The 138,172-nt window shown below is 34.6% G+C and overlaps 14 protein-coding genes and 2 long non-coding RNA genes across 21 annotated transcripts; 11 read left to right on the top strand and 5 right to left on the bottom strand.

Annotated features, from left to right (window-relative positions):
- The first annotated feature begins 3,197 nt into the window (after positions 1-3,197).
- On the top strand, positions 3,198-10,170 carry LOC145642491 (homeobox protein HD1-like). 2 transcript variants are annotated; one of them, XM_081693700.1, is made up of 6 exons: positions 3,198-4,037; positions 8,181-8,301; positions 8,750-8,943; positions 9,029-9,160; positions 9,572-9,708; positions 9,828-10,170. In XM_081693700.1, exons 1-6 carry the CDS (start codon positions 3,441-3,443, stop codon positions 9,829-9,831), a joined length of 1,185 nt encoding a protein of 394 aa, XP_081549826.1. In that variant the 5' UTR covers positions 3,198-3,440; the 3' UTR covers positions 9,832-10,170. The 2 variants fall into 2 exon arrangements, with proteins under 2 accessions (XP_081549826.1, XP_081549825.1); XM_081693699.1 differs by having other exon boundaries at positions 3,199-4,037; positions 9,800-10,170.
- A 4,019-nt stretch (positions 10,171-14,189) lies between these two features.
- LOC145556820 (uncharacterized) lies at positions 14,190-15,086 on the top strand. Its single transcript, XR_014091926.1, has 2 exons — positions 14,190-14,592; positions 14,746-15,086. It is a non-coding gene; the product is annotated as an uncharacterized LOC145556820 (long non-coding RNA).
- A 2,702-nt stretch (positions 15,087-17,788) lies between these two features.
- On the top strand, positions 17,789-21,360 carry LOC145556819 (uncharacterized). Its single transcript, XR_014091925.1, has 4 exons — positions 17,789-18,111; positions 18,377-18,447; positions 21,028-21,080; positions 21,164-21,360. It is a non-coding gene; the product is annotated as an uncharacterized LOC145556819 (long non-coding RNA).
- Positions 21,361-28,887: 7,527 nt separating this feature from the next.
- Positions 28,888-29,277, bottom strand: LOC145555538 (uncharacterized). Its single transcript, XM_081617272.1, has one exon. The coding sequence runs from the start codon at positions 29,275-29,277 to the stop codon at positions 28,888-28,890; it is 390 nt and encodes a 129-aa protein (XP_081473398.1).
- A 13,196-nt stretch (positions 29,278-42,473) lies between these two features.
- On the top strand, positions 42,474-47,579 carry LOC145556818 (hydroxyproline O-arabinosyltransferase 1-like). The gene is made up of 8 exons (XM_081618466.1): positions 42,474-42,969; positions 44,469-44,536; positions 44,736-44,937; positions 45,033-45,130; positions 45,221-45,290; positions 46,103-46,174; positions 46,311-46,424; positions 47,205-47,579. The coding sequence occupies exons 1-8, from the start codon at positions 42,571-42,573 to the stop codon at positions 47,256-47,258; spliced, it is 1,077 nt and encodes a 358-aa protein (XP_081474592.1). The 5' UTR covers positions 42,474-42,570; the 3' UTR covers positions 47,259-47,579.
- Positions 47,580-47,709: 130 nt separating this feature from the next.
- LOC145642490 (uncharacterized) lies at positions 47,710-62,303 on the bottom strand. Of its 4 annotated transcripts, XM_081693697.1 has the most exons (21): positions 62,161-62,303; positions 60,563-61,160; positions 60,385-60,473; positions 60,170-60,268; positions 58,776-59,340; positions 57,584-58,657; positions 57,355-57,463; positions 56,749-56,885; positions 55,201-56,565; positions 54,427-54,565; positions 54,169-54,292; positions 54,001-54,084; positions 52,295-52,436; positions 51,968-52,197; positions 51,685-51,780; positions 50,676-50,846; positions 50,417-50,596; positions 49,992-50,105; positions 49,548-49,730; positions 49,285-49,329; positions 47,710-48,945 (listed from the first exon to the last, which is right to left on the bottom strand). In XM_081693697.1, the coding sequence occupies exons 1-21, from the start codon at positions 62,278-62,280 to the stop codon at positions 48,811-48,813; spliced, it is 5,799 nt and encodes a 1,932-aa protein (XP_081549823.1). In that variant the 5' UTR covers positions 62,281-62,303; the 3' UTR covers positions 47,710-48,810. The 4 variants fall into 4 exon arrangements, with proteins under 4 accessions (XP_081549823.1, XP_081549821.1, XP_081549822.1 ...); XM_081693695.1 differs by having other exon boundaries at positions 55,201-56,885; XM_081693696.1 differs by having other exon boundaries at positions 55,201-56,885; positions 60,563-61,207; positions 62,161-62,300.
- Positions 62,304-70,219: 7,916 nt separating this feature from the next.
- Positions 70,220-72,746, bottom strand: LOC145555537 (uncharacterized). The gene is made up of 3 exons (XM_081617271.1): positions 72,203-72,746; positions 70,958-71,983; positions 70,220-70,842 (listed from the first exon to the last, which is right to left on the bottom strand). Exons 1-3 carry the CDS (start codon positions 72,744-72,746, stop codon positions 70,220-70,222), a joined length of 2,193 nt encoding a protein of 730 aa, XP_081473397.1.
- Positions 72,747-79,531: 6,785 nt separating this feature from the next.
- LOC145556817 (flotillin-like protein 3) lies at positions 79,532-81,817 on the bottom strand. The gene is made up of 3 exons (XM_081618465.1): positions 81,147-81,817; positions 80,474-80,875; positions 79,532-80,206 (listed from the first exon to the last, which is right to left on the bottom strand). The coding sequence occupies exons 1-3, from the start codon at positions 81,672-81,674 to the stop codon at positions 79,688-79,690; spliced, it is 1,449 nt and encodes a 482-aa protein (XP_081474591.1). The 5' UTR covers positions 81,675-81,817; the 3' UTR covers positions 79,532-79,687.
- Positions 81,818-82,944: 1,127 nt separating this feature from the next.
- LOC145556815 (flotillin-like protein 3) lies at positions 82,945-85,170 on the top strand. Its single transcript, XM_081618464.1, has 3 exons — positions 82,945-83,642; positions 83,836-84,237; positions 84,633-85,170. The coding sequence occupies exons 1-3, from the start codon at positions 83,115-83,117 to the stop codon at positions 85,149-85,151; spliced, it is 1,449 nt and encodes a 482-aa protein (XP_081474590.1). The 5' UTR covers positions 82,945-83,114; the 3' UTR covers positions 85,152-85,170.
- Positions 85,171-85,716: 546 nt separating this feature from the next.
- LOC145642489 (small ribosomal subunit protein uS17-like) lies at positions 85,717-87,844 on the bottom strand. Its single transcript, XM_081693694.1, has 6 exons — positions 87,722-87,844; positions 87,596-87,636; positions 87,378-87,478; positions 86,267-86,411; positions 86,102-86,191; positions 85,717-85,976 (listed from the first exon to the last, which is right to left on the bottom strand). Exons 1-6 carry the CDS (start codon positions 87,731-87,733, stop codon positions 85,886-85,888), a joined length of 480 nt encoding a protein of 159 aa, XP_081549820.1. The 5' UTR covers positions 87,734-87,844; the 3' UTR covers positions 85,717-85,885.
- Positions 87,845-88,763: 919 nt separating this feature from the next.
- On the top strand, positions 88,764-92,858 carry LOC145556814 (uncharacterized). Its single transcript, XM_081618463.1, has 9 exons — positions 88,764-89,033; positions 89,203-89,429; positions 90,836-91,017; positions 91,110-91,394; positions 91,471-91,529; positions 91,631-91,667; positions 91,791-91,862; positions 91,996-92,320; positions 92,418-92,858. The coding sequence occupies exons 1-9, from the start codon at positions 88,886-88,888 to the stop codon at positions 92,778-92,780; spliced, it is 1,698 nt and encodes a 565-aa protein (XP_081474589.1). The 5' UTR covers positions 88,764-88,885; the 3' UTR covers positions 92,781-92,858.
- Positions 92,859-97,358: 4,500 nt separating this feature from the next.
- On the top strand, positions 97,359-98,027 carry LOC145555536 (uncharacterized). Its single transcript, XM_081617270.1, has one exon. The coding sequence runs from the start codon at positions 97,359-97,361 to the stop codon at positions 98,025-98,027; it is 669 nt and encodes a 222-aa protein (XP_081473396.1).
- A 7,176-nt stretch (positions 98,028-105,203) lies between these two features.
- On the top strand, positions 105,204-112,414 carry LOC145642488 (calcium uptake protein, mitochondrial-like). Its single transcript, XM_081693692.1, has 7 exons — positions 105,204-105,794; positions 109,132-109,199; positions 109,743-109,966; positions 110,123-110,206; positions 110,393-110,606; positions 110,695-110,991; positions 111,728-112,414. Exons 1-7 carry the CDS (start codon positions 105,368-105,370, stop codon positions 111,941-111,943), a joined length of 1,530 nt encoding a protein of 509 aa, XP_081549818.1. The 5' UTR covers positions 105,204-105,367; the 3' UTR covers positions 111,944-112,414.
- Positions 112,415-115,512: 3,098 nt separating this feature from the next.
- Positions 115,513-119,305, top strand: LOC145642487 (protein PHOX4-like). Of its 2 annotated transcripts, XM_081693691.1 has the most exons (4): positions 115,514-115,678; positions 116,003-118,090; positions 118,239-118,476; positions 118,860-119,305. In XM_081693691.1, exons 2-3 carry the CDS (start codon positions 116,005-116,007, stop codon positions 118,385-118,387), a joined length of 2,235 nt encoding a protein of 744 aa, XP_081549817.1. In that variant the 5' UTR covers positions 115,514-115,678; positions 116,003-116,004; the 3' UTR covers positions 118,388-118,476; positions 118,860-119,305. The 2 variants fall into 2 exon arrangements, with proteins under 2 accessions (XP_081549816.1, XP_081549817.1); XM_081693690.1 differs by having other exon boundaries at positions 115,513-118,090.
- Positions 119,306-120,304: 999 nt separating this feature from the next.
- LOC145556813 (uncharacterized) lies at positions 120,305-124,311 on the top strand. Its single transcript, XM_081618462.1, has 8 exons — positions 120,305-120,502; positions 121,739-121,823; positions 121,917-121,985; positions 122,218-122,330; positions 123,111-123,222; positions 123,307-123,450; positions 123,571-123,745; positions 123,943-124,311. Exons 1-8 carry the CDS (start codon positions 120,451-120,453, stop codon positions 124,066-124,068), a joined length of 876 nt encoding a protein of 291 aa, XP_081474588.1. The 5' UTR covers positions 120,305-120,450; the 3' UTR covers positions 124,069-124,311.
- A 5,333-nt stretch (positions 124,312-129,644) lies between these two features.
- On the top strand, positions 129,645-133,925 carry LOC145642485 (uncharacterized). The gene is made up of 3 exons (XM_081693689.1): positions 129,645-129,873; positions 133,197-133,255; positions 133,343-133,925. Exons 1-3 carry the CDS (start codon positions 129,772-129,774, stop codon positions 133,716-133,718), a joined length of 537 nt encoding a protein of 178 aa, XP_081549815.1. The 5' UTR covers positions 129,645-129,771; the 3' UTR covers positions 133,719-133,925.
- The last annotated feature ends 4,247 nt before the right edge of the window (positions 133,926-138,172 follow it).

Genomic DNA, 138,172 nt, shown 5'->3' with positions numbered 1-138,172 from the left:
TCCTGCATTTGAGTTATGACCGACGGTACGTATTGGCTGGAAGAACCCGATCCTCGTCCCCTAGATGTGCCGTAGTACAAGTCAGCACCAACATCAAGACCTCTAACACGACCCTTCTTATTACGACCACCAGCCGCCTCAAAGAAAATTTCATTTTCAGACAGTTGGGAACCCTGGGTTCTTGATTCCTCCTGTCTGTGTTGGTACGCCTCCTGTAACAAACAAAGGATATACAATGCAGAAATAAAAATAAAGAATGAGAACCAATAGTTTGAGGCTTGATATAGTTCATAAGTGGCAATATAGGTTCACTAGGTCCTAAAACTAGGAAAATTGGGTGAAAATGGGGCGTTTTTGGTTCTAACTTGTCTATTTCTCACATTTGTTATCTAATGAACCTATTTTTGACCTTAATACACCTAACTAACATAGTTACTTGAGTTTGAGGCTTGAAATTGTTTATAAGTGGCAATATAGGTTCACTAGGTCCTAAAACTAGAAAAAATGGGCGAAAATGGGGCGTTTTTGGTTCTAACTTGCCTATTTCTCACATTTGTTATCAAATGAGCTTATTTTTGACCATAATACACCTAAATAACATAGTTACTTGAGTTCGAGGCTTGAAATAGTTCATAAGTGGCAATATAGGTTCACTAGGTCCTAAAACTAGGAAAATTGGGTGAAAATGGGGCGTTTTTGGTTCTAACTTGCCTATTTCTCACATTTGTTATCTAATGAACCTATTTTTGACCTTAATACATCTAACCTACATGAGGTTTTAGATGACATATATCCAGGGGTCCTTACCACTCCAACCTAACCCATCCTTGGACATCTTATCTCACTAGTGAATGTATGCCTACTTTTCAATTCTATAGAAAATCCGACAGCATATCCCTACAGTTCTCCAAGTACACGATGTAGGTAATTAAACACACCAACATATGTACCCAGAAAACATTGTAGAGAAATGAGACGCCAAGATATTCCATAGAATCAAAAACATTGCATACATTCACCACCTAAAGTGAGATTAAACGTCAAAGGACAGTCCCAACCGGGGACTATTCAAGACATACTCCTAATGTGTATGTCTTGAACGGGTATCTAGGAATAAGAAGATGCAAATGCTTTCAAATCTTAGTGAACATATATAATTAACATACATACCATAATTGTTTAATTTAAACAAGTTTAAAGCAAGTGATGAAACACATATAATTAACACACAATTACCCACATTCAAATAAACATACATACACTAACATGTATTTTTAAATTAACATATATTTTAAACTAATCTAACATATATTTTAAACTAATCTAACATATATTTTAAACTAAACTAACATACATTATAAACTAACTAACATATATTTTAAACTAAAATAACATACATTATAAACTAATCTAACATATATTTTAAACTAAACTAACATACATTAAACTAATTCTAACATTGCAATATATCTTAAAAATTAAACTAATTCTAACATTGCAATATAAATTAAACTACACTACACTAAACACAAGTAATTAAATAATAAAATTTAGTTACAAATTAAATTAAAAAACATAATTAGAAAAAGTTAGGGTTTACATTAAAATTAAATTGAAAACAAAAACAAAGGGGGATAGTGGAATACTCACCGGGATTTGAGGGTGTTGTGGCGGAAATCCGGCTGCCGGAAGGAGGGTGGTGTGGTGGCTGCACACCGCCGGCGAACGGAGGGGCGTGAGTGGGCTTGAACGGAGGGGGTGGCGTGGGTGGGCGTGAGTGCGCGTGAGTGGGAGTGAACAGAGGGGGTGGGCGTTAGTAGGTGTGAGTGGCCGGATTCCGGTCGTTCCGGTGGCGACAGCGGCGGTGAAGTGGCCGGATTTTCTTTCTCTCTCTACGCTTTCCTCTATCTCTCTCTACGCTTTCCTCTTTCTGTTCTTCGTTTTCTTTTTCTCTCTCCTTCAGCGAAACTTCAGTTTTTTTTAAAAAAATTTAAAAACTTTTTGCGACGGAATTTCCGTCGCAGAATCCGTCGCAAAATGTTTTTTTTTTATTTTTTTTTTAATATTGTTTTGCGACGATTATTTCCGTCGCAAACAAACTTTTGCGAGGGAATAAATTCCGTCGCAAACTTTGCGACGGAATTTCCGTCGCAAAAGTTTGTTTCCGTCGCAAAGTTGCGACGGAATTTATTCCCTCGCAAATTAACCCTTTTTGCGACGGAATTGTAGTCCGTTGCAAGGTTTCCGTCGCAAAATGACCTATTTCTTGTAGTGGTATTATGTAACTAATTTATCATTTACAAGAATCCAATTAAGGTATTCAAGAGAAAAATAGTGTTGCTCTCACGTAGTCACATACATGTATAAGTATCAGTGACCAAATTTAAATTTGACTAAGAAAATATAAACCACATACATATAATTAATCAAGTAACTTGAAATCAGAAAAGGGAAACTTACAATGATGTGAAATGGATCTTAACTTCATATAATTTGATATTTTAGCAAGTGCCAAATAATTTTTAGTCACAGTGGACAGTGACTTACTTACTAGATATAACTTGTGCATGGACAATGATGTTATAAATTTCCCAATACCACCATATAGTATATATTAAGCTATTGAAAATGCCATGCATGATTATATTCCAAGGTAAGCAAATTCCCCTTATCTTGGTCACTCATTTGAGTTTATTCAAAGTTTCAAACAAACGCGCTTTCTTTAAGTTGTTTATCCGCTATTAACTTTCGTAATACATTTAGTAATCTAAGCATAAATACTCCAGTACAGTGATTATAAATAATTTCAACCAAAGAAATTACGTTAAATGATTAGTCCGTACAAATTATTTACCGAACACACTAACAATAGTTGAGATTATTTATGGGCAATAGTAGAATATTATCCCCCAGGCCCCTACCATTGAAGTAGTAGTAGACTAGTAGTAGTCCTACTACTTGTAGTGCAATAAATAAAAAACCTGTGCCTAAAAAGAAAATTACAAATATGTCAAAAACGACACGGAAACGACAATATATCCACGTTGTCTCTCATCTTACCTTTCGATCAAATTAAATAAAATCAACGACCCAGTATTTTCCAAATTAAAATGGTCCCCCCAAATAATAATAAAATTAAATATTTCCATTATAATTTAATTTCGGCGGCTTTCTTTTTCCTTTTTATAATTAAAAAAAAAAAAAAAAAAAGTTCTCTCATTATCACCTTCTCTTCTCCCACCATTTTCCCGACCAATTTTTCTCTCTCCTCTCTCTGAAACTCCCTCCTTCTTCCTCACCTTATATTATACGATTACTATAGTTTTTATATTACATACTCCTATTATATTAATATATTAATGGACCGTCTCTTATAAATATACTCTTTCCCTCCATTTTTTATTTTATTTTCAATTTTACCTTTTTCTGAAATTCAAAAAATGGCGTATCATCACAACCACCACCTCTCTCAGTCGGAAATGGCGGCACAATTCGCCGGACAACAAAACATGTCGGCGCACCACCAACAACAACAACACCACCACCATCAACGACAACAACAGCAGCTTCACCAACCAAACTGGCTAACCTCGGCAATCCTCGGCTCATCAGGCGGCGGCGGTTCCGGCGGCGGAGCAAGTAAATTCTTAAACCTCCACTCAGTAGATGACTCAGCAGGGATGTCGGCGATTCCAACACAACCAGGTGAGTTGACTCACAATGAGGAGACAGGGAAACCGGAGATCGGAGACGGCGAGGTTTCTGTCGGCGCCGGAAACAGCGGCGGAGGTGGAGGAGATAGAGGTGAGCAAGTGAATTGGCAGAATGCGAAGTTTAAGGCGGAGATATTAGGGCATCCGCTTTACGAGCAGTTGTTAGCGGCGCATGTTGCGTGTTTGAGGATCGCAACTCCGGTGGACCAGATACCGAGGATTGGTGCGCAGCTTGATCAGTCGCAGAACGTCGTGGCCAAGTATTCTGCTCTCGGAAGTGGTCATACTATGGCTGGGGATGATAAGGAATTGGACCAATTCATGGTATATAATTTTTAATTTCTTTTATATTATTATTATTATTATCAATTTGTTGTTGTTGCTTAATTTTTGGTTAATTATGGTATGAATTGAATTATTCCGGAGTTAGATTGAGGAGTAATCCGTTTTAGATTACATTACATAATGATTTTCGTAATGATTTTAGGAAATACATGGATTATGGAGTATAATTTGATATGTTGGAGTGGTGTTTAATTGATTGTTAGGTTTTATTTGATAAATTAAAATGGGGTCATGCTTGACTTGATAGGTTGTTGAATTTTTTGTTTTGGGTTTTGTATGATTTCAAGTTTTCAACGTGTTGAAATTCTTAAGAAAAAAATAGCTAGTTTTTTGATAGAATTAAATGTATTTTTTTTTTCTTAGTGGTGTTGATTTGAGTAGCAAAGGCATATCAGGAGGTTTATGAAAAGCTTGATTCCAAGGAGGGAGAAAGGATCATTTATAAGATGGCAAAGAGAAGACAAGAGGCAAGGAAGGATATTGGCATGGTGAAGTGTGTCAAAGATAAGAACCAAATGGTCCTAGTGCAAGAGGAGGGCATCAAGGACAGGTGGAAGGGGTACTTCGATGAATTATTTAATGGAAGTAATGGAGTTGTGATAGGAGATACCTCTATGAGTGATGAAGAAATCAACATGGAGTATGTGCGAAGGATTAGGAGAGTAGAGGTGGAGATTGCACTGAGGAAGATGAAACCTAAGAAGGCGGTTGGCCCTGATGGGGTACCGATAGAGGTGTGGAGGTGTTTGGGTAAGATTGGTATTGATTGGTTAACAAACCTTTTCAACAAGATATGGACGGCTACAAGGATCCCACAAGATTGGAGGAAGAGCACCTTGGTCCCGGTTTATAAAAACAAAGGAGACGCTCAAGATTGTTCTAACTATCGAGGAATTAAGCTTATGAGCCATACTATGAAGTTGTGGGAAAGGGTGATTGAACAAAGGTTGAGGGCATGCACAAGCATTTCAGATAACCAATTTGGTTTTATGCCTGGGAGATCTACTATGGAGGCAATCCATTTGATAAGACAAATGATGGAGTTTTATAGGGTAAAGAAGAAAGATCTTCATATGGTCTTTATTGATTTAGAGAAGGCATATGACAAGGTGCCAAGAGAGATACTTTGGTGGGCAATGTTGAAGAAAGGTATCCCACGAAGGTATGTAGACCTAGTTAAGGATATGTATCGGGATGTGTCAACAAATGTGAGGACATGCGGAGGGTTGACAAAAGATTTCCCTATTACAATCGGATTGCATCAAGGGTCTGCATTAAGCCCTTTTCTTTTTGCAACGGTTCTAGACGAATTAACTAGACCAATTCAAGATGAGGTTCCATGGTGTATGCTGTTCGCAGATGATATCGTTTTGGTGGATGAGACTAAGGATGGGGTTAATGTCAAGTTGGAGCAATGGAGGCAAAGGTTGGAATCTAGAGGGTTTAAGCTAAGTCGGAGTAAGACTGAATATTTGGTATGTCGTTTTGGCACTCAGAGGGGGACAAGCAATGAAGTGGTGAGTTTGGATGGAAAGGATTTGACCATGAGTGAATGTTTTAAGTACCTAGGGTCGATCATCCAGAAGAATGGTGACATTGATCAAGACGTGACCCACAGGATTAAGTCAGGGTGGCTTAAATGGAGAGCGGCCACGGGAGTGCTATGCGACCGCAGCATTCCCTTAAAGTTGAAGGGAAAATTCTACAGGACTGCCATAAGACCAGTGTTGCTCTATGGTACAGAATGTTGGGCTTCTAAGAAAGAGCATATTAAAAAGATGGAGGTTACGGAAATGCGCATGTTAAGGTGGATGTGTGGAAACACTTTAAGAGATAGAATCAGAAATGAGGTTATTCGCAAGAAAGTAGGTGTGGCGGGCATTGTAGATAAATTAAGGGAAAATCGTCTGCGTTGGTTTGGACATGTAAGACGGAGACCCGAGGGTGCACCGGTGCGAAGAGTGGAAGAGTGGGACCATGGAGGGATTAAACGAGGAAGAGGGAGACCAAAGATGACTTGGTTGGAAGGAGTGAGGAAGGATATGAAGTGCATGGATTTACGTGAGGATGAAGTTTTGGATCGTAAGGGATGGAGGAGAAAGATTTATGTTGATGACTACACGGAATAATCAAATTTGGTTCATGTTAGCCGACCCCACTTTTGGGATTAAGGCTTTGATTGATTGATTGATTGATTGATTGTTGATTTGAGTAGGATAAGATTGCGGACATCTGGACCTTTGTAATGAAGAGTGGTGACGGATTTTTGTTGGATGTGAATTTTCCTCTATGTGGGTCCAGGAAAATGTAAAGATGTGTTCAACATTCATAACCGAGGGGGATTCGAACTTGGGACCTAAACACCTAGTACTCGTTGAGTCGTAGTAAGTATGGCATTAGGAGTCATAAAGACTTTGTAAGATATGTAGGAAGAGGAGTTTTTGGTGACATTTTTTTTTTTGGGAGAAGGTGCCGTGTTGATTGAATTGAAACAAGCTTGAAAAATTCAAAAAAGGGTTTTGGGAGGGTGGGTTTATGGAATTCAATATTAGGAAAGAAGAAGGTGGGTTGCTTTTTGGCATTTAGCAATCTTAGCTATCGTTATGCATTTGTTTTTTACCTCATCCCAATGGAAATTCTGCTGTTTCAGCCTTTTGGAAGGAAGATAGATACAAAGATTCTTCTAATGTCAACTTTTCTATGGGGGGAATAAGCAATTTGGTTTTCTTATTTTTTATTTAAGTCCTCAAATTGCATGTATTACTCAAACTTGTACAGTTGTATGTTGGTTTTGCATTATTCTAATTTGTACTTTGTATGTCTTTGATAAAAAAACTTCTTAATAGTTTATACCATCCAAAATTCCATGTCTCAAATCACATTGGTTCTAATGTTTTTTAATTTTCCAGAATCCCGGTAAAGTTTGTGGCATCTTATTAGTATGCAGTGATAAATTACCTTTTTTCTAGGGTAAAAAAGAACTTGTGTGCAAAGATGATTCTTCTCATGAAATATTTGGTTTTCCTCGAACATTGCCAACCTTAGTGAAAGAGATGGAGGGGATAGTCCTAATTCTTAATAGCAATGTTCTAATGTGTACCAGTTGAGACGGATTGCCAATTCTCAATGTCAATGATTATTTTACTTGTTTATAACACTTTAAAGATGGTACTGACATATTTAAGTGTGTGAGTACTTAGTAGTTTAATCATTTTATCAAGCTGAAGGTATGAGTGTGACATTTTGTGGGGGTGTGGTTTATAAATCTTCAATATTCATTATTATGTTGAGGGATAGTTTGAGTGAAATTTATTAAGGATGGATGCAATGCTACTACTGGTAACATGGACAAAATTTTCACTTAACTGTTTAATGAATAAGGCTTTGATCATGATGATGCTGAGGAAAAATGTGAAAGTGGTATACTACTTTTTATTTGGGTGGGAAACATGTTATGGTGGCATGGAACTTTTTTTCATGTCAGAATTCTTTGGTTAAACTAGTAAGTATAATAAACTGGTCAAATGGATGTTCATCATATGTGAGTTTGTGATTTGAAAAATACTGTAGTATTGTAATATTTCAATCACCCGCAAGATGTTACAGCATATTTACTTGGGGTTTTTTTTTTACCCTCGATTTGGAAAAGGCAAGATATGAATAGTATAGGAACTAATTGTGCTGGCAGTAACACATCGTTACACCAGTTATAGAATTGTTTTCTACTTAATGTATTTTCTTTCCTCAGTGGATCGGATCAATCTTGAGTTTCTTGACAAATTATAATTACACTTCTTACTGCATTAGTAGCTGTGATGGCACCTCCTAATGCTTTAGTACAGTTGAGATGCAGACACTCATCATGATACAAAATCTAGTTTCTCATGGTGTGATTATTTTTGAACAGTATGTAATTTCCAACAACTTCTTGTGCTACCCATATTTGAATATTTTCCCACATGGTTTTCCTGGCTGTAATTACCGATTTTTGCAACTACTTCTCCCCCTTAACTATGAAAACACAACCTGAGATTGCTTTGGTGATGGAACAAGTTATGTACTAGAGGGAGGTTATTTATTATATCTTACGTTTATGTTGTTTCATCTTGGTTGACACTGTAGACACAGTATGTTCTGTTGCTGTGTTCCTTTAAAGAGCAACTACAACAACATGTTCGTGTCCATGCAATGGAAGCTGTGATGGCATGCTGGGAAATTGAGCAATCTCTTCAAAGCTTGACAGGTGCATATACCTTTCCCATTAACCTTAAAACCCCTCTGCATTGGTGTGAGCAAGTACTTGATTCTAGCTTGAAAATGATCACAGGACCACTTCCCACTGTCATGTTTGTATTAGTCTGGTCTGGTCTGGATCTCCGTTTTTACAATTCTTGCAATTGCTGGACTTTGAAAGTAACCAAGTGAAATTGAAAATTGTTTCAAAAATGACATTCTGAAAGATGTTTTACCTTCTTCTTTACCATCTTCTGAGGGCATCTTAGGGTGAAGTTATTCTGTTACTGCTTTCGAAGAAGGTGATGCATAGCAAAAAAATTAGGAACTTATCTTTTGGGTCATGAAATATATGCCTCAACTTTCTGTCCAAGTGATAGGAGGAAAAGGTATTGGTTCAGTTTGTTGAAGCCAGGATAGCATACTGATGTTGGTAATTTGTGCTCTCCTGTGTGCAGGAGTCTCTCCCGGTGAAGGCACAGGGGCTACTATGTCTGATGATGAAGATGATCCCATAGAAAGTGATAGTAACTTGTTCGATGGAGGTTTGGACGGTGCAGACACCATGGGGTTCGGACCCCTCATCCCAACTGAGAGTGAACGATCACTGATGGAGCGTGTGAGGCAAGAGCTGAAGCATGAGCTAAAACAGGCAAGCCACATTGTTGCACATAAGGGCATAAACTTGGCTATTTCTTGTGCAAGTCACTAATATGTTTGTTCTTCTTTTCTAAAAGGGCTACAAGGACAAGATTGTGGATATAAGAGAAGAAATCTTGCGCAAAAGAAGAGCAGGAAAACTCCCTGGTGACACCACCTCTGTCTTAAAGGCTTGGTGGCAATCACATTCTAAGTGGCCATACCCAACGGTAAGCTATTTGGGATTGAAAACGTTTTTACCATCATGGGAGCTGTAGTTTCTTGTATGCTATACTAGGCATTTGGACTTGATTAAAATGTTTTAATACTTTGGGAACTTTTAGAATCATGTCATGCATCACTTTTGCTTAATGGTAAAATCTCATTTCATTGATTAGTTTCATTGTGGCTTGTGAGTAGAGAGATTTTACTAATGTAAATGTATATGTAGCTTATATACGCATATCTAGACAGTAAGAGTATAATCTCTATGTATGTATACAGAAAGATGCTTTGTAATTGTGTTGCTGCAGTCTGCATGATATGCTGGGGTGTATTTGGCCACTGTTACAAAAATGCTGTTCTTCCATTCAACTTCTGTCATATAAGGAACGAAATGCTGATCTAAATAATATATGCAGGAGGAAGACAAGGCGAGGTTGGTACAGGAGACAGGTCTGCAGCTAAAGCAGATCAACAATTGGTTCATTAATCAAAGAAAGAGGAACTGGCATAGTAATCCTTCAAGCTCTAGTGCATTGAAGAGTAAACGCAAAAGGTATTACAATTTATTTTCTAATCCCTCTGTACATTATAAATAACCTCCTTCTCAAGCTTTGAACCTAACAGGATAAATGTAATTAATATAGGTAAAACTGTGGCAATTGTTTCATATAGATGAAGAACAATGGTGGCAAGCATCTGTATTTTGTACCTCTTTAACATAATTCTACGACACTGGCATTGAACGTGGGATAGTTTTCTGTGATATGAGAGGAAGTGGAGAAACCCTGCTAATGAAAGTGGCAAAGAATCCTTCAATTTCGAGAGGTGCATATGAGCAGAAGATGAATGGTCCTGTATACTGAATTATCCACAAGGATATATCCTTATCAGTAGGAAGATTTGCTGAATTATAGGAAAATGTATATCTCAGATAAAATTGCAGAAGAGTCGCCATTTCTGGCGATTCTATATTTTTGTAACCTTTATATAGTAATTTGAATCAAACGCTTGTGAAGTTGTGGATGTACAGATTAAGTAGTTTGTTTCCTATTTCACTCCATATAATGCAATTATGAAATCATTTTTAAAATTTTTTGAATGAAAGTTCCCAAGGAGGAACTCGAACATCATTACTTGACTGCGAATCGTTTAGCAAAAGATTACACACATCAATGCTGAATGAATCAGAAATAAGTAATTAGTGGTTGAGATTTATTATTTATCTGAATGAATGAGAATCATATTACAACAGGGAAGAGGTATTTATACTAAGCTCAATTCATTACAGAAAGCAATGCTTACATAACCAACTACTTGGTATATAACTTACAACTAACAGAAGTTGATCCCTTGCTGATCCTGATCATAAGGAGGAGGAAGCACAAAATCCTTTCACCCTGTTGGGTTTGCCAGCATCAACTTAACAAGTGGGCTGCTTCATTTAATTTAAATAAAGTTTTAATTCTTAAATATTCTTTATTAGAAATTTTTACACTAGTCCCCTGTGTAAATGATTATTCTTGAGGCTAGAATATCATCTATAGACTATACTAGTATCTAAATTAGAGAAGAAAGTGACTCCTTTGCACAGTCGTTTGATGAGGATTTCATTGTTAGCTTTGATTATGAATTTATGATCTTCGTCAGGCTGAAGTGATTAGCGAGTCTAATACCCCAAGCAACAGTCTTTCCCTCAGCTATATGATTGGTGGCCAATAGGCTCCATAACGGCGGGTAGCAGCGAACAACACTACACCTTCACAATTTCTGACAATCACTCCTAAACTAACCCATCTATCTTCGCCTGAGGGAAGTATCACAATTGATTTTGATAATCCCTTCTAGAGGTGCTTTCCAAGACTTCAGACTTCTGCAAGCGTGCTTCTTAACAACCCCATAAATCTTCTTTGGTGTTGATATAGAAAAAGTTCATAAAAACAAGTCTCATTTTATTTCCCTTTTGTTCAAAATAATCCCAACTGTAGATTATTTTTTTAAAATAATTTGAACTTTAAAGGTCATTAACTTTTATGGATTTTGTCAAAAAAAAAAAAAAAAAAAAAAAAAAAAAAACTTTTATGGGTTTTAACTTTCAAGTGAGTGATAAGTGGTAACTTGATTATTGGTAACTACGCAATAGATTGAAAAACATTAATTAAAAAAATAATAAACAAAAAAAAAATATTAACAACCCATCACCAACTTTCCGATACCCCCTTCTCCTACAAATACCCCGGGGTGCGTTGACACTTGTGCCATTGTGCGGGGAGGTTGATTTTTTTTTAAAAAAATAAAAATAAAATTGAGGGTTAATGTGGGATGAAGGATGATGATATTGACAGGGGGTCGGCGATGGGGTGGGCTTTGCAATAATGGGGTTTAGGGTTGTCACCGGTGGTGGTTGGGTTAGGGTTTACAAATTTTTCCCTACACCCTACTATAGGGAATACTACCTACACCCCCATTCCTTCTTTTCCCATTCCTCCACACCTTCTTCTTTTTTTCCATGCCAAATAAAAATAATTGGGTTTGGGACACTAATTAACTATTTAACTCCATCATCTTTTACCTCACTAACTTTAATTAAATTACAGAGTATAATAAAATAGATTTAGGGGTGTCTGGAATCCGGACTCCAGTCCAAAATCCATTCCAATCCAATCCAAATAAGTTATTCGCATTAATTCGTAAGACCTACACCCTAGAGTAGGTACTTCTACCTACACCCCCTCCCTCTTCTTCCCACGTGTACTTATAACTGGAAGCTTGGAACAACAAACTCCATTTTCCTGCTTTTTCTCTCTCCTCTTTCAAAATCAATTTCTTCATTATTTTACGGAAAATTTGCAAATTGCAACCATTTAAAGTTCGTATTTTGCAAATTGCAGCCATTTAAAAAAAAATTGCAAATTGCAGCCGAAAAGTTCATATAAATTGTAAATTGCAGCCTGATTCAATTTTTTCATCGGTTTACAAGTTGAAAAATCTTCGATTAAGATTTTAGGGGCCATTTTAGCTCTTAGGGGTCCGAATTGAGCTCGGAATTAGCAAAAAAATAACGCAGGTTTCTCGTTTTGCGTAACAATAGTGTATCGATTTGTGGGAAACTGTAAATATGAGACACTTACATTATTTTTTTGCTAATTCCGAGCTCAATTCGGGTCCTTAAGGGCTAAAATGACCCCTAAAACCTTAACCGAAGATTTTTCAACATGTAAACCGATGAAAAAATTGAATCGGGCTGCAATTTACAATTTATACGAACTTTTGGGCTGCAATTTGCAAAATACGAACTTTAAATGGCTGCACTTTGCAAATTTTCCTTATTTTACCCACATTTTTTCTCTTTCCTCGTAGTTTTACCACTTTCTCTCTCCTACATTACCAAAATTTCCCTAATTTCTCTTGAAAAATATTCAAATTCTTTTATTTCTCTACTAATATTTTAAATAGAAGAGACAAAATTGCAAAATAAAAATAAGTTCTACAAAAGAATGATCAACAATCAAAATGTAACTTGATTTTTTGTTTATTTTTCGTATAAAAATACAAACAATAAATTTTTATTTGCCTTATTATTCTTCAATTATTTCCTTTAGATGAATGAAATTTTAGTATTAGTTCATGATTTGTTATAATTTTTATCATAAAAGTGATTTCATATGGTTATAGTAGAATGATGTTTTGTTTACACTATATTAGGTTGCATTAATTTGTGGTGTGTTATTAGCTTATAAAATTACAGGAAAAAAGAGTTTAATTGCCCTAATTTTCTGGATAATTTGATCTATTTTGTAGGATTATTGAACATAGTCATACATAGATTATATTCGTAGTGGAACTATTTATTTATTTATTTTATTTTATGAATGTTCATTTTTATTTTGGTAAATGTTCATTTATATTTTATACGGTCAGCCATTCATGTATTAAAAGATTATCATTAGAATTTTGATAAAAGTCCTTAATACTATTTTCTATATATTTTCTACAGATTTTGTGAAATCTCATAGGCTTTAATAAAAATGATTTTTATACTAATAATCTAAGTATGTTATAAGAATTTTCCATAATTATAACATAATTTAATTAAAACTACTATTTGGTGAATTTCGACTAGAATGTATTGTAATTGTTCATTTCAGATAGACTTTATGTTCATTTGTAGAAAGATTCATAGTTAAAATATAATAACTAAAATTGTAGACAAATTTATCAATTTGATTTATGGAATTGAAGAATCAATTATTATTACTTATTTTGTTACTAAAAATTGATATTTGACGAATTTTGGCATATAAATTTAATCTATCGTAATTGTTCATTTTAGATGAAACAATGATCATTTTAGATGAAATCCATGTTCATTTATAATCATTTTCATTTAAATTTTGATACATGTTCATTCTTTTACATTATTATATGTTCATTCTTATATTGAAAGATGTTCATTTGTCATTCAATACAATATTTATTCTCATATTTAAACAAGTTCATTCAGCTTTATATATACATGTTCATTCTCACATTAAAAGGCATTTGTTTCAATTTTAATATTTGTTTGTTATTATATTGAAAAATGCTCAATTAAATTTTGATATTTAATTTGTTCAATCTTGTATTGAAAGATGTTTATTTGACTTTTAGTACTTGTTCATTTTTATGTTGAAAGATGTTCAATGACTTTTAGTATTTGTTTATTTTTTGAAGTGAAAATACATACATTTTAATGAATGTTAATTTTCAATTACATAAATGTTCATTTATACACTACATCTAGTTCGCATTACATGCAACTTTGGTGTATTATTTGTAATATATATAAAATTTTCAAAGTTGCATATAATACGAACTGGTGGCAGTAAATACTTGTTCATTCTCGTACTGAAATTTTTCGTTTGAATTTTTATAATACTTGTTCATTTTGATATTGAAAGATGTTCGTTTATATTTCAATACTTGTTCATTCTCAAATTAAACTATATATATATAATTTTTAAAATCTTACAACTCATTTTCCGTAATACCATACTCAAATATTTGCTAAAATTAAAACACACTTTCCTTCCTTTCTCTCTCCTCATTCTTCCCTCCTCTGTAACAAACTCTTCTCCCTCCCTTTGCAACTTACTCACCCATCAACACCCATTTTCACACTCCTCCAGAACTTTCTTTCTCTCTCTCTGAAACTCCATTTTTACAATTCTAAAAAAATCTCTGCTCCAAGCTCTCAACAATGGCGATTTCCCCCTGAAATTCTCTCTCCTCTTCCTCCTAATCACCATCACTTCCTTCTCTCTCACCACCTCCCAACTTGTTACAGTCCACCCATCTTCTGCCACCCCAGAGCACATCGCCGCCACTGTCAACCTCCATAAAATCTCGTCCTCACCATAATTTTAATCATTGCCATTTTTATGGCGGTTACCACAAATGCGTAAGATTTCTATAGTTACCTTTCATTTTTTTCATTAATTTTAATTTATTTTATTTATACTTTCTGATTTTTGGCAATATATTTTTGGCAATTTTAATTTTATGCTATTCCTATATCTTGATTTAATGGATCCTATATCTTCTCTTGATTTAGGGGCGGGGAAGGTGGAACATCGAGATATAGATGCTCCAAATGCAATGAGATAGAAGATGCAACAATAATTGCGGCTCGAGGGAAAACCCGTAAGTCGGGTAAAGTAAATCACAAGGTACTTTTGTCTACCATAGTTGTAATTTCGTCTGCTGTGGTCTCTTTTAATTTTTTGGATATGGACAACATTTGGTTTGCATATTATGTTATGAAGGACCGAGTTTGAGCCTTGCATTAGAATTTTTTCATTAATTTTAATTTATTTTATTTATATTTTCTGATTTTTGGCAATTTTAATTTTATGCTATTCCTTTTCTTAATTGAAATGTACAATACGTACTCTACCCTAGTTTTGATATTATTTGAGAATTTATGATCCACACATTCCTATGACACAAATATACATACAGTTTTACGTAAATTATTAATTTATGAATAATTTATATATAATTTGTTAATATGTCTTATTCCTCTTATATGTTGCTTGATTACTCATGATTTATTATTATTGTTTGATTACGCTTTTTCCTGCAACTTAACATATACATCATGATTATTCATGGTTTAGGATGAGATATCTTTTGGTTATCAAGTGGTATTAAATTTGAAATAATTATTCAAATGCTCCTTTATGAGATGCTTTTTCATGTCAACGGGTTTTAGCATCGTGAAATACTTTGGTTTTTCAAAATCTTGGTACTTTTTGTGGTGATGTGCCTTTGCGTGTTCAAGAATAGTATCTATTGTTACAATTGAAATCACAGTTGATATCCGAACAACAGATACCCTGTGAGTTTGCAAGTTCATAAGAGTAAAGTTATACCAGTATAGCATTTGGAGCAGAATCATGTTCAAGTTTGTCAACACAAACTAGGCAAATTAATTTATTGTCTTGTAAGAACATCTCCTCTTTAATATATTTCTCATTGCAAATTTCACACAGAGTAGTCATTTACACAATTCAAAAAAGAAAAACCTAAATTATTTACTGACAATTCAAAAAAGAAGAACCTAAACTTATTATGCTAAGAACGATAAACCCAAATTCTGAAATTAATATGCTTATTACGAAATAACATCTAAATTAGAATCGTAGTCTCAGTAATTAGAAATCGAACCCTAAACACTATCAATTAAATAACATTAGATCAAAGATAAACCCTAGATTGCGAAAAAAATTGATAAGAAGATTCAAAGATAAACCCTAAATTAACATAACGATTGCAAGGAAACACACTTTTTGCTTCATTTTCTTATTCTGCGATTTCTTGTGCTCCAATTCCGTAGAGTTTGCTTCGTCTTGAAACTTTGGAGTTTGGATTGTCATCAAGAGAGAGATGGAGGAGAAGAATTGAGGAAAAACTTGTTAATGGGTAATTGATGGCCAATGGGCCGGGTTGGGATAAGGAATGACGATGACAATATCCAATGTACAAATTTTTACCTACACCCCACGGCATGGAACACTACCTGCATCCCCATACCCTCCGTGTGTGTTCTCTGCCCCCGCCCTTTTTCATTTACGAATTTTCTGCAAATGTTTATAAAATGTTCATTAATGTATTGGTAAATGTTCATTTGTGTATCATAAACTGTTCATTTTTATTACTAGGAGTTTTTTGTTCAAATTAATATATATTTTGAATTGAATTCTAAGAATTTTTTATAAATAAAAATGAGAACAAATTTATTTATAAGGATTACTGCATTCAAATCATTTTATTATAAGAAATATTGCATCATTCAATGTTCATTTTTGTTTATCCGTGTTACAACAGATGTTCATTTTTGTATAACCAAATATTCATTTCAAGAGTTATGTGTAAGTTTCATAGTTTGATGTATGCCAATACATACGTCTTAGATATCTATTTATTTAAATAAAACGTTGTTAACAAATAATTTTCAATATAAAATAAATTTTTTAATTACAGTGATAACGCATTTCTATACATCTATGCTATTAAATGTAATTGTTCCATAAACATGAAATTGAACCAAAAAATGTACATATAATATGTGTCTTGCTAAATGAACATTATTTGTTATATTTAATATAATAAAGTGTGTGTGTGTATACATCCTCCTTGTTGCAAATCTAATCATATCATTGTGTGTTTTTAATGAAAATTACAATTTGAGCACAATATATATGTTGCCTTCAACATCCTTACTTGATTATCCTGTACAGTGAAAGATCGATCAAGTTTTTTTAAAAAAAAAATAATAAAAATGCAAAACAATCATTTATTTTTATAGTTGTGTTGTGATCAATTTATAATGCTAAATGATCCTTCATAATACTTTTAGATCAATTTTATTACTTTTAAATGAAAATTTTTAATCGATAAATGTTCAGTTTTATTCATGCTAAATGAATATTCATAAAGCAAAATGATAATGATAAATGAACAATTTTATGATGCTACATGTTCGTTAATAATGTTAAGTTATTCATTTTAATAATTATGATCAAATACGTAATGATAAATGATCATTTATGATGATAGATATATATTGAACATGTATGTCAATGTTTTATATTTGATCATTTTGTATTATATTAATGAACATTTTTTTAAAAAAAATGTTCAAGGTGTTCAAATTATTGTAACAAATAATCAACTTCCTCCAAGTGATCTAAGAAACACTAGTGGAAAAAATCTTATTTGTAACAAGCTATTCGTAACGGACATATGATTTTCCGTTACAATTAAGTCATTCGTAACGGGCAAATTCAATGTCCGTTACAAAAAAGTTGTGAAATGGGCAGGAAAAGGGTTATTCGTAACGGACAAATTGGTGCCCGTTACGAAAAAGTTGTTATTCGTAACGGACATATTGGTGCCCGTTACGAATAAGTTGTTATTTGTAACAGGCATTATTCTGCCCGTTACGATTAAGTAACTAATCGTAACCAACAAATATTGCCCGTTACAAATAGAAAAGTCAACAGAATTTTGACCTTGTTATTTGTAACTAACATAGGGCGTCCGTTACGAATAAAGTTTTAAAGTAAGCCCTAAATTTTCACTTTCCCCTTTCTCACTCCCTCTGTTAAAAAAATTCCTCTTTCTCTCTCCAATATTGAAGCAGCTCCCGCGCGTTTTGCTCCTCTCATTCTCACTCTTCTCCTCCATTGAAGCGCACTTTGAGTTCTCCATTATTGAAGCGCACTCCGAGTTCTCCATTATTGAAGCGCACTCCGAGTTCTCCATTGAAGCACACTCCGAGTTCTCCATTGAAGCGCACTCCGAGTTCTCCATTAGTGAAGCGCACTCCGAGTTCTCCATTGAAGCGCTGTATGAGTTCTCCATTGAAGCGCTGTCTGAGTTCTCCATTGAAGCGCTCATAGTTCTCCATTAAAGCGTACTCTTTCTCTGTCCTCCCCCAATTTCGTAACCCTTGTTTCAGTTTGCTTAATTGCAATTACTGAATTATAGGTTTTATTTTTTTTTTCCCCCAAATTAATTGATTGATTTTACTATTTTCCATTTGTTTTGGGTTTTATTATGTTTTAGTTTAAAAGCCTTTGAATTTTGAGCTAAGTATGAATTAATTGATTGATTTTTTTCCCCAAATTATTACTATCTTTCTGGATCCCCCCTTACATCGTGAATCCGTTTATTTGCAGTTGCCCTGCGCATGATAAGCTTTGGATGTGATTACCACTGGGCACAAAAAGATTCTCGCTTTGATCAAGAGGTAGTTGTATATTTTGTGGTCTAATTAAATTGCGGCCTTGGTCTCTCTCTGCAATTGTATAGCGTGATTGCTTGCTGTTCCTATTTCTCATTGTTAGTTCATTACATTTTCCTCACTGTTATCCCTTGCTTGTAATGGCTGCAAGAATTTGTGAGCAGATGAGCACAACTTGTGGATTCACTTTAGTGTGGATACGCTATGATTGCCTTTCACAGATTAGTGATCTTATTTTCTTTCTCAGATTTTATTTTCCGCTTCAACTTTAAGTGATACTTGCATGTAGTATATTGGATAATACGTATGTTTTTGTGCATTCGGCATGTCGGCCTTTTATAAGCTGTGTGCTGAAAACTATTGTATATTTAGCTTGTTTTCTAGGTTAAGTGTTCAGTTGTTTTAGCTCTAAATTATAGTTTTTGTATATTTAGCAATCAGATTGTCTGACTTGTTTTTGGAGAAAGTTACCTGCTATCTGAGAATATATGCTGTAATGCTACATTTTCTATGATAAATTCAGTTTACATGAAAAATTATATAGTGGAAATTGCAACCAAGTCAAGGATGAGGCTGCCTACTATATTGATTCAACAATTATTGAGGTGCACAAGTGGAAAGGAAGTTTTGAAAAAAAATAAATAATAATAAAAGATATTTCCTTCAATGGTGTGCTTATTAGATCATATTTCTCTGTAACTGTAATGAGGCTGTGTGGATTATTAGATATATAAAAAATATTGGGGAATAATGCCAGCCTTTGTAGTGCTTATGAGTATGTGTGTGTTTTTACAGGAAGGAACTTATGTGTTTGAACTAATTGTTACTTGGATCAATATGTTGCATCTTTAGGATTTCGGAATTGAATTGACATTGCTTAGACATATCGTGATGGAAACACTTTTATTGCATTATGTGACTGCAAGACCTTGTTTTGTACAATCATAGAGTTGGCAAAAAATCGCTTTATTGAGCTAGGTGCTGAGCTATGGCATTGTTGTCACCAATTTTTCCCTTGTGTTTTATCCTCAAATTAAAATGGTGTTAAGTTGCTGAAATATCTGTGTTTGCTTCTTGCCGACTAACTGTTATGTCTTATATAGCACTTTGTGCATTCCTGCCCTTTCCTACTGACCTTTATCATTGATGTGTCAGGGCAAGCATGCATTTGAAGATATAAATGACTAGGCCAAAAACTCCAAAAACAAGTCAGACAATCAGATTATAGATATGTTTTGTTCAGGAGTGAGTTAACTTTTTGCTCACTAGAATTTTGTAGTATGATTTTTTTTTTCCCTCCCCCATAATTATAGATATGTTTTGTTCAGTATAATTTCAGTTCTGATCAGTTCCGATCACTGAAATTTCAGTTCCGATCAGTTCTGAAATTTCAGTTCCAATCAGTTCTGAAATTTCAGTTCCGATCAATTCCGACCAGTTCTGAAATTTCAGTTCCGATGACTTTCACTTCCGATCAGTTCTGAAATTTCAGTTCCGATGACTTTCGATCAGTTCTGAAATTTCAGTTCCGATCAGTTCTGAAATTTCAGTTCCGATCACTGAAATTTCAGTTCCGATCAGTTCTGAAATTTCAGTTCTGATCACTTCCGATCAGTTCTGAAATTTCAGTTCCGATGACTTTCGATCAGTTCTGAAATTTCAGTTCCGATCAGTTCTGGAATTTCAGTTCTGATCAGTTCCGATCACTGAAATTTCAGTTCCGATCAGTTCTGAAATTTCATTTCTGATCAATTCCGATCAGTTCTGAAATTTCAGTTCCGATGACTTTCGATCAGTTCTGAAATTTCAGTTCCGATCAGTTCTGAAATTTCAGTTCCGATCAGTTCTGAAATTTCATTTCTGATCAGTTCTAAAATTTCAGTTCCGATCAATTTCGATCAGTTCTGAAATTTCAGTTCCGGTCAGTTCTGAAATTTCAGTTCTGATCAGTTCTGAAATTTCAGTTTCATCCTATATTAGGTGTGTTTTGATTTTGGTTGATACATTCAACCTACTGTTGCAATCAAAATTTTGGATTAGGAGCTTATTGCATTCTTTAATCACACAAGAATGATTATATATGTTTTTATATATGTTGTAGGCTACAAGTCTATTTATGGATATCATTTTTTTTCAATTCAGGTTCTTGTTCTGCCATATCTTATATATGTTTTTATTTTTAATAGTTGGAAAACTTGCAAAAGAATGATGAAGGAAACAATTCAAGTGATGTTATTGGTATGGATGCCCTCGACAAGGCTTTAGGAAAAAGGGATCACCGCGGGCATGTAAAAGCACTAGGAAGGTGTGGGGTTGGAGTTAGTCATTCACAAGTATTTGGGAAGGGATACAAAAAGGGTAAATCATCCGGCCAAGGTGGATGCTCATTAGAAGAGTTAGAATCAATGAAAGCTACCCTAACTCAAGAATTTGAGGCGAGGCTAGAAGAAAAGGTTGAAGAGAAGCTTCAAGAGAGGATCGAAGAGAGGATCGAAGAGAGGTTGGAACAACGGGTGGCAATGGAGGTGAAAGCTTATCTCGCCAATTTACTACCACAGATGACCGGTGACGTGGAGGCATTTCAAGGAATGCAAGTGATGACGAACATGGAGGCAACACAAAGCCCTCGTGTAATAGAGGTATATGTCTTTAACTAATACTAAAGATATGACTTTACATGGTTAACATGTATAATATTGATCGAGTTTTTTGTAATATGTAGGTAGCCACTAAATGTCGCCTAGCATTGAAAGATGAGTACAATCAAAATTTAGTGGTTGTGGCAGATGGAACGGTATATCCTGTTACCGGTGATGTTACGCACAACCTGAAGATGTTACCTGATCATTACAGGGTTAGTGTGGACAACCCTTATCCCGACTGTGCCCTCCTCGATATACCGGTACCATCTCCCGATGGTGTGACTAAGTTGGGAAAAGCCAAGTCTTCCTTTGTACTATGGCCCATAGACATGGTTTTTTTTGAAGAAGAGGTATATTCTCCTACTATTAACATTAAATCTCATCATTTTTGTATACTTTATCTAGACTAATATTCACCTATTTGTAAAGGTTTCACCATCGCCCAAAAAGAAGCATAGATCTCGCCAAAGCAAAGAAGGGGACGATACTTTTGGCGAGGGGTGTGAGTTGTTGTATTGGTTAATGAATTCTGATGATGCAAAGTATGATACAATATCGGTACTTTTAAAGGCCTCAATGTTTAATTTTGATAGCGACAAACAGATTTGGGTAACCGCTACCGATGTACGTGAATTTCTAAGAGGATCGTGGGCTAATGTTTCATTGATTCATGTTTATATCATGTAGGTTACTTAATCTTCCTTTACTTTGGTTCTTATATTCACTATAGTAATATTTTTAATGCTATAATGCTGAATTTTTTGTTTTCTATGTCTTTATCATGTAGGTATTTAGTAGACAACTTCATCGACCTTTTCAACAGGACTGAGATCACATTCTTTTGTCCTCAACTCATTTCTGAATCTTCAATTGAGAATGATTACCTTGAAACTTATACATATGTGAAGAATACATTTTTGCATGAAGTAAGAAAGACGGGTAAACGTTGCAAATTCATCGTGGCTCCATATGTCGCAAGGTTTGAAATATGTTTTTTATATTGTCACTAAACTTAATCATATAAATGATATGTTTTTCACCAATTTTTCAATACTCTAACTTGTGTTTTTCTCTTAAATGATGTAGTGGTCATTGGGTTCTTGTGGTGGTCGATCTAGGTTTAGCTTATGAGTTTGACTCTATAAAGCTACCTAAAGAAAATCCCCGAAAATTGAAAATTGCCGAGATTATGATGACGTGAGCCACAACCTTGAAATTATGCCCTAGTTTCTATATCATTTTTGTATGTGGTGTTGTAGATTATTTTGTTCTAAGTGTTAGAATATATATTATTTTTGTAGGGCTTATAAAGTATATCGGGCGAATCTCACAGGGAGTGAATTGAAATCACAAAGGCAAAAATTGCAATTCATACAAATGGAGGTAAATACATTACTCACCCCATATTGTTATACATTGTTCACTTTGAAAACAAAATTTTTAACTATTTGTTATATATACTAGTGTGCTCAACAACAAGGAGGCGTTGAATGTGGCTACTACATTATGAGATACATGTATGAGATTGTTACTTCTCACTTGGAGTGCAAAGGTGTCTTAGAAGAGGTTAGTAGTTTTTTTTTGCAAATTTTGAAACCTTTTTAGCTCTATACGCTCCCAAGAGTAAGATAATGGTCAATTGTTATTGATTTCAATTTATAAAAACCAAAATATAAGGTAATTAAGGATGTTTAGTATTATATTGTGTTAATTTGAACCAATACATGAAAGATGGGAAAGGTAGAAGTCCCTTAGACAATTTTGAAGCCTTTTTGGCTCTATACGCTCCTAGAAGTGAGTAAATGGTTACTTTTCATTGATTTCAATTCATAAAAACCAAAATATAAGGTAATTAAGGATGTTTAGTATTATATTGTTTTAATTTGAACCAATACATGAAAGATGGGAAAGGTAGATTTCCCTTAGGCAATTTTGAAGCCTTTTTGGCTCTATACGCTCCTAGAAGTGAGTAAATGGTTACTTATCATTGATTTCAATTCATAGAAACCAAAATATAAGGTAATTAAGGATGTTTAGTATTATATTGTGTTAATTTGAACAAATACTTGAAAGATGGGAAAGGTAGAAGGCCCTTAGGCAATTTTGAAGCGTTTTTGGCTCTATACGCTCCCAAGAGTGAGATAGTGGTCAATTTTCATTGATTTCAATTCATAGAAACCAAAAAATAAGATAATTAAGGATGTTATGTGTTATATTGTGTTAATTTGAACAAATACTTGAAAGATGGGAAAGGTAGAAGTCCCTTAGACAATTTTGAAGCGTTTTTGGCTCTATAAGCTCCCAAGAGTGAGATAATGGTCAATTTTCATTGATTTCAATTCATAAAAACCAAAATATAAGGTAATTAAGGATGTTTAGTATTATATTGTGTTAATTTGAACCAATACATGAAAGATGGGAAAGATAGAAGTCCCTTAGGCAATTTTGAAGCCTTTTTGGCTCTATACGCTCCTAGAAGTGAGTAAATGGTTACTTTTCATTGATTTCAATTCATAAAAACCAAAATATAAGGTAATTAAGGATGTTTAGTATTATATTGTGTTAATTTGAACAAATACTTGAAAGATGGGAAAGGTAGAAGGCCCTTAGGTAATTTTGAAGCGTTTTTAGCTCTATACGCTCCCAAGAGTGAGATAGTGGTCAATTTTCATTGATTTCAATTCATAGATACCAAAAAATAAGATAATTAAGGATGTTATGTGTTACATTGTGTTAATTTGAACCAATACTTGAAAGATGGGAAAGATAGAAGTCCTTTATTAGCACAATTTTGAAGCCTTTTTGGCTCTGTACGCTCACAAAAGTGAGTAAATGTTAACTTTTTATTGATTTCAACTCATAGAAATCAAAATATAAGTCAATTAAGGATGTTATGTGTTTTGTTTCTATATTATGAGTTTTATTTCTATAATTTGGTTCATCACATTTATTCTAATGATTGTTTTTATTATGGATTGTTTTTATTTTGTAACCTCTTTCATATGTTTTTTTTTTCAATAGGATTTTTGTCCAAGGACCGCCCCGTATGATGTTGACGAGTTGAAGGTGGTTCGAGAACAATGGGCGCAATACTTTAGAAGTAAATATTTATTGAATGCTTAACTATTAGCTTAGGTAGAACAACGTAATATTTTTACTGTTGTTGTATATGTTGGATAAATTTATACAAGTTTTTATTTGTAATGTGTTACTACTTCAGTTTTTATATTACGTCGTATTAATTTTTACGAAAGATTGTTCGGTATAATTGCTTTTTACAGGAACAGGTATATTATTACAGGTTTTAATTAATATATATTAATTATATATAAATACATGTTGTCGAAATTAAATAAAATGAAAATTTAATTTAATAATTATTTGTAACGGGCAGCAAAATGTCAGTTACAAATAACCAGTTATTCGTAACGGGCACTTTTGTTGCCCGTTACAAATAAGTGTTAAATTATATACCATAAAACTCTATTCGTAACGGACATTTAATATGTCAGTTACGAATAATCACTTATTCGTAACGGGCGTTTTATGTGCCCGTTACGAATAAGGACTTATTTTAATACAAATTTTTTTTTATTCGTAACTGACATTTCAGATGTCCGTTACGAATAACCCCTTATTCGTAACCAACATTTAAAATGTCCGTTACGAATAATGGGTTATTCGTAACGGACATCTAAAATGTCAGTTACGAATAATGGGTTATTCGTAACGGACATTTTAAATGTTGGTTACGAATAACCCATTATTCGTAACGGACATTTCAAATGTCCGTTACGAATAACTCATTATTCGTAACGGACAGTGCCCGTTACGAATAACAATGGCCATCCGTAACGGCCGCATACGTAACGGACGCTGCCCGTTACGGATGGCCCCTTTTTGCCCGTTACGGATGAGGATTTTTCCACTAGTGAAAAGTCCAGTTTCTTTAAGTGCTCTAAGAACTGATCAAGTCTCTATGAGTTTGCCAAGATATGTTCAATGTCATCCAAGTGTTCCAAGCAATTTTCAAGTGTTTCAATAGGGTTTCAACATGGCAATTAAGAATAAATTCATGTAAAAATGAACATACAGTATATTATAAATGATCATTTTACTCTGCAATTACAGACATGTCTTTTTTAAAAGCTTTTAAAAGTTGAGGATCAACTACATGAGATTTAATTAACTTAGCGCTCTTTTTGTATTGTATCCACTCTTGATTGAATGAGAATATAATCGTCATCTCTGTTCATACACAAGTGTTTGTTTATTTTAATTTTTTTTTTTAACAAAAAATCAATTAACAACTACATAACTCCATGTCTCCATAATCATCATTTTCGTCATTTTTCGTTGTTGTTTTGCAGATTCTAGCGCAATTTCATCTATCACACATCTATCTATCTATCTATATCTATATATATCTATACTTTAGTATTTAAAAACACAAACCATACATTACTCATATGCCACATGCCACCTTCTTTATCAAAAAATAAAGTTCATGTCTTTATGCACTCTGTAACTTGCAATTTAAGTAAGGAAATTAAGTATTTCACTACGTGAAAATATGAAATTGGCACCGATTCAAATCCGGCCTAAGGCACCGGTTTGAACCGGTGCCAATGTGGGGGGTGCCAAAAGTGGTTTAATAAGGCATCGGTTCAAACCGGTGCCAAAAATGGCCAACAAAAATTATTTTGTTGTTTAACCGGTGCCAAAAATGCCCTTTTTTTTTTTTTGTTTTTTCCAGCAAATTTGCAACATATCAACAAGAATCGAAAATTTGCAATATATCAACAAGAATCGAAAATTTGCAACATATCAACAAGAATCGAAAATTTGCAATATATGATAAAAAAAAATTACAACATATAAAAACTTTGATTACAGCATATAAAAAAAAAAAATTACAATATAAATTAAAAAAAAAATTACAATATAAATAAAAAAAAAAAAAAAACTCATTCATTCTTGCTTGTATCTTGCTTCTTCGATTTCAGATCTAAATAACATACCTGCACCAATTAAAACAAAAAAAAAATCGATTAATATAATTAAACTTCGAAAGAAAAAAGCCCAGAAATTTAATCCCAAAAATTGAAAAAAAAAAATCAAACCCAGAAAAAATTGAAATCGAAAAAACCCAGAAAAAAAAATTTTAAATAAAAAAAACCAATGCAAAAATTAAAATTAGAATAAACCCAGAAATTGGAAAAAATTAAAATAAAAAAAACCAATGCAAAAAAATTAAAATCGAATAAACCTAGAAATTGGAAAAAATTAAAATAAAAAAAAACAATGCAAAAAAAATTAGAAATCGAAAAAAAAATAAAATCGGTGTTCGAAAAACCCAGAAACAAAAAAAAATTGAAATCGAAAAAAAATCCGATTAAAATCTGAAAAAAAAAATCAAAATTGAAATTGATTAAAAATTTGATTAAAAAAAATAGATTAAAAATTCGATTCAATTTAAAATCGATTAAAATTTAAAAAAAAAACCCAAAAATTCGATTGAAATCAAAACAATAACCCAGAAATTTGATTGAAATCGATCTAACCAATAACCCAGAAAAGAAAAAAAAGAATTTAAATCGATTAAAATTTTTAAAAAATCGATTAAAAAATAAATTAAAACAAAAACCCAGAAAATTAAAACAAAACCCATAAATTCGCTCACAAATCGGTGTTGCATGTGGTCTTCAAAAACCCAGAAAATCGAGATGTTGCATGTGTTCTTCGTGATTGTGAGGGAGAAGGAGATCGAAAAATTAAAGAGAATTAGAAGGAGAAGAAGGAGATCGAGAAAGATAAATAGAAATAGAACTATAGAAGGAGGAGAAGGAGATCGAGAATGGAGAAAGAGGAGGAGATGAGAGGAGAGAGAAAGCGGATGAGAGGAGCGAGAAAGAGAAAGAGGATGACAGGAGTAGTTTTAGGGTTGGGGTGGATCCGTGGGTTTAAAAGTACCGGTTTTTTTTTATTATTATTTTTTATTTTTTTTATGGCTCCGGTTCTAAAAGGCACCGGTTCAAACCGGTGGCCTATTTGTTTTTGGCACCGGTTTGAAGTGAACCGGTGCCTTTTACTCTGGTTCAGTTTCCCATCAATTTTGTAGGCCATTTTGGGCACCGGTTTGGACTGAACCGGTGCCAATTAGGGGGTGCCTTTTTGATATTTTCTACTAGTGTTTCAACTACACCAAAATAAAATCGTAGTCTTTTCATCTCCTAAACTTAAAATAAAGTAATAGTAAAAAAATAAAATTTGAGCTAATTAGTTCACGTTATATATATAAAGTACAATAAAACAATGCTGAATCATGTAACACAAGTGAGCAACACATTACAAGGAAAATATTTTAAGTAATAACCCGTGCATGAAACGGGCCAGAAGGCTACTTTTTCTTAATTATTGTACTCAATTTCGATCGTAAAAAATAAGCAAATAGACTTACGATTTTGATTTTGTTGGAGATTTTTCTTTCGCTAGTGCAATTTCATCTCGTAAATCACTCATTGTTGTTGATATTGTAACAAATTTACATGTTCTTCCTGATTGAGTAATTTAAAAGCAAAAATGGAGGGAGAAAATGGCAGATGAAGAAAGAGAAAATGATGATTTTTTTTTATATATATTTTTGTACTGGGGTAGGCAATGGCAATTACTCTTTACTACGAAGTATGTGGTAAATGAGTTTATCTATAAGGGTTATTATAGTAGAGGAAGTATAAATCAAAGGTTGTGAGACAATTGAAAATGTCTCACAACTATTAAAATAATATAAAAGTATAAGGAAGAGAGAGAAAGGAGGAGAGAGATAGGAAGAGTGAAAAAGATAGTGTGAGCCCCACTAAACTTTTCAGACACATATCACTTACAAAAATGAACAAAAAAAATTTTGGGGGACCACTACCATTGAGTTTATATTTTGTTCCACTAAAACTCCAGTGGAGTTTTTTAAAGTATCACTGAGACTATATTTTTGTACCACTGAGAGTGTATTTTGTACCACCGAAACTCCAGTGATATTATTTGATAATTCAATAAGAGTATAAGACAACTTTAAATTGACGCCTGAAATACCTATGTTGCCCTTGTGAGATATGATTTTATTATCTCTCAACCCTCCCTTTATATAACCTCAATAGAGTATGGGTGGAGGGGTGTAGGTATTTTTGCCTAGAGCGGGAGTAGGCATAACCCATTTAATGGCCAAGAGTACACTACACTTTACATCTACAAAACGGTACATTGCTCTTTTTGCTTTTTCCCCACAAAAGATTTAAAGGGCTCCATCAGATTTTGAAGGGCCGTTAAAAGTTAGCAACTTGACTACTTGAGCATCTTTTTTCTGTTTACTAAACCACTCACATACTCAATTACATACAAAGTAGTAGTAGTCATGAATTCCATTATTAATTTAAATTAATTTAAGACATCTTAAAAAGAAAAACGTGGCAATCAACATCTAATTCAAAATAATTAATCCTTAATTTTCACTAAATTGTGTTCAGAAATCATGAATTAAAGAGCAAAATCAACTGCATTTCCAGATAAAAGGCACAAATTGTAACTTCATATTCAAACTCTGCTAAATTTATAATCATATACTAGTATGTACAATCCAGAACACATCTCAATTTACAAATCATTTTCTAATAATGCTAATCTGATCATAAATTTGTAATTTACATACACTAGTCATAAGTAAATTAAGAAAAATAACTCTCAAAATCTACATTGATTTCGCCAATTTCGACAAAAATCAAACCCTAGAAAATAAAATTAATTTCACCAGTCAACTCCAATTGACAGTGTTCGTAGAAACGACGACGTTTTTGTTCGCTTTAACAGGGGAAGGAGGAAGCCTAGAGCAGAAATCACGAAGAGGAAACTCATCGAGGTGCGAATCATCATCTTCAAAATTAAGCGCGTAACTCAACGGATCATACCTGAACTCAGTCGAATTAGAGCGGCGATTTTTCCCAGAAAACACATGAGAACAAACCTCTTTGATTACAGGAAGCTCAGATTTCAACCAAGTAGACAATGTATTCGGCTTCTTCTCGGAATGTTGTAGACTCTTCTGGACGGCGATGTCGTCTTCTTCGGCGTCGCAGCAGGTGGCGCAGACGAAGAGCTTGATCTTCTGCTTGAGTGAAAGCGAGTGTTTCTTGTCGAACTCCATTGAAATTAAGGAGAGAGAAAATGAAGTGAGATTGTTGAATCAATGAAGGAAAATCTGGGTTGATTAGAGATTTGGAGGAGAGAGAAATGGTGGGAAGCTGAGGAAGAGTGTGGAAGAAGAAGGGGAATATATAGAAAATTGGAGAGAGAAAATAAAGAAGAAGGAGGATAAGGTTTACGGATTTAGGGTGGGACCCATGTAAAAGTAGAGTGTGTGTAAGGATGATGTGTAAAAGGTGTGTTTTGCGCGGATTTTGGTTGACGCATACTCACTCCACATGGATGGCGACGATGCGCCCATTGTTTCTAAAGTCTGTTTCTTAATTTGTGGACTAATACAAGTGTTTAGTCTTCAACTCTTGATTTTTAATTGAAGTCGAATTGAATTCAACCAACTCGAGTATAAGGATATAAGAATAATATGATAGTATAAGCTGATTTTTAGTATAAATTATAAGTTAGTTTACGATAGGATTAGTGAAAAACAGAATAAGATAATTTATATGGATCGCGAAGTTGAATTGGGTTTGTAGATTATATTTTTCCTCCGTAATTTATTAGATGCATTAAATTTTTAAATTACCACCCAAAAATGTAACCATTTTCGAACTAACCACCCGTTTAATTTTTTATTTTAAATTATCACCCCTTAAATTAAATAAATGCTCAGATTACCCCCCATTTCAAAAATCCGGTGGATTTTCCGTCTGTAGGCCCCACCTAACACTTATTTAAACCATTTTGACTTATTTTTTCCCAGATTTTTCTCCTTAAAAACGCTCTCTATACTTTAATTCACATTTCCATCCCCAAATTCAACCAAATTTCAAAGAGAAAAAATGTGAATTGGAGTTAGGAGAGTGTTTGAAAGAGAAAAATTGTGGAAAAAAAAAACAGTCAAAAGGGTCAAAATAAGTATTAGGTGGGGCCCACATACGAAAAATCTACCGAATTTTTGAAATGGGAGGTAATCTAAGCATTTATTTAATTTAAGGGGTGGTAATTTAAAATAAAAAATTTAATGGGTGGTTACTTAGAAAATGGTTACATTTTTAGGTGGTAATGTAAAAAATTTTCATTTCTATATATGAAAGTTTCAATAAACTCTCTGTACATCTCTCATATCACATGGACAATCCTCTTTATGTTTTCTCTATATCTCTCTCTACTCTAAAAATTACTTACGAATTCGCAATTTCAAAAGTGATGCACCTAATAAAAAATGGAGAAAATACGAATATTATTATTTAGGTGTTACTTAAGTCGAATCCTATCTTGGATTTGACCATGATAACTTGTTTATTTAGGTCCAATTTGTACCCTTAATTCTCATTATGAAATACCATCCATTGTGATATTGTATCATCTCTAATAAGGTTTGATATGTATTTAGGTTATTTAATATTTCATTATTGCTTTAAATTGCCAAAGATAATAAAAGTTAGTACTCACCAAGTCACCAGTATTATTTTATCAACAGCTAATATTTAAGAATGATTTTGTGAGTTAGGAGTTCAAAACACTCAAAGTAACCGCAAATTATTGACAAAAACACATTCAAAAAAACAGAATCCAAGTCTTCAATTCACCCATAACGAACTTTATTAGTTTGTTTGCGTTTGACGGCAGTAAAACATCCATCCTCCATTAATAGAATGCTAGGTCAAATTCAAAGTAGTGATATTATTTAATTAACTAAATCTAGGTTAATTGAATTTCTAATTCCAAATTGCATCGAGATCTACCATCACTACTACATCACCTCTACCACTGTCAAATTAAAGCATCAATCAAAATTCTCGAAAACACAATTAAGAGACAAATTAATATTTTTTTATTAGGGTAATTCCAACAAAAAAGTAGATTATATGGTTATTAGTGACTTTGCTGACTAAGTGTTACACCTAACAACAGTTTAGCAATAGTTTAAAGCTCTACAGAACATGATAGGGAGTTCCAAAGCACTTAGGAGCTATCTAGCTGATTATATTATTACCTTAATTGTAGCTTAATTAATAGGTGCTTCCACATGATTCTTTGCATTGATTCAAATTTTAAGGTGTACACAAAACACACAATCACCTTTAATTGAGAAGATTGTGGCATCTCGGTTGATGGATTGTAGTTCTAATTAGTAACAATTTTCTTGGATGACAATTTAGCTTACTAAAACTGCCTAATTTGGTTTTGTTATCACATGATGTTAACAACCTCCGTGAATGATTACATTAAGCCATTGATAGATGTATGGATATAAAAAAGCAATTATATTTCATTTTATCAAGGCCCGCTCAGAAGTTAATCAAGAAATCAAGTAAAGTATATAATTATTATACACAGGGTTTGTTCACTTCAATTTATTTTCAATTCAGTCCAGTCCACTCCAGCTCAATTCAGTAAATGTAAATAGACCCATAATCTAGAGACAAGATAAGAAAAACTCGGAGTGGTATTTGATTATAAAACTAACTAAGTAATGAAACACACAATACTCCTTTTTTTTTCCATAGGGGTGATAATGACCACAATCTTCGGTTTCTGAGCTATTTAAACTAGGTAAGTGAGCTAGCCTAAAAATTACAAGACCATGCGAGAAGGATCAAGCTATGATCAATTGATGAATAGACACACATAAAACACATATCACGTATAAGTTGACCTAAAAACGTGTATTATAGCCTTCAATTTTGGACAATTTTAACTTATTTTGACCCGGAAATAAAAATTGTCCAGATGCTTACCATAAATCCTAATACACTCTGGGAGTCCGTTTGGCTGGGTACAACCATCTAATATGTCTTTAAGCGGTCAATTTACCTGTTCGTAACTTATAATGATTTCATAAACTCAAGTCTATAACGAACATTTATGACAACATATAATAGTCATATATATATGCTTCCAAACACCATTATATATATGACATCGAGATGTATCCCCTAGGATCCCGAAATTCCTCAAAAAACGTGGATAATAGCCTTCAATTTTGGAATTATTTTACTTTTTTCGCATGAGAATAAAAATTGCCTAAATGTTTACCATGGTCCCTAATACCCTCCGAGATTCCAATTGGGTGGGTGGAACCATCCAATTTGCCTTTAAACGGCCAATTTACCGGTTTACAACTTGCACCGAATTCATTAACTATAGCCTACCACGAACATTCATCACAATAAATAATGATCATATATAATTCCAAACGCAATATATAACCCCGAGATGTATCCCCAAGAATCTCAAGACTTTTCGACACAGGGCCCCGAAAACTCCAAAATTTCTCAAAAAGCGTGGATATTAGCCTTCCATTTTGGAATTTATTGACTTTTTTTGGCCCAGGAAAAATAAATTGGCGAAATAATTACCATGGTTCATAATACCCTCTGAGAGTCCAATTGGGTGCGTGGAACCATCCAATTTGTCTTTAAACAGCCAATTTACCGGTTTACAACTTGCATCGATTTCATTAACTCAAGCCTACCACGAACATTTATGACAACATATAATGATCATATATGGTTCCAAACGGCATTATATGGCCCCGAGATGTATCCCCTAAATTCTCAAGGCTTTTCGACACCGGGCCCCGAAACCTCCAAAATTTCTCAAAAACCGTGGATATTAGCCTTCAATTTTGGAATTTTTTTTTTATTTTTTTTCGCCCAGAAATAAAAATTGCCGAAATGTTTACCATGGTCCCTAATACCCTTCGTGACCCAATTAGGTGGGTGGAACCATCCAATTTGCCTTTAAGCGACCAATTTACCGGTTTACAACTTGCACCGATTTTATTAACTCAAGCCTACCACGAACATTCATGACAATAAATAATGATCGTATATAATTCCAAACGGCATTATATAACCCCGAGATGTATCACCTAAAATCTCAAGACTTTTCGACACCAGGCCCCGAATCCTTCAAAATTTCTCAAAAAACGTGGATATTAACCTTCAATTTTTTTAATTTTTTGACTTTTTTTCGCCCGAAAATAAAAATTGCCGAAATGTTTACCATGGTACGTAATACCCTCCAAGAGTCCAATTGGGTGGGTGGAACCATCCAATTTGCCTTTAAAAGACCAATTTACCGGTTTACAACTTGTACCGATTTCATTAACTCAAGTCTACCACGAACATTTATGACAACATATAATGATCATATATGGTTCCAAACGACATTATATGACCCCGAGATGTATCCACTAAAATCTCAAAACTTTTCAACATCAGGGCCCGAAACCTAAAAAAATTCTCAAAAAGCGTGGATATTAGCCTTTAATTATGGAATTTTTTGACTTTTTTTTTCTCTCGGAATAAAAATTGCCGAAATGTTTACCATGGTACCTCATTCCCTCCGGGAGTCCAATTGGGTGGGTGTAACCATCCAATTTGCCTTTAAACGACCAATTTACCAGTTTACAACTTGCACCGATTTCATTAACTCAAGCCTATCACGAACATTTATAAAAACATATAATGATCATATAAGGTTTCCAACGACATTATATGACCCTGAGATGTATCCCTTAAAATTTTAAGACTTTTCGACACCGGGACCCGAAATCTAAAAAATTTATCAAAAATCGTGGATATTAGCCTTCAATTTTAGAATTTTTTTACTTTTTTTGGCACGATTATAAAACTTGCTAAAATGTTTACCATGGTCCTTGTTATCCTCCGGAGTCCAATTGGGAGTGTGTAACCATCCAATTTGCCTTTAAAAAGCCAATTTACCGGTTTACAACTTGCACCGATTTCATTAACTCGAGTCTTCCACGGACATTTATGACAACATATATTGATTATATATATAAATATGTTTCCAAACGGCATTATATGACCCTGAGATGTATCCCCTATAATCTCAAGATTTTACGACAGCGGGGCCCTAAACCTACAAAATTTCTAAAAAATCGTGGATATTAGCCTTCAATATTTGATTTTTTTTTTTTGACTTTTTTTAGCCGAAAATAAAAATTGCCGAAATGTTTACCATGGTCCCTAATACCCCCCGTGAGTCCAATTGGGTGGGTGGAACCATCCAATTTGCCTTTAAACGGCCAATTTACAGGTTTACAAGTTGCACCGATTTCATTAATTCGTTTTTATTACGAACATTTATGACAATATATAATGATCATATATGGTTCCAAACTACATTATATGACCCCGAAATGTATCCCCTACAATCTCAAGAATTTTCGACACCGGGCCCCGAAACCTACAAAGTTTTTCAAGAAACGTGGATATTAGCCTTCAATTTTGGAATTTTTGGACTTTATATCCTGGAAATAAAAATTGCCGAAATGTTTACCATTGTCCCTATTTCCCTCTGCGAGTCCAATTGGGTGGGTGTAACAGTCCAATTTGCCTTTAAACGACTAATTTACCGTTTTATAACTTGCACCGATTTAATTAACTCAAGTCTACCACGAACATTTATGACAATATATATGATTATATATGGTTCCAAACGACATTATATGACCCCAAGATGTACCCACTAAAATCTCAAGACTTTTAGACATCGGGCTCCGAAACCTCCAAAATTTCTCAAAAAGCGTGAATATATTAGCCTTCAATTTTTGAATTTTTTGACTTTTTTTCGCCCGGAAATAAAAATTACGGAAATGTTTACCATGGTCTGTAATATCCTCCTGGAGTCCAATTGGGTGGGTGGAACCATCCAATTTGCCTTTAAAAGACCAATTTACCGGTTTACAACTTGCACTGATTTCATTAACTCAAGTTTACCACTAACATTTATGACAACATATAATGATCGTATATGGTTCCAAACGGCATCATATGACCCCGAGATGTATCCCTTAAAATCTCAATACTTTTAGACATCGGGCCTGTAACCTACAAAATATTTCAAAAAGCGTGGATATTAGCCTTCAATTATGCAATTTTTTTTTACTTTTTTTCTCCTATAAATAAAAATTGCAGAAATGTTTACCATGGTCCCTAATTCCCTCCGAGAGTCCAATTGGGTGGGTGTAACCATCCAATTTGCCTTTAAACGGCTAATTTACCGGTTTACAACTTGCACCGATTTCATTAACTCAAGCCTAAGCTACCACGAACATTTATGACAACATTTAATGATTATATAAGGTTTCCAACGACATTATATGACCCCGAGATGTATCTCTTAAAATTTCAAGGCTTTTCGACACGAGGACCTGAAACCTAAAAAAATTCTCAAAAATCGTGAATATTAGCCTTCAATTTTGGAATTTTTTGACTTTTTTTCGCCCAAAAATAAAAATTGTCGAAATGTTTATAATGGTCCTTGACCCCTCCGGGAGTGCAATTGGGAGGGTGGAACCATCCAATTTGACTTTAAACGGCCAATTTACTGGTGTACAACTTGCATTGATTTTCATTAACTCAAGTCAACCACAGACATTTATGACAACATAAAATGATCATATATGGTTCCAAACGGCATTAAATGGACCTGAGATGTATCCCCTAAAATCTCAAGACTTTTTGACACCAGGCCCCGAAACCTACAAAATTTCTAAAAAATCGTGGATATTAGCCTTTAATTTTGGAATTTTTTTACTTTTTTCGCCCGAAAACCGAAAAGTTTAGCATGATCCCTGATACCCTCCGTGAGTCCAATTGGGTGGGTGGAACCATCCAATTTGCCTTTAAACGACCAATTTACAAGTTTACAAGTTGCACCGATTTCTTTAACTCAAGTTTACCACTAACATTTATGACAACATATAATGATCATATATGGTTCCAAACGACATTATATGACCTCGAGATGTATCCCCTAAAATCTCAAGACTTTTCGACACCAGGCCCCGAAACTTGCAAAATTTCTCAAAAACCTGCAAAATTTTGGAATTTTTTTGACTTTTTTTGCCCGAAAGTAAAAATTGCCGAAATGTTTACCATTGTCACTATTTCCCTTCGGGGGTCCAATTGGGTGGGTGTAACCATCTAATTTGCCTTTAAACGGCTAATTTACCGGTTCACAACTTGCACCTATTTTATTAACTCAAACCTACCACGAACATTTATTACAACTTATAATGATCAGATATGGTTCTAAACGACATTATATTACCCCGAGATGTATCCACTAAAATCTCAACACTTTTCGACACCAGGTTCCGAAACCTCCAAAATTTCTCAAAAAGTGTGGATATTAGCCTTCAATTTGGGAATTTTTTAAACTTTTTTCGCCTGGAAATAAAAGTTGGCCAAACGTTTACCAAAGTCTCTAATACCCTCCGAGAGTCCAATTTGGTGGGTGTAACTATCCAATTTGCCTTTAAACAGCCAATTTACCGGTTTACAACTTGCACCGATATCATTAAATCAAGTCAACCACGAACATTTATGACAACATATAATGATCATATATGGTTCCAAACGGCATTATATGAGCGCGAGATGTATCCCCTAAATCTCAAGACTTTTCGACACCGGAACCCGAAACCTACAAAATTTTTCAAAAAGCGTGGATATAAAACCTTCAATTTTGGAATTTTTTGACTTTTTTTTCGTCTGTAAATAAAAATTGCCGATATGTTTAACATTGTCCCTAATATCCTCCGAGAATTTAATTGGGTGGGTGGAACTAGAGGTGATAAAAAATTGGGTCAGGTCTTAACACAATTTCTCGTGCCCAAACCCATAAAAAGTAGCGGGCTTGTCGAGCCAAAATGGGATTTTCGGGCTTTTTCAGGCCGGGTTCGGTCTTTTTAACTAAAAATACGTTTTTATGCTTACCCAAACCCACCCTATTTTCGGAACGGATCGGGCTGGGCTAGTGGGCTAGGCTAATGTTGAACACCTCTAGGTGGAACCATCCAATTTGCCTTTAAACGGCCAATTTACCGGTGTAAACGTTGCACCAATTTCATTAACTCAAGTCTGCCACGAACATTTATGACAACATATAATGATCATATAAGGTTCCAAACGACATTATATGACCCCGAGATGTATCCCTTAAATTTTCAATACTTTTCGACACCAGGCTCCAAAACATTCAAAATTTCTCAAAAAGCGTGGATATTAGCCTTCAATTTTGGAATTTTTTTGACTTTCTTCTTCCGAAAATAAAAATTGGCGAAATGTTTACCACGGTCCCTAATATCCTTTGGGAATCCAATTGGGTGGGAAGAACCATCTAATTTGCCTTTAAACGACCAATTTACCGGTTTACAAGTTGCACCGATTTCATTAACTCAAGCCTACCACGAACATTTATGACAGCAAATAATGATCATAAATGGTTCCAAACAACATTATATGACCCCGAGATGTATCCCCTAAAATTTCAAGACTTTTTGACACCGGGCCCCGTAACCTATAAAATTTTTCTCAAAAAGCGTGGATATTAGCCTTTAATTTTGGATTTTTTTTTTTTACTTTTTTCACCCGAAAATAAAAATTGCCGAAATGTTTACCATGGTCCCTAATATCCTTCGGGATTCCAACTGGGTGGGAAGAACCATCTAATTTGCCTTGAAACGACCAATTTACTGGTTTACAACTTGCACCGATTTCATTAAATCAAGTCTGCCACGGATATTATGACAACATATAATGATCATATTAGGTTCCAAACAACATTATATGACCCCGAGATGTATTCCCTAAAATTTCAAGACTTTTCGACACCTTTTTCCGAAAGCTATAAAATTTCTCAAAAAGCGTGGATATTAGCCTTTAATTTTGTAATTTTTTGACTTTTTTTCGCCCGAAAATAAAAATTGCCGAAATGTTTACCATGGTCCGTAATACTCTTTGGGAGTCCAATTGAGTGGGTGGAACCATCCAATTGGCCTTTAAACGGCCAATTTACCAATTTACAACTTGCACCGATTTCATTAACTCAAGTCTACCACGAACATTTATGACAACAAATAATGATCATATATGGTTTCAAACGGCATTATATGACCCCGAGATGTATCCCCTTGAATTTCAAGACTTTTTGACACCGGGCCACGAAACCTACAAAATTTCTAAAAAAAACGTGGATATTAGTCTTCAATTTTTAAATTTTTTGACTTTATTTCTCCCGGAAATAAAAATTTCCGAGATGTTTACTATGGTTGGTGGAACCCTAATACCCTCTAAGAGTTTAATTGGGTTGGTGGAACCCTCCGATTTGCCTTTAAACGTTCAATTTATCGATTTTTGTACACGCCTCCTAAATTGGCTATAAGTTTTCACGGGGCCTTTACGTGTAACAAAACATACAAACGTAAGAGTACGTGCTTATATATGTACTTCCTGAACACCTTCTTGTAGTGAGTAATTTGAGATGTTCCTTTTTTATGGAACAATTTGCCCAACCAGCATAAGTCTTTTAGCTCAATTCGATCAAAATAAAGTATTTTCGTCTAAACATGCTTAACCGTGCTACGATGAATCATCAAGAAACTATAAGTCTATAAGGCTCATGCCATGCCTCATGCATGTTTCTTTCTTCCTTTTTGGGGGAGACATCAAAACCAAATTTGTGATGTCTTATGTCGAGCAAAAATAGATAAGATGACGATTTTATTTGAAATGAGTAAAACCAAATGCATAAGCACAAGTCATAGAGCTTTTAGAGGTCGGCTCCAAATCGAATCAAGGAGAGTCAAAGTGATTCTACAGCTATATGTAGCCCTATATCATCGTCACCAAATTAAAGCAAATCAAAATTGGTCCAATTTTACTTTTTATATTACAGCTAATATATTTGTGTTACATAAATTATAGTATAAGATAAGGTCATCTTTACTACTTTACACGACATAAATTTCATGAAGAAAGTTAAAGCTTAAAAAGGCCACAGTTAGCCAGCTGAAGTTGACTTGATTGGTGGAATTATCCATATTTCGTGTAAAGTTGATGAACCACACATACATCATCAAATGTAAATGTGAACCTATTTTGCACATATGGTTCATATACATGAAAAGGGAGGTTTTTGTGTCACTTTTGGAAATGTAATTTGATTTTGACTAGAGTCTTACTCTAATTAATATCTATAAGAGATAATTTTAATTAGAATATCATGAATTAAATATCATAACGTGGAATATGACATGAGATTATATGATATATATGAAAATGAAGTATTTTGTGAGAGTAATGGTGGGTAATAGGGCCAAGTTAGGCCAATCTCATTGAGTGGGGCTATCAGTAGCTTGCTAGAGCTGTATAAGACTATAAGGACACCCAGTTTATGTTTCAAAAGAAAATTGATATTTCTAGATTGATAAATTTTTATATACGTAAGTTTTAATTTAGATACATCACTTTCTTTTTGACTAATAAATTCTCTCTACCTCTCTCATATCACACGAGTCCTCTTTTTTCTCTCTCGATCTTTCATCTCCATAAAATTGCGTAGTATGTAGTATGTGAATTCTAAAACGGTGCATCTAAAAAAAAAGGAGGAAGTGCAAAGGATTTTTATTTTATTTATATGATTAGTCTTAAAAACAAATATAAGAAATTTTGACTTTAATAAACAAACATAATAGAGAATCAATGAAAATAATTAGTAAATTAATTTCAGTTTAACAATTCAAAAATCAAGATGAAGTGAGTAGAGCCTAATTGGGATTAGTAGGAGAGAGAACTATAAAATAATAGTGGGTCTTTACCAAATAACTAGTTTGGGGCCCGGACGATGTCCCGAGTTATGTTTAAATACAAAATGAAAAAATTACCTTGAATTTAAATAATATTTTGAAACCAATACCATAAGCTTAAATAATAAAATAAAAATGGTAAAATTAGTTGGGGATACAAAAAGAGTTGCAATAGTATTTGTTTGACAATTAAGCATGAATTACATATAATGCTTAATAAAAAAAGTTACAATACATATATGAATATCAATTAAGTTATAAAGTGACATCGATTGCGGAATAGTGGTAATGAAAAGTTGGGAATTTCAAGGGATGTAATGGTTCAAATCTAATCCAAATAATAATGTGTTGTCATGCCATCATCTATGTGGCGATATGTCATAAATGTTATGATGACAAAATATGACACATGTTATCAACATGTTAATTCCCTGGGTTTTAATAATATAATAGATTAAGTATTGCAATTAATATGAAATGAATGTATAAAAAAAAGTGTTGCGAGTATTACAAAATAGAGGAAGTAGTTTACATGTCACAAATTATTCATTACCCTAATAATGAATTTCAAAGAAAGACTTTATTCGGATGACCTTGTGGTGAAGAGTTCAAAATTTAATAGTAGAACACATAAAAAATATTATAGGGAAAATACACTTTAATAACCCCAACGGCCCAACTATTGGGATTTGCCGATTTAGATATTCATAACCTTTTTCCACGATTTATGATCTCCAATCAAATGAGGAATAAATGAACGGCCTTTATGTTAAGGATTTTATGATTTATTCATGGGCTAAGTGCCGTAATTGGGCTTTTATTAAGAAGTCATTTTTCATAATTTGGCTTTGTTAAGAAATCATTATTCGCATTGGGCCATTTGATTTCTTACGGCACAAATAATACGATATCTACATCATCATTATTATTATTTTTTTTTTTTTTAAATATAAATACAATCTTAAAGGTATAAACTTGTACATGACATTATACTTTCCATTAACAAAAAACAATAAAATATAGTAAAAGAAATTTGATTTTTCATCTAGAGTAACTAGCTCAGAGAAACTATAGTTATGAAAAGAGATTTTTTTTACAAAATATATCATGAGTACCTAACACGCATAAATCATATAAGTGTAATTAGTGTTTATATTTTTATAATTTTTATTAAGATTTCTAAGTATAAATTTAATGTGTATATGTAGTTTTAAGGGCTATGTATATCATTTTTCTTTTTTTAAATGATATTATTCTTAATTTATCAAATTCTAATTTGCTAAGTAGGTTTTTTCATATTATACTGCCAACAAGTATAATTTCGACCGTCTCTCCAATTTCTGTAGACCAATTTCTTTATATCCAAATATAGGCTCACTTTAGAGGTTGAGAGTGAAATTCTTCAAGTACATACAAAAAAATACCAATTTACCATACAACTTACTCGATACTATGCTCGTCCATGTATACATAAATACATATCCAATTAATCCAAGTCTAGATGAAAGAAAGTTAGAGATATATAAATATCGCACACTATAACTTGATTATATTCCGTCAAACTTATAGAAGAAAATACTACACCTTAGTCCATAGTGTGCAATTCCTTTAATTATACTACGTCTTCGTAAAATATATATTGGTGGCTCGAGCTTGCTCCTCATTTGGGAGCTCCCTGGAATAGAAATAAGGCTTTCTACACAAACTAATACACTGCCATCAACATAGCTTGCGATGGCAAGTTCATTCGACTCCACAATTTCATATTTCGGATCATATCAAATAAGACTAGAATATATAACCAAACTAACATAGTTACCATGTTTAGTATCAACTTATTTATTGTTGTAGAAGATTAAAACCCCCGGAGATCTTCTCGAATAAGCAACAGGATCAAATCATGTCATTTTATTAGATACTACATAGAATTTGGAACACGTGATACTTTTGTCCATGATTCTTTGATCCTATATTCTTTCATGCTCCATACATCAATATAACCCTTAGTTTTAAGACATATGCAAAAACGTCCATCTATAAATGTTGAATGAGTATATTAGGTAGGAAGATTAGTATTTGGAAAACTCAAGTCATCCTCCCAATCTTCATCTTAAGAGAGATTAAAATGTTTGATTTGAAAACATACTAGAGAGTTTTTCATTTTCCCATCGAAAAATACAATGTAGCATACTATTTCCATATACAATATTATATTGACATGTTATATGGTTTCTTTTTTGGATAGGTTATTCATGTTTAGAAGGAATATCATAACCAAATTTATTACACCGATTTACTTGTAAATTATCGATAAATTTCCAAATTAATAGTACTAAAAAAGGAAGTTAAGTTGAGTATATCATTACCCATATTAAAATATTCTATTAATTGAACTTTTTTTTTTTTTGAGGGAACTATTTTATTACTAATTGAACTTAAGTAACATTATTCAACGCCTAAAAAAATACTGTACTTGTGTCAAAAAAAAAAAAAAAAAAAAATACTGTACGAAGTATTGAATGCACATATACTTGTAAATAGTACAACTCCGTAATAGAAACGAAGTTTGGAAAAAAAGAGTCATCGTCAACCTCTCTTCTCTCTCCTCTTCCCCAAATTTCATCATTTACAGAGTGAAGAACTCAGAAGAAGAAAAAAATAACAAGAATGGGTTTTGGGGTGTTCTTCAAAACCCTTCTAATTACATTTTCAGCAGCTCTAATCACCTACAATGTCATAATCTCTGCAAATGCACCCTTAAAGCTTGATTTCCCAGGACCCGATAACCCATCTTCACTTGACCCGGTTATCAAACTCCCTATTGATCGCAAATTGAAACTGGGTTCATCTCAAAAAAGGCTCTTTCATACTGCTGTTACTGCCTCGGATTCTGTGTACAATACTTGGCAATGTAGAGTCATGTATTATTGGTTCAAGAAGTTTCAGAATCAACCCAATTCTGAGATGGGTGGGTTTACCCGGATTTTGCATTCGGGTCACCGGGATGAGTATATGGATGAGATCCCTACTTTTGTTGCTCAGCCTCTTCCTTCTGGGGTGGATCAGGTGATTGATTTTTATTTGTTGAGTTTTGAGGAATTAATCTTGATTTTGTTAGGTAGATTTTGAAGTTTATGGTTGATTTTTGATGGATTTTGTTTTGAATTAGAAATGTTGTTGGTTTCATTTTACTGATTTGATGTTGAATTCATAAATTCCATATTAGGTAAATCAAAGTACCATATTTGAAATGTTAAATATACTACGAAATAATGTTGATTTAGCTCATTTTAGAGTGAATTTGGATTCTGTTTTGACAAATCGACGATTGCTTGATCCTTGGTGGGTAGCAAATGTGTATTGGAACTTTGCACAGTTAGGAGAAGGGGTTTTTTTTTTTTTTTTTTTTTTATAGAACCTATGTAAGTTTCTGATTGCAGAGTGGAGTTTGTGATTTAGGTTGCTGAGTTTGAAGTTTGTGGAGTTAATTGGCTACAAGTTTGTGGAGTTAACTGGCTACAAGTAAAAGCAATTTTGATCTTGAATAGTTGAAAAGATAGAAAATTTGGACATCCCATAAAAAAAAATTAGAAAAATTTGGGCATAAGAAAGTCTAGTGGTGGTTGGGGAAGTTGGCAGAAGATGGAATGGTTGTGGTCCTTTGAGAAGTGATGATTGTATGATTTAAATGTACTATATACTTGCTTTCATTTTGTTGAATCATGGATGCGGTGCCTAAACTTGTGGAATATAGACTATATGATAGATTAGTTAGGCTTATCACCTGAGCAGAGTAAACGTCTGTTTGATATTTAAATAAACAATAGATGTGATTGGTAAAAAAATTGTTATAGAATTCCATCAGGGATATATTAACTTGCAAGTTCAAATCTGTAGGATAATGAAGGGCCTTCACCATTATGCATGTGCTGAAACTGTTGATCAGTGTGAGAGTCTGAAGTTATTGAAGTTGAGTTTGTGTAGAAATCGGTATAGTCTACTTGGATGGCTGTGTAGATAGTTGTTCGCCTATTTTTCTGAAGGTTTTTTAGGAAGTCAAAACCTAAGTTGATACTGGTTTAGGCAGTTCATGTCTGTATAAGATGCTACTTTGTATGTGAAAATACTGGAAGATGTGCAATTGTGCATGTAGCTGTATCCCAGTAAATTGTGACTGTAGGCTTGAATAATTATGGTGATGCTATCTAAATGCAGGTGCAGTGAATGCTTCTTATGTTCAATTCAATAAGCTGGTTTGATGTTAGTTTGGAATATGAAAGCACATGCATTCAAGTAACTAGGTAATGGTTGCCTGTGAGAAGTTTGAGCTGAGGAGCCCCATTATTGACATGTAATCGAACTGAATGATAAAAAAGAGGAAGTCATTCTTCTTTATGTGGTGTGAAAGCCCATGCACACCTGCTAAGAACTTTTTTTTTTTTGCTTAATTTGTTTGTCAATCTTGTGTGATGTGTAAAACTGCTCATTTTGTACTTGAAATTCTGGCTTTGGCAGTCTTACCAATCTCATTTGTCCTTGTTTATGTCCTCCTTTTGAACTTGTAGGGCTACATTGTTCTTAACAGACCTTGGGCATTTGTACAATGGCTTGAACAAGCAGACATCAAAGAAGAGTATGAAATCTGATAATTATAAATTCCTCGGTCCTTTCACTTCCCTTGATCTTCCCCTCCCAATGAAGAACAAAAAAGTTTTGTTTTTTAATTTTTTTTCTTTTCTTTTTTTTTTTTTTTTTTTTGGAGGGGGGGGGGGGGGGGAATTCAGTTATCATTTTTTTCTCTAATTAATTAGCAGTTTCTCATTGTAATGCAGTTACATACTAATGGCAGAGCCAGATCACATTATTGTGAAGCCTATACCTAATCTATCTCGTGATGGATATGGAGCTGCATTTCCATTCTTTTATATTGAACCTAAGAAGTATGAGGCTGCACTCCGGAAGTTTTTTCCTGAGAACAAGGGGCCAATAACACAAATTGATCCCATTGGAAATTCTCCTGTAATTATTGCAAAGGTAACTAGCTCTTTTCATTTTGTTACAATAAATATGTGTCTATATAATTGTAATCAGTATCATCCTCTTCTTTTGGCTCTTGCTATTCTTTACAGGAATCTCTAAAGAAGATAGCTCCCACATGGATGAATGTTTCATTGGGAATGAAGAAGGATCCTGAAACGGACAAAGCATTTGGTTGGGTTCTTGAGATGTAAGCTTCTTCAAAGTAGGTTGATAAATTTCTTTACTATATATCTATAATAAAGCATGTCTTGCAACCTCACTCCCTGTGATTCTGCAGGTATGCCTATGCTGTCGCGTCTGCCCTGCATGGTGTAAAGAACATCTTGTACAAGGATTTCATGATTCAGGTTTAGTCTATTGCTTTAACCTTTATATCTTTTCTTTTAATTTTGTATAGCTTTTATCTAATTTTTGTCCATCTTTCCCCATGTTTTGCTCACTTACAACACTACTTGCTTGAGAGATTATAATACATGATTACATGTTATGATATACAAAAATTTTTGGTTGAAATATCACATAATATCTCAATGAAGCTCGAGTGTTTCATTGAATATGTTTAAGCACCATTCACTGGTATGCATTTTATCACTGGCAAGGGCAGTCAGATTCTACATTTCTTCCAGACTCTAACTTTCAAGAAATGTATGAAGTATAATGCTTCTTAATCAGACCATAGAGTTTCTGATTTTCATTCACTGTTTGCTTCTGAAGTTACATATTTGTTTTGATGATGACCCCTTATCAGCCTATATCAACCTTATTATTCAAGGTTTATATACAACCTTTGATTAAATTAGAGTCCATCATTGCAGTTCATTTTTTTATGGAGCCGACATATTCACTACTTTTGGGCATTGGATTATAATGGGCTTACTTCAAATTAATGATTTCCTTATTAGAACTAATCTAGCTTCTTATTTAACGTGTAAGCAGAATTTTGAGGTTTGGTTCAAATCTTCAAATTACTGATTTGCACATATCTATTTTTGTCTCTATTTTTGACAAGACAAAAGCTTACTGGCAATGAGAATGTGCTCTCATTTAGGATGATGAAGTTGATTATGTATTTTGATTAAATCATTATGGTGTTTCCTTTATAAGAAAAAAATCTATGGAAATCATTACACTTATTATTTTCTGTTGTGATGTAAACCAGCCTCCATGGGACACAGAAGTGGGAGAAAAGTATATCATACATTACACTTACGGTTGTGACTATGATATGAAGGTATGTACCCCTATCCCTTCCTCCCCTAAGTTGTCTGCTTCCCACTATTTGCATGTCTTCACTTGTGTGCATGCCTTTTGTCATATCTCAAAAGCAATTTGAATTGCCTTTGAAATTTTTAGATACTAAAATGCAGGGCAAGCTAACATATGGAAAGATTGGAGAATGGCGATTTGACAAGAGATCCTATGACAAGGTTAAACCTCCAAGAAACTTGACGCTGCCACCACCTGGTGTTCCTGAAAGTGTGGTATGTTTTCCTCAATTTGTAGCATTGCAATTGTTTTCATTTGGCTGCACCCTTATGGCTGCCTTCCTTTTGCAAGCCACTCTTCTTGAACTAATGAATTCGTGCATCGGAGCCATGTATTTGTCTCTTGAGGCTTCGTTAAAACTGGTTTAGTGTATCAAGTTTCGTGTCTTGACTTATTAATTAGATACTGGGCAAGGAAATGTGACTATGTTTGGAACTCTTAAAGGTTATATCTGTAAGAACAAAAATTATGATTGTAACAGAAGGAAAACCGTCTCTGGACTAATAATAGGAAGCTAGTGCTAGAATTAGATTATAAAGAGAAGGCAGGCAGTAGAAGACATTAGTCACATTTATTTATTACCAGATGGAGGTTATTAGGTGATTTTTAACACGGAAAGTTAAAAGGGGTTAAACTTCCTGAAATTTCTGTAATGTCATCATTGCAATTCATATCAAATTAGCCATTCCTTTTGAAGTTTATTTTGTGACTAAGAAATTTATTCTGCTGTGCATAGAGAAAAAATACTTACCCAGTAGAGAGCAGAAGACTTCACCTTCTATTTGATAGTAATCTGCTAGAAAGTTCTTAACTTACATTAATGACAAGTTGATAGGACTTGTAACTAGCACGTACTCAGGAAGTGTCCAAGCCGCATTTTGTTGTTAAAATTTCCATTTAGACCTTCAACTACGCAGTAGACTTGGAAATGATCAGCTTCTTAACGTTTAAATCTACCTGTGGTGGTATTCTTAAGTGTTGTTTTTCTATTACAGGTGACTCTTGTTAAAATGGTGAACGAGGCAACATCAAACATACCAAACTGGTAGTCATAATAAGACGTGATGGATTACAATACTGTGATAATGTTGTATTGCTTTCGGTAATGTGGCTTTGTTGATGCAAGATAGATCCAACTATACAAAATCATAGATCATCCTTGATAGTAAAGGTTTCTTTGTTTCCATTCCTTTCGATCACTTCCACGGTGCCACCCCATATTTTCGTATTGCCGAAGTACAAAATATATTGCACCTTAGATAATAGTGCATAGGTGAGTTGTAAAAAGCTGAAATTCCTCAGAAAAGTTTTGTTAATATAGCAAATTTCTTGTGCAAGTTTACGGGAATCAACCCCATTGATTCTCTCTTTTTTTTTTTTTTTTTTTTTTTTGAGGTAGCATTGATTCTCTCTTCAATCGTCATCTTTGTTTAAATGATACTATCCGAATTTCAATTTTGACTGATCTACCACAAACTAGTGAGAGTACATTGTCCCAAGTGCATGTTAAGGCTATGCCTGACATTTCACCGCAAATTATGAATCATATTTGGTTCATAATTAAACTTGATAGGCAACTGCTGTCTGTCAACAAAGAAAAGATCTAAATTTGATGAACTTTTTTTTTTTTTTTTTTTTTTTTTTTGAGGAGGAAATTTGACGAACTTTGTGCTCGCTTTTAAGGTGTAAGAAAAAAGTTTGCCAAAACTTGAAATTTTGGGGTGAATAGAACAAAAGTATGAAACGTTTAAATTTTCACTAATTTTGTTACTCGTATATTTTAATTATAATGTGTGGAACATCTAACTACAATGAAGTACAGTGAGTACTCGTATAATCAAGCTTGTCCCTGATGGATCCCTTCTTTTTTTAGCAGTATCTTTGCAAATTGAATGCTAACTCTTGCTCACAAATTCTCCTTGAGTTCAATGAAAACTCCTTTGAATGCAGAGTTCGCTTTTCTTCTATAGACATTGCAGTCAAACAGTGATCATGGCTTAGTTATGATTATCGGAGCGTCAAAAATGAAATAAGATCCTAGTAAATCTTCCACTATGGTAATTCTGTTGAAAGCCCTTCTCAGCATGATCTATGTAAAAAAAAATATCAACCAATGATAGAAGCTTTGGCTCCAAAACAGTGGGAATAGGATCAGGAATCCACAGGTACAATGAACAACTAAGAGAAAGGCCAGAGTGCACCAGGCCATGCCGGTTCAGCAGCTCACAGAACATGACTTAGATTCAGGACCTTCTGGTTCAACTTATCAATAAACTGACCAATGCTTGGGTAGACCTATCCAAGCAATATAGATCAGATCTACAATCTAGTTCTTCCTGGATTGATCTGTTTCAGGACTTTGACTTATCAATTACTTGGATGTTATCAAATATGTCAAATTCTCGTTAGAACACTGTCCCAACTCAGATGTCAGATTGGCGATAACATTAACTAGTATATCATGAAAATTTACAACCATATTAACACAAGGTGTCATCACCCTTGTAATTACATCAAGATTTTGACATTGCAATTCTTATGACAGACAAGATTTTGATAACTGGAAATATACATTGTTGCCCATTGAATTTACGGCTTTGTCTAGTTCAAATAACGCCTGCAGTTTTTCGAATTGCAAAAGCAGGGAATTTTCTTACCTTCATCCTCACGATTGAAATGATAATCGTAAGTGATTTCCTCCCCAGGATAAATATCTCTTTGAGCCAAAAACACAACCTGTAAGTGCAAATATAAAGCATCTCAGAATATCTGCATTTTTTAACTTAGCTAGAAGATTAACAGGGTCATCCTCCAGATAGAAAGGGATGTTACTGATTGAATTGCCATTTCAATAACATGCAAAGAGAGAAATCTCTGATCATCTTATAATGTAACAAATAAAAAGAATGGTTTCTCAAATTCATTATGTTGACTTGTTATCATTCATCCTCATCGCTGCAGATTCAGCATGTATATATTTCGGGAAACGCATAACTATTTAAATCAAGTAAGCAATCTCATGAATATTTGATGAAGCAAAGCAACATAGCATAAAAAAGAAATCTGTTCCATTACCTTCTTTTCACCCCTGACAGTCAACACTTTGGCAACACAGTTTGGCTGGTCACAGAAAATGACATGGACAAAAGCAGTCAGCACAAAAGTGCATATATATATGGAATGATAAGGAGGTTAATTAAGTTAAAAGATCAGTAGATCACTGAGAAGAAACATCATCACCCCCAAAAAAGAAAGCATGTACAAAAGAAACTTTCTATTTTTTCTTTCCATGGGGAGGAACATTTAGGCAAGCAATAGTATCCAAAACAGCATATTACCTGGCATGAATGGTTGACAAACCGAGCTATTCCACCTTTGCAGGTAGCATCAATAATCTGTTCCTTGTCTATTCTGAAAAAGTAACATGCACTCTTGTACTGAAGCTTTCTTCCTGACAGATACTCAGTCTCTCGTTTATCAGCAACACGGTGCCCCACTATCTCACCAACATATTCAACAACCTAAGAGATGCCGATGTAAAAAGAGTCACATACCAGTAAAAGAAGCCAACAAGTCTAAACTCTGTAATAGAGTAAAACCGTAAAACATAGAGTTCAGCAGATATAGCTGCTCAATATATGAAAAGTAAACTCGGCCATTTTCAGCAGATACAAAAGTCAATTAATTAATACCAGACCATAGTACAAAAGTCATGTCTTATCCTGCAATAAGATTCACATCAAGAACATATACATATATATGTCAAGGATAAAGGACCCTACCATAGCACCACGCTGAAAAAACTGAGACGTGTACAGACCAAGAGCATGGATACCAGATTTATACACTACCAAATGTTTCCAGCACTTTGCTTGTTTGTATCGAGCATATTCTTTCTGCAAAGATGTTATGCATGTATTAGTTGATTTTCATCACTTAATGCAATGACAATCCAACCCTTTGAGGAAGGAATTAAAGACATATACAAAGACAATTGTGATAATCACTTAAGCATTTCTGTGTCAGTTGTTGAATTCCCCAAGATAATTGCTAGAGGAAGCAATAATCACTTAAGCATTTCTGTGTCAGTTGTTGAATTCCCCAAATTTAATTGCTACTTTGCTAGAGGAAAAATGATATCGTGAAATATGTTTGATATCCATCCCGCATTTACAAAGAAAGAGATTATGTTTAACTCTTTACATACCCGATAATCATGGTCTATATCTGAAACTGAAGGTTTAGGCAGCTTATTCCTGCTCAGCTTGTGTCTATTGATGTAAAGCCAAGCGTCTACTTGCACCTGAGTGACAAGGCACCCACCTTTACCCCTATGCTGATAAGAAGAATAATGCCCTCCATCTCCCTGGATTTTCCCTTTATATCCCTAGTTGAGAGGCAATTACATCATAAGCTTTCTAAAATATTCTGCACCATAAAGTGCCAAGAATTAACAACACTTGTACCTCTGTTCTGGCGCAAGTTGGCTCTTCTTCTTGACCAGTTTCAGAATTTTCCTTGTTAGTATCAATATCGTTCTCTAAATGACAAGTTCTGGAATCTGCATGAAACAAGCATCTTCCATAAAAACCAATCTGATCCCTGTCAACTCCTTCTACCTCACTTTGCAGCAGACCCTGCAAGCAACAAGGTAAGATACTTTGAGATGCCATAATTGATTATCATCAGAAACTTTCTTTCCAATATTAAATTTTTTTTTTTCTCTTCAGTGAGCAAGAAGGAACAAATTATCAATGATATGAAACTATGAAAGTAGCATCCAAACCACATCTGGCCTCCATCTCATGCCCTGAGAACTTCTATATCACCAATATAATAATGATAGGTTGATGATCATGCAGAGAGTTGGTTTTGGTTCTTTAAGCAGATTATTTTCTGTAAAAACTGCAACACCTTCCTCACCTCAAGAAAACAATCCTAGAATCAAGTGGCTATCACTACTAGCCATAAAAGACAATTTCGCAGATGATCACCTTGACTAGTTCTTTATCCTTCCCATTTTATTTTATTCTTAAAGCAGAAATTGAATGATGACAAGCTTTGTATTAAATAAAACTTCTTAAAGCCAAAACCAGCAAGAATTGAAACTGAAAGGTAGAAACTAGAAAATTATATTTAATGTAATAATAGTTTAATCAATGAACTCTAATCCCTTAGAAATTATAAAATTGAATTGTTTAAATTCTAGCAAACTTACTCATATTTCCATGTCATAACTCATAAGCGAGGAAAATGTAAATGCCCACAAGGTAGCCAAGCTTAATTCTATATTCAAGAGAGGGAAATGTGGATGTCCAATATAAGAGGATCCTATTGGGGTGATTGATCTTGTAAAATGCAAACGAAGACATTAACTTATTGATTGAAGTCTGTTTGAGTTTTACAATTATTACCCATAAAGAAAAGGGTTCATCAATTGACTTATCTGGGAGCACCATATAAGCATAGGATTACCTTCTGATGAGCACACCATGGATGAAAGTAAGTACAACATGTCTCAACATAACATCGTATGCACGACCCACCAACGCGCTTGCATATATAGCATACCTAGAACAAGGAAATTAACATATGAAAATATGGGAAGAATGAAGGGGGGTGGGGGGGGGGGGGGGGGGGGGGAACAGTCACATTTTGGATATATTGTTCCGTCATATGTTTGAGACTTAGAATTTTGATCATGAAAAAAGCAGAGATGAAGCAAAGTAATGTTCCATCTACAGAACAGAGTGCTTACCATGTATTCTTTAAGGTTGGAAACACCTGAAACATCAAAGGCACTCATGGTATCCACATTAGGACATCTTGTTCCTGGAGTCCATAATCCACACACCATATGGACCCACTGCTTGACAGTTGGATCAAACAATCCTGATATTATGCTGTTATGCACTACTGGTTTTATGGAAGGGCAGGGATGACAAGTTGCACTTTCCAAATTTTTCAGGCACTCCATTTTTGCTGGAACTGTGAAATTATTACTAATATTAATACTCAACACAATGCATACAATACAGGTTTTTAGTAGACATTGTTATAATGGTACTAAAGGGAACAGACATACCATACAAGGCTTCAGTTGAACCCACACTCATAATATGAGGTTCTGTTCTAATATCCCATGCTTTCAACAGACTTTTCACCACATTGCGGCTTCCAAATGCACGAGTCATGGCCCCATCACCATAACCACATAGAACACAAGCCTAAAGTAGACAAATCATCAATATAAGTTGTTTAAAACCAATACAGATGTAAATCAGACAGAATAAGTACACACACACAAACTCCCCTTGGGACCCCCCCCCCCCCCCAAAAAAAAAAAAAAAAAAAGAAAAGAAAAAAAGAAAACAATTAAAACTGAAAGAAGAAAAAAATTCATGCAGCACCTCCATTTCAGTAATGCTTAACCCTTGTTACACTAAACCAAGCAAAAGCCCATGCAAGTGATGCAAGGTATGTTGGAAATCGACACCTCTACATCAACCAATTTAAGAAGTACACATAAGTATTTGCAATGAAGACTTAAATTATTGAATACCACACCACTACCAGGAACTTAATACAAGAGCAAATAATTCAAGTTTGATCATCCATTAAATTCACAAACAATTCATATACCTCCATTCTTTCTAATAAATATAAGTAATGTATTTCTTTTTGGAAAGTTGCAATACTACTTTATTTGAAAAACGATTTTCTCTATATCTATCCTCATTACATGGACCCTTTTTTGTTCTCTCCATCTCTCTCTAAAATACTCTCTCTATCTCTCTACATATCTACCACATCTGATAGTTGACTTAGGCTGTTAGGCATCCAGGGTGGGGGGGGGGGGGGGTCCTTGGTTAACCCCCCGAGGGTAGCTGACATTCACAAATCCTGGCAGGAAAGCATCCAGAGCACAAGGTCCCCTAGGTTTCAGACCCGAAACAATTAGTATATAGGGACAAAGGGGGTATAACATTCTTCTCATAGATTACATAAGTAGATGTACTGGCACAATGGTATATGGTTCACAATCAAAATAATCTAAATTTTCAATAGGTTTACGGAATGTTATAGTAGTCTCCCAATCACCCTGTCATATATTATGCAGTCTGCAGTCTCTGCACAAGTCTTCTTCCTACCAAACATATAACTTTCCATTGTCTGGCTCAGTTTATTAGGCACGTCCTTTCCATTTTTGAATAGGCAATGTGTTTATTAAGGGATATTAATTAAAGAAAAAGTAATACAAGTGACAATAATAGCTGAACAATCTCAGTAAGCAGTGACAGCAGACGGATGAGAGAGGAAAAGGGAGATAATTCATAGGACCAACATGCATCTGCAATTAGTCCTATCAGTGTTCTACATAGACTGATTCCTACCATCGCTTCTCCCTAATTATTTGACATACTACCTCTTTATTCGCTAGCATACTCTTAACAAAATACGTTTATTTGCATCTGCTTAATGCACCCTAAACTAATCTATGTATCACCTTCCACAATTATATTTATAAAAGTATCCCACATGTTATTGATACTGAAAGTCAAACCTAGCTTTGTCAAAAGCATTTTATTCTAAATAATTGTATCCCTGAAAGATAGCATTCCTCTGGCCCGTAAAGTAATGAATCAGATAAATGTAAGTTGTATGTGAATTTTGGAGCTGATTGATCCAGCTAGTGTGATCACTAATCCATAATGTGTAGGGTCTTTTTTAGAATCATACTAAAAACTAAAGCAAAAAACCAGAAATCTGAAATTGAAAATAGAAGCTTACAACATCCTTAGAGCTAGTTTTGCATGGTCTGCAATACCAATCCCCTTTTGGCACTCTTGAAATCCCATAGCAAGCTTGATGGATCTGTAAATTTATGTGAGATAAATTTTACAGTATATTTAAGAGGCTAAAAAAGAACTAGCTGAGATTCCAATCAAAACTGCATACTTGGATTGAGCAATGTCCACACTCCAACAAACAGTTAGCATTGTCTTTGTTTGAGATTCCACACACACAGCATAATTTATTCACTTCTGACATCAGAGAACTATTATGCAGTTTTCTACAGGATCTGAATCAAGAAGCAAAAACCAATCAGATAAGAAAAACCATGGCAGGACTGAATCTGCATTTATACTGGAAAACATTGCTTCAGCATATTATTCAGGAGAATCAAATACTCTTTGATCTCCTGGTTCTCCTTACCTTCTTCCAGTATCTCTGCTTTTACCACCATCACATCTTTCAGCATCTTTCAGTGTGATCATTTCCAATCCACATACTGTTGGTTGTGCACTCATTACATTCTGGGAACGACTGATATCTGCAGCTATGAGTTTGTTACCTATAGCAAAACCCAATTATTGCTCTGCTAATGCATTATAACAAATAATACATTATCAAAACTAGAGTACGTGTGAGAATATGCATCAAACACTTAAGAGAAGATCCCTATATCTAACCAGAATAGGTCAAGGAGGGAACAGGCAGAAAACAAAAGAGGGTATTGCTGCAGAGCATTTAACTCAGGATCCTAAAAGGCTAAGATATATGATAAACATCTAGCAAGTAATGTACCATACAAAAGAAATACACTAAGATATCTGTCAGCTAGCACCTCTCTCGCACCTTATGTCTACCTGGGCACAGCACAACTCTCATTCGTCATATTTCATTAGACACTAAGTATTCATCTCTAGGGAAAGGAGAAGCATCATAGTACATAAGTTCATTACAGAGATGTTATCAGAATTTAAGAGAGTTGTTTACATATAAAGGCACTCTCTTAGCTAATCAAGTAGACAGTGAGAAAGAACAAAGAAAATCCAATTGTCATACAAGCTCAAATTAATTTTGTTCTTTTATCTGGCACCCACAAGAAATTATAAGGCCACTACAAGATTGCACATGTAAAAGCAGATGCCAGAGTGAGGAACATTGATCCAAGATGCAAGTAAGCCTTAGATTTAAATATGATACCTCTCATAGATAACTCATAGAGGCTGCGCATACGGAGTTCCTTGGTCTTTGATGCAGAAGCTGGGTGAGAGGTTGAAGTATTTAGATTAATTTCACCTCCTTCCAATGCATCAGCATTATCAGGTTGCATATTTTTCAGGTGCATTTTCTGAGTCTCCTGATTAGAAGCATCTGACCAAACCTTATTGTTTCTGCTATCTTGGTCTTGATAGGAACTAGATGGTACATCATGGCGTTCTCTACCAACATAACAACAGATATTCTTCTTCTTCTTCTTTATTGAAGGCACCACCGGTTCTTTCTCAAACTTAAGTCTTTTGGAAGCTTTTAGAACCTGGCTCAGAGGAACAATCTTTGGTGGCTTTAATTGGTCAATATCTAGTTCCTGATCACATATAATACCGTACTTTCCACAAGCAACAGGCTTCATCTTTTGGCAGTCCTTCGTGCTGTCCTTCCAAGTTCTATCAGAAATTGGTTTGTGCAAAGCATATCTTTTTACAGCTTCAGTAAACTTGGCAACTTCAGGAGGCTTGACTTGTTTTACCTTTTTGACAAGAGCATTTTCTGGCATTTCAACGGAGTCGTCATTGCCCTTCAATGGTTCCTGATCACTAGGCTCACCCTCCACAATGTTATATATCCCATTACAATCTCTTTTACGAGAAAGGATTTTGGCTGCAAACAAGGCAGACCTTCCCTGCTTGAGACAATTATAGCTTGAACTAACATTAAGCATTGTAGATGTATTTCGATTAGACTGATTTGAGAAGGTGAATGTTGTTCCTAGCATCTTCCATTTATTGGTACGCTTTCTCTTTTTACACTTAAATACATTCTCATTTTGAGTCTTATTCGGATTTTCATCAGAATTACCTCCAGACACTGAAAAACTTTGCAATTCATTTGAATTTGAATATGTTTGCCTAAATTCATAAATTTCTTTATGATGAGCTACATTTTCCAACGCTGACAAAGATTTTTCTTCAGTAGATCTAGTGTTACCATCAGAAACTTGTAAATTTCTAACACTATCAATTGCTTCATCAGATGAACTTATGGAAACAGCAGATGATCCTTGATCTGCTATTTGGACATTGTCACATACTTTATGACCGCCATCAACAGTACCAGAATCAATCCTGTCAACCTCATTAGATGCTTGGGTAACAACTGGTGCAGAACAATCAGAAGAAATGTCCGATAATTCTTTCCCTTTCAACGCAGCTGCCTGGTTTGATTTGAAAATACCTTTAGTGGCAAGCTCTTTCAAGTAAGTTTCAGATTCTTTACTAGAGTCCGACATATGCGCTGTTGCATCTGGAAATTTCATTTTTGAATTTGCATGTGCATTGGGAGGAACATCTGTCCACTGAGAATTTCCACAATCAAGTTTGACATTATGTTCCTTTTCCTTATGATTGCACTCTATTCGGAATGCTTTTTCAATAGATACGCAGTCATCAGAAATTTTTGAATTACTATATTTAGGGGTTTCAACAATTGCAACGCTTTCTTGCTTCTTTAAACCATACACAGAGCCACTACCTTTGGATTCCTGCTTTCTCTTTGAACATGCTTTCTGAACATTGTAATAGCACCTGGATGATATATGAGAAGATGATTCTCGAGTACATCCTTGCACCACGTTACAGTCACATTCCATGTTTTCTTGTCTTCCAACACTGCCAAAGAAAATGCATCAATCAAGGAAGTATCAAAACTCAAGATTAAAATTTAATGAACTCTAGGACACATATGGCTAGGCCATTCAAGAAGGGTTCAGATTACTTAACATTGAAACCGAACAGGGGCAGCACTCATATTTCCATGTGTCCCCACAAAAAATTATCTCACAGATGCTAAACTAAAGACTGGTTTGACACTTCCACTGTTGTTAGCTTGTAGCTGCTTTTGTCTTTCAGGATTCATTTAAAATCTTATTGCAGTAACTTCCAGAATTCACTTAAGGGTTTACAAGTATTGTTTAAATAGTTTCACTGAAGCTCTTTTATAGTTTAAAGCTTTACACAGTTAGAAGGTCTTTAACAAGAACCAGCCAATAACATCAGCAGAGGCTCTGCGCAGAAAAAAAATCTAGGTAACTACTCAATATATTATAACTACTACAACTTGCATGAAATAAAAGCTAACCTCAGTTCAGACTGTTGTGTTGGCTGTTGATTACTAGTATTTTTATTATACTTGCCAGTTAACTTAGAAAATATTGTCATCTCTTCAGAATTAGCACCCAAATTTGTACCTGTAAAAACAAAACACTAGTTGAAGTGCCCTAAATACACAACATCTACTTTATGTTCTTATTGGATAAAGTAAAAGATATGTCTTGCATGTTGCATAGTCCCTTTTCTAATATTCTCACCTTTCTTATGACCGACATCAGGCAGGAAGGATGGTGAGGTAATATGTCCAACAGAAGATTGACGCCCATGTCTTTGTGCTTCATACGACCCTTGATCAAAAAATAAACCCTTTGCTCTCAAATCAGGAATGCCACAGTTCTCAATTTGTAGGATGTGGTTGGAATGGATCTTTGGTTGCTGATCAAGTGCAAGGGAAGTATCCGGTGGTCTTTCCTTAGATGATTTGTCTATATCACCCAAAGCATGAAGCTTCAAGCTCTCAATTCTTGTATGTGAGTTTACAGCTTCAACATCTTTACTAAAAGAAGAAGAACCATGACCTGTAGCCGCTGCGGACAGTGGAGTGAAATCAGTAGAAGTTGCCTGCAAGGTTGAACTTGCTCTAGAATTCAAAGATGGATTTTTCAATTTATTGGAGAATTGATCTCGGTCAAGATTGCTTGCCAGGTTACACGCATTCCTTACATAGTTTGAAGCTCCAGAGACATCTGACGACATATTCACCATCCCATATATGCTAAACTTCGCAGCAGGCAATACAGTACTATTAGGATTACAAGGTTCCCCATTTCTAGCAAAACCAGAGCTTGATCCACTCCCAACATTGGATCCTTCATTCCCACATGTAGCATCCATGGCTTTGCTCATCTTATTTGGTAAAGCTGTTTTACTGATGTCTAAAGGCCTGATTGGTGGATCTCCATTACATGAAAAGTCTATCAGTACAGACCTGTCTACGTGAGGTTGGCAATGAACTGTCCAAGGACTGAGAGGATGGCTGTCTTTAATCCTTCTATTGATTTCCTTAGGATACAAATTCCCTCGAGCTGTAGAATTAGAAGAGGGGACTTTCACTGAATTTGTACAATTATTATGCAGCCCATCTTTTAAATGTTCCACATGAGCAGCACCATTTGTAGATATCAGTGCACTATTAAGAGGGCCTGCCAGGAATGAAGTTAGAGCATTATTCAGAGGACCTGACACAAATGATTTTTTTTCTCTGCAGGAATCAGGGGCAGAATGGTGAAAAATGTGCTGCTGATTTTTCTCAGAGACCTTTGCATTTGTCACTGCATGAAAAGGCATTACAACATGTAAATAATAAAATAATAATAATAAAAATAAAAAAAAAAAAAAAAAAAAAAGGTAGAATAATTTGCATAGATAATAGACTTGGAGATAACGCACAGTTTTGATTCAGCATATCCTGGGCAGTAGTTATCTGGACTCCACTAGTGTGATGTCTCATAGCTGGTAGAGAAACAGTTCCTGAACCCCAACTCAGCTGAGATGGCTGCCCAAGCTTCAACTCAACACTGGAAGAAATAGGACCTCTCTGCTGAACAACTTCATCCTTTGAATTATTGTTGGCTTTGGAGCCAATGCTCTGCAAGTTCAGTAAAGCAGAACTAGACGAATTCTCACAAGAGGAGGTAAATTGGAAGGACCTTGAGAGACAACCATCCCCTGGTCCATCTTTATCACTCAGCAATGTCGGCCTTAAATTTCTTGAAGTGCAAGCTATTTGGGCATTTTTAACTATTTGATTAGGAAAATCCTGGATTGCTCGAGGTCTACTAGGGGACACATTATTCCGAGGCTGCATAGAAGACTCTGCAGATGGATTAAACAGACTAGACATGTCAAAAACCTTCCTCTTGTCAGCAACAGCCATGCTGCTATTTGTCAAGCCAGAAGTTGCTAACAATCCTTCCGGCCAGTCCCATCCTCTATGATCCCCTGGAGCCCTAATCTAAATCATTATAAAAATATCACCCCTCATCTCCATGATTAAAATACATGCCAATAAGAATCAAAGAGTTAATGCAAAACAAGCAAGCAAAAATGTGATAGCATAGCCAACTATACTAAAGTAAATAATGCTGTAGAAGTCAGGTCATGTCCAACTCCTAGCAAAGCATTAGAATACCAAGGTTCTAGGAATTTATTTGTAATGAAATATATAAACAGCCAAATCCAATGACCTGCAAGAACTCAAGTGTGCAGACAGGTATATAGTCATAGGTAGCAGATATTATTATGTTAGATTGATTGGATACAAGTTAGAAGGTAGACATCAATTTACTGCAGGAAAAGTAAGAATGATGGGGCCAAGAGAACAGTAAACAAACCCATTAGAGTTCATAATGAGTTTAGCCGTGGGGCATCATGACTTCATGAGAGTAAGTTTCTTGCATCAATTGATGTTTTTTGCAGAGTAAACTTACAGTGGTGCAATTCCAACACCATGATATTCCTATTACCATTAAACTAAAATAACACATGGAAAATGGACAATGCCAGAAGGGTGACAGAATTGTGTCTAATTAGAATAATCATAAAATGCTGAATTTTTTAGTGACAGTAATTTCATAATTTGCTATACAGATAAGCATGAACGGCACGTTGGCACAGACTCATTATATAACTGGGTGCAAAGAAAAGAAGACATATGGGGCATAATTATGTAGATGATAAGTGGCAAAAAAAAGAGCGTGCAAAGAAAAAACTAAACAAATATTCTACAGATTATAGAAGTCAGCTACAAGAATACATTCCAATGAATTTAATTTACATCATACCCCGAACTTCTGAAGGTACATTTTACGCCATTGAGCAATGCTATCACCGCTATCCATGCGAACAGCATACCCAGGATTAACATCAGATAAACCTGAATGCTGCATTAGAACGAAGCAGAATGTGCTTTCAGAAGTCTGCAAATAGATAAAACGTAGACAAGACAGCAGAAAGCCACATGGAAGCTACACAGATATCAACTTTTGATTACAATTACCTCACAAAATTTAGACACTGACATTCGCATACCATGGCATGAGCATAAAACTCCAAAAAGACCTGTGTTGCTGAGAAGTAGATCTCCACCTTTTCAACCAATCATGCAGGCAAATCAGATTTTCAACCAAAACACTGGTTAATATGAGGATTGTGAAAGGATAAATAAATAAACTCACATGCACCCATGCAGAAGACACGAGGATACCCACTCACAACTGAATTCTGTATCTTATGGACAGAAGTTGAAGCTTGCAAAGATGCATCTGGAAAATTACTGCTGCTTAAAGGAGCACAAGTGACCCCTTTTTGCAAAATATTAATCCCATTTTCAGTCTGAGAGCCAGGATGAGTGATGGATGCCCTCAGGGTACTAAGGTCGTCACTTAGGCCATGACTACTACCATTATTTGCATTCATAATAGACCTCATGGGAAAAACAGGGCGTATATTTACTACAGCTCTTGCATTGTAGTTTGCACTATTCTGCAACAATTGCCAATTTTTCATTGTACCAATATTTCCCTGAGCGGGAGTATCTAGAATGCACCCTCCACTGGAAGAATGCACATTCAACTGTCGCTGTAAATCATATTGCAAGAGAGAAGGTGGGGCTGATAACAGAGAGCAAAATGAACTTCCAGTTTCAAGCTGGGTTGGCTTGCATGAACCAAAATTCAATATATTGGAAGTGGGTGCCTGTTTCATTTGAGAAGACAGTGGTCCTTGTTCTCGCATATCATGGGGAAGAATACAGTGGCTCATGTTTGTATTCAACTGCAGACCAGGTAATTCAAATCATCATAGTTGTTGGATTTCAGCAGCTACAGTTGTGTTAAACATGCAAAGATTGCATGCAACACGAACCAGTAGAAAAATGGAAAGACAACATAAGTGAGCACCATATTTCTAGATAAGATTCACATTTTTAAAATACGCATAAGATTAACATGTCAGGTCCTATGCTCCAACATAAGATGGACACAACATTTGAAGCTTTGAACCCCAACATTTACCATGAGCCTCGCTTTGATCCAAAGAAAAGAACATAAATGTAACCATGATGCCACACTACATTGAGGGTGACAAAAGGTTTTGGTTCGAGTAGCATTACTTTTATCATTATTTGACATACATAATCCTACATAGAATGAAATAGTGGTCATTGCTTATTGCAAGTCTCATAAAGAAATGTTTCTCAAATTATCAAACGAAGGAAGTAGAATTTCTCAAAATAGATGGTTTCCTATCTTGTCTACCAAATTTTATCAACAAATTTTAGCTGCATGTGGATTTTGAATAGTTGTTTCCCCATCAACCTTAAACAATCCATACACTATACATTTTGATCATTCCATTTTATGTTATGCTCTTCTATAGGTGTCCTAGATTTTGGAATCACCGGGGCTCAAAAAAGGTCGACAAAGACAAGAATGTCAACCATGTCATGGCCAAAGCACAACTCAATACGACAGCACTCCCTCTACACATGTCATGTCTTATACATATCGATGCATTTATACATGTTCATAAGTTCATGTATATCAAACATACATTTAATGACTGAGAATTCGGCCGACCAACATCGATAATGTACGCTTAATCAAACACATTACAATGTACATAAAATATATTAATCAATACAAAAACACAAAAAGGTTTTTGCCAATTATCAGCTCAATGTCATTCATGATATACTTCCAACTTATATAGAACATGCAAGACCAAAAAATTCACAAATTGCAAATCACATATCTTAATTACAATTTACAGTTACCTGATTCCTAGCTTCCTGCTGGAGCTGAATTTGCTCCGAGGAAGAAGCAACCCTCAAACTCGAACCCGAATCCAAACTTGGTGATTGCATACCACATTTCATCTGCCAACCATTTTCCATAACTCAAGCCACCACCGCCTTCGCCGCCGTCACCTCCACCAACCCCACCCCCCCCCCCCCCCCAAAAAAAAAAAAAAAAAAAAAAAAAACACCCCAAAATTACTGATCAATTATTCAATTTCCACCATCAAATTCCAGAATACAAATTAAACTGAGAGCATCCTGAAAATGCAGAGAAACACATAAAAATTAGAACATTTACAATCAAAACAAACATTTACATACTATAGGTTATAAAATTAAACTAATAAATTGAACTTTCTGGCATTTTATAACTCTCAAAACTAATTATTCCAATAAACGAATTAAAAAGCTGAGTATAAATTGAAGCTTAGTGAATAATAAACAAAAGCAGGAGAAAAAGAATAATAAAGAAGAACAATACCTTTTTTTTTTTCTGGATATTGCAATTGTTCTTGTCATCAACTATGCTTCTCAGCAAGAGTGAGAGTGAGGAAACACAGAGGAGAGAGAAAAAAGGAACATGGGAGTGAACAGAAGGAAGAGGAATTCGAGGTTTTTTTTTTTTTTTCTTCTTTTTCTACCTCCAATATTATTCCAACGCACTATTATTATTTACTCATTTTTTTTAGGAAAAAGATATATTAATAAATATTTATTACACCGATTTACTCGTGAATTGTCGATAAATTCCGAACTTAATACTAAAAAAGATGTATATTAAATGCATTACCCTTTTTTTATATTAGTGTTGCTAAATTAAATATGGTCCTTTTTTGACTCATTTGATAGGTCAGGGTACTATTATATGTTACTCCCTCCGTCTCCGATTGATATTTGATAGTCACTTTTGAACAAAAATCAAGGAAATTAAGGAGAAATAAAGAAAATATATTGAAAAAGTAAATTTACATTGGGTATGCAAAAAAGTAGAGAGAGAAAGTAATTAAAGTACATAGGAAAGTAAATTTTACATTGGAAAGTTAAATTTTCACAAATATTTTTGCAAATTTTAGAGAATTTTGGTAAAAAAAATAATATTAATGGTACTTGAAAAAAACAAATGTGACTAACATTTTGGGTGCCCAAAAATAGTATAAGTGACTATCAATCGGGGACGGATGAAGTACTAAATATATATATATTTTTTTTATTATCAATTTTGTTATGGAAATACTAGTACTATTTTAAATGAGAACTCCATAACATATACTAGTTAAACTCATGGGCACAAGCATAATAACGTAACTTGTGAATTTTTGGCTATGGTCAACTTTTATTAGACAACAAGTGCATGTCAAAACGGTAGGTGCTCTTTGATTAATACATCCCTTGTGTGTAGCTAACATTGGTATAAAACATGTGAGTGTGCATACATTAGAATGTTCATCATCTTCATCATAAAATGTCTCAAACTCCATGTCTTTCATACTAAAATTCCTCATATCATCCCCCCCCCCCCCCCCCTTCCACAATTATATGAATTGAGTAAAAAATATAGCCCCATGTCATCAGTAAAATAGATACAATTGCATTTGCAATTATTAGGCCTGTTCTTTTGGATTGAAGTGAAATGTCTTGAAATAAAAGGACTTTTTAGGACTGGATTATTTATCAAAATATGAATTAATAATTAATATAAATGTAATAATTAATTATAATTAATAAATATATGTGTAAAATCTGTATTAATATAAGAGAATGTGTTCAATATAGGTTTCATGTTAGTTAATGCTTCATATTAAACAGAATGATACCTACAACTACTATATTAGGATCCTTGCCAGGTGTTTGGAATTAATGGACAAATAGTTTTGGCTTATCCCCGCATATGCAGATGAAGATCTTGAAGGATGCTAGAACTTCAGGGTCTAGGTTATCCATCAAAGCCCCGACCTTACAAAATTTAAGATTATTATGTTTGCATGGTCAAAATTAGGGTTATGCTATATTAGGTTAGACTTGAGTTCTTAAAAAAAAAAAATGGGTAGACCCGAGTCTTACAATATTCACAATAATTTTTGCTTACTAATTTCCTCCACATCGTACACTTATAAATAAATTTAGATTATCTTGTTATACTAGCATCATTATAATCTCCTCACATGTCCAATTTTTAATTTTTTTTTATAAGATGAACATGTCTGTTAGGTTCTTAATAGGTTTAAACTTTGATTATCGTCCCATAATCATGGTTCCAAGACCCTAATAATTACAATTTTCAAAATAATTTTTGCTTACTAATTTCCTCCCCAATTTAACACGATTTTTATTTTATTTTTCACTCCATAATATTCAACTTCTAAACAAATTTAGATTAGCTTGTTATATAACCATCATTATGATCTCCTCACATGTCCATTGCATTCTTTGTTGTCTCACCTTTAATTATCTCTCTCTCACACATGTTTTCCAAGACCCTAATAATTAGGATGTTCACAAAAAAAAATTTGCTTACTCTTTCCTCCTCATCCTAACATACTTTTTTTTTTTGTGTTCAACTTATAAGCAAAATTACTATACAAAAAGTTTTAATGGTTATTTACGCGTGCTATACGGGAGAATCGAGTTTTTAACAATAATGTTAGCACAAGTAAATGTTATTGCATTCGTTATGTTTTAAATGGATAACGTAATGTGGTATTGGAAACATGTAACAAAGTAAGAAATTACAATCATTTATGAATGAAAAATACTACATGGTATACACAATTGTGGTATTCATTTTGCTTAAATTTTGACAAAATAGCCATTCGTTTTGCTTAAATTTTTATTAAATAACCAAAATAAAAACTACTTTTTTTTAAAAAAAAAATATACCTAGATAAATTACTTTTAACTACTAAATGTACATGTCTAGCTGAATTGTACTTAGTATGTTGCAAAGAACAACTTTTTGTACTCTTATTTTTAGTACAACAATATTCTGAAATGCCAATTATGTTTTATGATCAATAAGATGGTCATCTTAAAGTCCATGAGCCTAAAGCTCATTCGTTTTAAAATAAGAAAGTTTTTTAGGCTTCTAATACGGGCTTTCAACATAAGACTATTGCATTATCAATAAATGCACAAATTCATGTATCTAATAAGGTGTTTAAGAAAATAAAATACTATGTTTAAGCTCATTCTATGGTACCATACACCCTATTATATCCAATCATAACAAAAAAAAAAAAAAAAAAAAAATCAAAAAAAAAGTTCGAAAAAAATAACCAATAAAAAAACCCGGAAAAAGAAAATTGGAAAAGAATGCTTATTAACTCAAGTGATAATCCCGCGAAACTCAAATTTTGATTTTGTCTTTTTCTTTCCTTTCTATCTGCTCTCCATCCCCCTGTAGTCTCACTCTCTTCTTATTACGGAGTAGCGTTGTTGCACGGCTTGCACCATTGTCTTTTTCTTTCATTTTAGTTTTTTTTTTTTGGGAAAAATATCTCTACACTCGTTGCCGGAGGGACAACCATCCCAAAGACGCCCTTGCTTCTAGCTGATGTAGAATTATAATATTTAATCAAGCAACATATAAGAGAAATAAGACATATTAAAAAATTATATATAAATTATTCGTAAATTAACAAATTACGTAAAACTTTATATATATTTTGACACAACAATCATCATCATAATAAAATCCTCAAAGTATAATATTAGCAATATTTTATATAATATTTCTTCTATATAATAAATAAGAAATTTGACATAATTTATATAACTATAATACTTGGTAATAAATAGTGGTTAGAATTGCAACTTAAACTGGAGGTTAAATAAAATATTAAATCACTAGGTTAGATACCGTGCGATGCACGGTTTATATAAAGTCTATTTTAAATTTATACATTTTAAAAATAAATCGCTATTATACATTAATATAAATAAGAATTACGTATATTTTGTAATTTAATTTTTTTTTAATCAAAATTATAATATAATATTTGTTCAACGTTGTCTAATTCATAGTTCAATTTAGGAGGTCATTTATTAGTCTCATATGATATCAATCACATAAAAATAAGAAAAGAATAATATTTGGAATCTAACATTAAAGAAAAAAACAATTCATAAATAGTTTTGCCTTATTTAAATTGTTTTTATTTTTTTTAGAAAACCGTCAACCATAATTGCATAAGGGGGGTACTAAATCACGTCCGGTATTTACCGGGTAATGCCCGTATTTTAAAAAATACATACTAAAATACCCTCCCTTAAATAACCCATGAAAACCTTTTCTTTAAACTTTTACCTTTCTCTCTCTTCACCCTTTTCACCTACCCTTTCTCTTTCCCCCAAATTCAACCCCCCATTATCATCCACAACCACCAAATTTAAGGGTTGACGGTTCAAGGGTGGCGCAAATGTCTGGAAATCAGAGAGGAAAAGGCATCGTCTCCGGCGAACAGGTGAGCCGTTTCTTTTTTTTTTTTATTTTCCGTCGAGGTTGAGAAACGCTTGGAGATCTGGAATCTCGAGGCTAGAAACGCCCGGAATTTCCGGATCTCTGGCGTAAGTTCGAAAATCCCAGACGAAACACGAACGCCTGGAATTTTCGAACATACGGCCGGAGATCCTAAAATTCCAGGCGTTCGTAGCCTAGAGATTCTAAATCTCTGGGCGTTTTATTTATTTATTTATTTTTAAAAAACTATTTTTTCATATGTGGTTGTTTTTGTTGTTGTTGTTGTTGCTGTATTACTCGATATATTGTTGTTGTTGTATAACTCGATAGATTGCTGTTGTTGTTATTGTTATTATATTGTTGTTGATGTCAAAAAAAATGAGCAATTATAGTTTTACTGATGGTAAAAATGAGCTATTAGAATTTAGAACAACTTCAGTTTATACAAAAAAAATGTATAATTAGAAATATGCATTGTTAAATGTGACATGCCTCAATAGCTGAGGGTCAAGTTATAGTCCTGATTCTTTACTGAAAGTAGTTGATACCAATATAGCAAAGCTCTGTTTTTAGAGGCACATTACCTGATTCATGATACTTTTGCCTTAGTCCCATATTGTTTTGTAAACTTGCATTTTTTTGGAGTCCCAAAATAATTGCACACTCGACTTTTCAAGTAATAGTCTCTTGCTTCTGTACTAATATTCCAACCCCAATTCATCATCTTGTGCCAAAGACAAAGGTGCAAAATAATGTGGGATGCAGGAAGTAATTATTTTAGTCAACAGCAGTGTAAAAATGTCGAGTAAAACTAGAATAGATGGAATTTCAGATAGGGCGGAGGGGTTTGTAAATGTATTAGTGTGATGGTTCATGATATGGCATTGTAAAATTAAAACAGGCAGTTGATTCAATTTTGAAAGAGGGGGAATGGATGCAATAAAATTGGAATGGATGCAATAAAATTGGAATGGATGCAATAAAATGTTGCCACAAGTGTTATTGTTGTTATTATTATTATTATTGTTTTGATGTTATATATTATTATTATTATTGTTTTGATGTTATATATTATTATTATTTTTTTTTTATTATTATTCTAATTATTATTATTAGTATAATTATTATTATTATGAACTAAAATTAGACTTATTTTAATTACCTTTTGCAAAAAATTAAGATTGAGGGTTCGGGAACACGACACGTTGTATCACGGCGCTTGAACGCGTCAATTAGGAGGGAGAGAGACTGATATCGTTTTCAGCCTTGTACCGAGACGGGACTAGTCCCTAATGCTAATATGGCGAGTTCGACCTCCGCAGCACAGAGTCATCATTCAAGGTCTCAGAGGGATGGGTCGGGTTTCGAGTCTGACCAGGAGGAGGGTGAGTCACTGGGTCCCGAGTACTCGTACATAGGAGAACATGGTTTATCGGGCGATGACGATGAGGAGGAGGCTGATGACATTATTCATACGAATAGGGGTGCTGATGGTAGATTTGTAAGTACTCAGGAGACTAGTCGTAGTCGGACTCTGATACAAGACAGCTGGTTAGTGAGTACGCCGATGGCCGGTGGTCCAGAGGATGGTAGTGTTATTCCTAGCTATGGTGGTCATGTTGCAGCTGCAATTTGGGGTGGTGTGGAGCGAGGTGTTTTGAGATGTATGAGTAGGAGAAAGATGTGCACTGCACTAGATCAGTTGCGACAGTCGTTATTACCAGAGACATTAGCCCCGATAGATCAGAGCGGGCTATCACATCTTCCTGGTATTATGTATCAGCACCTCGACTGGCCCTTGATTTCAGCATTCGTGGAGAGATGGCAGCCAGACACTAACAGCTTTCATTTGCCGTTCGGTGAGATGACTATCATGTTACATGACGTGTATCATATCCTTGGGATCTCTGTAGATGGTACTATGGTTTCTACTGTTATGGACCCCCTACAGTTACGACAGTATTGTGCGTTCATGATGGATTTGCCTGTCGAGGAGCTACGTAAACCCACTTATGCGCCTAGTGGCGCGCTTTCTTCGAGGGTCCTCGAGACGACCTTCAATGTTGAGAGGCCCCTTGAGATCTACGTGGTGTCCTTTTTGTGGATTTTACTAGGTTCATCACTCTTTGTGGACAAGAGTGGTAATAGACTTCATCCCTCCATCATCCATGAGCTTCAGCCTGTCAAGGGTACATTTGTCACTAGTTCCTACTCATGGGGCTCTGCTACTTTAGCGTATTTGTACCGTCAGTTGGGGCAGGCCTCACGGGCAGATTGTGATTCCATCTCTGGTTGTCTCACGCTTCTTCAAGCGTGGATTTATGAGTATTTTCCATGCTTTCGCCCTCAGCAGGGCACTCTGACTAGGGAGCCTGGACGTCCACGTGCATTGTTATGGGATGTTGGTTCGCCACCGAAGAGCCCAGATCGGCTTTATGCTTTTCGTGCTCGACTTGACGTGTTGACTGACATTGAGGTAAATATGAAATTTATTATTTAGTTGTGATTTGTATCGCGTTACTCTTATGTGACTAATTTATTGTTTGATTATGCTGGTAAACTGGCTGCCTTACGGACCTGACCCTGCCAGTGTTGTTCCTACGACGTTGTTCTCGGGATTTTTACGGTATCGCAACATCATTGAGCCGTATATGCCTGATCGAGTTGTCAGACAGCTTGGGTTAGTACAAGGTATACCTAGGTACCCCATTAGGCCCGAGAAGGCCAAGAGACCGAAGAAGGTTAAGATGTATAGTGTTGAGTTCCCGGCTGAGACGTCCATACACATGTGGGAGAGCTTTATTCCATTTGCTGCGTATTGTCTACCAGTGGCTCGCTACACTAGACTCAGTCGCGACAGTCCTACATGCACGGACGATTACATTCCATGGTTAGTCAGATACTCTCACCCTCGTGTGTCACCCCCTGACGTACCTCAGGGTCACGGTCTTCCCGAGAGGACCAATACTGATTATGTAAGTACATTTTCCTTTAGCCTTGTATTTATTATCTAGTATTTCATTATTTGTATTGATTTTTTAAACATTTTATATTGTTTACAGTGGGTTGGACGCTTCGTTGATTTCACACAGCGTGCACTAGCTGAATCGCATGGGCCCATGTCCCGTGAGACTAAGGCCATGGCTACACAGGCCCTTCGTGATTGGGATGTTATGCGTGGGTTATGATTTGAGTTACGCTAGACAATTTTATTCTTAGTTGAACAGTTTAATTGTTAGTTGGACACTTTAATTATTTTGTTTTTATGATTGTAATCGGACACTTTTAATATTTGTACGGACATTAGCACTTTACTTGTTAGTGTTTTTTTTATAATTATTTTTGGCATGCTAACTTATAATAATAATAATAATAATAATAATAATAATAATAATAATAATAATAATAATAATAATAATAATAATAATAATAATAATAATAATAATAATAATAATAATAATAATAATAATAATAATAATAATAATAATAATAATAATAATAATAATAATAATAATAATAATAATAATAATAATAATAATAATCAAAGTGCAGACAAAAGAAATCAACGCATTACATCTATCAAGTTGCGACTAATCTTTCCCACAAACTAATTCTATGTTGGTATCGTTGCTCCCATCCAATAACGCTAGGTTCACGAGCCTGGTACCAAACATTTGCAATCGGGGGAATCGGATGGTTTTGGTCAAGCTGCAAAAGTATAAAATGAGACCCACCAACAGTTGCTATAACAAACTCTCGAGTTGGTGCAGTAGCATTGTCGGGGGCCCGCAACGGTAACACAGTGATGCACGGATAGTAGCTCGTTGGTGTCTGTCCAATATCATAACAAATCACGGTTGCATTGTATAAGGTAGCAATTACGTACAAATCCTGAAAGGCTACCATCCAATGTCTTTCCCCACATGGGCCACCGCTCCAACGAATACGTTGTATCTCAAAATCCAAACCACCTGCCTCATAATAAATCCTCCTGTATAAGTGCGGATAACCAGTAATCTCATTAGCCATGAATTGTCGAGCTAACCTCCATTGCTCTTGATCACCCATGAAGAAGGCGGCAACACAACGAAAGCCGCAATTACCATCACCAATGACATCATTCCACCCGGTTATGTAAGGCAATATAGGTCCGGGAAGCAAGTGAGCGTACCTACATTGTTCGATGTTGAATCCATTTCCTCCTGAAAAAAATACACATTCGTTATGGGTAGAAAATAAATTAATATAAAATTCATAATTGGTAGAAAAATATATATATATAAATATATATATATATATATATATATATATATATACCGGATTCAGTTTGACGGTTTTGCCTTGAACTATGTTGGCCCGGCCTTCTCCCTCTACGACCGCTACTGTTCCGCTCAACATTCTCAAAATGGCTACGGTTACGCCTAGTTGAATGATCCCGTGGACGACCCCGTGTTGAGTGATTCACTTCTGGCTCTTCAAGATCTGAATGATTCGGATGCAATTCATCTTCAATGATGCGAGAAACATTTCGAACTGTAACAGGGTCACTAGCCAAAACCTCGTCGACAAGTGAACGAAAATGTGCTGCTTCTTCTGCCGACTCGTCGACGAATTCCGGAATATCAACACCATCACCAATGACAAGGCTCTGCCAAAATGGATGAATTTGGCTGCAATACAACCCCTTCTTATCACGCATTGAATCATGAATCTGGCGAGCACATGGTATCCCATGGGTGATCCGTAGAGCACAACCGCAACGCTCATGCACCTCATAACTTAACCCTCTCATTCTTTCTATCTCATCGTAAAGAACAGACAAACAATGATGAGAAACCTTTTGATTCAGCCGCTGCAATGGCATGTGCCTGTACTTCTCACCTACTTTAGATCTACTAGCCTCTAAAGCGTTACGTATTCCAACAATCTGATTTCCAATCTGGCAATGTACTCGAGCCCATACCGTATCCAAAGAACCAGTTGATGATTCCATCCAACTCTTGACTGCCGAGTGCTGACTTTCAACCCTACATGTACAAACATTACCAAAGTGCAGAACTCTGTTCGTCCAACACGTCACAAATTTCTCTTTATGAGGGAGCCAGGTAGTCTCAACGTATTCCACAACTTTCGGATACCGAGCCCAACTTGTTTTCAATCTCTGCAAGGCTAACTCATATTCCGGCTCAGATGTAGCATTCATGACTCGATTCCATCTACCATTTTTGAACTTTGCACCCACCGTCTTGTCCTTGAACAATCCAGTCACATAAGCTTCAACGTCCTTATTAATGTGCCACCTACAAAGTAAATGCGTAGTGTGGGGAAACTCAGCTTTCAATGCTGCACAAAGTCCAAGCTCACGGTCAGTTAAGAACACTGATGGCTCCCGTTGGTATCCAATCAAATCCCTCAATCTCTAAAGCACCCATCGATAACTAGCCTGTGTCTCGTTTCTCATGAAGACATATCTAATAAGAAAATTTTGTTTTGTCGGTGTAACCCCAACTATCTCAAAGAATGGCATGCCGTATCTGTTTGTCTTGTATGTAGAGTCCATACCAATCACGTACGAATATGTGCGTAACAAGTTGCACGTGATCGGATGCACCATGAATGCATGCTGTAAAACGCCGATGTCATCAACCATAACCCAGTAAATGTAGCGACTCTCTCTAGCCAAATGCAGAAATTGTTGAACCACTCCTCTTCCTTCAGACTCCTCCATTCTAATGTCACTTCTACAATTGTAGATATGCCTGATGTTTGGATGATCAGGAAATTGCTCAATAATGGTTGCCATGATATTACGAGGCGCAACCTTTGACCTCGTTAAGTTACGCACAACCTGTTTTGCACCTGCACTAAGACTGCTGATTTGTCGATGACCTTCAGGATACACAATGAATGGATGATTATGGGTGCCGGTTACATCATTTTTAGCACGGATCCTCCAACCATCGGTGCTTCTCTCATAATAAATCTTGATGTAGAAAGGACACCCAACGGACTTAGTTTTAGTGTCCTTGCGAATCACATTCTCCAAATCTCTTGGCCTTTTCTTTCGACTGCGATCGCAAGCCAAATATCGATACGGCCCGACCATCGGTGGTTTTTTTGTACGACGATGAGACGAATAAAAATCCAATTGTTCGCGAAATATCTTTCGCCCATTCAACAGCAGCATCAAAAGTAGGAAACACAGTGTCGGTTTGAAAATGGCCACTGTAATTCACACCATTACCGCCATTTTCTAATTCTGAATCCTATAACCACAAAACAAACTACTTAAGAACCCATGAAATCATATAATAATAATGATATAATAATATTTAAATAACCTAATAATAATAAAATCAAAACAGACAGGAAACGCCTGAAAAGTTTGAATGTACCACGGGAGAAACGACTAATATTTTAGAATCTTTCGTGGTACATTCTAAAATTTCAGACGATCCTACCATTGTTCGTCTGATAATTTAGTATGTCCCATGGATGAGACTACATTTCTAAGCGTTTCAAATATGAAGCCAGAGGAACGCCTGAAATTTTAGAATCTACCGTGGAACATTCTAAAATTTCAGGCGAACACAGGTAGGAACGCCTGAAATTTTAGAATGTTCCTAGGTAGATTCTAAAATATCAGGCGTTCCTCTGGAAATTACGAAAATAAAAAATAAAAAAAAAAGGTCTAAAAATTCACCGATTCCGTACGCACAGGTGACCTCTCCGGCGGCGACTGCAATTCCGTAAACTCGTCCATTCACCCCTTGTGCAAATTGTTGTTGACAAAAGTTTTTTCTTTAAAAAAAAAAAATAATTCAAGTCGTGGATGGTGGATGGCGCCTGGTGGTGGTGGCTGTTTGGTGGCCGGTGTGGTGAAAATAAAATAGGGTAAATTTATAAGGGGTAGAAGTAAATTAGGGTAAAATTAAAAGGGGGCATGTTTGTAAGATCGTGTTAAAATACGGACGTTACCTGGTAAATACCGGACGCGATTTAGCAATTCACTTGCATAATTATAGAGAATAATTTCTTTACTTATAGTCATGTCATAAATTCACAATCAATTAATTTAACCAATCAGAATTATAGGAAATAAAAACTAAGTTAAAAGTGGAATAAATTCAATATGGGTAGTTTTTTTTTTTAAACGCCCAAAATAGTATATGAGACTAACAAATTGAAACGGAGGGAGTAGATTTTAGTTTTGATGTAGAAGTTTCCAATATTTAAATTTCAAAAATGTTAAATATGATAGCTTTCAAAAAAAAAAAAAACACGACATCATCATAGCATTTAGGCGGGAAATTTTTTATTGAGAAAGCGACACGTGAGCAATGGTGATGTCAGCAACTTCTGTTTTAGTAATAGTTAATAGATTTGGTCCACTAACACAAACTAAAAGTACTGTCATTGAGACTATATTCACTCCAGTGCCACGTTTGTGACTTTCATAAAGAGTTTCGCCCGTGCCCCTCTTCCAAGTGTGCCACGGTAATAAAACAAGGACAACAAGACCCATGTTTGCGACGAAACAAGGTTCTACAAGTACCAAAAAGTCTGGTACAAGCGGTGGTGAAGAACTTCGTTGTAATTGTTGTTAATCCCCATCTACCTCAAGTCTCCAGTCTCCTCATGACAGGCTGCTATGCATTTTAGATGCTTTAAAGGGTTGTCTGCCTTACTACACTTAGTTTCTGATTTTCATCCAAAACTTGGTTTTCTATATGCACCGTAGTTCAAAAGTCTATTAATAATTAAACGGAAGTTTCACCAAATGCCCTGAGTTTAGGGGTGAAAGTAAATTGGATAAAAATCGAAGAAAACCGAACCGAATAAGCAATTTGATCGGTTTTTTTCGGTTTGGATGGGGAGATACCGAATAAACATCGGTGTCATAGGCAATGCCGATATCTTAATAAAAACGGGTATATATCTTCAACACTTGGCAAACATATCGGAAGTTACACATAAAGTAGACATATCGGCTTGTCGGCGGTCGGCGCGTGGCAGCATCAACTTGACACTTGGCGTGAGATAGTATGCATGTCATATTGCCACTTGTCATTTGGAATTGCTATAAAAATTAAACCAGGTTTAATCCCTTAATTAAAGGTAGCATTTATTACATTCTCTCTCACACACACACTCTCTCTCTTACTTTCTCTCTCTTCATATCCTCTTCTCAAACACTTTCTGACTTTGTCATCGGAGTGGTTTTCCCCGGATTCACTCCGTGGCTAGCTAATCTTTATATCATGTGTAGGTTCTCATTTAGACGATAGGAGTTTCACGGATCTCGGGTTCTAGGCTTTTGGATCTCGGATACGGGTTGTCGGATCTTGACCTAAACAACAATTCATGAAAAGAGATCTAACAACCACACCAAACCAACAACGAAAAGAAACCAATGTCGTACCTATTAGAGTTTCTTGAGTTAAGAGTAGTTCGCCCCTTATTGTGATGCGTAATTTGTGAATTTTTTAATTTTTTTTTATTACCGTGTTTAACATCATCACACCTTTATATAGGAGACAAAAATTTCTTAAAATAAATTAAGGAGACAAAACTCAGAGGACAAGGACTTTTTTTTTTTTTTTTGAAAAAAGTCCTAAAAGGACACTAAATTTCATTAATGTAAGCCATATGGCATCTACAATTGACAATGAACGATAATGAAAACGAATTTAACAAAATCAAACAAGAATTAATCGGGGAAGGGCTAAGAATCCAAATACATAAATATAACAATTCGGCATATTCTCGATTTGTTGTCTCATACAACTTTTTGAGTGGATCCGTCATCGCTTCGCAATTTTGTGAGAAAGTAAATTCTTGTATTGATTCCGTAACCCGAATCCGAGCCACAATCAATAGTAGCCCCGCACAACCGGAGACCAAATTAAGCACAAATAAAACCTTGTCTTTCGAAGGAGTACGGAAAACCTTGTCTTTCGAAGGAGATCGAAAAAACTTTGTCTTTCGAAGGAGATAAACCCTTTCTTTCGAGGGAGACATTATTGTAACCTAAAACAAATTAAAAAGCTTAAAAGAAAATAAAGATTGGGGCTTTCCACCGGTGAAATCCGATGGAAGCCCCTTAAAATTAACAAAGGAGACTAGGTTTAGGAGAGAGAAGAGAGAAAAGGAGGCTAGGGTTTTTAGAGGACAAGGACTTTTATACCGCCAAGGAATAGGATAACTGCAAACCCCTACAATTGAATAGCCCAACCCCACCTTTATGGGCTTCATCCAAAAGTGCAAGTCCAGCCCATCTTTTTTATAACAACCCGAAATGTATTCCCTAAAATTTAAAGACTTTTCGACACCGGACCCCGAAACTTCCAAAATTTCTCAAAAAACGTGGATATTAGACTTCAATTTTGGAATTTTTTAACTTTTTTCGCACGGAAATAAAAATTGTCGATATGTTTACCATGGTCACTAATATGCTCCGGGAGTCCAATTGGGTGGGTGAAACCATCCAATTTGCCTTTAAACGGTCAATTTACCGGTTTACAACTTTCACCGATTTCATTAACTCAAGCCTACCACGAACATTTATGACAACATATAATGATCATATATTGTTCCAAATGGCATTATATGACCCCGAGATGTATTCCCTAAAATATCAAGGTTTTTCGACACCGTACCCAACCTCAAAAATTTCTCAAAAAGCGTGGATATAAGCATTCAATTTTGGAATTTTTTGACTTTTTTTTCGTCCGGAAATAAAAATTGCCGAAATTTTTACCATGGTCCCTAATACCCCTCGGGAGTCCAATTGGGTGGGCGGAACAATCCAATTTGACTTTAAACGACCAATTTACCGGTTTACAACTTGCACCGATTTCATTAATTCAAGCCTACCACGAACATTTATGACAACATATAATGATCATAAATGGTTCCAAACGACATTATAGGACCCCGAGATGTATCCTCTAAAATTTAAAATCTTTTCGACACTGGGCCTCGAAACCTCCAAAATTTCTCAAAAAGTATGGATCTTAGCCTTTAATTTTGGAATTTTTTTACTTTTTTCGCTCGAAAATAAAAATTACCGAAATGTTTACCATGGTCCCTAATACCCTCCGGAAGTCCAATTTGGTGGGTGCAACCATCCAATTTGCCTTTAAACGGCCAATTTACCGGTTTACAACTTGCATCGATTTCATTAACTCAAGTCTACCACTAACATCTATGATAACATATAATGATCATATATGGTTCCAAACGGCATTATATGACCCCCAGATGTATTCCCTAAATTCCCAAGACTTTGCGACATTGGGCCCCGAATCCTCCAAAATTTCTTAGAAAGCGTGTATTAGCCTTCAATTTTGAATTTTTTGACTTTTTTTTTGCCTAGAAATACAAATTGCCGAAAATGTTTATCGTGGTCCCTAATATCGACTGGTATTCCCATTGGGTGGGTGGAACCATCCAATTTGCCTTTAAACGACCAATTTACCGGCTTACAACTTGCACCGATTTCATTAACTCAAGCCTACCATGGACATTTATGACAAAAAATACTGATCATATATGGTTCCAAACAACATTATAAGACCCCGAGATGTATCCCCTAAATTTTCAAGACTTTTTGACACCGAGTCTCGAAACCTCCAAAATTTCTCAAAAAGCGTGAATATTAGTCTCAATTTTGGATTTTTTTTTTTGACTTTTTTCACCTCGAAATAAAAATTGCCGAAATGTTTTTCATGGTCCCTAATACCCTCCGGGAGTCCAATTGAGTTGGTGGAACCATCCAATTTTCCTTTAAGCAACCAATTTAATTACCGGTTTACAACTTGCACGGATTTCATTAACTCAAGCCTACTACAAACATTTATGACAACGTATAATGATCATATATGGTTCCAAATGGCATTATATGACCCCGAGATGTATCCCCTAAAATATTAATACTTTTCTACACCGGGCCTTGAAACCTCCAAAATTTCTCAAAAAGCGTGGATATTAGCCTTTAATTTTTGAATTTTTTGATTTTTTTTTTCGCCCAGAAATAAAAATTGCCGAAATGTTTACCATGGTCCCTAGTACCCTCTGAGAGTCCAATTGGGTGGGTGGAACCATCCAATTTGCCTTTAAACGACAAAATTACCGGTTTATAACTTGCACCAATTTCATTAATTCAACCTACCACGAACATTTATGACAACAAATAATGATCATATATGGTCCCAAACGGCAATATATGACCCCGAAATGTATCCTATAAAATTTCAAGACTTTTCGACACCGGACCTCGAAACCTCCAAAATTTCTCAAAAAGCGTGGATATTATTAGCCTTCAACTTTGGAATTTATTTACTTTTTTTCGCCTGGAAATAAAAATTGCCGAAATGTTTACCATGGTCCCTAATATCCTCCGGGAGTCCAATTGGGTGTGTGGAACCATTCAATTTGCTTTTAAGTTTTAACCGGCCAATTCACCGGTTTACAACTTGCGCTGATTTACCGGTTTATAACGACCAATTTAATTAACTTGCACCGAACCTGACTTGAACTGAAATTCATCCAAACCCTTTTAATTCGTCAAAACCCGAATTTAATCCGACTTGTTACGAACCTGACCTGAATTCAACCCGACCCGTTTCTAACCCGACCCGAATTTAACCAAACCTGTAACAAACCCGCCCGAAATCAACCCGACTTGTTATTGACCTGACCCAAATTCAACCCGACTTGTTATTGACCCGACCCGAATTTTACCATACCTATTACTTACCTAACCCAAAAATTCAACCCGATTGTTACTAACCCGACTCGAAATTAACACGACTTGTTATTGACCCGACCTAAATTCAACCCAAATTGTTCCCGACCCGATTTCAAATCACATTAAATGCTATTTAGACCACCTTATTATTATTGATCAAAGCATTTTGTCTTGGGAGATCAAGTCGGTCCACGCCAGCAAAAGAAAGGAGCATCATCCTCAAATTTAAGAGTTAAATATAGTATATATTTGTTGTATGGTCAAAGGAGATAATTATCTTCCTAAATTATAGACTATAGTTCCCTAGTATATTGCCATATGTATTATAGTAAAAGGAAATAATTAGCTTGATAAAAATGATAGTAATTATCTATTTATAATTAGTTGAACCCGAATATGACGTGACTTGGAAATGACCCGACCTGATTGTAACCTGCAAATATTTGACTTGAACATAACCCGACTTGAATCCGAGAATGACCCGACTTGGAAATGACCTAACCTGATTATAACACGCAAATTATTGACTTGAACTAAACCCGAGTTGAACCCGATAATGATCCGACTTGAAAATGACCCGACCTGATTATAATCCACAAATTATTGATTTGAACCGAACCCAACTCAAACCCGAGAATGACCCGATCTGATTCTAACCCGCAAATTATTGACTTGAACTGAACCCGACTCGAACTCGAGAATCACCCTAACCCATTTTAACCCCTGAAAACCCGAATTAAACCCGACCTATTGTTCACCCGACCCGAATGTAACCCGACCTAAACCCGACCCAAACCCGATAAGAAGTATGACCCGACGTGACCCGACTCAAGCATGACCCAACCCAAACCCAACTCGCATAGGTTATGGAATTAATCAGAATTGTCCCGAACCGAGTTGACCCGACCCACTCTTACCCGACCCATTTACCCGAATTGACAGCTCTAATCACACCTTTATATAGGAGACAAAACTTTCTTAAAAAAAAATTAAGGAGACAAAACTTAGAGGACATGGACTTTTATACCGCCTAGGAATAGGATAACTGCAAACCCCTACAATTGAACAGCCCAACCCCACCTTTTTTGGCTTCATCCAAAAGTGCAAGTCCAGCCCATCTTTTTAATAACAATCAAAATCATTTATTTTTATTATATTTTGGGTCCAAATAACAATCATAAATCATCAATACATTCTTAAACAAATTCAATGTACAATGCTTTAAATCTTTAATAGTACTTCCCAACTAACGGTTTCTTCAAATTATTCATACAATAGAAATTTGAAGTAAAAAGTCAATCGTATATACGACCATTATTGTCCTTAAGTGAGCCCAACCATGCAGGCGGAACCATCCCAGTTTGTTCTTGAACTGTCTTGAATAAAGGTGGCAAAGTCCGGTAAACATTTGCAACCTCTTCCATTGCCGTGCCACCACCCGAACCCTCGCCAATATTACCTCCATTTGTCCACACACTAATCTTAGGCTGCAAGCCCTTAATACCCTCAGCATTTATTTTAGCAATGTCTTGAAACATGCTGTTGTTAATCATCATATAGTCCCTTAGTGCGACGTAATTGCCCCCAAGTGCCTCTAATAAGGTACGTACGTAAGTGCCTTGTGCTTGTGCAAGTGCAAGTATACCTTCTGCCTCCTTTTGCTTTGCATAAAGTTCAGCATCAGCTGCTTGTTGACGGGAGTAAAATGTTGCTTCGGCAAGTTTTTTTTGGGCTTCAGCCTCTTTTTCCTTCTTGAATAGAGTTGCTTCTGCTCCTTTTTGTTCTTGGTATAACTCCCAGTTTGCTTCTTGTACCTTTTTTATTTTCACATTTATCATTTATCAGTATTATATTGCTATAACAATATATTTGTAATATACTAGTATGCATTTGTGAAATACCGAGTAGAAAGATGAATTTTGTTGTACAATATTTTATTTTTGGAAAATAGTTTTTGGAGGGAAAAAACGACACCAGGAAGTGACATGTGTCATTTCTAGTGTCTGTTTTAGTATTATGTTATTGATTATGACTATATTTACGAGTTATAATTATGATAAATTGTATGAAGTAGTACTAACCTTAGTTTCATACTCAACACTAGCTTTACTCAAAAATTCAGCCTTCAATTTTTCAGTTTGAGTCAAAGCATTCATCCTCTCAACCTCTGTTTGCAACTCTGCTTCTCTAAGTTTGACTGCTTTCTCAGCTTCCACCTCAGCAACCTGTGTTTCTCTAGTCCAACTAGCCTTCTTTGTTGCCAACTCAGCATTTGCTTCTGCCACCTCAGCCAATCTTTCAAATTCATATATTTGCACCTCTGCCTTCACCTTTATCTCTTCTTTCTTTGCTCCTCCACTTCTTTGCACTGATATTATCTTCGTTTCTGCATCGATTTTCGACGCATTTTGCAGAGTTTCTCCGTCTCTCAGCTTTGATCCTATCTCCCCCTTCTTCCTTGCTTCTGCAACGTCGATCTTGGCCTAGTGTTAAAACATGTTACAAAATAAATTGTTAGTACTACTTAAATATGTTACAAATGTTGCCTAGTAGAGAATACATATTTTTATTTTGTGTCAAAAAAAAAAAAAAAAAAAGATTTGGCACAAATATATTAACGCGTCTATTAAGTCATGTTACATCTTAATATGATTATGAAAGGTTTGAACAACATAATAACACGACGACCAGCTTATAGACATGTACTAGTGACACAATTGAGCTAATAATAAATATAAAAAAAAATCTCCAAACCTGATTAGCAGCCTCCATTTGGGTCTTTTGGCCCAAATAAGAAAAGTATTCATGGCCAGGTATATCTACCAATTGTTTGATATTTGCATTATAAATTAGCAGTCCAAATTGATTAAGCTCAAGCTGCACCTTCTCAAAGACTTCCTCCTTAAACTTCTTAGCACCACTAAAAACCTCCTCCATGGTCATGGAGGCGACAAGTACTCGTGTCTCACCCTCGATCACACCTTGGACAAGCTCCTCCACATGGTGGGAGCGCTTATCATGAGGAGCAATAAGCTTGGCATACTTGATAAGGCTAACATCATCATCGACCCTAGGCCCTATGGTAAACACTGCAGGAAGGATAAAAGGCAGCTTTTCCGAACTCATGGCTTGTACCTCGAAGGTGTAGTTGACCGGTGAGATGTCGAATTTGGTGCATGACTGCCCTGGTAATATCCAAGCCTTCTTTGCTAGCTTTATATCCGTGATTCCAACCCCGGTCACTACTAAGTATTCTGATGCACTCGCTATTTTGAACCTCATCTTGTTCTAACTCAAAGATACTTGATATATAATTTAATAGGTCTCAATAAGGTAGAAAATTTTTATGTTGTAAAGATCAACAATGAGGTGCAACAAGTTGGACTAATTTGATCGATTGGATGTACAAAAGTCGAATGAGAACCAACCTATTGTACATTCTTAGAAGATCAAGGCAGGTGATTTATATCAAGGAATATGCTTGTAAAGTTTCATACTTTTTCAATATTATTAAATTTGCAAGTAGAAATTACAAAATAATTTACTTTGGAGTTTCAAATCCATTTATGGTATGGTAGACTTTGACGAAGCTTAATTATTCAAGCAACCACCATACTTGGATTCGTTGTGCATTTGTTTGATTATTTCATTCGTTAGAAAATGATAATCATATCTTTGTTAGCAATTACTCGTATATAATAAAGAATACTAAAACCTCATTTTCAAACATCGAACGTCGTGGGAGATTAGTGGCCTAAGTGCCTAACGTTAATTAATTTCATTATTTTTAAACCAAAATATAGTTAAAATGAAAAGAAAAACAAGAAAAGTAACTCATAAAATTAATTACTCCTAACAAATGTTTATTACTCGATATCTAATAATTCCAACGATGCTATGTGTTCGCCTCTAATAATAGTCTCAGATATGAGAGATGTATTACTCATACTAAATGAGCTAAGAGCAGAACTTTCCGTAATCTACATCAAGAACTTAAAACCTTAAGGCATCACACATACATAGTTCATTAGTTCTAGATGTTACAAAATGTGGTTTACCAAGTAAAAGAGTAATTACGTTAATCTTTTCTCATTAGGCCTCTATTATACTTCGGCGATGATCAATCTAAATAATAACCCACTAATTATATATTCTACTATTCGTCAAAGTATACGTTTCGATTAACATTCCAAGTTCTTGCGCATAACATCAACTTGTACACATTATTTCTCACGTTCAACGTTAATTAGAAAATGAAGAAGATTCGATATTTAATCATGTACAAAATTGCTAAGTATATTATATGCAAGTATTATCTGCCTACATAGAAGTTACCTTTCGTCTTTTAACGAAATGATCAAATAAATGTACAAACAATGTAATTGCCGGTGGATTATTTTAATAATTTCATTTAGTCAAAGTCTATAGCTATGATTATTCAATAATTTCATATTATTCAGTCAAAGTCTACAATAGATGTTTAATCGAAATTTGTTTCTCTATAGAAATTTTTTTTAATTGTCTACTTGCAAATAACAAGTTTTGATAAATTCCTTGTTCCATACATCTTATCAAACCAATCCTAAATCATCCTGCATTTGTAAGGTCGTACAACAATTTGGTCTTACACCTTGATCAGCATTGAAATTTTTTGCCATTATATATCAAGAATTTAATTTGTGTAAAAAAAAAAAAAAAAAAAAAAAAAAAAAAAAACACAAAATGTTTTTCAATATAGCGAGTGCATCAGAATATTTAGTAGTAACCGGGGCAGGAATTTCGGATATAAAACTAGCCAAGAAGGCATGGGTTCTACCAGGGCAATCATGCACCAAATTCGACATTTCACCGGTCAACTACACCTTCGAGGTGCAAGCCATGAGCTCAGAGAAGCTGCCATTCATCCTGCCAGCAGTGTTTACCATAGGGCCTAGAGTCGACAATGATGATTCACTCATGAAGTATGCCAAACTCATTGCTCCTCATGACAAACACTCCCACCATGTGGAGGAGCTTGTCCAAGGTGTGATCGAGGGTGAGACACGAGTACTTGCTGCCTCCATGACCATGGAGGAGGTTTTTAGTGGGGCTAAGAAGTTTAAGCAAGAGGTCTTTGAAAAGGTGCAGCTTGAACTTAATCAGTTTGGATTGCTCATTTATAATGCAAATATCAAGCAATTGGTGGATATTCCTGGCCATGAGTACTTTTCTTATTTGGGCCAAAAGACCCAAATGGAGGCTGCCAATCAGGTTTCGATATGTTCTTTTTTTTTTTATATAAGCCGATCATTGTATTATGTTGTTCAATTTAAAGTTTTAAACCTCTCATAATCAAGTACATACTTCGTATACAATATGATTTTACAAATAGACGCTTTCATATTTAACACTTGTAAAATCATTAAGTACTAACTTTTAATGCATCTTTTAACATGTACACTAGGCCAAGATCGATGTTGCAGAAGCAAGAAAGAAGGGTGAGATAGGATCGAAGTTGAGGGATGGAGAAACGTTGCAGTACGCGTCAAAGATTGATGCAGAAACGAGGATAATATCAGTGCAAAGGAAAGGAGGAGCACAGAAGGAAGAGATAAAGGTGAAGGCAGAGGTGCAAATATACGAGAATGAAAGGTTGGCTGAGGTGGCAGAAGCGAATGCTGAGTTGGCAACAAAGCAGGCTAGTTGGACTAAAGAAACACAGGTTGCTGAGGTGGAAGCTGATAAAGCAGTCAAACTTAGAGAAGCTGAGTTGCAAAGAGAAGTTGAGAGGATGAACGCTTTGACTCAAACTGAAAAATTGAAGGCTGAGTTTTTGAGTAAAGCTAGTGTTGAGTATGAAACTAAGGTTAGTATAATAGTATGATACCTTTAAAATTACTAATTTACAACTTCTCTTAATTATAATTTCACAATAAAATAAAGGAGAAAGTAATGCAAACATAATCATAATTGGTCATTTATCTTTAATATTCATGAATTTTGAAAGTAGGACAGTAACCTAGTTTATCAAAAATCCATGATTGATGTTTGACTGTTTGTGTAGCTATGTACCCTCATTAGCCAATATGTCATCAATATGTATATGCCTAACATTGCACAAGGATATATTACAATTGCAAAATGCATATTGTTATGGTAATCTAAAACAAGTAACCTTTGAGTACACTGTGACGAATATATAATGTTACACTTGCATACCGCTCCTTATAAATTAATATTGTCAAACTGTGGAAAAAAAAGGTACAAGAAGCGAATTGGGAGTTATACCAACAACAAAAGGCAGCGGAGGCAACTCTATTCAAGAAAGAAAAGGAGGCTGAAGCACAAAAGGCACTTGCTCAAGCAGCATTTTACTCTCGTCAACAAGCAGCTGATGCTGACCTTTATGCAAAGCAAAAGGAGGCAGAAGGAATACTAGCACTTGCCCAAGCACAAGGTACCTATTTACGTACCCTATTAGAGGCAATTGGGGGCAATTACGCAGCTCTAAGGGACTACATGATGATTAACAACGGCATGTTTCAAGACATTGCTAAAATTAATGCCGAGGGTATCAAAGGCTTGCAACCTAAGATTAGTGTATGGACAAATGGTGGTGAGGGATCGAATGATACGACAGCCGGTGGTACAGCAATGGCAGAGGTCGCAAATATCTATCGAACTTTGCCACCATTGTTCAAGACAGTTCAAGAACAAACTGGGATGGTTCCACCTGCATGGTTGGGCTCACTCAAGGACACTGGTAATACATATGATTGAGACGATTTTATTCCAAATTACCATGTATTTATGCTATTCTAGATTTATCTGCTACTCGTGAGGTTTGTGACTATACGTTTTGTTGTTGAGTGGTTTAGACTTCAGAGCCTTGTTGTACCATTCATTCATTTGTATGACAATAATTTTAATAGAGTTTTTGTCGCTAACTAATATGCAATATGCATTTGCAACTAAATTGAAATATGAAACTGAAGGAACTAAAAAAAAGGCATTCCGTATTTGAATAGAATTAGTTTACATTTAAGTCATAGGATGAATAAAATTAAGATATTAACCATAGATTTACCACTGCTTATTCGAATCACAAATTCACAACATTACAACCCAAAGATATATAGAGAATGCCTCAAAATGTAAATGCACCAAAATTGGTTAAGGTGGGAATGTTACGTCAACCAATAGCTACCAGACACGAACAGAACATTCATACACCTTATACCAGCTAAAGATCTATTCGGCCAGAATTTTTAGCATGGAATCAATTGAAATTTAAGTACGATTAGAAAGCCCAAGCAAAAAAGGTGCCAATAATTTATAAACCATGTGAAAACAAATTAGCTGACAAAATCAGATTTAAGGAACTGAGTTGATAAAAACACATACTCTAAAATCAATCATAGAAACACTTCTACGAGCATAAGATAATACATGAACAAGGTTTCTTCTGACTGCTTTCTCAACTTCTAAAGAGTAGAATGTGATCAAAATTTGGTTTACAGTCCAGCAAAAGCCTTCTTGCCACCAGTAGCTGCACCAGCGGGGATGACCTTCAAGACATTAAATCTCACGGTCTTTGAGATAGGCCTGCAAGGTACAACAATAGAAGAGATACATTCAATACAACTCCATGTAATCAAATTAAAACAACACATCTTATAATTCACACACAGCAAACATTGAAAACGTTCAGAGAAAAAGGATGAACAGACCTGCACTGGCCAATGATCACATGGTCACCTTCCCTCACACGAAAACAAGGTGAAACATGGGCAGGGATGTTGGAATGCCTCTTCTCATATCTAGGATATATAAAGCATAATCAGTGAAAACTTGAAAAAGAATATTTAAAGATAAAGAAGCTAACTATGACCAACCTTTGGTACTTCTTGATATAATGAAGATAGTTGCGACGAACAATTATGGTTCTCTGCATCTTGGCACTGTGGCAAGTACCAGCAAGGATACGACCTCTGATGGAAACGTTACCTGTAAATGGGCATTTCTTGTCGATGTATGTTCCTACACAAAGGTAAAGAATGTGAGCTGCAATGAACCCTGTATTCCATAATATAGTATGGAGTCGATACTTGACTCTACAAAGAGTTATGCCTTTAGAAACAGCATGTTAAGGGAAAATAAGAATGAGCATTGGCCTTAAATATAGTTCGTTATAGACTAGGGACATTTAACGACCTCATTTTACAATTTTACATTTAGAGTTAAGGAAAAACAAGAATGAGCATTGGCCTTAAATATAGCTTTAACGTCCTCGTTATATAATTATTCAGCTTAATTCACTTTAAGACAGAGACATCAAATCAGCAGGACATGGATCAAGCGCATTAGTCTGGTATTTAGACTCACAAAATATCTGGATAATGATCAATCAAGCAATACAAATAACTATAAACAGAAATCAGAATCAGAATTTTACAAATGTTGTGTACATTTGAAATTGAAATCCTTGCAACTCTTTCAAATAAAAAACAGATACCATAGCACATATTCAATCAATCAACGCCTTAATCAATACCATAGCACATCGTACCATCCAAAATTGCAAACTTCAAAATATAACAAAAGTTTTGAACAAATAGCATTGTGTCAAAAACATATGATCCCCAACTTCAAAGTTCAAACTATTGATACTACAACTACAAAACCGCCAGAGATGGATTCAATCTCCTCGAAATTCAATTCGGCATTACAATAAACCAAAATACAGCAAACTAAAGCACACATTACATTAACAGTTATCCAGTACTCAGTCTCCTAACCAAAAACTTAACTAATTCTAGTCATCTAACAACAAATAATTGTTCATAATTGTTCATCAATTCATACATTTTAAAGCACTAATCAATAGAACTATACAAATACACATAACTAGCTTATTTCAAGCTCAATTAATATATAATGCCTATAGAATACGCCAACAATATTGATGATTTTAACAAAAATCCATCAAAAAATCAGAGATTATACCTTCAATGGCATCACGAGGAGTCTTGAATCCCAAACCAATGCTCTTCCAGAACCTGTTACCTCCCTTTCCAGGTCTCTTTCCTTTGCCAGACTTGTTCGACCTACAGATTTCCACAAATCACCATTTTTCAATCAAATTCATCCTCAATAAAATCAAATTCAAACAAAACGCAGCTCAAATTCAACAGAAAATTACAGAAAAATCGATGATCACTTACGAAAGGAACACCTTCGGCTGCTTCAAAAAAGCCTTCTCCGTCTACCAAAACAAACAATATAAAAAATTAACATTCGATTGATTTTAACACAGCATCGTGAAGAATAGATAGAGGAGAGAGAAAAACCTGTTCCGCCATTGTTAGGGTTTTGCAGAAGCTTTCCGAGGAGAGAGAAAATCGTTACGGCACACTCACAGAAACCCTAATACTAATACAGCTTGAAAGCAGTGGAAATGAAAGAAATTTTAGTTATATAGTAAGCCAACTGAAGTAGCCCTAATTGTTTTTAATTACCGAAATATCCTTAGTTCTGTTTTGGGTTTATTGTTTGGGCTCTTGGATATAAAGCCCAGATATTTGTTTGGATTCGTGGATGTAAAGCCCAGTTATTTGTTTGGGCTTTTAGATTTTAAGCCCGGTTAATTTTTGGGCTAATGGCCTGAATCTTGTTGTGTTGTTTGCTAGATGTAAAAGGATTTTGATTGGAGTCAACAAACAAAGACACAAAATCATGATTTTCTTGAAGGTTGAGCCTATAAAAAGCTTGTCTTATTGGTTTTTCAACTTTTTGGACCCCACAATTCTTCTGAGGTCCAGTTTTCAATTTTTTTGGCTACGAATGAAAGAAATGCCCTTGTTTATAATTAATTGGATTGTGAATAATGCATTTATCAAGGTGTTAATTTATTGAATGAAATGCATATATCAAGATTCAAAGTGTTATTTTATTGAATGGAATGCATGTATCAAGAACATAACCAATTGTGAATAAACCCATTAGTTTAGTTATTTTGTTTTAAACTTACAAAACAAAGTATATATTATACAATTAATAGTTTAAGAAGGTGGTTAAACAATTCTAGTTTCATCATATTTTATCGGTTAACAATCATCAACAAATTATAAGATTGAACGCAAAAAAATTTCAATTTATTTAAGATAACATGAACTTATTTTGCTTTTATTTATTTACACAATTAAACTTACAAAACGAATTTTGTTTATACTTATCTAACTTAAATTTTTTTTTTTTTTACGTAAAATACCACTTTGATAGCACAAATGAAATCGAAAAAGGGCATTTGAGTAATACCAAAAATTCTTTCTTGGTGGTGGGGTAGATGTTTCCTCAATCCTCACCCTCTAGTCCTAACCTTGACACTATCTAGTCACTATCACTCCACACTTCACACTTCACACTTCACACTTCTATACTCTACTCTACTATCCCTTTCCTCCAATCCCATTTGCTTCTCCTCTCACCATTTCTCTGCTCAAAAAATACTCATAATGCTAAACCACTGCACAAGTAGAAGTAGTAATAGTAGTAAAGTAGGCCCTTCAATTCATCTCCTACCTACATTACTATACTTGTACTTGTTCACTTTAGCACTTGTAGTTGTAGTTGCTACTCCCGCTTCACTTCCTCCTTCTCTAGGTACCCTCTCGTAAATTCTTGTATTAGACGGTCTCACAATCCAACCACGTACAATAATTTTGTTTCTTATACAAGTTTGGTCAGGCCGTCATACACAAGACTTATAATTAGTTATCGTTTTTACTATTTTACCCTTACATTAACATTATTTTGTTGTTTGAATTTTCAGGGTGGGAAAGTGAAGGAAATAACACAAATAATGGGGGTGAAAGGGGAATTTCGGAGGGGCCGAGTATTGGTGGAGGAGTGGGAGAAGGGTACGGTGGTTACGGCGGTTACGGAGGAGAGAGTTCGTTGATGACATTGGCACCAAGAAGAACACATAGAAAGGATCCTTTAGATGGTTTTAAGTATTACACTGGTGGTTGGAATATTTCTGACCGCCATTACTGGGCTGTAAGTTCTTATCTTCTTTTTCTTGTTTTTATCCATTTTATTATTTTTGTTATTAGGATTTAGGAATGATAAATTGGTTAGCATGGGTAAAATAAAGAGAAATTAAGGATATTTTTGTCCTTTGAGTTTATTTTTAGGTGACTAAATTAGCTAGTTGCATACTCGAAACTACGTGTGAAAGTATGTTAAAGAGGGTTTCTTTACTGATTAATGATTGTGATATGGAAATGAACGACAAGTTGATTAACTCGTGAATAACATTTACTTCTTAGTAAAAAAGGTTTCTTTGCGTAAAGAGTTTAGGCATTCAACAATGTTGCAAATAAGTACCAATTGAGAACTAATAACTAAGTTTTGGGCATATAACAACATTACTACATTAGGCAAAATACCAATATGCCCTTAATGAACCAATATATCCTTAAGGATAGAGGACGTAAAGTAAAGCCATGATTAAAGTGTCAAATTTTACCTATTCATCTTTTATTAGTTGTCTAATTGTTAAACAATAACTCTTTATCCGAGGAATCCGAGAACTTGAGCAACAAAATGCATGATGCCTAATGGTCCCTTTTACAAGGTGAGAAGAAAACTAGGGGTGATGACTTCATAAATATTGCAAGGTTTTTGAGGTAGTGCTACACGTCTACAATAGTACCTAAGCTGCTAACATGGTCTCAAAATGTGTACATTGCTATTACTAGTGGCCAAATTATGATTGTAAATTAGAAATGCACTTATTACTTTGAACTTTTTGATCCAAATGGGTCTCTATCTTTATGGATTTGGCCCCCAATGCTGCATACTTTAGGTATTGTGCATAACTCCTAAAAATATCTTCATAATTTCCAGCTAAACATTAATTTAATCACCCCATCTTCATTAATCATATTTTATTTAGTGAAGATAATACATAATACAATACATTGATTAGGGAGAGCAAAAGAGGGAAAAAGGATTTATGGTGGGACCAGAAATTTGACTGAAACTACTGGTTGAATACAACCTGTCACAAAATTTGTGGCATACTTTAGGGAAATTGGAGAGTTTTGAACAGATCCTAAAATTAGTACACTGATCATTTGAAGAACTTTGTCACTAAGTTCATGTCATGTTTGATTCTTTAAAGTACCCTCCAAAGGCCTGGGCCCTATAGCGCAAATGAATTGCTAGTAGTAACGTTGATGATGGAATTTGAATTAGTAATGTGACAATTAATTTCGGATAGAGTATGTGCATGATTTTAGCATTGTACTACGCAATAAGGCTACTCTCTTTAGCCTGTAGCATCATATTTTGTGTTCTTTACAATTTTGGCTGCTAATTATGTTGCATTTTTGTTTCTGATTATGACTTATTTTGAAGCTCGAACCTCACAGCATTCTCCTTATTTTGTTGTATTTCAGTCTGTTGGATACTCTGCTGCTCCGTTGTTCATTATCTCCTTAGTCTGGTTCTTTGTCTTTGGGCTGTGCTTGTTGATCATTTCTATCTGTCACTGTTGTCGAAGGGAACAGCGCATTGGCTATTCACGTATAGCTTACATTCTTTCACTCGTACTTCTTATACTCTTCACACTTGCTGCAGTGTATGCTCTCACCTTTCTTTCTAACAGTACCACTAGAACATCTAAGTTTAACAACTACACCTTCTAAATCCGTCAATAATTTTTTGTTTCAGTGTTGGATGTCTTGTTTTATATAATGGACAAGCAAAGTTTCATCATAGTACTGTATCAACTTTGGAATATCTTGTGAGTCAAGCTGATATAACCGAATGGAAGCTCAACAATGTGTCCAGCTATCTTTCCTCGGCAAAGCAGATAGGAATTCAAAATGTATTCTTGCCTTCTAATGTGCAAACTGACATTGACGACATAGACATGAAAATCACTGCTGCTTCTAGCTTCCTGGATCACCAGTCGACTAACACTGCTGATGACATACGAGAAGTATTAGATTCTGTGTAAGTTCTAAAATCTACATCATCTATATATCCACCAAGTTTACAGCTAGAATTGATAATGTTTGTGCTTCTGCAGGAGGCTCGCGCTCATCATAGTTGCTGCCATCATGCTTTTCCTAGCATTTCTCGGATTTTGTAAATCACTTTGGCTGTTAGCTTTCTATGGTGTCAAATTTTATTCTTTGTCTCTTGTCAACTTAACATGCTGATTGTTTTGTGCCCTTCTCTTGTTTCAGTGTTCTCAATGTTCGGTATGCAAGTTCTTGTCTACACGTAAGTGACTAGCAGACCTTGAAAAACATTGCCATTATTTACAATTATTAACTAAATTTGGCTCCTGCAACTATCATATATACATTCATATGACACTTAAGATGAGTACTGGAAATCCTGCAGGCTTGTGGTTTTTGGATGGATTATATTGACTGGGACTCTTATGTTGTGTGGCGTATTCCTTCTGTTCCACAAGTAAGTATTTGGTTGTAACTCACATCTCATAAGCTTGCAAGTATCCTCTAATATAAATACATATACTGTTTGACCTTATTATATCTGTCTTGCTTACCAAATTCGCCGTATTTACTTGTTTGTTTCTCACCAGTGTGGCCACGGATACTTGTTTGGCAATGCATCAGTGGTCTTTGAACCCTACGGCTCATACAGCATTAGATGAAGTACTTCCTTGTGTCGACCCTGCTACTTCACAAGAAACCTTAAAGCGAAGCAAGGAAGTTACATCTCAGCTTGTGGACATGGTTAACTCTGTCATATCCAATGTCTCCAACATCAATTTTGGTGTGCAATTCAAACCCTTTTACTATAATCAATCTGGTCCTCTACTGCCATTTCTTTGCAACCCATTCACACGTGATTTAATGGACCGTCAATGCTCTCGTGGTGAAGTTGATTTGAACAATGCTACTCAGGTAACAGACCAACCAACCCTTAAGGCAGTAGTGCAGTACACTTTCAGATTGCCCTGCAGTCCCCTGCTAACAACACTGGCTATTTTTCCTCTTGCAGGCTTTGGGTAACTATGTGTGCCAGGTTGATCCAACTGGAATATGCACTACTACAGGCCGTTTAACACCGGCCATGTATAATCAAATGATTTCCGCGGTGAATGTGAGCTATGGCTTGCACAACTATGGTCCTGACCTTGTTGCATTACAGGACTGCTCTTTTGTCAGGGAAACCTTCACAAGCATATACACCGATCATTGCCCTGGTCTTCGACGCTATAGCAGATGGGTGTATGCAGGATTGGTTTTGGTCTCATTTGCAGTGATGTTGTCCCTCATTTTCTGGGTGATTTATGGTAGAGAACGTAAGCACAGGTTGTATACCAAAAGGCGCTTAAGTGAAGGTAATTACAAGAAATCTTAATGTGTAAATTGATTTCTAATTCTTTCTGTAATTCTGATACTATTGCTATTAATGAACTTTAGAATTTTAGCTTTGTCATCATTTAGGTTACTATGTTTTGCGTAGATTTGGTTCACCCTACATGTATCAATAATCAAAAGCTTGTTAGACGATTGAGTTAATCAAAAGTTTAAGCTGATGTTTAAAGTCCACACTCAGTTATATACTCTATAAGTAATAATTGTGTTAGAAAACCTAATATTGACACAATACTAGTTATTACTCTATATAAAATACAAAGTACATGATAATAATAATAATCGCGTTTACAAGCAAAAATTAGAAATATCTTCTACTATCACTCTATCAGCATGTGTACTGTTCCTCAATAGGAGGACAAACATAAAGTCATAAACTACATAATCGTGTAAGCGGAGGCATTTGGATATGATATTTACTCAAAATGTACCCAAATGATTGATCTCTAATGTCAGGAAATAATTAATGAGATTAATTAGTCACTTCTTTGTGTTTAAAGTCCTTATATTATGGACTGTTTTGCCAAGGAGTTAACAGATGGACATGTGCATATGCAATTTAAAAAAGAATTTCTTGGGATTTGAGTCACTTATTCTGTTGATCCGATCTAAATTTATTTGATGAAAATAAAAATTAAAAATGAAAGCTCTGTGTTCAACTAAGTTTAGATGAATTTAACAAAGCACAAGACACACCATCCAGCTTTCATACATGTACCTAATAATTTAAAATCGGTAAAATATACCTGCATGCGTGTCAGACCTATAATATAATCTTTCTTTGCTTAGACATACAGTTAATATTATAAATTTAACCGTTGAACTATACATACTCCGTATATAATATGTGTCTTTTAATGCAAACAAAATAAGTCATGCATGGTATTTTCCCTCATGTTGTGTGAAATTTAAAAGGAAGTTGAGACAAAAGTTATATAATGACCAGTATATGAATTATAATTATTAATCGGGAGATTGAAATATTTTACTACTACATGCTACATAAACCGTTAGCAATTGAACAAAACAAATTATCTCATGAAGGTCATAGCTATGTAGTCCTTTACGGCTTTACTTATCTGGAGTATAATTGTTCCTAGGTTAAAAGAATATTGCATAGATCAATAAGTGTGTAAAGGAATTGAGGCAAATCTGGCATTGACCATTGAATTTTACATTTCAAGGATTCCATTAAGGAGGATGACTTTTCTTTGTTTTTATTTTTCCTTTCTTTCGGCAATCTAGAATTTTATTGGTGGAGATCATTATTTAATTGAATAAACTTTTTTTCACTTCATACTTCAACAAAGAAGTTTATGCAAATTAAACTTGTAGGTCAATGTATTAAATTTGATGGAAGTGTTTGCTCACCATAACAAGATAACTATATAATTATAAATAAATAAAAAAATCAAAAAAAAGAAAAATCGGAAATTTCATCTACAATACTGTCATCAGTATATTTCTCTATCTTAAGGACCTGTTCTCTTTAAGCTTAATTTCAATTCAATTCAGTTCCTAATTTCCTTTTCTAATAAACAATTCAGTGCAATAAATCAGAACAGACCCTTAGTATATCACCAAATGGAAAATAGAGAGAGAGAAAAAAAAAAAAAAAAAAAATCACTTCAATAAAACGACATGAGCCATTGATCGCGGTTTAGACAAGTTCAACATAAATTTCTTCCTCAGATTTCTGACAAGTTCAAAATTTATAGTCCTAACCACCTAGATATTTAAGCTGTCCAAATTTTAAATTGATTTAATACTAGTTAGATCTTGTAAGAAAAGTCAATTATATTGGTCGTGTCAACATGGAACATGAGTTTGATTGTTTGAACACCTCAAGTTAACATTTCCACAGCTGTATTTGTGCATGTCCTTACTTTGACATTAATCAATTGTTCTCGGTTTACTACTCAACAAATCACCGGGTTTTACATTATAGCCCTTAATTAGTTACTCCGTAATTATTAATTCTTCAATGGCTTTTCATAATGTATTGACCTTTATTTATACTCGTATAATCTTCCCTAAAAAAAAAATACTCATATAGTCTTATTACAAATTAAAATTGATTTTTACTGATTCATTACGGAATAATGGAATATACTTTTCGTATTTGAGTTAGTTAAACTTGATATGTAATGGTTTAAGAAGATGTGTACAAAGTATATACATAGGTTCTTACTATTTTTGCATGTGAAAGTTGGGGTGCTGAGTACAAATTGAAATATGTCATTTAATTTTTGCCAAAACTTATTAAAAATATTTTGAACATAAAAATTAATTTTACACCCTTTAATTACTCTAAATAATTATGTGTGTCGTCAATTCGTCATTCCAAATCGCATAAGGTTGTGTTTGGGAAGATAGATTTCATTTCAAATGCATCATTTGAATTATGGAATTTGAGTATTTCAAATAACATGGTTTACCTTGTCATTTGAAATCCTTACCTTCATGGGTTATTACTTGGTAGTTGTATAATTTGGGCAAATTCCTCATTTGAAATTCTTGGACATCCAAGCACTATAATTGTCCCAATTCCGGAATTTCAAATGAAATTCTAGAATCCAAACACACCATTATAGTAAACACTACTTCACATAATTTAAATTGACTTTAATTTTATGCATAGTATATATAATTTTGCATGACTAAATTATACATAAAGCATATGATAACTTGATTACCCGACTTTACCAATAGGAATTGAATCACTAATTAAACTAAATGTGAAAAATACAAATCCCTTACAATTTCAAATGTAACAAGGTGACTTGAAACGTTGGGCAACTCAAATTGAAGGAAAGTCTTGTGCGTAGCATATGTTCAACCTCCCCTTAAAGTGCATTGGCTCAAGTCACATTCATAGACATAATATAAGCCAATAGACATGTTCACATCCATCATCACATCATCACGTTATTGGTATGAAATGGTGAAACTCATCTGTCAATCCACTCTTCGATCTACACTTTGTCATTAACTGATGTGTGATAGTCATGTATAACCGACGTTTTTTTATTCCTATTTAAAGTTTCACGATTTCGTGAAGAACAACTAGCTACTTCTTGCTTCTTAATCAAAAGTTCCTTAGCATCCCAACCAAAAATTTAAGAAATTTCTAGTTTAAACTAGTTAAGTTTGATCCAAAAAATTAAGAACTCCATCTACAAACTCTACCAATCAATATGAAGTTATCCGGCCGATGGAATTGTTGACGGGTCCATATCGCAAATTTTGACATATAGATTTGCAGTTGTGTTGTTAAGACGGGTAACTTTAATCTAACGATCTAAATTAGCAAAATATGTTCCAAAACTATCAAAAATGAATCCTCATCATATTCATTACGCACCTTCTTCAAAAAAATTCCACATCAATGATTTATACTATGTGTTAACTCTATCAATTTAGGTAAACACGTAAAGTTACTCAAAATGAAAGTAAAGTAAAACAAGATTTCCAAAATCGATCTATAAAGGTAGAATTTTTTTTTTTTTTTTTTTTTTTTTTTTTTTTTTTTGACATTGAAAGGTAGAATTGTTGAAAAGAGAACTTTGCACTCTTTATTATGAAGTACTTCCCCTATTGCAATATACATACCATGCAATCTAATAAAATTTATAAATCTATCACGCGTTTCAACAATCATATAAAGTTTTGGTTGAGTTAGTCATTTAATATGGTATTAAGAGTCAGTATGACACAAAGGGGTTCAAATTTCATACGTTTCTACGTTCACATAGAATATTTCCAAGTATAAAAAGGGCACATGCCATATCCACACTTTAAACTCTCATGCAAAGAAGCATGATAGTCGTGATAGAGTATATAAATCGATTATAAAGTTCAAATATCATAAATAGCATTAAACAATGCCAGCGATCGGTCATTCGGTCAATCATATCGTAAATTCTCAACAGAGTAGCAACACAAGAATACAACTATACAAATACAGAAATACAGAGTACGAGTACAATACACTGCCTGATAGAGTATATAAATCGATTATAAACTTCAAATATCATAAATAGCATTAAACAATGCCAGCGATCGGTCATTCGGTCGATCATATCGTAAATTCTGAACAGAGTAGCAACACAAGAATACAACTATACAAATACAGAAATACAGAGTACGAGTACAATACACTGAAATACGTAGCATAGAATAGTGTATTTTGTAAACAAGATCCCTAAAAATAAAAAAATAAGAGACGTGTCGACCAATATAGCAGGCCACAAGAACCCGTTGAAAAAACGCCATAAATCCCGTACTCTTCACATTTACACCCACTTCAATCCTAGCCGTTAGATCCCCACTGCCTCACCCGCACTTCCTTCTTTGTCCACCTCTTAATTACTAATCTACCCCTATTAAACCCTCTAATTTCCTAATCATACCCTTACCCCAATTTTCTATATAACCAACCCTTTCATCTCTTATTACGCAGTTTGCCAAACCATCTCCCCACCTCGGGGCCCTAAAATTCCCAAAATACCCTTCCCTCCATTTTTCTCTCTACTCTTCTTCTTCTTCAAGCTTTTCATCAATGGCGGCTTCTTCTAAATCACGCTCTAATGCTCCAGTTCTCCCCGTAACTTTTCCTTCCTTTCAACGTTCACTTTCACCTCCTCGTAGATTTTCTCACTCTTCCTCAAATTCATCTTTGCCATCATCTCAACCGTCCGATCCGTTTTCCTTTTCATCTCTACCGTCGAATTTCGCGTCATCGTCGTCTTCCTCACCTCTTTCATCGTCGTTGTTCCACCGGTCGTCGTCTCCGACGAGAGTTAATCTCTCTTCGACGAGTACTGCGCCGTTTCGTATCTCACTCAGCCACCGCTCTCACTCTCCGAACTCGCGCGTTTCGGTGCGCGATCAAGTCGTTTCGAAACCTGCCAGTATAAAGAGGACGTGTATGTGTTCGCCGACGAATCATCCTGGTTCGTTTCGGTGTTCAATGCATCGAAACGCTGCTCGAAACGGCGATTCTCACTCGGTTTCTTGCTCGCCAAGTAGACTGAATCTTCGGCGATCTGCGATGACGAACTCGCTTGTGAGAATCGGTACCGTTGAAGGTGATTGGGTGAAACGTGCTTTAACGGCTCTGATTCGTCCGTCGTCTCATCAACAGAAAAGGAGATTCGATTTCCAGCGTCGTCCTAGTCGTCTTCGTTTCATGTCGAAATCTGGTAATGGTGATTATGATGTTCGTTGATTTGGTTTCAAAAGGTTGGTTGAAATTTGAAATTGAATTTTTCCGCCATTTTTGCCGAGTTTCTGCTCCAATTTGCAAAGATCTGATGGTGATCATGGAGGAAGATGATGGATTCTGGACTAAATCTGGAGATTTTTGGTTTGAATGTTTGATTATTGGATGAACAATTTGGACATTGTAGCTTGTACATAATCAGTGAACCTACAAAAAAAAAAAAAAAAAAAAAAAAAATCTATAGATATTTTAAATCTAATTAATCGATTTTAAGCATTAATTAGATTTAATACAAGTAGAATTTCTATGTTCTGATCAATTTTGAGGTTTTTTTTTTTTTGATTGAATTTGAATCGATCTTTTCGTTTGTGTTTTTGTTGATCGGCGCGTATTGAGTGTGCGTGTGTTTTGTGTGCAGTCGTTGAGGTTGGACGTATCCGTTACGTTCGCCATTAAAAATTGGAGGCAAATTCCGTTTGTCGACGTATATTCCGTTCAGTTTGTTCGCCGTTGATTTGGTCTCGCCGTCATTTTTATACGTTGCCTCCATTTTCAGGTACTTTCTTTTTTATTATTATTATTATTACTCCGTATTTATTTCTTTTTAACTGTATTATTTGACCCCATTTTTACTGCTTAAATTAATTTCATAATTTACCTCTTTTGGTTATATGTGGCAGACTTTCAGATGAAAATTGGATCCTGTAGCCCTCAATTGCTCAAGTGTTAATCACGATGTCTAAATGTTGTTCCTACTTTAACTTAAACCCGGCTTTTTCCTTTGACTTTTGGACTACGGACTAGTAAATTTAAAGCGTAAAGGTCAAGGTTTGATGACTAATGAAAAATGGCATAAATTATTTGAAAAAATAATTAAAATGGTTAAAAGACGTTTTTTGAACTGGTATATAATAATGGAAAAACACTTTTAAAATTGACGGTGAAGTGGTTTACTAAGAATGGTTCTAGAAGAGATGGGGTAAAAAGAAAAAGAGGATGGACAAATTGAACACAAGTGCGGAGAATACCTTTGCGTGGAAGAGGAAGATGGAAGAATACGGAGAATATGCTAACTTTACCAAAAAATAAACGAAGATTACGCGTTAAGGAAGAGTAAACGAAGGAAACATTACACAAATATCATGACCTTTTAATGAGGGATTTGATTCTTGTTATTTGAATGGACTAGTGGTGGGAGTCTGGGAGATTGGGTACTCTTCAACTTGTGGACTTGCTTCATTTGGCTCACTTGTTTAATTTGATATCAACGCCATGATAAATTAATAACTAATACGAAAGCCATATAGAAAAGGACTTACTTTGCATCAAAAAATATATAGAAAAGGTCCTACAAATAAACGCTTTAGCACTATATTGAATTGTTGATGTATTGCTAATTATGGAGTAAATCTTAGTTTTTATATGACAATCCAATAAACATAATAAGGGGGTGTTTGGTTCAAGCATATTAGGTATAAGGTATGGGTTTGGAATGACCAAAACCCATACCTTGTGTTTGTTTCTAGAAATTTTATTTTTCAAACCCATACCTCAAACCCCCAAGGTATGGGTTTTTGAAACCCAAGGGGGGAGGTGGGTATGGTTCATACCCATACCTTTAGTTTAAAATTAAAAGGAAAACTATCATTCCTAGATAAAAACCAAACACATGAAATCAAGTATTAAGTTCCAACCCCATACCACCCAGGTTTCATTCCTCATTCCAAACCTATACCATTGTTTGAACCAAACGCCCCCTAATAATATTTAATAGGACAAACAATTATGTTGTTTAATCATTCGAGTATGTGTATATTAATTGAAGTGAATCGGGTAGATTATCACATTCACAAGCTCACAATCTTTACATGACCTAAAATTGACCCAATTTACTAAAATAATTCTCTTCATCAGATATTTTTTGAACTTAATTTAATTTTGCTTAACTTAAATTGTATTATTTTCTCAAAAAAAAAAAAAAAACTTAAATTGTATTTACCAAAATCAAACTAGTTGTACATACCATACCTTAAATAATTTTTACCTTGATTTGATTATTTTAACTGGTTCTCTGATAACTAGTTATACATACCTTAAATATATATATTCGTATGACATCTGATAATATTAACAATGTAACATGGAATTTTATTAATTGATTGATCAGTGGATGCAACTATAATGACAATATGAGACTATGATGTGATCATTTGGTTGGATTACAAATACACAAAAATTTGTTCACACTTTAAAGCAGAAAACTATAAAGCTATTTAGTATTTACAGTAGTTGAGAAAACAATGCAGCAAGCAATGAATGGAATTGTTCATATATTCCTCAGCTCCTATATCTAACTTCCAATTTGCTTAAGATTTAGGAAGCTGTGTTTGGTTCAACAAGAGTTTTAAGAAGATTATGAACTCATAAAACTGCGGGTTAGATTAGCGGGCCTAGCACTACTATAATAACGTTCATATTTAAAGACAAGTCTTTTAACATATGCTTGATTACAAGCTCAAATGTACTTGATTATAAACAAATTAAATTTATAGATGTTGATGTTAACTTCGCTACTATGTCATTATTATTGTTTATATGTTTACTTGCATGGTATTTCATCTTTATTTCAACGTTTTTCGAATATCAAATAAAATCAGGCGATCATCCTAACGCTAACACAACCGCCCCCCTAAGAGCCATCTTCTTTTATTTCTTTAATACACTACACCACCTACACCAAGGTCACCAACATACACATGCATCCTCATAGTCAAATGCCTCAAGTCAATTACCATCACCATCAAGCTAGAGAACTACAAAGTACAACTGTATTCTAGCTCCATGTTATTAACATATTAGCTACTTATAATATAATAATTATATAAATCCTACATTATATTTGTGTTATACGTACGGACCTGTTCTCATACGTTGAAATTCAGTTCAGTTCAGTTCAGTTCAGTTCCTAATTTTCTTCTCTTATAAAATATTCAGTTCAGTTCAGTTCAGTTCAGTTCAGTTCAGTTCAGTTCAGCCGAGTTCAGTCAATGAGAATAGACCCGTAGTATATACAAAATTTCGTCTCTTATTTTTTTTTTTACCAAGAGCTTAAAATCAAAGCAATGATCCATCAATGGAGGAGTCATTCCAAATATCATGACTACACTAATATTTTGCTAAAGTCAGCAAAGTCAATATATGCGCTCCCCCCACGGATTTGACTTTCTTTCATCTAAGGAAATGTATTATGAAACTCATGCTTTAATTATACTTTAGTTTTTTTAAGTACATGTCAAAAGAAGATTCTAAAGCTAATATAAGGCTGGTGTATCAACCTTTGTATTGGAGTTCAAAATTTCTAACTAACTATAAACTTCTAGCTTTATTTTCATCATTTGAATTTTAAAATTCTAACGTTTAATTTTGAAGAAGAAAGAAAAAAAGAATGACTTGTAATGATTTCAATATATTATTTGAAATTCATCATTGATATATACTTGAAGTAGTTAATTATTAACTTATGTACATGTGGCTTAACTTTAGAGTGGTGGCTAATTAATTGGCCATTCAAGCTCTACAAAGGCAAAGGGTGCTATTTATCAAAAAGAGAAGAAAAAGGCAAAGGGTGCTAATTTCTCGTCAAATGCAAGAAATGTTCAACTAAAAAGGTGATTATATTCAATGACAAATTTGGTATGAGAAAGAATTAATTACAATATTTTAATGTGAAATCAGAAGTACTATAAGCGACTCTTTACTATTTTATATACAATAAATAAGTATTTTATTGATTTGACTCATCAAAAATCATAATTGTTGTTCAACGTACAAATTGCAATCCTGAAATCCCTTTCCCCTCTTTGATTGTTGCATTGACATGAAAGTTATGAAGTCCTAAGCATCATGTATGGAGTAGGAGCGAGGGTCATTACTCATTAGCGTGTTGTGTGCTAACTCGAAAAAAAGAAAGTGTTAACCACTTGCCTTAAAGGAGTTAAAGCTACGTGACTACGTGATACTTCGGGAGTAGGGTATTTTATGTTGCCGTACTCTAAGTGATGAGGAGGAGTTATGGTGGTTGAGAAGTCAATGTTTGTTTGTTCATGGTGAAAACCCTACTTTGAATTCCTTCATAAATGAGGTAAGAAATGTAAGGCAATTGAGCTCCTTCAATTTGTGATTTGGGCTTCTAAGGTCCTTAGCTTGCGGATCATATACAGTGGCGGATCCAGGAATCCTAACTAGGGGTAGCACTAGACAATTAAATTAACAATATAATGGCGTTGTAACGTAATATAATCCGCCAACAAAGTACGTTAAATTTTGAATATAATGCGTTGTGTAGTCATACAATAATTAAAAATTAAATTCAAACATTTATATTGACAAGGTTATTATTTTTTTTTAAAGCATGTTATTTTTTTTTACAAATAATTTATATTCTAGATATCAATTATACTATGACAAATTTTCCACCTATTTATTTTTTTTATTTTTTAAGTCAAAGTTGCTTATGAATTTATATGGAAAACTTTGGCATAAATTTTTCCTATGCACGTATGCTAATGTAAAATTTTGACTGAAAATATCTTTAAAAATAAAATTATAACAATTGAATATTAATAAATTTTTCGTTGAGACAATACTAACAAGTACTCACGTTCTATATTTATTCTGATGTATAAATCACAAACATTAGTCAAAGTGAATTAGATTACTTGTGTAAAAAGTCAAAACATTTCATTTACTTAAACACAGATGGAGACATCATAGAGTATGGTTTTTTTTATATTCATTTTAGTGTAAATTTTCATACTAATATATAAACAAGATATAATAGTGGCCAAATAATTGCAATAAATATCATGTAATGAAAATAAGAAGAATGTCATTGAATATAACGGAGAGAGTATTTCATATTATTATGAGGATTGTTTATAAAAGGTGTGAAAATGGAAAAAGAAATTTATCTTGGAAAGATAGTAATAGGTAAACATGGGCAACGGGCCGTGCCGTGCCGCCGCGGGCCGTGCCTGGCCGTGCCGCGGTGGGGGCCGTGCTGTGTCGTGCCTGAAATTGGCACACCCCAGCCCACGTGCCTTGTGGGCTGTGCCGTGCCGGGCCGCGGGCCAAATCGTGCCACCCTTTTTAATTTTTTTTTTTAATAAATGAAAAAAAAGGAATTAAACGATATATATATATATATTTTTTTAGTACAACTTAATATATGTGATTAATTTATGTTTATGTTAATGTTAATATAATTTGTTTACATTTTTTGAACAACTTTAATTTAGGTTATATAAATTATTTATCTAATTAATAATTATGTTTAAGTTTATATAAACAAATAAAAACAATTTTATTAATTTAGCAAAAAATAACAATGCATATAATAATAAAAAAATACGAGTGCAATAATCCGAAAACACAAAAAATTGAAGAATAACTTATTTTATTATATGACGGTAGCCGGTACGATAATTTAATAATACAAAATAATTAAATTATTTTATTATATGGCGGGCTCGTGTCGTGCCGTGCCGGCGGGTCGTGCCAGCGTGCCAGCCCACGTGCCGGCCACCGTGCCGCCCGCCGTGCTACGTGCCGTGCCCGTGCCGATTTCCAAAAAAGTGTTCACGGCACGGCCCACAGGTGGGCCGCCGTGCCGGGCTGGCCGGAGTCGTGCCGGCACGGCCCGTGCCCATGTTTAGTAATAGGTAATAGCTTATCATTGTGTTGACGGAAGTAGAAATTCATTTGGGTTTAAAAAAAAAATAAAAAAAAAAAAAACAAAAAAAAAAAAAAAAAAAAACAAAAAACCAGCAACAACAACAACTAAGGGGGTCTCGAACCCATGACCTTGAGGAGGAACAAATACATTTCACCATTCTTCTTCCTCACCACTGAACCAATGCTGAAGTTAGTTAATATATATACGGATTATAATCTTTATATAAATATCAAGGTAGTTTTTTTCAGAAAAAAAACATTTTTTTTTTTTTTTTTTTTGTAGGGGTAGCACGTGCCCCCCCAGGCGTCAACGTGGATCCGCCTCTGATCATATATGCGATTATCATCTGTTAATACAAAATTAAGATATTATTTGTCATAGGACTCATAATAACTCATGAGTGTGCAATGGAGAAAATGTTAATGCATATATACATACTTTTTTGGACACAAATGTTAATGTATATAAGAAGCTATTTTAACTAAAGAAAGGAGTAATAATATAGAATGATTAAGCATCAATATTTGGCAAGACTTGGACTTAATGTAATCATGTAATGTAGTTGATGATTTTGATGTGTTTGCTTTAGATTATCTTTACCATAGTCGTGGTGTCTCCATAGTTCATGGTAACCCCATCAGGCAAACATCATCTTTAATGATAGACTTTTTAATTGACATGTGATAGATGGCGACTTATTGGCGTTGCCAAGTTTATCACTAAAAGCCATCAACAACTCACTTAAAAATAAATCTGATCAAACTTATACAACAGTTAAAGGAATTGTGAACTATCAATTACACATGTTTAAATAAATATACACAAAGTATTAGCTTCTCTATAAAGGTGTGTTCTATTAATTTGACTTTCAGATGTCCAATAGATCCTAAATTAGAAAAACATAAGAATCGATCCACGATGTCAATCGAAAAGAATCTCTAACCACCTTAGGGCTTGTTCTCTTCAACTTAATTTCAGTTAAGTTCCCCTAATTTCCTTCTCTCATAAACAATTCATTTCGGTTTAGTTTAGTTTAGTTTAGTTTAATTCAGTTAAGCTCCAATCAGATCAGTTCAGCCTACTTCAGTAAATCAGAACATGCCCTTAGTTATCTTCAGACTTATGAGTAACCAGTACTTGTATTATTTTTTTATATTTATCCTCACTATCTAATCCAAAAGAACATATGATTAACTTTTTAATTCCAATACTTTCATATTTTGGATATTATTGATTAGTTGCAACACTTTCTATTTTTGACATTTTTTTACTCTTAATCGCTTTTCTACCCACATAAGTCCCTCTATTGCTCAAGAGACGGAAAAATAACAAAGTTGTAACTTAAAAAAAGGGAGAAAATATGGAGTATTTTTATTTTAACGGGGTGCACCACGAAGACTTTACCGTTTACACCTACCGTGCAAGTGGTTTTTGGCTCACAGAATCACAGTTGCAATTTTACAAATTTCTGTGGTCTAATAGTCAACCTCTCAATAAATATACTCCTACCCAGAAAACTCCCCCATTTCATCAATTCATCTTCATTTTCCTCTAAATCAACCACCTCCCACCGATCAATCGCCATTATCGCAACCTTCATCAAACATCAACAATGTCTTCCTCTTCAATTCTACGAACATCAAAACCATCAATTCATCTTCTATCTTCAGCTCAACGTCTCCCTGTTCGCCACCTCTCTTCCGCCGCAGCAAGTGGCGCAATCAAGGGGGACCCACAATCATCTTGCTCCCAATCCAACAACAAATCATGGGTTCTGAAATTGGTTTCTGGAATTGCAGTTGGATCAAGTTTGGGGGCTTTGTTTTACCCAATTTCTCCTAATCATAATGATATTGTTGATAATGATAATAAAAATGTTAATTCTTCATTTCCATCATCTTTTTTTGATTATTTTAAAGGAAAATCAATGTTAGTTTTTGCTGATTGGTCATCTGCTCCCACAGAAGCTACTTCGATTTCTTATTTGGAATCTGCTCCTCGTTCTCTCTCCTTGAAGAATTCCAGATTTCTTTTTCCGGGTATGTTTTTTCTTTTTCTTTTCTTTTTGATTTTGAGGTTATGATTTACTCCTTATGAATTATGATGCATAAATTGCTTAATGTTTTATTTGGGATTGTTTATCTAGATTAGGTGAGAAATTCTAGGTTATTTGTTTTTTGTTGGTGTATAGGGAGTCGCAAAGGCAATGATGTAGATTGGATTCAACCCCGAGGTTTTGAATACCACCCTCGAGACTTTACCGACTAAGGTAGTTGGTATCCACGTGGAATTGTAGGTTATTGTTTTGTTTTGTAGAATTTGGCTTGATGCTAGGTGAAATTGGCCTTGTTATGTTTGATATGTTATAGTGCAATATGGGTTACATAATAATGTGGATGTGTCATTTGTGATTTGTGATTGAATTGTGTAATTTGAATATGCAATATGTTCAATTGGGTATAATTTGCAACATGAATATCTTTGGAAAAGGAGAGAATACAATCTAATGGGGAAGATTCCGCGGTTGAACTGTGTTTGAATGCAAATTTGTTACTTTTGATTGCAATGTGGTATGCAAATTACTAATGTTGGTTGATCTAGGAAACTATTTTTGTGGTTTCAAGAACATTGCGAAAGATGTGTTAAAGAGTTGAACTTAAGAATATGCAATGCCCTGACTCCTGACAATAAGAGGGAGTTGTATGAATTGGAACAACTGATCTATGGAACAGAGTTATAATGGATTTTGTTTTTGTTTACGCCTTTCTGTCTCTTTTATTGGCTTATCAGTCCGCTGCTTTGTTGGCCTCGCGATTGGTGTAAGGTGTGCTCTAATCAAATAGTCGAATATTTTTTACTAGCTAACATCGTGTAGTAATACACTTTGTGCATTACTTCACCGCAATGCACATCCTCAGTATTATACATTTGAATTTGGCATTGGTATATGTTATTTAGCTCTACTAGAACCCTTTTGATAGCCTAGAACCCAAGCAAGATATAACCCCTTGCAAGGGCCTTGAGTTCAGCGTGAGTGCATTACAAGAACCAAATTTGGCTATGAAGACAGACTTTAAGTCTTTAACAACCCATCTTGGTCAGTAAGGCTTTTGGTAATTGCGGTAAATGTGTGTACTTGTTGGCTAACTCAATGTTATTGTTCTTGTATCCCACCTCTTGCAATTTCTGCTCCCTTATGTAGATTACTCATGGCGAAAAAATGAAATCTTTGCACACCATTTTCCTGCTCCACTTTCTTGTATGATTTCTGAAACTAGGTTCAGTTCCTGTTTATGGTAAATCATAGCTGTTTAATTTTGTTGAGTAATTATAGTATAAAACTTGAATTTGATATTCTACCCTCGAAATGAAGATGGGCAAGGTTGTTCCAATTGGGTAATGGGTAGTACATTTTTTCCTGCTTGTATAGCAAAGTTATTGTCTGGGCGTCTGGGAATGGGTTGATTGGAGAACTCTTGTTTCTTGTACTTCAATGCCATTTTTATTTTGTGTCTGCAAGAGGAATTCACTGGACCTGCTTCTTAGAATGAGTAGCTTAAGCTGCAAATCAATTGTAGACAAAGGATCAAATTGCAAATCTAACTGCTTCATTGGAATTATATATATTTTTTTCAGAGCTGAACCTGAACAATTTGCACCTCCATTATATTTGGAAAATTCTTTTTCTATATCATTTTGTAATGAACTATCTTAAGGGAAGGGTAATACAGGTAGTTTAGTTGTTAATAGTGATCAAATGTAGTACATTAGAAGGGTAAATAGGCAATATACTAAGAGATGCCACTTGTGCACATGAGACAAAAAAACTCAGTCTAGAATCATCCTAGGGAGGGAGAATGCAATTATAAGAAGTGAAGAAAGATATTGAGAAAGGAGGCAGAAATTGTATTAGGGAAACCTAGTGAGACTCATGGCCTCAAGCCATTGTTAGAGTTTGATAGCCTCAAGCTATTTAGAGAGTGGTAGCCTCAAGCTATTAACACTATCGGTTGTAATCCTTTCACCATTATCTATTAGTATCAAAGCTTCAATCGTTATTAATTTGCAAGTTAAAATCAGAAATTCTTGCTGTTATATTGGTATTGCTGTGTGACTGATCTCAGTTCATTACACATTTAATCAATGTTATTTTTTGGTAGCCTGACTTTGTAGTTTGTATAGTATATCGCAACTACAATAACAGCCTTTTATATCCTCCTCACAACGGCTTTCGAACTTTTTCCAACTACGGAACACACTCTCTTTAGGTGCATTTATTTTTCCGTGGGTTTGTGGAACTGCAATGAGTTTTCCATTATTGGATTACTGACACTATCTTCATTTTTTTTTTTTTTTTTTTGCTTTCAGTCTTAGCCTTACGCTTGGAACTGCAATGAGTTTTGCATTGTTCGATTACTGCCACTTTCTTCTTCTTCTTTTTTTAGGTTATGCTTGGCAATTTAATAGAATGTGTATTTGATAGCTAATACTAGAAATTCAAGGCTTTCTTACCCCATCAATAACAGCACTATCCCAATACCTATATAGTGGTGTTATGGACTGCCTAAGTATTTTCTGATTTAAAGACTAATTAAGAGATAAAAGCTTGATACTTTGATTAATAATGGCTGAAATTGGATACAAAAGGGATAGATTAATAGCTTAAGGCTATCACTCTCTTGATAACTTTAGGTTATCACTCTCCTAGTAACTTGAGGTTACTACTCTCAATTTTTTTCCTCACAATTCACATGCCATCCTACTGCATATACTACCCCTATTTATACTAAGGTCAAGTGACTACTAACCTAAAAGTACTAAGTTTCCCAAATTGCCCTCCCTAATGTTAATCTATTACAAGTGGTTCTTGTCCGGTGGGTCAGTTGTGAGTGTGTTAGGTACTCAGTCTCAGGTGTATGCAATCTTACCCCTGTAGAGTCTGTCTCCTTTCAAACTATGTCTACTTGTAGTATGCTATGTATATGAGATACTTTGTCCACTTGAAATTTTGACACTGGACTGTTATGTCTTTTCATTAGACTTCTGTTGTTTCACCTAATGTATATTAACAATTTTATGGTGTCGTGATTCACATAAATTTGCACAAGTTACATTGTTGTCTTTGTCATTGATCAGCACACTTATGCACATCTGTAGTTTTTTCTTACTAGTTATGCAAATATTGTCTTTGTCGCTGATCAGCACACTTATGCACCTTTTTAGTTTTTTCTTACTAGTTATGCAAATATTGTTTTTGTCCTCACTGTAGCATTGTTGCTGTTTTTTTTTTCCCCCTAATTTAAAAAAAAAAAGTTCAATATGTTTAGTACCTTTGATGTTCATTAAGCTCCCTGTATATGTTTTTGTTTCTGGCAGATGCTTTTAGGAGGAAGGTCTTTTTCAAATATGAAAAACGTATACGAATGCGAAGTCCTCCAGAGAAGGTATCTATAAAAGCTTATGTGCTTCTATTTATTATAGTTACATTTTTTGTAAGTTCGCTCTAATTTTATGTTCTTACTTTGCATATTGGACTCAAGAAGAAAGCCAAACTTCCAAATGTCCTAACATAGACTACATTGAATTACTTGGTAAAAATTGACAGACCCTTAATGGAAGCTTTCACTTCTGGTTAGTGATTTTGATGTTAGGAGATAGAAACATGGTTTTAAATCTTTTAAGCAGCTACTTGGGGTCTTTAAAGTAATGTGGTAAGCTATAATGTGTGCATGGGTGGCTTCTGTTGCTCCTTCTAAGTTAAATCTATGGTTGTTTATGCCTTCATAAAGGATTTAGTCATCGACCTTAGCTATTTCTTAATTTGCGATTGACATTATACAATATCCTGTACTTAGTCATTGAGGCCTCTTGCCCATATCAGGAACACTAATAATTGGTTGATTATAATTTCGAAGCTTTGACGAGACTAGCCAATGTCACTATCTTGCGTGTTCTGCACTTTAATAAATTCATTTTTCTTTGTGAAGGTATTTGAGTATTTTGCATCAGTTCAAAGACCTGAAGGAGAAATACTGATGACACCGGCAGATTTGATGCGAGCTGTTGTCCCTGTATTTCCCCCATCTGAATCAGGTCTGGTCCGAGATGGGTCTCTTTCAGGGGAGAGGTGTCCTGGCGAGCTAAGATGTCCTACTTCTGAGTTTTTTATGCTCTTTGACGTGAACAATGATGGGCTAATTTCTTTTAAAGAGTGAGTTGCTTGGTACTAGTCAATGTGTATGAATTCTCAGTAGGTTTTGTTTTATATCTATGTCGGAGAAGTTAGTTATCAGTCCATGTACTCTTTTTGTTGCCAATTCTTCAATTCAAGATGTGTACGAAGTGATCCGAGATGTCGTTGTTTCAGGTACATCTTTTTTGTCACCCTACTCAGCATCCCGGAATCAAGCTTCTCCGTGGCTTTCAAGATGTTTGATATTGATAAAAATGGGTGTGTATACGTCAGTTATTTTGCATGGCAATCTTCTATCATTTTTATTTTCTGTGCTGTCAAGCCTGTCATGGCCTTCACATATTTCTTCCGATTATAAAACTGTCCAGATCTCTTACAGTCTGTCTTATGCGTTTTCTTTACTTTGGAATTTAGAATATTTACTGTGTACATGTTTTGTTGTAGAGAAATTGACAGGGATGAATTCAAAAAAGTTATGGCTCTGATGAGAAATCAAAACAGGCAAGGATCTAGTCATTGTGATGGACTTAGACCTGGTTTTAAACTTGGAGGCTCTGTCGAAAATGGAGGCTTAGTTGAGTATTTCTTTGGTGAGAATGGTGAAATGCCATTACAATATGACAACTTTGTCCGATTCTTAAGAAAATTACATGACGAAGTAAGCTCATTGTCTATGAATCTGCATTTCTCCATTACATTTCTCTCTTTTTTTGAGTAATGAAATGGACCAATCATCATTTTTGCAGATTGTGAGATTAGAGTTTTCCCACTATGATTATAGATCACAAGGGACCATATCAGCCAAGGATTTTGCTCTCTCCATGGTTGCTTCTGCTGACATAAGGCATGTAAACAAGTTGCTTGAACGGGTTGATGAATTAGACAATGACCCACAACTTAAGAGTACACGCATTTCAGAAGACGAATTCCGCAAATTTGCAGAGCTGCGTACAAAACTTGAGCCTTTTGCTTTGGCCTTATTGGCTTATGGTAAAGTAAATGGTTTATTGACAAGAAAGGACTTTCAACGAGCTGCATCTCAGGTATTGCATTCCTGAATATTGTTGTTATTTTAAAGTTGGATTATTCGTAAAATTTTCATTGTTAGTTTTTGTGAACACAAATATAAATCCTAAAAAATTAGAAAATGTTCAATTAGTGAATATACAATGTCTTCTTTTGGAGCACAATGCACAAGATATGCCACAATATACATGTGCTGCCTTCAGTCTGGTTACGCTAAAATCATTACAAGTATTGCTAGAGAAAGATCAATTGCTAAGCTATCAAAGATCAATTGCTATGCTATCAAATATCAATTGCTAAGATATCTTTATTTGGCAATTGTTCTTTTGGGCCTCCTGCATCTTTGGTAATGTTGTGTTGTGTTTGACACATTTTCTGGTGTAATGTAGCCTACCCTCATTAGATTAGTTGGAGATTTAGTGCTTTTTAGTACTGACTCTTGACTTAGATGAGGAATTTGTGAGTTAGGAGTCATGAAATTGAAGTCATCCTACTTTTAGTAGTATTGACTATTGCCAGTGTTCAAATACAACCCTCTATAGACCCTATTCATTGGCATGGATGCCAAACCCTCGTCTTCCAAATTACAACCGGCATAACAAAGAATAAATAGGAAACCTGTCAACTACTACTACCGAGCCATGACAAACTTGATTCATGGTCTTGATGCCCAAAGTGACATAATTGAGTATATATGTAACCTTTTTTCCTTTTTCCAGTTTTTGATGTTTTTTTTTGGGTCTGGGATTCCAGGTGTGTGGTGTTTATCTCAATGACAATGTGGTGGAAATAATATTTCACGTTTTTGATGCAAACCGTGATGGGAATTTGTGTGCTGAAGAATTCCTGAGAGTTATGCATAGACGGGAGAGAGACATTGCCCAACCAACCGAGACAGGAATATTTGGCTTTTTGTCATGCTGCCGAAACTGTGCAAAGAGTTGTTCCTTCTCTCGGCTATTTTCCTGATTCGGAACTTAATTCTTGGGGAATACATAATGACGGTTTAGTTCCATGATATAGGAACCTGATGTAGCAAATTTGGAAGTTTGAAACTTTGAAGCTAGCCTCATTGATCTGTCTGACTGTTGAAAGAAAGTGGCAATAGTTAGTCGAGGGGTACAGTAAGCCGGAGAAGGCGGTCACCTCATCCTGTCTTCAACTACGGATCGAGAGTATAGATAAATAGACTGTATGCAGCTGTGAACTTGTAATCTGATGAAGTAATCATAGCTCCTGACGATACTAGACTACACCATCATAACTCAGGTGGTTGTAAATTTTGTTCATAGGAATACTAGTTATATTAAGATACTTCGTATATCTTGTTTCATGTATTTCCCTTACAATTGGGTTTTAGCAACCGACTGTTTTAACGTGTGAGCCATATAAGTTGATTGCTTTTATATAAATATGAAGTATATAGACTATATACTATTATATTGTTTGGCATTTGTTATATTTCTGGGTATTTGTGGTTATAAAATTTTCCTTTATTCTCAAATAATCTGTCTCTAAAATTTTTCTGGGGTTTTTTAAAGACAGATACAGAGGGACTAGTAAAATTAAGAGTACATTAAAAGTATAGGCAGGTTAAATTTACATTGTATTAGATTTTAAAGTTATTCCATTTATGCTCTATTTTTTTAGGGTTTTTATTTTTTAGAATGCCTTTAAAAACACCCCTGCTGAAATGACCAAAATATTTTAGATTAACAATTAACAATGGAGAGCGGCCACGGGAGTGTTATGCGACCGCAGCATTCCCTTAAAGTTGAAGGGAAAATTCTACAGGACTGCCATAAGACCAGTGTTGCTCTATGGTACAGAATGTTGGGCTTCTAAGAAAGAGCATATTAAAAAGATGGAGGTTACGGAAATGCGCATGTTAAGGTGGATGTGTGGAAACACTTTAAGAGATAGAATCAGAAATGAGGTTATTCGCAAGAAAGTAGGTGTGGCGGGCATTGTAGATAAATTAAGGGAAAATCGTCTGCGTTGGTTTGGACATGTAAGACGGAGACCCGAGGGTGCACCGGTGCGAAGAGTGGAAGAGTGGGACCATGGAGGGATTAAACGAGGAAGAGGGAGACCAAAGATGACTTGGTTGGAAGGAGTGAGGAAGGATATGAAGTGCATGGATTTACGTGAGGATGAAGTTTTGGATCGTAAGGGATGGAGGAGAAAGATTTATGTTGATGACTACACGGAATAATCAAATTTGGTTCATGTTAGCCGACCCCACTTTTGGGATTAAGGCTTTGATTGATTGATTGATTGATTGAATGGAGTGTGTAATTAAATTGCTCAATTATATACATTTATACTCATCAATTTTATTTTAAACAGTGAAATTATGGGCATTTTGATGATCCTTTTATCCTTATCAATAATAGCTTGAATCGGTCTAATGTACAAAATAACTTTCTTTCATAGTTTGTCACACTTGCAAGATGAAGATGACATTGTCTTTCCTGTCAAAGTCCTTGTCTTTGTCTTTCTTAATGTTTAGTGGTCAACTTTCTCATTTAGTTGACCTTGTGTCTAGTGGTGCCAATGGTAAATTGGGTGTGTGCTACATAACTAAATTATTTATCTTAATATTTAGAACAAAAAAATATCTCAAATAAGATAAATTTAGACAAAATACTTTAGAATTACTCATACACTTGCAATTTCAGATAAAATAAGTCAAAATTAATTGAAAATAACCCATTTAGGGAATATGTTTATTTAAATTATATAATTCATTAATTATGCACTTAAATTTTAATGAATTTTATCCAAGTGGAATTAATGACAAAACTATGAAACTACTCATACTACTTAAGGCCCCGTTCTTTAGAGCTGCTCTGCTCTGCTTCAATCTGCTATACTAATAATAAGATCTGATCAGCTCGGCTCTGTTCTGTTCTGCTGAAATCTATTCTGCCCAGAAGCTCAAAAGAACAGGGCCGCAATAAAATGAAGTAGACCAAGTCAAAGGTTCAAAACTCAATAAGATGCTAAGAAACTTAATACTCTTGATTAATCCTTGGAAAACTTAATTAAAAAGAAAAGGCCAAGATCTTTCCAACATAAAGTGAGAACGACAGCATAAAATAATTAGGAAATGGGCAATACTTGAACAGGTAATCACGCAAAGGCTAATTGATAGAGACAGCTTGGTGTTTGGGTATCCTACTTTTTTGCCAAAAATTCTTCATATCCTTTGTGGTGGAGCTATGAGTTGGGCTATACCACCCACCAAATATGTCATAATAAAACCTTAGAAAATCAAAATATAAGAGTATAAGACCATATATTATCTTCTTATGTCATAGGGTGGTGGGATTTCGTTAATTATATATACTCTCTTTTGTTAATTGACTGGCTGACTGCTATATTTGCGAATACATAAACGAATTGTTTATAACTTAAATCGTCTATATATAAAAAAAAAATAAATAAATAAAATTGTAAAACTATAACTTATGCAGAATCCAATATCATTTAACCTAATTAAATTTGTCTTATAAAAAAATTTAGTCAATATTAGTATATTTCTTTATCTACTTCATATAAATTATAAACAATGGTTTTAATCAAGTTTGTATATACTCCTTATTGTGAAAAGACAAAAGGTAAATAACTTAGAGAAAAACAGAGGTATAATATTAATTAATAATTATAATCCCTCCTTTTTATAAGGGTCATTAGTGATTTATAATGTCGGTACTAGTGGACCAAAATAATAAGGTTTAGCTGAAATTTGGATTTCAAACCCACACCAAACCCAAATACAACAAAAGTGTAGTATTTTAATAAAATGTGGGGAAATTGTGTTGTAGTATTAGGCTGTAAGTTGCTTCCAATACTCTGGCTTCATCATTCATGGTTGTTTGCATGATTGGCGCGTGACACATCTTCTTACTTATTATAGCCAATGTTGTTTATTTAAGCTGTCATTTAAGATGCCAGTATATGCCACTTAAATTTCTAAACAATGACAGTAAAAACATTAGGAAATTTACAATGTATGTTGGAGTCTATCATTATAATCGGAATCCTTTTAGTAACTAACATTTAAAGTTGGGATTATTCACATAATATACCCAAATTTTTTTAACTTAAGGAATAGAGAGAATATAGGGGATTATAAGCTTTGCATGCATAATACTCTGTATAATGGTGAATGTAACATATGTTCACTTAAGAATTAGGGAGAATATAGGGAATTACGCACTATGCATGCTAATATAATGGTGAATGTGACATGCAACATACTCGTATAAGCATAGCTTGACAAAAGATAGAGAATCGGAAATTTGAGAGTAGCAATAGAAATTAGTCATATATCGAAGCAGTAAAAGGCATTAAATTAGTGATGATGAAATTCAATTTAACCATTTTCGATAATCAAAGAGATGAAGTTTTCACACGCATTAACAATTCGCGTGGGTCCAACTGTTAAGTTTCGTTGACATTTCTTGTTGAAGGAAGAAAGAACCCTAAAACAGTGGCTTCAAGTTTTGGTCTTTTATTGCTCAAATAAATTAAATTCCCATTTCTTTATACTTTCTTCCTACCACCCAGATAGCAAAAATCTCATTTTTATTTGTTGTCTTAAACAAAAATAACTGTATTTTATTCACTTCATTGAATTCTTCTACTTCTCCTACCTTCTGCAAAACCGGTGGTGGCTGCTTCTCTGTTATCTCACTTGTAATTCTCTCTCCTCTTTTCCCTCCAAAAATCCCCTGTTTAATTACTTCCTGAAATCTGTTATTATAGCTTTGAGCTTCTGTTTATAGTTTCTATTGTTCTAATTGTTCATGTTTATTTAGCTCAAGCTTTAATTTTGTTATTGCTATTGTTTAATTTCTGCTATTTTTGGCAGTTTGAGATTCTGGGGTTTTGGGTATTTTCCCCAAAACTTGAAATTTCTGGTTTTTTTGTGCATATTTGATTGATTTTGGGATTTGGGTTTTGATTAAAATCTTGATTAGGGTATTGGGTATTGCTTTAATTGTTGAATAATTTGTTTAGTGATGGGGAAGCCTATTGGTAAGAAGAAACCTGAAACCCCTAAGCAAGGGGGCTCGGCGGCGAAGCCGAGCAAGGGTTCTGATAGAAGCTCAAAAGCATTTGATGAAGATACAGCAATCTTCATTAATATGTCACAAGAGTTTAAGGAAGAGGGTAGCAAGTTGTATCAGAAACAAGATTATGAAGGGGCTATGTTGAAGTTTGAAAAGGCCCTTAAATTGCTTCCTAGTAATCATATAGATGTAGCTAATTTGAGAACAAATATGGCTGGTTGTTATATGCAAATGGGTTTAGGTGAATACCCGAGAGCGATTAATGAGTGTAATTTGGCATTAGAGGTTGCACCTAAGTATACCAAAGCTTTTTTAAGGAGGGCCAAGTGTTTTGAGGGTTTCAATAGGCTGGATTTAGCTTGGAGGGATGTGTGTATTGTGTTGAGTATGGAGCCTAATAACCAGACCGCGTTGGAGCTTAGTGATAGCCTGAAGAAGACCATGGAAGCGAGGGGTATTAAGCTGGATGAGAAGGAAATTGCTATTGCTATTGAACACACACTTTCCCCTAGTAGTACACCTTCTCGCAAGGTTGCGAAAGAGAAGAAGTTGACCAAAGAGAAGTCGTCAAAGAAGAAGAGGAGGCATATGAGAGGTGAGGATGCTAAAGATGAGCATGTTGAGGTGAAGAAGGCAGAGGATGAGCCTAAACCTGAACAAGTTGTGGAGAAGAAGGTGCGACATAAGTCAATTGGTAAGCAATTTAAGGAGAAGAAGGTGCATGCTAGGTCAAAACGTGAACAGGTTGAGGAGGATGTGCCAAAGTCTGAGGATAAGGAAGTTGTTCAAGAGAAAGTTATGGTTAAGGAAGCAAAAGCTATTTCAAGGTCTGTCAAGTTAGTTTATGGTGATGATATAAGATACGCTCAATTACCTATCAACTGTAATGTGTTTTTGATGAGGGATGTTGTCCGTGACCGATTTCCGAATTTGGAGGGTTCTCTCGTGAAATATAGGGATTCAGAAGGTGATTTGGTCACTATAACTACTACAGAAGAATTGAGGAAAGCTGAAGGGTCTGGGGATTCACAAGGCTCTCTCAGGCTATACATTTCAGAAGTTAGCCCTGACCAAGAACCTACTTATGATGGTGAGGAAGTTTCTAAGGTTAAGGGGAATGCTGTAAAGAGTGAGCAATCAGAAATTTGTGACAGCGAAAAGGATACAACTTCTATTGACAGTTGGATTATCCAATTTGCTCAGCTCTTCAAAAACCATGCTGGGTTCGATTCGGATCCATACTTGGACCAGCATGAGATTGGAATGAAGATATATTCAGAGGCAATAGAAGACACTATTTCAAGTGAAGATGCACAAGAACTTTTTGACATCGCTTCTGATAAATTTCAAGAAATGGCAGCTTTGGCCTTGTTCAATATGGGCAATGTTCATATGTCCAAGGCAAGGAAGCAGGTATCTTTATCAGAGGATCCTTCTGGTGAATCAATGCTGTCACAGATAAAATCAGCCTTTGAGTGGGCAAAGAAGGAGTACACAAAGGCCTGCTCAAAATACGAAGAAGCTCTTAAGATAAAACCCGATTTCTACGAAGGTCACCTTGCCCTTGGGCAGCAGCAGTTTGAACTAGCTAAGCTTTGCTGGCATTATGCGCAAAGGGACTTGGTTGATCTTGAGTCAGGTGCAACTCAGGAGATTCTCCTTCTTTATAATAAGGCTGAGGACAGCATGGAAGCAGGCATGCAGATATGGGAGGAAATGGAGGAGCGACGTTTGAATGGACTTTCCAAGGAAGAAAAGTACAAGGCTAAGCTGCAGAAATTGGGATTGGATGGTTTGCTGAGAGATTTATCTGCTGATGAAGCTAAAGAACAGGCTTCAATTTTAAGATCACAAATATACATTCTATGGGGCACATTGCTGTACGAGCGCTCTATTGTCGAGTTCAAGTTGGGTTTACCATCTTGGGAGGAATGTTTAGAGGTTGCAGTTGAGAAGTTTGAACTTGCTGGCGCTTCTCATACAGATATAACGGTTATGATAAAGAACCATTGCTCGAACCAAGCTGCACCAGCAGGTATATACTTCTTGAATATATTTGTTCCTTGATTAACTGCATCTTATTTCACTTTATTTCTATGATTTGTAATAACAATAGCTTTTATTTTGAACATGAAGACGTAAGCTATAATTTTTTTTTTTTTTTTTTTTTGCTATGACTGTAGGTCTGGAGTTCAAAATTGATGAAATTGTTCAGGCATGGAATGAGATGTATGATGCAAAACGGTGGCAGCTTGGAGTTCCATCTAACAGATTGGAGCCATTGTTTCGCCGGCGAGTTCCTAAAATCCATCACATCTTGGAGCATCTTTGAGTGTGTTGGTAAAGATCTGCCATGTTTGGATATGGCAAAGTAGGTCAGCATGGCATCCCATTGCTGACTGCTGTTACTTAGTAGAATAGGTAACAACTCAACTTTTTTTGCCCCCTAATGAACTTCCCCTGTTCCCATTTTCAACTTGCCATGTTTGTTACTTTCGTTCACCAAGGATGTTAAACTATTTTTTTTTTTTTTTTTTGTTTTTAAATTGAAACTTTAAGAAATTGTTTGATGATATAAGTTGATTGATGGCGCTTTTGATATCAAATCACAACACTTTCACGTATAGTTGATTGTACTACATTTGGACTATCCAATTTCTAATTTCTCATGGAATTAGGGAGATGAATTAATAAATTTTTTCATTTAAAATGCTCTTTTCTACATGGCTTCCGTACTGACTATATGTGCTTTACTGATGTGCAATTTGGTTTTGTTCAATATTGTCACACGACTGTCATTGTAGGTTTTTATTCTGAAGGAGCGGGACAATAATGTTGATGTCCATGGCTTTTTGGCTTATTAGCGTATACAAGCGTCTGTCGTAGCATTGGTGTTGTAATTGAAGTGTGGTCGAGCTGCGGTGCCAGTTCATTTTCTTCAAAAGCTTGCTGTTTCCCCACAGGACTACAGATTACAGAAGAGTGTCACAGATACTTTTTTTTGTGCTTTATAGATAATTTGTTGCTTATTTGCATACTACCAAGATTGTAATTTGTAAAGTTGTTCATGAAAGATTTGCATATAGGATATTGGCAGTGGTTTTGGTGTTATTCTTTGTCATTCATTGTCATATTGCTGGTTTTACATAGCAATTACAGATCCGTTAATTGTATTGCAACAATGTATAAGTGAAAGGGTTCCACTTAATGTTATGCTATTTATTTGATATTTATGATTTCAATTAGATCATTAGATTCGGCTCGGATTAAGATTCATTCTCGATTCGATATTAGGTGGATAGGTCTCATGAGGTCTAGTTCGGCTCATTCCAAGATCAACTTTAACCCTAGGAACCTTCATTAATTAAGAAAAGGAAAAACTTTCTAGTGCTTAAGATTAGTTATGATAGAAGTTATAGAACTGACTCGAATCAAATTAGCTAACGGTACACAAAATATATTCATAATTGTCACAAACTATATTCCTAGTGCTTAGTTGTTTTCTTTAAATTTTGTTTTTATAATAACTTTAGACTTTTATTTAATTCCACCTTTTCTTGTTTTCCTCGATTGTATTATCTCATTTGCGATTTCTAAATCTACTATGTTTTCTTTAACTAAACTTTACCAAACTTAACACTAATTTTTGTTAAGCGGAACCGAGAATTGCTAGAATGAGAAATGAGACAGTGAGAAAGCCACTAATATCCCAACACATTATCTTGGATTAAAATTCAAATTCCCTCCTCTTTTTATTTTTAACTATCTCATATTTTGACAATGACACGTGTTGAGACATTAGTGGCTTTATCACTCTATCATTTCTCATTCTAGCAATTCCTAACCCATCAAATAATAATTGTTGATTTCTCTCTCAAAAAAAAAAAAAAGTTTTTTTTTTCTTTTTTTTTTTTTAAATTTTAAAATCTTAAGGTTGCAGGTATATGAAGTTCTTAAATACGGGGTATGTATTTAAATACGGAGTACGTATTTAAGTTATTAAAAAAGAGTAATGTTATACATAGCCCTAAGGGCTATATAAAATCATTAAAAACACTTTTGGAAATTGTATAAAATTAGGAATTCACGACAAAAACACGCGTAAATTAATGTAATTAGTGTGAATTTGTCATGATTTTCTAAATTTAAACAGTTTTCAAGAGTATTTTCAATGCTTATGTATAACATTTTTCATTAAAAAATACCAAGTAAAATAAAATAAAATGTTAAAAGGACAAAAACGCAAATTGAAGAGAAGAATCGATATAAGTAGAGAGGAATCACTATTAAAATCAATCAAAAAGCCAAACAGAAGAATCTGTAATCTTCACTACTTTTTCCTTTTTTCTGAATCCGATTCATCCCCAAATTCTCACTCTCCTCTTGAATTTGGCAATGGAGATAGCAAGAAGAGCTTCTCACGCTGGTTCTTGGTACACCAACAATGGTATGTTTCTTCATTTTTCTTCATTTTCATATTTTGTTGTTTGATTTTTTTAGTTATTTTAAAAAAAATTAATTTTCTACAATATCCCCTTCTTTACTTTAATGCTATAAAGCTGTAGTAAAGGTAAAAACTTGATTTTGACTAAATATTTATCTGGTTCAATGAATTTAAGTAATTTGATGTTCTTTGTTTTGGGTGTTTTGGCTATATGGAATCTGAAAATTGATGTGATACGAAGTGCATACAATTGAATTATAAAGAAAACTTAATATGATAAAGGGTATAAAAACTGATTGTATGGGATCATTTGAGAAAATCAAGAAAAACTTTGTTCTGAAATTGCTGAATTAGGATTGCTTGCATTGAAGTTTAGGGTTATGAATGTTGTTGCTTGTCTTTGATTGTCCTGGATTTGCAGGATATATTTAATGCTTAAAATGCTTGTAATAAACATTTGGTTATTAAACCTAAGAGAAATTTTAGTGCAATTGAGTTGTTTTTGTGTGATGAGTTTAAGTTGAATTTTCGATTCCAGTCCACTGAGTCAGCTTTAATTGCTTGTTCCATACTTGCATGCATATATAGAGTAAAAGACCATGGGTACACCGCGAACTGCTTTTACTAATAGCTATAATTTCCTCAATATTGCTTAATTTCTCTAATTAGATATGTTCTTGGAGTAAATGGGTCCAACTTAAAATAATGGCGGCGATAGAATGTATAACATTACATGTATGTATATTTCGGGAGATATGCTTAAACAAAAGTGTTTCTCAAATAGACTAATTTTTTTGTTTGGCCGGTGGTTTAACTCTAGGTGTTTGGAGTAATTAGTGAGATTTGTTTATAGAGTTATAGGTCTAAACTTTATCAGAGAAGTATACTTAGCCATTCATCTTTTTTTAGCGGGGAGATGGTCAAGTTTAGTTATTCTAGGGTGATAACATACCCCTCCTTTCTAGTGTTGTAAGTCTTGTAACTTGGATACACCATTCTACATGAGGGGTATGAATGACATAGGTATTTTTCATCGTCCATTGTTATTTCCGTCATAATTAAGCATGTGCTATTTCCCAGAACATCAGTAGGGCAGTTTTTTTTTATAAGAATGAAATAAATTTGTACAGTTGGAATTTTTTGGTTCTATAATTTTTCCTTGCAGTTTAAAGTTTTTTTACATCCTTTTGTCTTTAAAGTGTTCGTCTTTTCTAAGCAGATTTTATGTCTCTTATTCAGCTAGCAAATTAGCTGAAGAACTTGAAGGGTGGCTAAATGAAGCTGGCCTTAGCAAATCTTCTGATGTACGAGGTGTTATTGCTCCGTAAGGCTTTTTCCTGTTTCACCCTCATTTAAATGACATCAAATACTGTGATGGACATAATCCTCACTTTAGGAATTGCTTCCATATGACCAGGCATGCAGGATATTCATATTCGGGCCGTGCTGCAGCTTATGCATTTGGCAACATAGACCCCACAAGCATGTGAGTTTTTCTTCAACACTCAATTGTTATGTTTCATTACCTCTTTTTTAATGCTATATACCTATATTATACTGAAAAGAGAAATAAATCTTTCAGATTAATGAGAATAACAGCCTAGTTATGTTATTATGCATTAATGCTTTTTTTTTTGGGGTGGTGGTGGTGAGGGTGAGGGGGCTTACTATTTAATGTGCGGCTTATTAACTTTAAAAAAAAATGTGTGTTTATCCAGTTCAAGGGTGTTCCTTTTGGGTCCCTCACATCACTACTATACTCCTAAATGTGCTCTTTCAAGAGCCACTGTATACAAGACTCCTATTGGAGATCTGCCTATTGATTTGGAAGGTATGGTCAAGCCTTACGTATATTCTCTTTCTTTTCTGATTCCATTGTCTCTTCTAGTGTGATTGAACTGGTTGAAGTAAATGTCTTCTTGAAACTGTGATAAAAATTGGTATCAATTGTCAGACTTTGCTTTAAGTTGTTTATCAGGGTGTCTTTTTTCATTAAAGTGTGGGGTGATTTTCTCGAAAACTTTTTCATGAACATATAGATTAGTTATTATTTGCTCTCTCTGGAAGCAGGGAAAAGTCCTTTGGTAAAGGAAGTATTTCATCAAATATATGCTACCTTGTGTAATCTCCTAAAATATAAAATATTGATTTAATACTCTATAATCATCATATTTTTTTTTTGGGGTGGGGGGGGGGGGGGGGGGGGGTGGGGTGGGGGTGGGAATGGGAATAATTTGTAGATTCTTGTAGCAACAGAAACTTGCTTTCATGGACTGATAGAAGTAGAATGGTAATTGTGTTGGTTTAAACTTCCCTTGCGTGTATTTTGTGAATCATATTAAAGGTGTGTGTGTGTGTTGAGAAAGGGGGAGGGGGTAAGTAGAACTGTTAGAGGTTCTTAGTTTTTAATAAGGAAAGCTCACTGACACCATCTTTTTAGTATTCATTGGTTAATTGATTCGTTGGGATGGTTTCAAGGAACGGCGTGTATTTATTTCCCACTTCTACAAATTTCATTGTATGAAAAACCTCATGATTTGCTTTTGTGAAGAGAATTCACTTGTATCCTTTTTTTATTTTTATTTTTTTAATATTATTATTATTCAACCAGTCATTGAGGAGCTTAAGGCGACTGGGGAGTTTGAAATGATGGATATTCGGGTTGATGAGGCTGAGCACAGCATGGAGATGCACTTGCCTTATCTTGCTAAAGTATTTGAAGGGTAACTAATATGTTTATGTTAGTCTCTTCTATGAACCACACCATCTGCTTTGTTGAGCCTCACCATCTGCTAATAATATTGCAGACATTCAGTAAAAGTTGTTCCAATTTTAGTTGGGGCTGTTAGTGCTGAAAGTGAAGCCATGTATGGCCGATTGCTAGCTAAATACGTGGATGATACAAGCAATTTTTTCTCAGTATCCTCGGACTTCTGTCACTGGGGATCTCGGTATGTCCATTCACACAGTTCTTACTTCTCTTTGGCTGATATGATGCCAGATTTTTCTCAGTATATTTTTAGTTCTGTTCCTGAAAACTAAAAGCCCTTAATGTTTCTTCCTTGCTTTAGCTTCAACTACACTTACTATGACAAGAAACATGGAGCCATCCACAAGTCTATTGAAGCATTGGATCGTATGGGGATGGAAATTATAGAAACAGGAGATCCGGATGCATTCAAGCAGTATTTACTCAAATATGATAATACCATATGTGGTCGTCATCCAATTAGTGTGTTCCTCCATGTAAGTACCATTATGGAGTATTCTACTGAATTCAACTAAGAACCAATATACTTGTTTACTTGCCTTCTTTAATTACTTCAGCTTGGTGGAAGTTGTTTTTCGTCTCTTATAATAACAGCTAAGTTGGCAGTCTTAATGCTCGAGGTACCGCTTCACTGTTTACTTTCTCATATAATTTCCATCTTCTATATTTTCAGATGTTGATGAACTCTGCCACGAAGATAAAGATTAAATTTTTGCGGTATGAACAGTCAAGCCAATGCAAGAGCATGAGAGACAGTAGTGTAAGCTATGCTTCAGCAGCAGCCAAGGTAGAACCTTGAAACCTCAAGGACTATCTATCTCCTGCTAGTCTGCTATATACATTTTAGTTGCTTTGAAGGGCTGTCTGCCTGTCTATACTTGATTTCTGATTATCATCCTTCAAAGCCAAAACTTGGTTTTCCATTTGTACCGTAGTTCAAAACTCCATTAATAATGAAACTTTCTCCAAAAATAGTTGTCCTGAAGGCATTTTGCTCAGATGGGTTCATAATTCGATTGCCAATTCTTCATCTTTAGATTTTTCTCCTTTTTGTGGTGTATATATATATTTTTTTAATTTTTATTTTTTTTACAAATTTTAGTTTTTACCATTGACTAATTGTTAACGACTTGACGGAAGTAGATAGGTTTCTGTAACAAGAAGGTAGTCTATCTAGTTTAGCCAAGGTAGAAGCTCGCAACCTCGAGGAAAGAAATTAAGATTTATTGATTTACCATTAATAGCCGACTATGTGAACGTCCAAAATTTTCTATACTGATAATGGTGCATGCTTTTAAGAAAACGCTTCAGGGCAAGAGAAGTCTAATAAACATTTAAACTGTGCACCCTTTTACAAATCAACAATTACTGCAAGTCTGCAACCACTAAACATCAAGTGTTAGAATTTACCTAAATCTAATTACCAAAAGACCTAAACAAGATCCAAACTTTTACAGATGCAGAGGTAAAAAAAGTGTTTGTCTTGGGCTTCTACCCTGACAGCGGACACCATCATCATCATCGTCTTTACTCGTTAAAATTAATTTAACGAATCCCCAGAATGTTAAGGTTATTGAATTTCAAGGTTTTAAGGTAAATTTTCTGTGTTGCTGTTAGGCATTGTAGCTACAAGTTTATGTGTGCACTATGCGGTTGCAGTGGTACTCAGACAGTATAAGAAGTGAACTAGTAGCTGTACACCTATTTCTGTTTATGTGCAAGATTCAATTTCAAGAACCCTGTGCTCTTAATTTCTGTTATCTCTAAAATTGAGATTCTATGTTACACCAATATTTTGTAGCAAGCTGAAACTTTCATCTGCACTCGAATCTGCAAAGTACAGGTGCAAGGGTACAACATGTGAAATTACAAAATTTGCTTTATTCAAGTCATAACAATATTGATGGAGAACTAACTCTCAAATAGGAAGATTATGTATCTGCTATTATATTTTCAGATATTTGGCCTTTTGATTTACATACTAAGGCGGATAGCAGGGTTCTCTAGGCGTTGGTTACGCTTAGATTTAACCATCTGGCTTAAAGCCTTAACATACCGCTTGACAAATTTTTTGAGTTTCACTCCTTGGCGGCCATCATCAGGCTGTTTTACTACCAGTTGAAGTTGCTTCTCATCAGCGAAATACTGGCCAAGTATAGCCCTACCTTTATCTTTTCCATCAGATGTGTCGTCTGCTTTGCCATCAACACTAATGAGCTGCTTGAGTTTTACATGGTCATTCTTCTGCCCTTCACTGGTCTGAGTTTGATCACTTTCATTCTTCTGATCGGGACCTCTTGAAAAATTTGGAGCGACGACATCTTCTTCAACTGTAGACAGATACAATGTCGCTCTTCTGGTTCTCTTTGACTTGCTGATATCATACAAGTGTTTTCTGGAACTGTATTCACTGCCCATTTTGTGGTATAACAGTTCAAGGAAAAAAGAAAAATGAAGATAATAACAGGATTAAGAGAATGAATAAAGAAGTGCAAGAAACAAATCAAAGATAATTGGTTAGTTTAAGAGAGTTTTAAGCAAAGCCTTCTGTAGGTATTACTTAATTAAACAGCAAATAAAATCAAGTAATTAGCCTTTGTGAAAGGTAACCCATCAATTTTGTAGGCTTCCTGTCTTATATAACCATAGAGAAATCTAGAGTTTATATGATTACCTTATAAAACTAAAAACAAAACCTTCTACCAAATACAGATTTGGATGCTTTCTGATTAGTCGCCTTTCATCATGTAATGGTGTTACTAACTATCATTATCTGAGACTAGCTGCATTTCTCATCAGCTATTAATTAGGTATCATGCACCTTTCTAAGTTTTGATACCTCTAATGCAATCGTTTTCTCACTTTTTTTTGGCTTTTTTTAGAAGGGTGGGGGTTCTGTAAGATTGTTTTGCTTTATTTTACAAAAATTAGAACCGGAGAAATAATGGATACCATCATACTAGCATACAACAAACAGTTCATAATATCAGTGTATATATTACTTAATGCAGAACATTAAAAGTACAGTTTCCGAGCTCTGATCAAGCATAAGTGTTCATCAACTACTGCATCTTTTCAAAATTGCATGTACGCGCCAGATTTAAGGTATCATGTTCAGTACTCACTTCCTAGTATAAGAAACATTCATGACGAGTAAGACATCAAACAAGCAGCTTCTATCCAGCCTACGTTTTCTAATTCCTTCCCCCCTTTTTGCAGACAATCATTTTCACATACATCTCAGTGTTACTATCCACCTTCATGAGTTGGCACTTTAAGTTGGATGTCAAAGATCTTACCACTGAATTACTCATTGAACATTCTAGTGAAAGACTGAGATACCTTAATGAAATCTATTTTATTGCATTGCACGACATACCCACAATCTATCCGATTGGATCTTGAACGTCAATCCCACAGATCATCATACATCCCCAGCTGAGTGAGCACAAAGAATTGTATGTGTTAAACACATATGCAAAGAACTAAGCAAAAATTAAAGGCACAACTCTCATTGAGCCAAGTGAAGTGATCAAAGTTTATGCTTAGAAATAAAATATCCAAGATCATAGGAAGCGTATGCCCCCTCTTTTCCTACATTTCTTGTTAAACTTCCTTTACATTTTTCATACACCAACCAGTAAGAAACAGATCTCACTTTTTCAATAATTGTTCAGGGGCAATTTCCTAAGCATTACACTAGATTTTCTGAATTAGTCTCTTCAATGTTAGGAACAGAGAATTCTAGTTAAGCTAGGAGTATCATCACAGTTTCACTGGCTAATTAAAAACACTTTGAGGGCCTTACTAGCTTCATCAAAATAAACCATACTTTGCTATACATTTAGCTTTAGCCTTCAGGATAAACCCACTTCTATGAATGTTAAAGCAGTCAAAATGCGCGTCTGTAGTCTGTCCTTACCCTGCACCCAAAATCGACATCCTATAAGCAATACAGATTACAGAACCTTTCTGTAGTCTGCTACATCCCCAAGGCTTGACCAATATGGTGCCACAAACCCAATAGAGGTGACTACTGTCAAATTAAAATCCAGTATTAGTATGATCAGGGAACTCTTTCTTGCTTGATACAAAATCTCCCACAAACTCAGTACTCGTACATTTACGAAATTTATATTAAGTATGAGAACAATAATGCAGTGATTAAAACCCTTAACAAGCCACCTGCTACAGTAGTTGTAATATATTAAATCAATCAGTTTTACTTTCAATGTCATGATTAACACTTAATAATAGTTAATTAACAACACTTTCCCAAATTAGCAACTATACACAAACTATTGTCACTATGTAACATTAATAATCAATAAAATCTTATGGTTCCATTGATTTTCGATACATCTTGAACCAAGAGTTTTAAGCTGTCCTAAAGGGCAAATAATTCAAGTAATTAGACCATTAAACTACATTAGTACCTAATTATGATTTCTGCATTTAGACAGTAAATTGAAGCAAAACCCAGATCATAATTCTAGGCAAACAAAAACAAGTACAGAAATTTAATGCAAAAAAATTAATTCAAAACTCCCAACTAAATCAGACACCAATTTAGGAGAGAAACTCGTTAATGTTTGAGGGATTTGCTTTTTTTGTCAACCAATTACAACAATTGAATTTTTACTTTGATATTGCTACATAAAAGTTGGTAGATTGTGGTTGAATTGCTTGCTCCAAGTACATTTTGATCTGAAAATTTTAGTGTAAAATTGTAGTCCAAAGTCTAAATTGTATTTCTTGAAGTTTGTTTTGTTATAAATCCTGTGTTATTGATACATTGTCCCATTGTAGGTATGGGAAGATTGTGTTTGTTATAACCACTAATAACTTTAGTTGAAAGTAGTTGAATATTAAAAAGCATAGATGCTCCAAAGGTGGGAGTATTAAAATGCGAGTAGATGAGGTGCATGAATGAAGTACATCGCTTAATTTATAAGAACCTGATCAAGCATTATGTTATTAAATTAGAGAATACATTGTTGGATATGGACAAGTGGGCAACATAGTTCGCCCTATTATACAAACTCACGAGAGGTTTCATTCTATGACAAATTAGAAGAATAAGCTCTCAAGTTAAACTATCTTCGTTTCATATTATTTGCCACACAATGTCATATATTTTGGAACGGGAGGAAGTATAATAATACTCCATACAATTATATGCACGGTGTACTCCGATATTTTAATGTCATAACCGTTACAGAGTAGTAGAGTACCGTTGCATAAATGAGGTTGTGATTGATAAAAGGAACAAATATTTAAAAGACAAAATAAAAAACTTTACTACTCGTAAGAACAAATGTAGGTGGGCCCCTTATGACATGTGACTCTTCCTAAGAATTCTCTTACATGTCACACGCTCACATTTTTACCTACTATCAATTTAATACTCCGTACTTCACCATCAATTTATCATATCCCATCGTAGCCGTTGAAATCAATCCCACGGCCTTAATTCACTTCACTTTCTCTGTTATTCTACCACTTAAAAAAACAATGTTTATGTCAGCAACTTGTAGAGGCATTTTCTTTTAAAATTTAATTAAACTAAGATGACCTATATAAATCTAATACTTTTATTATAAACTTGTGACAAATTACAATTACAATGGAAACTTCTTGTATTTGACTAATATAATAAAGTAGGTTTATAAATAGTCTTGAATAAGATTTTTTTTTTTTTTTTTTTTTTTTTTTTTTTTTTTTTTTTTTTTTTTGACAAAGGATAAAGAGAATTGAATAAGATTTATTGTTAGATATAATGTTAAAATTTTACTGCCACTATATATGAGTTACAATTGAGGAGTTTTTTTGCATCAAAAAAACATGAGGAGTTCTTTACATAGCTTACAAATTATAGATTAATCATTAATTCAATTCATTGACAACAAAATTTTGTTATAGGTACTCATGGTTTATTTTTAAATTATTCAAGATTTCATGTTATGTTTATACTCCTTATGAATTACTACAGATTAATCATGTTTGTTTTCTCAATCTTTTTACAAAAGTACTATTTTGCTCGATATTAATTCTCACACACAACTTTTTTCACTCCAACCTTTACAAAAACATCTTTCATTCTTGTTTATTGCAATATTAACAAGTACCATAAAATAATACTCGTACATGATATTAAATACTCGTACTAAAATACTAATATTAAAGAGTAATTTAAACACTTGGGAGTAAATAAATAGGTCAAAGTCAACTGAATTAATTAACACTTGTACAAGTAACTTAAATACAGTACAAGTATTAGATTAGATTAGATTAGATAAAAAGTTAAATAAATAAAAATCTGAAAAACCCTCAATTTTACCCCCTTTTGTTTTTCCTTCATATGATTCCGCTATTTTTAGGGTTTTACAAATTAAATTAAGAAAGAATCAATTCTTCCAACTTTCTTCTTTCTCTCTCTTTCTCCATCACTTTCCTTTCTCTCTCTTTCTTTCAATTTTCCAGTTTTCTTAGAAAATTTGCAATGGAGATGATGGCGAGCTCAAACGATGCCGTTTTGCGGAGTTTTGTGCTTGAGACTGTTGCTACTGTTGCTGTTCAGTCTCTCTCCTTTGCCCTTGCGGTGGTATATAATTTCTTTCTCTCTCCTCACTTCTTTTCACTTCGCTTTTAGCTTAATTTAGAAATTTTTATTTTTTTGCTAATTTTGGGTATAATTAAGCGTAAAATTCACTACTTTTTCCTTAAATTAGTGAAGTTTCTGGCTCCTGCTTACTTCAATTTCAATTGGGTTTTATTATTTTTTTTTTTTTACATTTTTTTCTTTTTTTTCTTTTCTCTTTTTTTTTTTTTTATTTATTATTATTTTTTTTTATAATCATATGTGTATATTGTAAGAATTAGAATTATTTTGTTTTATTTATTATTTATGTTCCTTTTTTTGATTTTTTTTTCCTTTTAATAAATTTTGAAGGAAATTTGGGTATTTTAATTGTAATATTTGAGTGTAGATCTGAGTTAAAGAACTGTAACTTACCAGCCAAAAAATTTCAAACTTTGGGGAATTCATGATATTTGTGGATATTATGTAACATATTTGAGGTTTTTGTTTGGATTAATTAAATTTGTTATATTGGAAGGAAGATGAAATTAATTCATGACCAAATAGTGATAATTTAAGCATTTTAGTCCTGCCTCCTGTGATTGACCCTAACATTTCTGGCAATGTTGGCCTGTATTCAGGATTTGTTGATAGTTGGAAGGAGAATGTTAATTAAAAAGTGCTTTCTTGGGTTATTTAAGAATTTCTATATAAAAAGTGGGGCTTTAGGTTAGTTTATGTTGCAGTAAAAGTGGTTTTCGTGGGGTTGTGATTGATCATTGGTGCCTGAAAGTATAGCGGCTTTGCGGTTTGTTGTAGCCTGTAGGTTGTTTGAGCCACTGAATTGATATTTTTTGCTGAACTAATTTGAGGTGCTTTATAAAATTGAGTTCTGCTAGGCTGGTAAGAGTTTGCCGAATATTGATTTAGAATTTTGTTTTCATTAAGACTTGTAGCAGAAGGGAAATATGTATCTTTGTAAGCTAAGGTAATAAGGTGGAAGCTTCCTGTAAATACTGACGAACTCAAGATAATAAATGGTGGTTTAGTTTGGTACTATGGATTTTTGAAGTAGTAACATTGAGGGAAGGTCATTGTTTTTCAGTGGTATCTTGGTGTAAAAAGACACAAACGATATAATGGGTTCTCAAATAAATGTATTTTGTGCTTCCTTTTGTTTGTTGAGCTATCATCAAGCAGGCTAGAAGTAGGAACTATGTAGTAGTGGCTTTTGTTTATGAGAGTAAATGCAAGTTGATTTGAGCTGAATTGAGTCTTTGAGGATTATCACTTAGGTTTTAGGGGCTAAGTAATTATGGGCTGATATTTATCATGGGTTCATTTTTGAAAGGTCATTTGCCTTTGATGTTGTGATTTTGTTAATTCTGTATACTCTCTAGCTTTTCGCTGTACAAAGAAGAATATTTATGTTGGCCTATTGGGTGTTTGGACACACTCTGTCGTAGAGTATCTACAAATATTAATTATTGTTTCCTTATGTTAGGTACACAAGCAGAAAGTCATGCTGTGTTATGTTTAGTAGGAGTGTGAAGATTTAAGTTCTAGGTTATGGCTCTTCAAAGGTTGCTTGTTACGTTTTTTAATATATTCAATCCATTGCATTTATATGATGAATTAGGTTGGTGACGAAATATTGCGAGCTCAAATTTAAAAGCTAACAAATAAAATGTGGTAGAGGGATTAAACAATTTGTGTTTTTGCTTTACTTAAGAAAGACCTTGTTGCCTTAATAATCTGGGGCTGACTGTCTCTCAAAGATGGCCTAAAGCCCACTTTAAAATTTCAAGGATGAAAGTGGAAGATTTGTGGTTCCCCATGAGTCTGCTAGCAGTGATGAGGGTTTTAGTTTAGGACTTATAGAGAAAGGAGCTTGGTCAATAATCTCTGTTCATATCATTTCTATTCTTGATTGCTTGACAGAAAATTCATGCAGGATTGCCAACACTGAGTAATGTGTGGAAGTAGAACTGCCTACCTGGGTGCATATCTAGTCAAAATGTAGGTGGTTTGCTCTGCTTAGATAAGTGACAATTCCATTGAAGTTGTAAAACTAATGAGCAAGCATAAAGGTAAACATGGTCACTGTGCAATACTTGACCAGTTCAGGGCTTCAGGCCAGCTTGTGCTGGGAGCACTCATTGTTGTCTTTGGGTAAGGATTTGACTTGTCAGCTCATCTGAGTGTTTCCATCTTTTTCCCCCCTTTTCCCATTGATTTCTTCTGCTACGCACTCCCTTGTTGTTCCTGTTGAATAAACCTGCTGTCTCCATAATTCAATGTGGTTTGCCTTCCTCCCATATTGTGTGGGTTGCCTTGTCTAATGTCCTGGCTATCCAACCCAAATTTGACTTCGACACTCCTATCCTCATTCTATGATTTGTCTTTTTAGGTTATCTGGCGTTATTAGTTATCCAAAACTTCGTAAATACTACCCTTATATTAGTGGAGTATCTGGCATGTATAAGGAGAATTGCTGTGGAAAAAGGCTTATGGGTGGTTATGTGGAAGAGTGGAACATGTAAACTGATGATTTCCCCGCTGAAGATTCCAAGATGTACTTTTGCAGTTTTGTCAAGCCCATTAGAGTTATAATGATATATTAATGAGAAGATTTGTGATCCCTGTTATAGTGAATCAGCGATGGTACTGTCACTGCTTGTTTATCACCTGATGTGATGTGAATTTGAATTGACATGACTTCCCTTGGTTTGCAGCCAAGCCAATGTCAATAAAGGGCTTTTTCTCTTACTTTTTGTGAAAATTGATTGATCAAGAGATTGATTTTTGGGATATGATCTTTATTAAAGCTAAGATACGTATGCTTACAATAGCATCCTCAAATCTCAATTTAAGGGCTTCCCATATCTGTTTCTTTGGGTTAAATGTGGAGTTTGGATCCACACTAGGCTTTTCCATAGAACAAATTTATGGCAATCAACGAGTGAAGCCAATCCAGACGTAGGGATAAAATCATAGTGCCAGATGACGCTGGTTGCACAAGTAATTGAACTGCTGGATTTTGCTTTGATTGATTGGCAAACCTAGGCAATTTAATCACGGAGTATGTAGTTTTTTTAATCTGATAACCTAATACTAGGATACATTGGCCCAGATGTTTTGATCAAAAGAGAATTTCGCCTGAGAATATCTGATTCAATGTTGGTCCTGCTTGAAGTGATGCTACTTGTAATTTAATTTCATCAAATCCTAGCTAATCTTGAGTCTTCTTATTGTTGTCTGATTATTCTTGTCTATCTTTGAGAGTTATTGCCGTGTTTTAATATTTCTCAGCTGACATTCATCCTTGGCCACTTGGTTTGTTTCAGTTAGGATCTTTGCCACAAGGTGGTATTGTGCTGCCACAGGAACCTGCTTTGTTCAATTGGTCAGTAACCCTTTGGGATTAAAAGTTAAAACTATTGTCATGTTGAGGCGGCAAGTTCATATAACTGGAATATTAATGTCTTTGCAGGCTTCCATTATCTGAGTTCCACCATACTGAAAAACCTGATTCAGAGAATAAAGATGCAGACGAAGAAGATGATGATGACGATGACGACGAAGCTGAAGGTGATGAGAAGGCTGGTGGTGAAGAAGGTGGTGAGGACGAAGGCGAGGAGGTGAACGATGAGGAAGGTGATGCCGAGGAAGAGCCAGAGGCCAATGGAGAAGGAGTTGAAGGGGAGGGAGAAGATGATGATGACGAGGAGGAGGAAGATGATGACGATGACGATGACGACGATGATGACGAGGATGGTGGAGATGACGACGAGGAAGAAGAGGAGGAAGAAGAAGATGAAGAAGAAGAGGGAGAGGAGCCACCATCTAAGAAGAGGAAAGGAGCTTAATAGCGAAACCCCCTTTAACACTTTTTTTTTATTCCTTTTCAATTTTCTTTCAAGGGGTGAGGATTCTGAAAAATGTTGGGTAGCCTTTGTTCAAATTCGAGGATTAAGCTTGTTACGAATGTAGAAAAAAAAAATATTGAAGTGTTCATGTATTAACCCATGTGATGTTACCAATTTTAGAAAATAATTACTTTTTTTAGTGTACCACTTCATGTTTTTAGCAATAATATATACTCTTCCCTGGTTCTTCATCATGCTTGTTTTTATCAATACGTACGGAGTATGTCTTGTTTGGTGTATAAAAGCGATACAAATGGGGTTTTATAAAAGCGATTTGGTGTATAAAAGCAATACAAATGGGGTGTTATAAAAGCGATACACAACATATACTCTCCACTCTCGAAGTCTCGAACAACTAAGTGACAATAAGAAGAAAAAAAAACATACATTGATCGATCAAGTTCTTGCAAAAGACAATAAACACTAGATTTATTTTAAACTATGTCCATAATTTGACATTGAAGCTAGCAAATTAAGCACATTTACTAGCAAATAACAACCGCAGAATCTGGGATCCAAACAACAGGAGTATCCCAAGCATAAGAGAAGTTGACATGTTGACCTGGCTTCAAAATATTATTGTCAATAAGAACGCATTTATCTCCATCTTTTGAGAAAATAGTTGGATCAACTGGTTCAACAGTTAGCCAATTGTTGCAGTTTCTAAATGTAATGTTACTCATTGAACAATTCGGGCAGGTTTGTAGCATTGTCACGTTCCATTCTTGTTTCCCTAGTATTACTCTTTCACTTCTTTCTACTTCATATTGGATGTTGTTCAAATCACACGTGAATCCTTGTCAATTTTGTAAACAAAGATGTTATCAATAATACATACAAGTCGCGTTAATGGTAGAAAATTTGCATGTAACTAGGTATTTCAAAACTAGGAATTTTTTAACTATCATACATTTCTCCAATCGTAGTATGAAGAGTGAATAAATGAATGTGATGGACCATGTATAGGATGAGGGCAACTCAATATATAGTCGTGTAGGGACGAGGGCAACTTAATATATGATTGGTAATAGACAACATAGTATATCATGCAGAGGTATTTTGGTAAATTCATTCAACGACGAATCTTTTTGAGAATTAAATATCATAAAATATTTCCAATACTTCACCTAAAAATTAGTTTTTACTCCACATAATATTGTTTCTTCAAATCAATTACATTATCAACATGATTATTAAATTCAGATAATTACACGATAAGATATTTTCGTTTTCCATAATTGAAAAAACGGTTCATCCTAAAATTCCATGACCAAAAGCTCAAAAGGTATATTAAAAAAGCATTACAAAATAAAAAAGAAGCAGAGCTTGTACCTGTATATAGGAGGCCCAAAATAATAATTGCAAAAACCCAAAAATTACCACCTTTTGCCATTGAATATTTAAGGAGTTCTTCTCGTTCTCACAGAATTTATAGGTTAAGAAATACGTAGTAATAATACTGATTGAGGATTTGAGGTTGTATTCCCATTTTAAGAAGATCCTTTGGGCCGGGTTACCATAATGAATTAGATTAGATACTCAACCAAATTTATAATTAGGATTTTAAAAAAAAAATAATATTAGGATTTGCTTAAATAAAGTAGTACTCCATATTAAATTCCTAGTGGATTAGTCACTACTCACTAGTGGTTACTTATACCATATTTGCATAGTCAAATTTAAAATGATGTTTTATAAACCAAATGATATATAGCACTGAAACAAACTGTATCAAAGAAGGCAAATTTCTGCAATTCAAATTATCTATCTTTGTTAGGAGAGTTTGAATTACAATAGTTTTAGGCACTTTATAAAATAAACTGTATCAGAAAGTGTAACACTTATATTATTGTAACACGGCCGTATTAGATAAGTGTAACATTTAATTTATTAAAACACGGATGAAGTACATGGAACAAATATAAAATGATAACTCTTTTTGAAAGCAAATGTATAGGGCACTCTTTTTGAAAGCAGGCAAGTTGTGCATGCATGTAAAATTTGATTTTCACCAATCTCATATCAAAAAATAAAATTTCTACAAATTTCTACATTCTAGCTAGTATACATTCAGCATACCTTCTTTAATTTCTAATTATCCATTGCTAAAAGAGAATTCTTTTTTTTTTTTTTTGTTAGGAAAACTCAAAACTATTTTTATCCGAATAAGCCACAAGGGCATTATCAATCATTAACCAAACGTGAAAGGGGATATGAATATGTGACATATCATATACGAGCCCTCATCAAGAAAAATAAAACCAATTCAAGGTTTGAATAGCACTTCAAATGCTCATCATCCTACCATTATCTCTTTCAAACAACATATTGGTGATGTAAATGGAGATAGAATTCAATTGAAACAATTCATCATTCTCTTTTACCAAAATAGGAATCCTTCTCTTTGCCTTTCTATTATCTTTACAAGTTAAAGTCGAAATCGTGGCCGAACTTGTCCTATTATTAGCTTCAAAATAATCCTTAGATTGTAAGGCTTTAAGCCCTCCTTCTAAATCCACAATAACATCCAAATATTGCTCCAAAAATAGCTTCAAGACCCGAATAGTACGCAGATCGGTATGTGGATTATCTCTTAGAAGATTTTCTATCCTAGATTTTGTAGCAATGGCTTTTGATATGCCCAAATTTAAGGAAATATAACCTAGTTGCTCAATTGTGATTGTTGCTTCGGAGCTCCGTATGTTTGACCCGAGTATCCGTAAGCAGAAATCATACCTTACATCCGGATCATCCTTTGAAATTTGTTTGCAAGTATCCGGGATTATGCTTGAAGCATTTGTTGAAGAATGTAGTAACAAGAAAAATATGACAAAAGAGATGAACATTATTTTATTGATGATAATTTGCTAGAATAATGTTTCATTTTCTTGTAGCCTAAAACTAATTTAGGCTTTCAATTTTGATGGATAATAGTCTAAATTGTAATTTTTCCTTGTATATGTTGAATGGTTAAAATTAAATCCAACCTGTCACACAAGGAAATTGAAAAATTTTATGGTTCTATTTTTGTTTGCTTATTATTATGATTTCCTTTGAATGACTAATTTATTTCCTTTTAAAAAAAAAAAACCAATATTACCTAATACGCTAAACTTTTTTTTTTTTTGAAACAACCTAATACGCTAAACTCCTTACGTATTGCGTATATAAAAAGCATATTATATTTAATTTGAGCTATTTTTGGCCCATTATATATATATAAATGTATGATAGAATAACTCAACTGCTATTTGTCGCTCCCATTTTACCAGGTAACGCTCCCTTTTTGACTTGAATGGACAACTATGCCCTTTATGCAATTTGTGTTATAAAAAGGACCTTGTTCCCCATTTGGACACATTACATGAAACGGTCCCCTCACTTCACGACCTTGCTGTCCCGAGCCTCCCAAAATCGGTCCCCACGACCTTGCAACCAAATCGGTCCCCACGACCACCTAAATTTTATATTTTAAAAAATCGTGAAATTTTCCGACGGGTCTTGGGTCATGGACGGCGAGTGGAACATACATACGCCAAAGAATGCGTCGGATCATTCTGTAAGTTTTTTTTTTTTATTTTTTTTTATTTTCGGCAATTAGGACATCCGCCTAAAATTTCCGGATGTCCTAGGTACATCCGCCTAAAATTTCCGGATGTACCATGGAACATCCGGAAATTTTAAGCGGAAGTTGGGATCCGCCTGAAAAATCCGGATGTTCCATGGTACATCCGAAAATTTTAGGCGGATGTACCAAGGGACATCCGGAAATTTTAGGCGGATGTCCCTGTTCATATTTTTTTTTTTTAAAAATGTTAAGTACGTTTATTTAAATTTTTTTTATGTTAATTAAGTTTTTTTTTTTATGTTTTTTTTTCGTGGTCTTGTGATTATTGTTGTGATTTAGTATTTGATAATTAATGTAATTTATTTGTATTAATATGATTATTAGTAATATGATTATTTTTTGTTACATTATTATTATTATTATTATTTATATTATTATTATTATTATTATTATTATTATTATTATTATTATTATTATTATTATTATTATTATTATTATTATTATTATTATTATTATTATTGTAGTTGTTGTTGTTGTTGATATTATTGTTGTTGTTGTAGTTGATATTATTATTGTTGTTGTTGTTGTTATTTTTATTGTTGTTGATATTGTTATTATTAATTAGAAGAAATATAATTTTAATATTATTATTATTATTATTATTATTATTATTATTATTATTATTATTATTATTATTATTATTATTATTATTTATTAATTAATGTTATGGTCTTATAAATTGTTTTGTAGTTGTTGTTATAATTTTTTATTATCATTAATATTGTTATTGTTTTGTATTTGTTGTTATTATTATTAGTATTGTTAT

Source organism: Chenopodium album, chromosome 8 (assembly GCF_948465745.1).
Source record: "Chenopodium album chromosome 8, dcCheAlbu1.1, whole genome shotgun sequence".
NCBI lineage: Eukaryota > Viridiplantae > Streptophyta > Magnoliopsida > Caryophyllales > Amaranthaceae > Chenopodium > Chenopodium album.
This window is presented reverse-complemented; position numbering and strand designations above follow the sequence as displayed.

Coding starts and splice junctions, on each gene's coding strand:
- LOC145642491 (XM_081693700.1), top strand. CDS start 3,441: ATGGCGTATCATCACAACCACCACCTCTCTCAGTCGGAAATGGCGGCA. Junction 4,038..8,180: donor AGGAATTGGACCAATTCATG/GTATATAATTTT, acceptor TTGACACTGTAG/ACACAGTATGTTCTGTTGCT. Junction 8,944..9,028: donor TGAAGCATGAGCTAAAACAG/GCAAGCCACATT, acceptor CTTTTCTAAAAG/GGCTACAAGGACAAGATTGT.
- LOC145555538 (XM_081617272.1), bottom strand. CDS start 29,277: ATGGAGTTCGACAAGAAACACTCGCTTTCACTCAAGCAGAAGATCAAG.
- LOC145556817 (XM_081618465.1), bottom strand. CDS start 81,674: ATGAGGTTCAAAATAGCGAGTGCATCAGAATACTTAGTAGTGACCGGG. Junction 80,876..81,146: donor AAATGGAGGCTGCTAATCAG/GTTTGGAGATTT, acceptor TTTTAACACTAG/GCCAAGATCGACGTTGCAGA. Junction 80,207..80,473: donor GTGTTGAGTATGAAACTAAG/GTTAGTACTACT, acceptor AAAATAAAAAAG/GTACAAGAAGCAAACTGGGA.
- LOC145642490 (XM_081693695.1), bottom strand. CDS start 62,280: ATGGAAAATGGTTGGCAGATGAAATGTGGTATGCAATCACCAAGTTTG. Junction 59,341..60,169: donor TGTACCTTCAGAAGTTCGGG/GTATGATGTAAA, acceptor ATAATGATTTAG/ATTAGGGCTCCAGGGGATCA. Junction 50,106..50,416: donor ATATAGACCATGATTATCGG/GTATGTAAAGAG, acceptor ACATCTTTGCAG/AAAGAATATGCTCGATACAA.
- LOC145642489 (XM_081693694.1), bottom strand. Junction 87,479..87,595: donor CAGCCGAAGGTGTTCCTTTC/GTAAGTGATCAT, acceptor GGAAATCTGTAG/GTCGAACAAGTCTGGCAAAG. Junction 86,412..87,377: donor TCCTCGTGATGCCATTGAAG/GTATAATCTCTG, acceptor ACCTTTGTGTAG/GAACATACATCGACAAGAAA.
- LOC145555536 (XM_081617270.1), top strand. CDS start 97,359: ATGGCGGCTTCTTCTAAATCACGCTCTAATGCTCCAGTTCTCCCCGTA.
- LOC145556818 (XM_081618466.1), top strand. CDS start 42,571: ATGGGTTTTGGGGTGTTCTTCAAAACCCTTCTAATTACATTTTCAGCA. Junction 44,537..44,735: donor CAAGCAGACATCAAAGAAGA/GTATGAAATCTG, acceptor ATTGTAATGCAG/TTACATACTAATGGCAGAGC. Junction 45,131..45,220: donor TTTGGTTGGGTTCTTGAGAT/GTAAGCTTCTTC, acceptor GTGATTCTGCAG/GTATGCCTATGCTGTCGCGT.
- LOC145556813 (XM_081618462.1), top strand. CDS start 120,451: ATGGAGATAGCAAGAAGAGCTTCTCACGCTGGTTCTTGGTACACCAAC. Junction 120,503..121,738: donor TTCTTGGTACACCAACAATG/GTATGTTTCTTC, acceptor TCTCTTATTCAG/CTAGCAAATTAGCTGAAGAA. Junction 123,746..123,942: donor CAATTAGTGTGTTCCTCCAT/GTAAGTACCATT, acceptor CTATATTTTCAG/ATGTTGATGAACTCTGCCAC.
- LOC145642487 (XM_081693690.1), top strand. CDS start 116,005: ATGGGGAAGCCTATTGGTAAGAAGAAACCTGAAACCCCTAAGCAAGGG. Junction 118,091..118,238: donor GAACCAAGCTGCACCAGCAG/GTATATACTTCT, acceptor CTATGACTGTAG/GTCTGGAGTTCAAAATTGAT.
- LOC145642488 (XM_081693692.1), top strand. CDS start 105,368: ATGTCTTCCTCTTCAATTCTACGAACATCAAAACCATCAATTCATCTT. Junction 105,795..109,131: donor TTCCAGATTTCTTTTTCCGG/GTATGTTTTTTC, acceptor TGTTTCTGGCAG/ATGCTTTTAGGAGGAAGGTC. Junction 110,992..111,727: donor TTCAACGAGCTGCATCTCAG/GTATTGCATTCC, acceptor CTGGGATTCCAG/GTGTGTGGTGTTTATCTCAA.
- LOC145556815 (XM_081618464.1), top strand. CDS start 83,115: ATGTTTTTCAATATAGCGAGTGCATCAGAATATTTAGTAGTAACCGGG. Junction 83,643..83,835: donor AAATGGAGGCTGCCAATCAG/GTTTCGATATGT, acceptor CATGTACACTAG/GCCAAGATCGATGTTGCAGA. Junction 84,238..84,632: donor GTGTTGAGTATGAAACTAAG/GTTAGTATAATA, acceptor TGGAAAAAAAAG/GTACAAGAAGCGAATTGGGA.
- LOC145556814 (XM_081618463.1), top strand. CDS start 88,886: ATGCTAAACCACTGCACAAGTAGAAGTAGTAATAGTAGTAAAGTAGGC. Junction 89,430..90,835: donor CTGACCGCCATTACTGGGCT/GTAAGTTCTTAT, acceptor GTTGTATTTCAG/TCTGTTGGATACTCTGCTGC. Junction 91,395..91,470: donor CGAGAAGTATTAGATTCTGT/GTAAGTTCTAAA, acceptor GTGCTTCTGCAG/GAGGCTCGCGCTCATCATAG.
- LOC145642485 (XM_081693689.1), top strand. CDS start 129,772: ATGGAGATGATGGCGAGCTCAAACGATGCCGTTTTGCGGAGTTTTGTG. Junction 129,874..133,196: donor TCTCCTTTGCCCTTGCGGTG/GTATATAATTTC, acceptor GGTTTGTTTCAG/TTAGGATCTTTGCCACAAGG. Junction 133,256..133,342: donor GAACCTGCTTTGTTCAATTG/GTCAGTAACCCT, acceptor ATGTCTTTGCAG/GCTTCCATTATCTGAGTTCC.
- LOC145555537 (XM_081617271.1), bottom strand. CDS start 72,746: ATGGTCGGGCCGTATCGATATTTGGCTTGCGATCGCAGTCGAAAGAAA. Junction 71,984..72,202: donor CACATATTCGTACGTGATTG/GTATGGACTCTA, acceptor GACTTTGTGCAG/CATTGAAAGCTGAGTTTCCC. Junction 70,843..70,957: donor AAACCGTCAAACTGAATCCG/GTATATATATAT, acceptor TATTTTTTTCAG/GAGGAAATGGATTCAACATC.